The sequence below is a fragment of the Pelecanus crispus genome, chromosome 7, assembly GCF_030463565.1.
Source record: "Pelecanus crispus isolate bPelCri1 chromosome 7, bPelCri1.pri, whole genome shotgun sequence".
NCBI lineage: Eukaryota > Metazoa > Chordata > Aves > Pelecaniformes > Pelecanidae > Pelecanus > Pelecanus crispus.
The window spans coordinates 44,469,070-44,579,133 of NC_134649.1; the positions used below are offsets into that span (position 1 = coordinate 44,469,070).

The 110,064-nt window shown below is 44.2% G+C and overlaps 2 protein-coding genes across 3 annotated transcripts; both read left to right on the forward strand.

Annotated features, from left to right (window-relative positions):
* Nucleotides 1-30,727: 30,727 nt before the first annotated feature.
* On the forward strand, nt 30,728-41,692 carry KBTBD8 (kelch repeat and BTB domain containing 8). Of its 2 annotated transcripts, XM_075713769.1 has the most exons (5): nt 30,728-30,822; nt 30,854-31,029; nt 33,483-33,693; nt 34,347-35,461; nt 38,056-41,692. In XM_075713769.1, the coding sequence occupies exons 1-5, from the start codon at nt 30,728-30,730 to the stop codon at nt 38,517-38,519; spliced, it is 2,061 nt and encodes a 686-aa protein (XP_075569884.1). In that variant the 3' UTR covers nt 38,520-41,692. The 2 variants fall into 2 exon arrangements, with proteins under 2 accessions (XP_075569884.1, XP_075569886.1); XM_075713771.1 differs by lacking the exon at nt 30,728-30,822 and having other exon boundaries at nt 31,019-31,101.
* A 23,993-nt stretch (nt 41,693-65,685) lies between these two features.
* On the forward strand, nt 65,686-92,642 carry LOC104025068 (monocarboxylate transporter 2). Its single transcript, XM_075714159.1, has 4 exons — nt 65,686-65,902; nt 82,728-82,871; nt 88,202-89,077; nt 92,392-92,642. The coding sequence occupies exons 1-4, from the start codon at nt 65,686-65,688 to the stop codon at nt 92,640-92,642; spliced, it is 1,488 nt and encodes a 495-aa protein (XP_075570274.1).
* Nucleotides 92,643-110,064: the final 17,422 nt, after the last annotated feature.

Below are 110,064 nucleotides of genomic sequence, written 5' to 3' on the forward strand. Positions count from 1 at the left end.
GGGGAGGGCTCTGGCAGGGCTCTGCCTCCCCTGTGCTGCTGGACACCCCCCAGCATGATTTCATCTTTTGGCCTAAAAATGCATGCAGTTGTTTCACTGTTTGCTTTGTGCCCATAACAAACACACTTGATAACACCTCACTTCGGTTTTACCAAAACTGTTTGTTGGGAGTGATCTTGTACATCATCTTGTACTGCCGAGCTCATTTGCAGCCAACAAACTTAACGGCCCCAGCAGGCTCCATTTCTTTGCCTACAGAAAGGGCACAGGTGAGATGGGAATGCGCCAGCCAACAGCCAAAATTGGGTGTCCCGGCTGACCGCTGGAGATGCGTCCCCCTTTTCTCACGGCGTGCAGGCACTGCCCTCTAGTGCTGCTGCTTTTGGACATCGCTGGAAATATTAAAGAGAAAAACTGTGAGAGCAAAGCCCTGGTCCGAGCTGGCTTGGTGGCACAGACAGACAGATGTAAATCCCTGAGCCGCTGGGCCAGCACCCTGGGCAAGGGGTGGCCATGCTTGCTCTTCTCGCTGGAGGTGCTTCATCTGCAGTGGCCATGGTGGCCAGCAGTGAGGAGAAACTGGGGCCACCATGGAGAGGGGAGACACAGAGGAAAACCTGTTCAACACTGGGATTCTCCCCTGGAGTCACAGGAAAGGATGAGACATGCCGGTGATTGCTGGTGGCTCTGCAGGGATGTCTTCTCCCAGTGGTGCCTCGTGTCCCCAGTGTGGTGGCTGGGATCCCTGCAAGCTCATGGCATATTCATGTTGGGAAGCTTCCATACAACCCATCACACTCTGCTGCCACTAAATCAGCACATTTCAAACAACAGGTGATGTCTGACACACAGTCGAACTCCTGATGAAAGAAATGCCATTGGCGTAAGTGGGGAGAAAAGTTGAATCTGTTTTGAATTAAGAAAACAGCAATGTTAATTTAGATTAGGGACTTCTTTTGTATCTGTCTTCCTTCTCTTTTTTCCTCTGAGAAATGTTTTTTATTGTCTTGCAAGTGCTAAACATTTTATTGCTTCATTTTCAATTCTTGATCGCACTTTGTTTGCTGTTCGCTCCCAGCTTGAATCGGCTCTGTGTTCTAGAGGGGAAATTTTTTTTTTTCTGGATGCATGTATATTTAATGAAAAAAAAAAAAAGCCAAAAAGCTCCATCCTACCTCTGGTTTGAAGGAAATTTTCATCAGTACCCTTGGGAGCAGACAAAAAGCTTTTCTATTAAAACACAATGAGAGAGGAAATCTGATCCATATGATTCACCACACAGCCTCTTCCTTCTTATTTCTGGCAGCATCCTCAGAGGATGTCTTTTATCTTCATATCATCTTGGCTGACACTAGCCACAATCCATGTACCGCTCTCAACATACTTGAGCGCAATCTTGTTGCTGAAAATGCCTCCCTTTTCTCAGCAAGGAAGATGTCATTTATTACTTCTACCCCACTAGTCTCTGGGGACTGAGCAGGTTTATATTGCGTTAGTTGCTGTAAATACACACAATTAAAAAAATTGCCCACTGCTTCTTACAAATGGAGACAAATGGGAATGGACCTACTCTCAGCAGCAGTTCCTTAGGGCAGAATTGGGGCCAGGTGAGGCACAAGCAGCAGAGCTGTGCCGTGGAGAAACTGCCTCTTCGCTGCACATCTGAGCTACGGGCACCATGGAGGCCACAGCTCCAGCAAATGGCCCCTCCACCTCTACCCACACAGGTTCATGCAGCTGACTGTGGTGCCAGTGGTCACAGGTGGGGCTGGTGTGACCATGAGATGTTCCTCTTGGAAAAGTCATGCTCTGAGAAGTCCCTTAATTCTTCTGAATTAATTCAATCTCACTCTCAATAGTCAAGTTTTTTGTCTTCTCCAAGTCAGTCCAACTAAATTGCCTCCACCGAGACATCCTTTTTGAAACCAAGAGGACTAGATGACTCTTCGGTTGACACATAAATATCCTGGCCTGATATTGGAAGAATAAGAATCAGGGTATCTCTTCCTGGGACACGGTGAAAATCTGGGCACAAGCACTTTGTGGATTCCTGCTGCAACTGATACTCTGATACTTGATCCCCAGCATAGATGGTGGCTCATTAACAGAAGAGTTTTGAGAGCCCCATCCCCATGCCAGCATCTTCCTTGCAGGGCCAGAAAGTAACTCTCCTTCCTTTTAGTGAGCTGAAGTTCTTAGTTAAGACTCATTTTTCCTTAAGTGAAATTTCACTGCTATAGTAAATGATCAATTTCTGCTCCTTGTAGCCAAGGTCAGGTGTGAGAGAATAATAGTCTCGTACCCTAGCCTTGCATGCCGTATAGAAATGATTTATTGCATTTCTAAAAGAGGATGCTTGACATTTTGAAAATGCAATGTAGTCCAACAGTAATTAAGCAAAAAGTAGACCGCTGAACAATTGATTGCCAATGTCAGCAAAGCCTGATTAACTCAGATGCTTGAAGAACTGTTTCTGCCACCTATGAATTAAAGGTTAGTAATTAAATTTATAGGCCATGGCCACTGTCTCTGGATGGTACTTCACTTCTAAGGGTCCCAACGAAGAATAATCAGATGGAAAAAATGCAGGCTGTTAACTCAAAGGCTTTTTATTGAGAGACAGAATGAAAAGTTCCTGAGGACTGTGCCAGCCTACACAGTGTGATGCAGTGGTATCAGCCAGCAAAGGCATGTCTGGCAGGACTGATGTCCTGACGGGGTGATGGAGCCATGTTAAATGAGAAGCAGGAGCTTGGCTTGAACAGGAATTTTAATTTGAAAGGATGAGCATTAGTAACTTCTCTCCCACTTGGAGCCTTCAGGGTCAATTTCTGATCCACCAGCCCAACTGCACAATGATGCAGAAGGCACTGGTTGAGTTCTCCTAGTGATGGGAGAGGCCAGAGGGTGACTGCAGGAGCCCTTCTGCAATGCAAGCTGGTTATAATCACAGCTAGTAACAGGGAGTTTATTTTTGGGCCCACCTGGCCAATGTGCAAAACAGATGACGGACAGCAGCTGACATGAAAATTGCTGAACTGTAAAGACAAGGGTCATCTCAACATTACCAAGGCCCCATATTTCAGGTCATCCCTTGGTCAGGCTGACCAACGTGAAGCGCTCATGGGAATTTTCCATCCTTTCAAAGACCTAAATTTAGGCCTTAGGTGTTTAGGGTTTCAGGCCCCACTTTGGGCTGGGACTGCCTCATCTGGGACCCACCAACCCTGGGGCAGCCAAAAGGGAAAGTTTGTACCCAAACACTGGATTTCACTGGTAAGTGACAAATATTTCTGTGAAACAACACTTTTGCGTTTGGTGAAGCCATTGTTTTTGTACTAGATTCGTGAAAGCTGTGCCTTCACCATGCAGGTTTATTGTGTGCCTGTTGAGGTCAAGCCTTCCTATTTGGATAAAGATGATATAACTGTGGTTGACAAAGACTGACTTATGCACCTTTGGGTTCCCTCCATCATCACTCACTGCTGGAGCCTGGAGCTCCCTCATGGTCCAACGCGCTGAGAGTTGGTCACTAAAACAAGGAGTCTGTGAACAATTCACTGCAGTGAAAATAAAAAAAATAAGCTCATTTACATGTGGATGTTGACAGGTTGAGCTTGTGGTGCAAATCCGCTGTTGGCAATAGAGAGCAAAAGGCACTTTGGAGCCGGTTGCTTGGCAGGGTTTGAGGGGTCTGTGCTGGAGGAGAGGGAGGGTGCTCCAGCCGTGCTGGTGGTGCTGCTGAGCCACGCCAGTGTACAAGGTCGTGGAGGTTCTGTACCTGCCCCAGCACAATGCAGAGCACCTCAGGGACATCCTGGACACAGGAGCATCCAGGGATGGGGGACATGGACAATGACTGAGTCTGTTTTCACATTTGAGTGCAGATACCTAAATTCTGCCCTTTCGGGCGCTCCAGTGAGCCTACATGAGCATGCAAAAACCCCAGCAAAGCACCTGGTGAGTACAACCTGAACGTAGCTTGTGCCCAAACCAGCCATCCTCCTGCTACCCTCCATCTGCAGGGTGTTGCAAAAGCTGATTATTTAAGGAGGTTTGGGGAGATGCCTGAAGTTTTGTTCCTGAGCAGAACTTAACGGGTATTATTTGATTGCTTTGACAGTCTTGAGCATCGCTTTTGCAGCTTTTTTTCCCACTGCTGGGCTGTCATTATTCATGAAAGCAACTTGAATTTAATTGCAAGGCTTCATCGGATTCCTGCAGAAGCGCTTTCTGGTCTCATTTTGACATTAGGATAAAATAACCAAAAAAAATTCAATGCATAATAATTTCTGCAATCTGCCATCCTCTTTGGTGAAATTCATCCATAACAAACTAAATAACAGTAAAAAAACACTGCTTCTATGAAGACCCATCTTAGCTAGTGGCACATTTAAGATTTCTGCAGCTTTTTCCCCCCTTCTTGCCAGTCTTGACAGATATATTTAAAATCCTTGCACTTCACTGAGAGCAAATGACACCTAGTTTCAGCAGCTGGAAGAGCTGTGATCAAACAGTATGATCAAACTCATGCTGCACCTTTACTATCATTTTCCCTTGTGAACACAGACCTGCAAATGGTGCTGTGCATTCAAGTGGTGTTTCCACCATCCGTGGAGTGTTTCTCAGCATGATTAGGGTTCACACTCCCTTGCTGGTGCAAACACACGGTATCTAAACATGCCTGTTGCCACCAGGTTTGCTCTGGTACAAGTCACTCCTGCTAACTGCACCTCTGTAGCTACCAGTGGTGTTTCTCAGAGTGGCTGCCAGCAGCTGAGGCACGAAGCATGTATGCTGTTGGCAGGATTTGGGTTGTGTTTTCCCAGTGGCACTGGAAATACCAGTTATTTGTGAAGGAGCTGAGCCCATTCCCGTGGGAGCAGGTCTTTGCTGACATGTTCATATCTGGTTGAAAATACAAAGTGGCCAAAACTGGAACCCAGAACTAATTTTTTTCCTGAATTTCAAAGCTGATAGGAGTATTAAAAAACCTGTCCAGAACCCAAGTACTACTTCCTATGTATCCAAACAGCAGACCTGCTTAACGGGATTTTCTTGGATCCAAAAGGGCAGAAATCTCATGGAATTTTTGATGATTTGGGGTTAAATTTATTAGGGTGGTTGGAAATCTCATACTGATGGTTTTCAGACTTTGTCCTTGGGCTCTTCCTAACTGAAACCTGTGCTAAACTCGTGTTTCTTCTGATCCAAGCAAGGGGCCGAACCATTCTGCATTAAAGAAGTGGTGCTTTATTGAAAGGCAGAAAAGGGACGAGAAGACTTGCCACCATTAACTGAACCTGGGATGACTGGCTGCACCCTAGTAAGTCTAAGGGGTAAGGAGGGCTACTACACAAGCAGTTAGAATAGTAAATATTCCTTAAAGTTTCTTCCTTTTTAAAAATATATTTGGGCATTGAGTCCCAGGAAAATGAAGTGGCATGTCCTGGATTGGAAGGTTCTCAGCTGTGGTCCATAGGCTGGTTGTGGTCCATCTGATGGGATCTCTGGGATCGCTCTGCCTGGTGGTATTGCTGGTGGAGCTCGATGACAAGCACCCATGGTGCTCATCTCACACCACAAGAACATGAAAGTGTCCCCACGGGGCAGACTGGGGTGGCCGGGGATGTGTGGCCAGGGCAGCAGCATTCACTCACACAGCCTGAATGGGATAAATAAGCAGCGATTTGTATTTCCATGGGTTCGCACACATTCACACAGACGTACTGAAAGGAGAAGAAAGAGTTATTTATGATGTGTTCTGAAATATAAATTATATGAAAGTCAAAGCTCAGGGTAATTGCTGCTGAAGTAGATCCAAAGGTTGGCATTATGATTAAATAGCGCTGCTGCCTTTTAGGGGAAATCTAGTTACAGACAAACAACATGGAGGTCAGCAACAAAATATAATTCAATTCTTAGCTATGAATTAATGAATGCATTTTAGATTAATTTAAATCCACAAAGAGACTTTGTGTTGTAGAAATATTCATTAGGAAGTTTAACAGATTATTCCTCTGGCAGGGGTTCAGCTTTCTGCGTGCCTCCAGGTGAACCTGCTTCTTGCAAAGCACAAGGAACGTGCCGGCTTTCCTTACAAAATGAATCTGGTTCTTTGATGCTTTCCCTCCTTTCCAGCTGACCTGTACGATGCCTGTGGCTGCCCCAGCCATGCTCTGAATGGGACATTTGCGGTGTGCACCAGCAGGATGAGAGACTGAGGGTTGCTTGATCTCAGCTTGATTCGGTAGCAATGAGATAATGGTGAAATGGAACCAAAAAACCAGGCTGGAAATGCCATGCATGGACCAGGTGGCATCTCTCCACCTTCTGCTCCAGGAGCGTGGCCTCTCTGCAGGAGAGCACAGGCTTCTGTGGGGTTTAAGTGTGTCCTTAAATGTTTTCTGGAATAACAGAGCTTTTCCCAACTGGTGCTTATGGGTGTGTGGGCTGGAAATCTTTTACTTTTGAGGTTATTTGGAACCTCTTCTATGTGATCATAGTCTCTGGCTGCCTTCCTAATTGTGCAAGGAAAAGAGCTGATGCAGCCAACGACCATCCGGGGGGGGAAATAAAATGCTTTCAGTGGTCACAAGAGGGGATGGAGTAGGGACAAGTCACACCAGTAGGTTCACAGCCCTGCCAAGGGGTGCCGAGCCCCAGTCCTGCCTCCAGGAATGGTGCCGGAGTGGGAAGGGCCCCTCGACCCACCACCCCTTCCCCAGAGGGAGCTGGGGCCATGGGGACTGTGCTGGCAGGACATGAAAGCAGCTCTGACACTGCCTTGGCTTCGCTGTCCCCATCATGGTAGCGGAGGAGGGAGCGATGGCCGGGCCAGAAGGCCACCCGCTTCCTTCCACCTCCTGTGAACTTAATTTGCTGCTTCTCAGTGCTGGAGGGATTCATGATGTGCCTATACAGGGGCAGATGGCTGTACTTGAAATAAGATGGGCACATCCCCCTGTCCTCAGTCAGGGCTTCTACAGCTTTGGATTGCAAACCAAACCAGAGAGAGTATACAGGGCACGGGAGAAGAGCAGACAGCACCTCCCTAGAGTGAAATATTCAAATATTGAGAGCTAGGTCAGCTCACCCCCAAAAATAAACTGCTCTGAAGTTGCTGCCACCAGCTGCAGAGCTGCTGCTAGTGGAGATGTGCCGCCCGCGCCTAGCCCGCTGTACCTGCTTGTGGTGTGCATGGGGGACTTTGGGGAGGCTCTGGGGGTTTGGTTAACTGGAGGTTAACTGTCTCAGCTGGACTTCTTCACGTCAACCTCTGAGCGCTCAAGTTCTCCTGCTTGCTCTTTTCACTCCTCCAATGGAAGTGGTATGAGAGCTGAAGGTGCTCTGATACCCTCCCTCATGGTTCCTTCTCATTCACCATCACAAGATCAGCAGATTTCATTTCCTCCAGTCCCCAAATAAGTGAGACTTATTGTCAGATTAAGACACCTTTTGATAAATGCAAAGTTATAAATCCTGCTCTGGATATTTCTGACTCTGGGGAAATGGCATTCACTTTTTTCTTTGCTTCCCCATCAGCTCCTTCTACTGCATTTGCAGCAATGACGGCTGTTCTCCCTCAGCTGTAATCTGGTATTTGAGTGACTTCGCTTTTCAACTCGAGTACACATTGTGTGAGCAATTTGCTCTGATTTCAGATCAGCTGCTCTTGACAGAAGTGCTTTGCTTTTGCTGTGCTCTTTGGTTTGTAAAATGTTAGTGGCTGAGGCTATTTGCATGCGTATTATTTGAACATCTGGATTTTTATGACTTGGCATCCTGCTCTCTAATTAACAGCTATGTAATATAGCCCACGCAGGAACCTCCAACAAGGGCAACTACTGGCCACAATGGCCGCCACCCGCTCTGGCTTGTGGCATTGCTCGGTGCCCCCACAGCACTGCAGGCAAAGCCTGCTTCCAACTCCACCTACCCGCTAAGATGAAACACTTTGCTCCATGTCCTAAACATAGCTTGGTTGATTTCTTCTTCAATGCAGTGCTGCTTTTTCTGGGTTTTTTTTGGGGGGGATGTTTTGGTTTTGGTTTTTTGTTTTTTTTTAAGCAGAACAACTTTTTTCTTTTCCTGTGGCTTTATATGGTTTGTTTCAGAAAGCTGCCCTAGCCTTGGGTAGCCTCACCCTTCCCAGCCTTCTTCTCCAGATGGTTTTGCTTTCCTGCAAGAGCAAGATCTTTGGTCACAGAGGCCAGCAAGTAATAATTCATAAGCTGTTTTTGGCTTCTTTTAGCTCACAGTCAGGAACCAGGGTGGAAATGCATTTATTATGGACAAGTTTTAGCCATTAAACTTGGACTTTGCCTTCCAAGCACTGCAGTAATTTCTCACCCCTAAGTTTCTCTCTTTGCTTATGGTAGCGAATCAGCTGCAGCAGTTCAGGATGCTCAGGCTGTGGCTTCCTTCACCCTTGTGCATGCCCAGGCCTCCAGGAGCAGGTGGAGACTCTTCCAGACTCATAAAGGATGATTTCCAGTCATCACCAACTCAGTCCTAGGGTTCCTGGAAGGCTCTCACTTGGCTGAATATGTTTTTTTTTCCAGGCACCATTTACACCACCCCTGGGGTCCCTGTACAGAGGTCCCAGGAAGAAAACCCCTGTCCTGGGGTAAAGAAGCAGGTGGACTTGGGCATGTGTTTCTTTCTTGTACGGCAACTCTGATAGCTGCAGTTTGAGAACAAGATTCATCACTGGCATGCAATGGTATAGCTCAAATGAACTCAGATAGTATCTGCTTGAAATCAGCTGCTCCTAGTTTCCAAGCAGCGGGAAAAGAGGTGGTGGAGTCACCATCCCTGAAAGTGTTCAAAAACCAGGTAGACGTGGCACTTTGGGGCATGGTTTAGTGGGCATGGTGGTGTTGGGTTGATGGTTGGACTGATGATCTTAGAGATCCTTTCCAACCTTAAGGATTCCTAGTTTTTACTTTCACTATAAATAATCCAGCCACCAAACTGGGAAACATGAAATTATTACTCTGCCCTTAACTGGTTTAGTGGTGGACTTGGTAGTGTTAGGTTAATGGTTGGACTGGATGATCTTAAAGGTCTTTTCCAACCTAAACAATTCTATGATTCCATGATTCTATGAAAGCAGCTGAAGTTGCTCGGCTGAAGTCTTTCTTTTTGAGCACCGAGGAAGCAGCAGGAAAAGGATGGCGAAGGCAAGTCTGCTTGTGCTGCTTCTGTGGATCATAGCCCAGATCCTCCCCTTTAAGATTTAATTCAGCTTTAATTTAGTCACAAGTCCCAACCTCACTCTTTCTAGGTGCTGTAAATTATTTTTCTGTAAGCTTTTTACCACAAGATTTCCTTTCCTAGCCTAAATGCCATGATAGCATTTGAGCTGTGCACCTGCTCCCAACAGAAGCACTTCACTCCGCTTCCTAAACACTAATTTAATATTCTGGCAGTCCCCACAATAAGTGTGCATGTGTTCCTGTTATCAGCATGTATGTACTATCTGTTACCTAAATGTTAAAGGGTCAACATGGTATTTGTAACCCTGTCCTATAAAGGGCCCCACACTGGAGGGAAGGGCCTGTGTTGATAGTGTTGCATTGACAACCAAACTAGATGCTTGATTCAAACTGAAGTTTATTAAAAGACTCCTATATTTTTGAAGGATTTAGGACTAGACCCATACTAAGCAATAGAAGAAATCCGTAACTAAAGCTCAAACCACAGCGAGAGGCAACACCAAGAGTGTGAATATTTGAAATAAGCAGCACACCATGATAGGTTCAGGAAATAGATGTTTTGGGCTCATGGAGAGTCCTCAAAAGCTGTAAAATTCATTGAACCAGGAATGACACTGGTGACTCCAAGGAACAGATGCAGCAGAGAAATCTTGGCTACTTAGCTGTTGCTATAAAACTCCAGCCCAGTTCCTCTTTCCATTCCCACTCTTCTCTGGAGGGCAATCTTCTGGTGTCACCATGTCCCCCTTGCAGCATGGAGGCCACCTTACTGAGCATTGGCTGCTGGGGCTCTTGCACGTCAATTAACTGGGAGGCAGAGAGGGAAGCAGAAAGACTGTCCAATGGAAAAGGTGTCAGTTTGAGATGTCTCACCCACAACCAAAGCATTCCCAAAGTGTTTAGTGCTTTTCTCTCCAAGGGCACTTGGCACCTGGACACCCTGGGTGAGATTTTCACCTCCACTGCTGGCAGCCCTAGCAGGATTGCACACTTAAATTTTATAGCCTGGTTTCTGCATGTTTCCAGGAGAAATTTTTATCTTGGAGAATAACCAGTCGAGCGGATGGGAAAGGCTGAAGCAGCTGCTGGTCCAGGGAGCACATCTGGAGGGTTTGCTGGACTCTGATCAACTGCCAGCTTCCCCTGGATCAGGCCATGCTGATGCCTTGGTGCATCCCCCAAAGGGCATCTTGCACTGACCCTGGTACCAGCCCCTGGTACCAGAGGATGCTGCTTCCCATTTCTGGAGCTTGAAACTGCCAAATGCTTATTTTCATTAAATACAATAGTTTTATCACCAGATTTGTAGATTGTGGGCTCTGTGTGTGTGTTCACTGACCTCTCCTGGCCAGACCCAGGATGCTCGGCTGGGCTGCACCAGGCATCTTGCAGCCTGCTGGAAACCAGGCACCCCTGAACAGCTGCCCGGGAAAGCATTCCCACTGGGCAAGCAGCGATCAGTCTTCCAGTTAAAAGGCAAGAAAGAGGCAGCCCTTTGGGGAAATGCAGGAGATCTCCAGTGATATCTTTAATTGACAAACTAAATCACTTGTGTTTGTGATTGCCAATAGAGCATGACATGCAAGTGTTTATTATTGTATTAATAAACCACAGTGTAGGACCCTGGATGAGGCAGATATGGGAGCTTCCAAAATCCACCCCAGTCCCACAGCCCTTACTGGGGAAAAATTACAAGTGAAACTAAGGGCTGCAAAATCAGGCTTGTGAGGAAACTGGGTAGCCTCGGAAATATTAAAGAAATAAGTGTAAGGAAGAAAGGAGACAATCCAAGAGATTATCACATGTATTGGGGAGGCACCTTCTGCTGAAGGAATCTGGTAAATCTCTTAGGTGCACAGTGTGGGACCTTTTGTAAAAACCTGTATGAAAATGACTGTGATTGTGCAGTTGTAGTCAGAGCTCAAATAAGCAGCAGTAATTTTCCTGACAAGATAAAATCAAAATCTCCCTGTTCTTACGGATTTCCACAAATTCCTCTTATTGATGCAACCACCTCAAAATACCTCATGCAACTGATATTTCTTGGCTGAACGTTTCAACACCTGCCAGCTTACGGGCAGAGTACCATTGCTGCGAGCTCACATTTGCCTTCAGGAAGAGGCTGCTGCTGAAGTGGTGCCTCTCCAGCAGCCCCAGGGCAGCACTCGCCCCTCTGCAGCTCCCTTGCAAACCAGTGCTCTGGGGCCAAACAGACCCAGACCTCCCTTCTCAGCCTGCTTTCCTTTTATTTTTCCTCCTGGAAAACAAGGAAGACCAGGTAAGCCTATAGCTTCAATATTATAATTAGTTGGTGCTTTCTGACTTTTTTAGATGCCTTCTGCTGCTATGCTAAAAGTGGATTTTCTTTGTGTGAGAAAGCCTTTGTTTGCCTGAAACAGGTTTTTTCCCACCCCTGCATAAATACCGCTTTGAAAAATCACATCGCAAAACCTGCAGTATTGGGCTTTTAGAAAGAGAGCCTGAACGGCTCAAAACTTCACATAGCTCTGCAGCGAGGAGAGCGTGGCTTTCATCTGACAGGCTGTTTAAGGATGGTTTGACCTCTCTCTTCCTTTACTTGCTGGGAGTTAACTTCTCCTGTAAGTGTCCAGCATAAATTGTTTTAATGCAAATTTCTTTGTCAAAACTACAGACATTTGATCAAAGGTCAGCTCTCCTTTGTGTTCCTGTTTGATATAGAAATTTCTATTTCATCTTTGACTGCCATGGTCAGTTAAGGGAACTGTAGCCTGATGGGAAATTACTGATGCATTTCATGTCCTCTCTCCAATGAGGCTTTTTTCCCCTCTTTCATATCTTATGGGTGTTTTAATTTGAATATGTTTTCATTCTTTAATGGAATAGTTAAATTAGCTTTGAAAAAGTAGCGGTATGACACTGAAAATTGTCTTCTTTTTAACTGAAGCTCAATTTACTGCTATTTGATACCCTGGGAGCTGATCAAATAATTATTATTCCCCTACTGCTGGCTTTATTTCATGCTTAACTTGTGGATCTTTTTTTTTTTTTTTTTTTTTTTTTTTTTATGGGACAGTGCCTGAAGAACAGGAATTGCAGCAAATGGAAGAGTTTGGAAAATTTTATATTTACTTCTTGGGATTTCTTGGCCCTGCTGGATTCAAGAGAGTGTGGGGACCCCTGTGACTGCGGCACTGGTGCCTGCTCAGACCCCTGAGCCAGGGATGAAGCAGGAAACTGGCCACACTGAGACTTGGGATGATGCAGAAAGCAGCTAGGGAATGAATGCAAAGCCCTGTTTCTATCTGCACTGACTCTCCCAGGGGATATTTTCTTCTTTTCTAGAAGCAGGTCCATGGGTTAACTAGTCTGCACCAGGCTGTCCAGGCTGTTTGCCTTTCCAGTCCCTCCCAAGCCCATCCGCGTCTCGACGTACGGTCCTTCTTGCCCCATTAGCTTTGCACCTGAGTCCCACATTGAGATTTAACATCAGGGCACCCTTGGGAGGCAGGGGAATTCCATTTTACAGCTGTGGCCCTCAGGTTAAGTCTCTGGAGATGTAAAAGAGTAACTCCCACGAGGCTTCAAGGCACTGGACCTACGTGATTTGCTCAAAACAGCAAAGAAGGTTGTCGTGGTTTAGCCCCAGCCAGCAACTCAGCACCACGCAGCCGCTTGCTCACTCCCCCTACCCCGATGGGATGGGGGAGAGAATCGGAGGAGTAAGAGTGAGAAACACTCCTGGGTTGAGATAAGAACAGTTTAATAATTGAAATAAAGTAAAACAGTAATGATAATAATGACAATATAATAATAATAGTAATAATAATATACAAAGCAAGTGATGCACAATGCAATTGCTCACCACCCACCGACCGATACCCAGACAGTTCCCGAGCAGCGATCGCTGCTCCCCAGCCAACCCCCCCCAGTTTCTATACTGGCCATGATGCCGTATGGTATGGCATAGCCCTTTGGCCAGTTTGGATCAACTATTCTGGCTGTGCCCCCTCCCAGTTTCTTGTGCACCTGGCAGAGCATGGGAAGCTGAAAAGTCCTTGACTAGCATAAGCAGTACTCAGCAACAACTAAAAACATCAGTGTGTTATCAACATTCTTCTCCTATTAAATCCAAAACACAGCACTATGCCTGCTACTAGGAAGAAAATTAACTCTATCCCAGCCAAAACCAGGACAGAGGTTTTTGCCAAAGCACGGAATTGAACACAGCTCTTCCTACACCCCAGCCAACATCCTAATACCCATGTATCATCCTCCTGCAATTTTTTTGGAGCTCTTCACAGTGTGTAAAGTCAAGCCCATGTCTAAGTCGTTGTAGGATTAAACCACTGCTACTGTATCCCTTCATTTATGCCTATGCAAGTGCACAGATGTGTCTGTGTGGCTACGGGGCTGACAAAACCCTGGGGACAAGTGAGATTTGAGGACAAAAACCCAGATTATGATTACCATAGAGCTGTCCAAACCTAAAGCCACTTTGGGGGTCCCTGCCTGTCGATGAGGTCTGAAACCCAGCCCCTTTGGTGGTTTTGCTAACATGCACCATGATTACTACTTAAAAAAACAACTGCAGCCATAACCATATCTAATGAGTGGGGTGGCATAATTGGATATCATTGTGCCTCTGGGAAGAGTGGCCTTAAAGCAGAGCTCTGCTGCTGGAGCTGAGATGGACAACAACTTCAACAACTGAGACTTTCTCCTGTGAGGCTGCCTGGACCAAATGCTGAGCTGTGCAAAGGCTGTAATGCAGGTGTGCATCGCTGCTGAGCAGACTGCAAGGCTTGGGAGTGGGCAGGAAAAGTGGGCATTCAGGAGACTAACGTTTAGGAAATAGCCTTAAACTTAGCTTTATTACTAACCCTCAGGAGAGAGCCTGAAGCATCTCTCCTGCTGCAAATCTGTGCCCTGGATCTGTAATTGCTGGTGAATTGATTCAGCTGCTTTTAGTGCTATGCAGTTCAGCAAGAAGCTGTGGCTTTCTGACCTGTAGATAGCAAAGGGGACTGTGATGAGTGAGTCCTTCTAGTGCCATCACTAAAAAAATTGATTCCTGGGCTTGTTGGCTTGATTCCCTATTGAGTATAATTGTCTCCTGAGGGAATAGGAGGCCATGGGCCCCCTCTCTTGGGATGTCACCTGGGTCTTGCACCATCCAGGAACGGTGTCTGTTTGACAACTAGCCCACACCAAGAGAGATTGCCCTTCGCAGTGACAAGAGGCACAATCATCTCCTTTGTCACTGATCTCTTTGAAATAAATCACTCCTTCATGTACCAGAAACACTTCTTACACATCAGAAACACATCATCCCTGCTAGCCTGGCTCTTGCCAGGGTTTAGCTCTCAGGAGCACTCAAGGCTTAATGAACCCATCAGCTGGTTGGCCCCGGGGCTGCAGAGGGGGGTCCCTGGTCCACGTTGGTGCACAAGGTGTAACTCCCATGGAGAATTGCACATGCAGCTCCAGGATACAGCCCTGCAAGTTCTCATGCTGATGGCAAAAATGCAAAGGAGCCTTTTCCCAGAGTGCTGTTATTTATTTTGTTTTCCTGGGAGTGAAGTTGATGAAAATACACACAGCAATGCATGATGTCAGGAGAAATTGCATGAGATATCTGGAGATGGTCACCTATTTAATGCCACTAATATCCCCTGGCTGGCTCCGAAATGACCCAGCGCTGCAGAGAGTTGTGTGTGTGCTTGCAGGGAGCTGGGGCAGTGTGGTGGCACCCAGTGCCATGGCCAGGCTCCTACAGCTGGGGTGGCCCTCTGTGCCTGCTGTCCTCGGGAGCCAAGCACTCTGATCAGCCCCAAATGCTGTCTTGAATCCAGGTTTCTGCAGCCCCATGTGACAAATGCTGCTCTGGCAGCCTGGAGTCAGCATTGCACTGGGAAAAGGAAGAAAGTGGGTTTGAAACTTGAACTTGTCATCATAGAGAGCACCTTCTGCCACAGTGGTCAGCGTGTCCCTCCACAAAGGAGGGAGCAGGGCTGGCCCTAGGGCTGTAAAAGTGCAAGGGATGTTTGTATGAATGTTGTATTTTAGTGGAAGAGATGCTGTGGTTACAGGGCCAGGGTTTGTAGGGCAGCCAGGGGTTGGCAAACACACAAAAGATAGATCAGGAAAATGCTGAACACCACCAAACAGCTGTGGAAGTACTGTCCTCTCTTCTAAATGGTTGTCCCTCCCCAGTGAGGATGCATTTTAGCCTTAAGGGAACGTTGCCTTCATACATAAAACTGAAGACCAAGGCTTGGAAGACCTAATCACCACTGAGCCGCTACCTCCTACTCCCGACATAGCTCCAGTTTGAGCTCCCAGAGACCTGAATTTCCCCCTCTGCTCTGTAGCTTTGTAAACCTCCCCCTTCCATGAGCATTGCCCTGTGGCTCTGCTGGAGTAGGATGACCACAGTTGTTGATCTGTAATTCACGCTGCTAGATCACGTCTCCTTGCAGCAAAAGGCCTTTTAAGCAGTTTCTCTTCTCCTTTCTTACGTCTCTTTCTGTTATCTTCAAGCACACAAGCTGGCTCCTTTTAGATGGAGCTGGACGCAAGGCGGCTCAGATGTCGGTGCAGAGTTGTCCTTTGCCAGGGAAGACTTTGTCCTTCCCCAATGTCTGGGCCCAAGTCACCTCTCATTTATCCAGCTTGAGTGAACACAACTTCTCCAGCCTGCAACGTCCCAGCTCTCCTCCACCGGGTGACAGTGACACCAGATGGCAGCAGTGGCCTTCAGATCCCAGCAGCGCCTTCAGCTCTGAGAGAAGATGCGGGCGAGGGTTTTTCTGCATCCCGGATATTTTGAGGACAGCTTCCCTCTGTGCTCTCCTGCGCTGGGGCTCACTCAGCATCCTGCCCATATGGGCTGTCAAAATATAATTGCACCAAGTATCTATATGCTGTAGTTGTTTAGTGTGTCAAAATGACACACAGACTCCGACTTAAAAAGTCAAGAAAGAAAATTCATGTCTTCAGTTGTGCTTTAATTAATCATTTTGTCATGGCTTTGATGGCTTTGGGGCTGCACTGACAAATGAGAGCAAAGATTAGGATTTTTGAAGGTCATGGGGATTTTTGGGTGCCTGGTTAAAGTGATTGCTAACTCTGATCAGCCGTCTTCTGAGGGCCTTCCAGTTGATCACTCAGGACTTGCGGCATCCCACATCTTTAACCCTCGGTCTCAAGAGGCTTTGGAAGACATTGCATGTCTTCTGGCTGGATCGCCACAGAGCTGTGCCATGGTGCGAGTCCTGCCACTGCCCCTCCTGCCTGAACCTGCCTGCAAAGCCCTCAGCGGGGTTAGCGTTAAAACCTTGGCAGAGAGAGACCAAAGGCTGGACCAGGAGGCCAGAGGCTGTGTCAAGAGGTAGGTTTTTGGAGACGCATTCACCTGCCAAACCTCCTTTACAGGTGGGGAATGTGGGTCCTCGTGCAGTGCTCCCCGGGCAGAAATCGCCTCGGCCACTGCAGGCCAGGTGGGACATGGGGTGCGGGGCGTGCGTCCTGCGGGAGGGGGAACTACAAAGCAGCAAAGTGGAGGAGATCCTCACAGGTCAGACAAAGATGGCTTGATTTGGCTGGCTGCATCTCAGAAGACTTTCGGGACATGTTATGAACTATACCAACATGCAGCAGGGCAAAATATTGCTTAGTCCACATTTTTTCTTGAAATAAATCAGCTGAAGAAAGTTACATTAATTCTCTGTGCAGCGGTTTATTCTTGCATTTCGAATTACCATGTTGTAGTGCTTTAATCTCCTGAATGAGTTTTGTTTATGATGACGCCCAAATATTTATTGATTTTTTTTTTTTTTTTATGGATTTGGGGGCTATCAATTTACCTGTTAGCCACTGGGTCACTCCAGGAATTATTAGTGTACTAACTGCAAACACAAAAAGAAAAAAAACCCAGCTTGGATGATTGATTGTTCTATGTGTTTGGGCAGAGACTGCCAGCAAAGAGAAAGAGCAGAACTAAATTCCATTGGCGGGGGGAGGACCTGTTTCTGATAGACAAAAATGGAGAAAGCCAAGTGAGTGCTGCTGGCGGTCCTGTCCGTGCTGGACACGCTGCCTGGCCGCGCTCGTTCTTGGGATTTCTGACTGGTACCAATGCCCAGTTAAAATGGCACTAAGGAACTCTTATTGGCACACTTTAAAACAGTGAGTATTTTAAGCAGTCTGGCAGTGAGAGTAATTTTGTTCAATAGTGGAGATAAACTTTTTCGGTTGAATAGAGAAATATAAAAACAGGCCAGGATTCCTGCTAATACCCTGTCTTTTTTTTTCTCATAGATACTAATAACTCGATTTTAACCTCTGCTACTCACACTGACCTGGTTTGCAAATAGAACTAAACCATTTCAGCTTAATTTATGCAGAGTAGTGACCCTGCAAGTAGCAGGACAAGAGATCTGTGTTCAGCTTTCTCTCTACCTGTGCCCAGGAGCTTGGGAAAATTCAGATTTTAAGCAAAACCTCTGGAGTCAGGAAAATCTCAGAAATGCCAGTAGTTATGGATCCTGGACTTAATTTCTTCATCTGCCCCCATTGCCCCTGTGCAAAGCACTGGACTGGCCTCTGGGTGTGCTGATTGCAGCTGGGATGAGCCTGGAGAGGCCAGGGGAGGCTGGGATGGATACCTCTGGAAGTGTGATACTAAAGTCTGGAACATGAAGCCCCTTCAGAAAGGACTGGCAGTATCTCCTACACACTAATATCTTAAAAACCTGATTAAGCTCCCTAGATACCTTTGCCATAGAAATAAGCTACCACCTAGAGCAGAGACCCCATTATGGCAGCCAGGCAGAGTGGGCTGGACCCCGCTCTTGCGTTACCAGCACTTACGAGCAGCTGCACAACCTGAAAACAACCAGCAGCACGTGAACAAAATTGTGGGTGTTCACAACCGAAAGAGGAGCTTGTGCTAGATTTGGACAGCAATAGCGTTTAGGCTTTGCAACTTGGGATGCTAAGAAGGTGCTGCAGCATATTGCCTTGTAATAACATGAAGCAAAAGCTCAGCAGAAAGTCTGTGAACCAGATAAGATTGATTAAACAATTTCTAACCAACGGGGTTGCACATAAAAATTTTATTAAAACCTCAAGTGCTAAATTTATTTCCTGGGTCTGTCACCGCTATTTTTTTTTTATTCAGTAGTGATAATTACTACATTAGAAATTAAATGAACCTCATATACTACATCTTTCAGACCTCCTAGGAGAGTTGTGAAAGTGATTTAGGGAAGTGAATTTGCTATTGTGCCTAATCAAGTTACAGTAATTGTCACCTATAATTTTAACTTGACTGCTATGCGTTTAATTGGAAGCTTTACCTTTAGTTTTTTGTAACTGAGCTTCTCTGCAACTGTTTTTTCTACTTTCCATCCCTTCTCAAAACCCACTGACAGAAAACAAATCATTGCATACAGCTGTGCAGTTAATAGCATTGCTGTTTGCTACCACATTGGCTTCTTCATCAACCTGATGTGTTGCAGCATCAGGTGATTTTCCTTGTGAGACCAGCACCAGGTTGTCTCCCTTGAGATTATAATCACAGCTCTGTTGGTATCAGTGGCAATAAAGGGGCTTTCTGGCCCTAGGGGATCTTTAACAGCACAGCAAGTATTGCAGGACTCTGGGGATCACAAAGCTAGAGTAAGTCCTAGGACTGCTTTATGCATGTTGAGGTAATAGCCAGTCCCCTGCAGAGCTACTAATATGTACTAAAATCTCTGTGGTTGTTTCTGAGGGTGCTGACTTTCAGCAGTACAGAGCCAGGCTGACATGGCTCTGTGTGCCTCCTGGTTCTGTAGGTGTTTGGTCAGAGGTACTTTCAGGAACTTGCTGCCTGGCTTGCTACCTTGTGCTTCAGAGATACTGGGTCATTTCATACCTTAGAAAAGCTTAGTGCCTTATCCTGAATCCCCCAGTCAGGCCACAGCTTGTTTTCTCAATGAGCTCTACAGGGCAGCAAACTGCCCAGCCAGCCAAAGGGTTTACAGAACAGCAGCAGGGGACCTGCAGGTGAGCAGCAAAGTAGGATATGGTGGAGCCAAAGGCGTCCTAATGCTTCCCAGCAAGACCCCAAGCTACCTAGGTTGGAAGCTGGGTCAAGGGTAGGCTTGTGGAGGTTGCTAGTGCCTTCTCTCCTCCCAAACTCAATGTGAGTTCAATGCACAGGTTCCTTTCTGTGGCCTAAGATCTGGGCAATTGCTCGGGTCATTCAGCTCTAAAACAGCCCTGCTTGTTCCTCCTTCCCTGTTCTTGCTAAAGAAATGTGTCTATGCACATGTATATATGACTTCAGCCTGTAAGGAGACAAGGTTTCTTCTGGATTTAGGGAAGATGGTGATGATTATGAGCATGGAAATTCTAAATGGTTCATCAGATTATTGATCTTCAACCCTCCTGGATGCTTGCTCAATATCAGACTGAAGAATGGGGCCGCTTCTGACCATACCTATTCAACATAAAGTACTACTTGTCCCACTGGAGCTGCATAATATATAAAACCTGTTCAATTTGGACTGGGATCAGGCCCTCTGTTTTTAGAGAGTCTGTTATGGATCCTTAAAGATCCAGAAAGGCTATACTATGTTGATGCAATTAATGGAGGTCATTTGAAACTATTTTATCACTCTAACACTCATAGAAATCATTGTGCTTGTGTGGCTTTGTGCTCACATTCTGGAGCAATGTGTGTAGAATAGCAGTAACCTTGTCCCTGAATAATTCATGTTGTTTGTCAGCCACTTTTTAAGCCTTTGTGCTTAAGCACAGAAGATTAGCATTTTTGTTGCTTTTTTTTAATCAAAGGTTTGGGGTGGGGGGAAGGGAGAGTGTTGGTGTTCTTTTTAGCTTACTTTAAACACTTCCCCAGGCTTTCAGTACACGAGTTAGCTATTCAAATTGTGATATTTTGGCCTTAGAAGTGTTTTAGCTAGCTCTTAGGCCTGCTACATTATAAAACTTTCTAGTAAATCATGAATAAGTTGAAAGGCTATAGAGCTTTTTTCCTAATTTCTCAAGGGTCCTTTTACTACCTAATTTGTTTTCATCCCATGTTATTTACTGACTAACTCTAATCAGCTCTTCTGGTATTGTTCCAGTCTGCAAGTGTGGGAAGGTTTGGCAGGTAATCTGCAGCAGCACAGGGTGTTTGAAAGATCCTGGCCTTGAAATGAATATTGTTGGTTGGAAATTGGATGGCATTCATTACATGCTGGAGTTCTCCTGAGCTTTGTCTTCAAGTAAGTATGATCCACTGGTGTAAAACAGCAAAGCTCTGTTAGGGTTCTGAAGTGATGCTGAGTTGCACAGCTGCAGATCAGAAATACTTAGCCTCAAAATCAACAGGATGGAGGTAAAAGCCAAAGGTCTGGCTCAGAGCAAGGTGAGAAGGGAATGCCAGCCTTGGCAAATGCAGGGTTGGGTGTGTGTTTTATTTGCTTCTACCTTGGGGTCATGCAAAGTAGTGTTTGGGGTTTTTTGTTTAAATTCAAAGTGAAAAGCTGAATTAGCGATCCCATTAAGCATCCATCCTGCATACCTCAGGGAAAGAGGACAACAGAGGTAAGACAAGGGTTTGCAATACCACTAGCTGATGGGATGACCATAGGAGGCAGCCCACTGAAACCAGCCTGGCACCTTGGCTGGGAGCTCCGTCTCACCGAGAGGTCACTAAAACAGTGACACAGCTCCTTTGACTGTGATCCACACCACCCCTTTATGTCTGAGTAAACTAAAATCACTGGCATGCAACAGCAGCCAAGTCCTGTTGGCAAGAGCATATCACTGAAGGGGAGTATGTTTGGGTTGTCGTGCTGACAGATTTAACAGAGAAATGTTGATGTGTGCAGAGAGCTCTGTGGACACATTTGGTGAAGGAGAGGTTGGAGGGAGATCACTGCTGTAGGAAACAAATTCCCTGTCTCTGCAAGGTGTCTCTGCTCTCCACTGTTTTGTGTTTTTTGCCCTTTATTTTCCATGATCTTTCTTTCACTCTGAATCTTTCTCTGACATACCAGGTGAGGTCTGGCAGAGGATGGGGTGACAGAAGTCAGTACATGGCTGCAGCTGTTCGAGTGTGGAGCACTGCGGTGTGACATTCACAGCTTCCTCTGGCATTTAGAGTTGGCTTATCTCTTTGCCATTGCTACTTCTTTTATTTTCCTCTCTATGCCATAACATTTAAGAAACAAACCCAGGATGCTCTTGGAAAACCAGATGGATTTTGAAAGAGACTGCTGTGTTAAATCCCAAACTTTGCAATGCAAACTTTCCAATCAAGCTAATTTTCCAAAATGCTGGCACTGAGTTTCTCTTCCTTCCCTAATTGGTACTGTTCAAGCCTCTTCTCCTGGAACTGCAGCTCATTCTATCATGCATGGTTGCCAGAAGCCAGTCCACAGCTCCCACATTGACATGTGGTTGAAATGACAGCTCCAGCTTTCACACGCTGGTGCACTGTAGTCGCTGGGGAGTTTCTCTGTTCCTGTTCCACTATTAGGTTTCAAACCTCCCTGCTGAGTAGCTGTCCTCAAGTCACACCAGGTAAGCTTAGCTATGCATTGAATTCAGAGAGTGGAACTAATCCCACATTTCAGATACGCTAGCTGCTAAAAATGGTACTTAATTGTCTTACCAGGTCCCCAAAGCACACTTGCTATTTTCTTTGGCAAATAGAGGAAAATTTTAATTTCCCCATATCTGAAATGTAAAAAGAATGGTGAATGAGTGACTGCCCTGAGATCCTGCCTGCACAGCGCATGCTAGAAATGAGAACAGTCTCTGCAAGAAGAAAGTGGCATTAAAATGACTTTCCCTTTTAGCAATTATACTATTGCTATGATCAGTAAAAGAACTGAGCTCTGAGTGTTCTTCATGCCTATGACAAGCAAGCATGATGAATGTGAAAAAAGGAATGAATGTCCTAACTCATTTTCACTGCCCTTGAATTCCCATGCTCCTTGCGTTGCTGACAAGCTTTGCCTTCCAGTTTGTTTGGGGCAGCAGGAGTGTTGGGCCACTTCCCAGCAGCTGGAGGAGCGCTTCCCAAGCCAGGTCTTGGGAGGGACTGCTGAGCCTGCTGAGGAGTTGCTACAGATGGCCTAAAGATCGCACAAGGAGTGGCTGGGCATGCAGGGCCCTAGCTGGCCCAGCTGTACCTGCAGTCACACTGGTAGGCTTGCATTCTGGCTGATCAGCAAGTTTAGTTTTGGAGGCACATTCAAACTTTAAAAAAAAAAGTGCAGACATAGTAGCAATGGATTTTCCAGGGTGAATGATTTCCTGATCTCCGGTGTGGCTGTCTCATATTTCCTATGGGAACTGTATGTCCTATGCTCACCTGGCACGTGACTCAGCGCAAAGCTGTTTGGTTTATGGTGAGTGCATGCAAAAGGTGGAAAACAAAAATAGTGAATCAGGCCCTTAGGTCTTTTTGCTGTGCATGTGCTGAATGCCCTGTCCTGGGATGAGGCAGGGAAAGGCTACTGCATGGAGCTTCTGTGCACTGGTGGGCGTATGCTACACAAAGAAGTACTTAATGTAATACCACTTATCCGTAAAACAAACCAAAAGGCAACAGAGTCCCAATTAAGGGGGTTAGACTTCTTCAGCTGAGCATCTGACCTAGCACCAAACTGTTACTTAAAAAAATCTGTATGTGTAGTCCTTTGAGACGTGGCCTCAAAAGTAGAGCTTCCCATTCCCCTACATGTCAGATCAGTGTCTTGGCTCAGTGGCTGTGCAGTCTCTCGGCAGACCTCGCTGTTCCCTTCTTTACTCAGTTGATGGATTTTGCAAGTGTCTTTCACTGTGTGCTGCCCCAGTAATTGAAACTGGTCACAACCTCTCAGAGATGCAGCTAATTCCAGATTGTTGACCTCTCATTTGTTTCTTACTTTCCTCCAAAGCAGGGCTGAGTCATGTGGCTGAAATAGAAATGGTTGTGTGAAGCTCAAATGAGTGCTCAATGCAGAACAAGGGGCTCGGGGGGCACAACAGCTGGCAGTTTCTGCATTTCAGCACAGCATGATCCCATCCTGAGCCTGACAAACAAGAATCCCAATTTTTTACTCCAATGTGGCCTTTGGTAGTTGTTCTTAAATTTGTGTAACAGACCAAAAGAATTAAATATAAATATGAATGAATGTTATGGCAGGATAATACAGGTATCTATATATGAACCTCTACTTTTATTTATACGTCATCTGTTTATCAAACAAGCCTAGGAAAGGTCAGTAGTCAAGATAGTGATGTTCAGTGTAATTCTTAAATGGCCAGATTTGTAATCATGGGAACTCTTCCCCTTCCCACCCAATAGCAAAAAAGTGAATGCCCTGCTAGCTCCAAGTATCATATGAACCGTTTTATCTTAACTATTTTTACTTGGAAAGCTTTTCTTTATTCTACTAGGTTAAAGAGCAGGCATGTTGTCTCAGCACAGTTAAATCCCACAGCTTATTACCATGAAATACATGAGCTTAGAGGATGTGAAAGTGGTCTGCCCAGAGAGAGTTCAAGGCCTCTTGTATAAGGAACACAGTACCAGGCTTTAAAGCTGTACCATGTGTCAGAACTTTCAAAAAGGCAGTTCTCAAAATGGTCTTTTAAACTGGCAGTTATTTCCCATATATCATCAAGACAGACTCTTAAAGGAGAAATGAAGACCCTAAAAAGAATTCAGTTTGGAAGGGTTCTGCTGCTGCTTCAGAGATGCAATGGCAGGATGTGCAGAGACAGTCTAGATAGCTAAAATTTGACCAGCCCAGGGGCCCAAGAGCAGCTTAATCTCTGAAGATTTTGGAGCCTAAATTGGGTGGCTAGTCTGTATTACAGCTGGCATCATTGGAGCTTTACTGTTGCTAGTATCTCCTTGGGCCAGATTAAAGCTGAGCGGCTGCAGTTAGACGTAGTCTTACTTGGGCAAGAGAATTAGCGAGCAAAACCTGTATGACCTTATTTGGGGGAGAGGAGGGTGAAATGGAGGAAAACCCCTGTTGTCACCTTACTGCTTTAGATTCCAGAATGAGTCATCTTCCTTTTTGTATATTCTAACACAGTATTTGCAAATAATTTCTATGAATCCACCCATTGTCTGACTTCCAGTTATCTGATTTATTCTGTTGCACAGAGATTTTAGAGGAAATAACCCTTCATTCTTTTTAATACATAACCATTAAATACACTTTTGCAGCCAATGACAGACTATTCTCCCTGGACCTCAGCTCAGTGTCCCTCCATTCAATAATAAAGCTATTGACCACAATGAGAAAAGGATCTAAAGCCACAAACAGAAAATAAAACTGCCAGTGCCCAGAAATATGTAAACTGAAGTTTTCAGAAATAGTCAAATATTCCAAATTGAATCCATAGAATATAAATTATGCAATTGAATTTGGCTGGGTCAAGTAAATAAGGGCAGGTAATAAGACATCTATATCACAGCCCATTACTTAAAAAAACTAATAGCATGTATTAAACTTACTTCCTCATGAAAGCTGATGCATTGGGCTTTCCTCTGTACAAAAAGCAAATACAGGGGCACTTATAAAAATATTCACACTATCCATCACCTTTCAAGGATGTTAAGATTGTTTATGGTTGTTATCTTTCTGCATTCGGTGAATAGGTCTGTAACACCACGCTGCCCCATCCTGTCGTCAGATAGTATTGACTCAAAAATAGCCATTAAAAGTTAGATGTCTGAGACACTTTTTTTTCTTTTAAGCAACAGGCCTTCTGAGTTACGAAAACTCCAGTGTATTAAGCTTCCAGTGTTCTTCAGGCTGAAAGTATGAAGGGGAGAGATGCTTTCCTTCCTGTTGCAGCTCCAGGGATTGTCTTTTCCATATTCAAGTTCTTTAAAACACACAAAAGAAGTTACTGAAGAGAGAAAGAACTGAAAAACACAGCAGCTCTGAGTGATGACTTCAGAATGGCCCAGGGATATAGGATGGTGCTGAGTGATTCAAGTTTACTGTACTTTCTAAAAAGAAACAAATGTGGTTGCAGCTATGCCAGCTCCCTCAATTAAGAAGAAAAATTAGTTTGCTCTTAACCTTCTCAGCTTGTTCCAGGCAGAAGAGGCACTTTATTTTTTGCTCTCCCCTTCCTCTAGTCATCTGGCTTTGGGAAGTGTCTGCACCTTTCCCACAGCTGAATCGCATTCTGGCTAGCGGCTGGATCAGCTTACACCTACATTAGTGCATTAAAGTCCTGGCTCTTAATTGTGGGAGCTGGCCAGGCCATCAGTGACCTATTTCTTTGGAGGTCTGTCTGGGTTTTTTCCATGCAAGCTGCAGAGTTCTAGTAACGCACATGCACATAGCAAAAATGGCTGTAACACACATGCAAGGAAAAATGGATGGAGGAGAGAAGGGGCAGCAAGAAGTCATTGTTCTTCTCTGTTGTTACTGCTTCCACCATTGCAAGGGTCTGTTTGATCTGGGCGCTCTGGAAGTAGAGAGGAGGCAGCCAGAAGGGTTTGGAGATGAGATTAAACTACTTGCTGAAATCCAGTTCTGGAGACAAGGTTAGAAATACACCTCTTCCTGCTCTGGAAGGGGCATATTTTCCCCCTTCTGCGTGGTTTGTTTTACAAAGTGGCCAAGAAGCCTTGGGGATATGGGTCATGTTTGCTGGCAAGAGGGGTTTCAGAGACTCCAGGTCTGATATGCAGTGTTTGTTCCAAATAGTTGGGAAGCTGGTTATTTTTTAAGTGGTGCTTTTAAACACAGCTTTTAGGAATGAGAAATTAAATATGCACAGATGTGCATGAAATGCCAACAGAAATACTTTACCTGCAAAGAGGCTAGAGTTAGTTCAGTCTCAGTGAATGCTCTGGTAGCGCCACACTTTCTGTTGGCAGTCGGGGCTCTGATGCACACCTCTGTAACAGCCATGAGAAGCTTAAGGGTCCTGGCACATTAAGGAGGGATCATCATAAAAATACAATTAGAGACTTGAGAAATTGGAACAAGGCTCCTATTCCGAGTCTGCTGTAACCCAAACAGGGCTGTTTCCTTTGAGATTGCTGTTGGGTTGTATCTGCTGAAAAATGAGGTTTCACTGGGACCAAACTCACCAAATCTCCTCTTTCTGTCCCCTGTGTAGAGCACATCCAGCAGAGTACAGATTTCTCATCTCTATGCAGGTACCCAAGCCTTCTCTGTCAGACTCCTAGTAATCACAGACTGCTCTTGCAAAACTTTGTTGACAGTGGATGAATGGGTATTTTGTTCTAAAGTGGCTGCTCCAGAATACATCACTGTCACATCACCTAAACAACGCCAGTCACCCAGATTTTCAGTAGCTGCTGGGATTTGCTGAAAACAGTAGAGCCTGTCATTCCGAGATTAAGGAGGGATTAGGTGTGTGATTTCAGTCAGCCTTAAGAGAAAGGTTAAACACTTTGGGAGGAGGCAGTATGTATGTGTGTGTGCACACATGTGTCTTCCAAAACAACAGATGGTTTCAATAAAGTTGCTCCTGCTGCTAGGAAGTGGCACTTCTTGACATTAGCAGAGCCATATCTCATCAGGGTTCTTGTTTCTTCCAGCCTGTCTCAGCAAGGCCAAATCCACTGTACAGTATGGGGTAATCGGAAAAGGCACTCCAGTATCTGCCCCATTAATTGCCCCCTGCCAGTCTTCCCTCTCTTCTGATGTAATGCCCACTGTGCCCAGTATGGCAGGATCGATCGGCTTTGAAGGGCAACTTTCCCTAATGATCCGCAATTCCCCCTACTTAAACTGCAGCAAGAACTGTCTTTTTAAGGATTCCGCAAGAAATGCGTGATTTCTTGGAACCGCTAAACAAAAACCTCTCCGCGTCAATCAATGTATCGATGTATTAAATTATTGTGCAACTAAATTCATGTCCCCCTTGGTGACAGAACTGCAGAAAATGAGCAGTGTTTTATGTATTAAAGACAAACTGGTAAAAGATTGTTTTTCAAGGTTAGATTGTTCCACAGTAAATATCAAGATTTTTTCAATTAGAATATGAGGGGTTTTCAGAGTGCAGTTGTATCAGCTGTATTACTTCTCACAGATTCACAGTATGAATTAACACATACAAACAACTGAAGAATTGTAAATATTAGTAATTAAGACATATTTGGGAGATAGCACATTAATATTAATATTTTTTACTAGTATTGTATTTAACTTTTATAGTTAAAAAATTTTGCTGGAAATTAATACTTTTTTTTACACTCAAGAGATTCATGAAAAAGTGACCATTCACAATGTTGCTGTGAAAAACTAAAAAAAGTCTTGTCAAGCTTCTGCAAACCTTACTTTGCTTTGTTTGGACTGTGTGGTGCATGTGGAGGTAGGCTAGCCCTTCCTTTCACGATGCCTTCCACTTTTCAGTGAAAAAACACCATACAGGGAAGGGTCAAGAAAAAAAAAGAAAAGAGGATGCAGTGACCTCTTTCTACAATTTTAAACTAAACATGATATACAAAATTAAAATGGAAATATTCATGTGGATTAAAAATTATTCCCTTTTAAAGCTGCTTGAACAAATCCCTATTTGTATTTTTCTTTAAATTTTGGTCCAGTTGCATTTATTATCTTCATTTTGCCAGCAGGGGAAAACAAGCCTTACCTAATACTGTGTAGCAAGAGCTGGATCCTCCAAAAGTGCTCTGTGCATCATCTCTTGCGTAGCAGGAGCACTGGGGATGGTTCAGGTAGTTCCCTGCCAGATGACCCAAACCAACAATTTGCCAAAGATATGATGCTCTCTTGGTCCCTATATTGAAAGTATATGAACCACAGTTTTCTAATTTAACTTGTTCTGTAAGTGTAATGAAGAAGGGAAACATTTTCAGCAACTTCATTGTTTGTTCCAACTTTTTTTTCCTGGTATCTAAGTTCTCAAATATCAGAAAAAAGTGTGTATTTTGTTCATTTTCTCCTGAATCTTTTTCATTCCCTTCTTTTCTTGCTTGGGCTCATGACAAAGACATTCTTTATTCTGAAGGCAAGAATCCCAGAACAAGCAGTGCCAGTTTTGGGTTCGTAAGGGGTGGCAATGTTTCTAATTACTTATAGAAGACAGACAGGGACTCTGTGTTCCTTCTCAGTTGATATTATTTCATTTTTATTTTTGAACCTTTGGAGTATCAAATGGGAAAAATCCCACTTTCTCCACTGAGTGTTTTCAGCTCTGTGTTTTCAAGCTGTATCTGCAGGAATGATAAATGAGGTGTGAAATTAAAGCATAAGTGAAAGCGTACCAGTCCCTCAATAACCAGGACATTTTGTTTTTTGCAAAATCTTAAAATGGTATCATCAGTTTCAGTGCATTGCTGACCAGAAGAATTAAAAAACACCCAAACAACAAAAAAACCACTCTACCAAGAATCATTATAGTATTGATAAAGGAATTTACATCAATATATTAACGGCTTCACAGCTCCCCATTGTCTCCTGGGAAGCTAAAATCCATGAAATCAAATTATTTGATCAACAGCATGCAGTAAATTAGTGTCAGCACCAAGCCAAGAACCCAATTTTCTGACTTATAGTTCAACGCTCAAATACTGGACCTGCGTCTTTCCAGGCAAAACAATCACAGAAGAGAGAAAGAAAAGGATGCAGCAGAAGGGAGATGGAACTCATTAAGCATCTTGTAATTTTTGAAAGAACTGGTTCTAATATTTGTGTGTAATGCAAATGCTATTTATAATACCTAGCTTTAACATGCTAGGTGACTGCCACGGATTTCAGAGCAACTTGCACAGGCAACATGCTTCTCATTTTGCACCTGAGAGATCCAGCAAATAATACACAGATCTGGGTGAAAAAGCAAGGTCACTGGACTTCCATGGGAGTGCTACAGTGCCAAATCTTCTGAGTGTTAAGGGAGTGCTAGGGAAGGTTTCCAGGGAGGGGAGTGGGTGATGGGGTATTACACTTGAGAAAGACTTCAGACTAAGAGAAAGTACTGATATCAATGCCTCTTAAAGAATATTTAAACCTGTTTGTATGGCAATTTATTTGCTTTACCAAAAGCCTTACAAAAGGTAAGCTATTGCAAGAAAAGCTTGTGCTCCAAAGTACTAGTTCAACGCGGTATTTATATTAAAAAACATTCTCCATTTTGCTTCTGCATTTTGAACGCTAATTCAGCCCGGCCTAAGTGTCCACACTAAAGGAAATGAACTGTATCGGGCAATGTCATTTGCTAAACGGTAAGAGTGGAGGTATTCTCCTTCCTTTCGTTTTATATTTCTAGGGACAATTTCACAGGCCGTGCCATTGCTGAATGGGGAAATTGGAAAACTGCAGAATCGATTTGCAGACGTGAAGTTCTATTTTCTTTTACACCTCCTTCATCAGAGTTTCTATCATTCCTGTGTTGTGTAGCATTATTATCGACAGCAGCCTGGACACCACTGATAATTGGTAAACTAGGGAAAAGCTATGCCTTGCAAGTGAAAGCAAAACCACACAAGCAGCAGTCAGATGATACTGAGCGGGTACTATTCGCGCCTTTAAATTCATCTGCCTTAGAGCATTGGTAATGTGCCCATGCTTCATTACTTCTGAGAGTTAAAGGGAAATGTATTTTAAAACTATTATTTGAACTGGTTTGGTTTGCAGTTTTTTCTTAACAAAACTTCCCAGCTAAAAGCTGCAAAGTTCTATTAAATCTATTTTGATTAAAACCAGAAAAGTATACTGGACTTCAAAATGCTTCCATTATTTGTTAATTCTTCTTTCATTAATTGCATTTCACAAAGAAGGGGGGGAGGGGCACCAAAAAACCAGAAACAACTCCTCCACAGCAAACTTCTGGTAATGACTCAGTTACCAAGAACGAAACCAGTGGCTAGTTGCTGCAGAAAACTGGAAAAGCCGGTGACTATCAGCCACTTCATCTCTGGGATGGAGAGAGAGAAATGTGCTTTGTGATACTAAAGGTCACTGGCAACAACATGGTTGCTTGTCTGCTGGAGTCATTCAGCTGCTCTCTATGTAAGGTACAGCTGATCTGGCTGGCCGCAGTGTGCTGGGGGGTACAAACACAGGAAAAATAAAAAAAAGCCTCCCAGAGTGATGAGCTTTCAGACTAAGTAGCTGATTGTATGTTTTTCATTAAAGGGTCAATTCAGCCTTGCACAGCTCTGGGTCTTGCATCTGGACGCTGCCCTGCCCCTGACCATGTCCTTGCAGCATTAGGCTTGCAGCAGGCTTTTTCTTTTTCCCCTTTTCTGCTGGTTTTTCCAGCAGCGGCCATGGTGTCTGCTCTCCCTGGCCTCCTGGGCAGACAGCTTCTGGGTGACACCACTGACCCCGTTTCAGTTTTGCTTCAGGAGGTGCTGGAGAGAAGCAGCGCAAGGCCCGATAAAGCAGGAATTGTGTGTGGGGGGGTTATTTATGCGGAGAAGCCATTTCTGCGGGGTGCCCCCTGCAAGTAGAGCGCTCTGGGGCAAGACGCTGAGGGGTGCCCACCCGCCCCTGCCTGAGGGCCCCAAAATGGCCGCTCCGCCCGGAGGCGCCCGCCTCCTCGTTGCTACGCGACGGGCAGAGCCCGCCCCCCTCAGCCGCCTCCTGGAAACTACAACTCCCAGGCAGCCGCCCCGGGGGAACTACAGCTCCCAGCATGCCCCGCGCCCCAGGGGCGGTGCCACGCCGGGCTCCCGCACTACATTTCCCGGCAGGCGGCGGGGCTGGCGGCCAATCAGCGCGCCCCAGGTTGGTCGGTGCGAGGAGCGGGGTTGGCTTCCGCGGGAGTAAGCGGGCCGCGGAGAGGGAGCGGCGCAGGGGAAGAAGCGCCGGTGACATTTCCTTTCGGGCCGCCCCCCTCTCCCGCTGCCGGAGCGGGGCCCCGAGAATGGCAGCGTTAGGAGGTCGGTGCGGTCGGGCCACCGGGACGGGGGAACGGGGTGAACGGGGGGGAGCGGCCTGTGCTGTGGGGCGCCCGGGGAGAGGTGGCTGCTGCGGGGTGTCGGGGCCTGTGTGCTGGGGATGTCGGGGGGGGCGCGTAGAGGAGCGGTGTCGGGGCCTCTCTGCTGAGGGGTGTCGGGGAGGGCCCTCCGTGAGGGAGGGGTGCTTGGGGCCCCTGGGCTGAGGGGTGGCTGTGAGGGGTGGCTGGGCCCTAGGAGGCCTGGTGGGGCGAGGGTGCTTGGATGAGGGGGTCTGCAATGTGGGGTGCCGCTTCCAGATGGGGAAGGTGATAGAGGGGTGCCTAGGAGATGTCTGTGGGCGATGGGGTCAGGGGTATGGGGAAAGGGGGATGCTGGAGTGAGGGCCTGTGTATGGGGAGAGGGCAGTACCGCGTGAGGAGAGCTGTGCAGTGGTACTGTGCTTTGTTAGGGTGGGCATTTGTGGAAGGAGGGTGCCCTGTGAGGGGCTCTGGTCTGTGTGAGGGGAGCTGAGCCGAGCGGGAGGAGTGGGGCTGTCCATGATGAAAGGCTTCTATGAAGACGGACATGGAGGGGGGGAGGAGTGGAGAGGGGAGAGGTGTCTGAGAAATTGATGTGGAGAGTATTTTGGGGTGATGTCTGGGAGGAAGAGAGTTAAAATTTTGAGGTGCAAATGAGGAGAATATTAATAGAGGAAAAAGGTGCTGGGGGGGGGGGGGAGGGAGAAAATGAAGGTGATGAAAGTGATCGGGAAAGTTTTATGGGGTGGGAACTGTAATGCAGGTAGTGTCAAGGATTAAACAGAAAAACTGGAATACAGGGATGAGTATCTGTTCCTGGCTGAGTCTGCCAGCGCTAGAAGCTGCCTTGATTGCATGTGCTCATTGCTCAAGTGACTGTCAGGGTCAGAGAAGAACTATTTTGCATCTTTTTTACTGTTAGAAAGTAAATGAAACTCTTCTGCAATGGTAGCTACATCATGGTTTTCTTGTACATCAAAGCTTTGCTAGATAGGAAGCCTGAGAACTGATATAGCAAAGTATTATTTACTTGGAATTTGCTCGCTAGTGATTAACGCTGTTTCTGAACAAGTACAAGTACAAATGCCCCCCTTCCGTAATGATTGATTAGTTTTGAATGTTGGAGCTCAGTTACCGTGATAAAATAAACTCCCCTGTTGTAGATCTTACCTTTAAGTATTTACTATTGTATTTGGGGGGGGAAAAAAAAGTGTTTAAAAGACTTTTCCGAATGGTGCTTTGAAGAGACGCTGAAAATATTTGGCCCTGAGCCTGCCGTGGGAAATGTGTGCCCAACAGCAGATCCCTACTGATTTAATTGTGACTGTGTTCAAAGCTGTGTCTGAATTCTGAGTAAGACAAATTGTAACTGCTGTATATCACCACGAGTTAGAATTTAAATCTCCTATTCATTATCAACAATTGCTGTTTGCTATCCTCTTTGCCCCTTTGTGTTGGCCAAAATTTGTCGGAAGCATTCTCTGTTGCAGTCAGCAGCTTTACCTGATTTGCAGCTCTTGCCACCTAATGTTTTTCGTTTGAGCTCTCCTTTGTTGTTGTTGTGTAAAAAAATTTGTTGCTATTATGAAACGGATTTTTGTGCTTGAGACATTGCTCAATTTTCACTTGTGGATTTACTTCATTTGGCATATCACATGTTACTTAGAAACATATGCTCCGCTTCATATGTTTTTACAATGATATGCAAACTCCTTCACACCTGAGTAATTTTAAATGGTAATTGCATTTTTTTTGTAAAGAAAAACATGTAACCGTATATACAATTTTATGTGAATTTGTTGCCCAACATGCTTACTGTAGGGCTGTTTCTTCATGAGTCTACACTATTAACTATGGCTTGTGTAAGTTAGTAGCCAGTTCCTGTTTCAGTGTGGAGTTAAGTACGTACATCATACAGACTTGCGTAATAGTGATGTAGATTGGGGGCTTATTTTATTCTTCTGCATTCTTTGTTTTTTCCCATTTTGTACGTCAGCAATCATTGTGATTCTTGACTTAATTTCCCTCCTCCCCAGTGATATGTAATAAGTATGAACTATTTATATGATTTTCTTTTTCTTAGCATTAATGGATATAATTTTATAGGTTAATGGTAACCTACATGTACATTGGGAAAAGGGAAGAAAAAAAATAATTGAGGAATCTTTATATCTTTACTCACCCCTTGAAAGTTTTAGACTTGATGGATGGTGACAGTGAGGAAGTATGGAATATTAATTTGTGCTAATTCTTGTTCATGCATGGGGTTTTTTGGTGTGTGGGGTTTTTTTGGGGGTGGTTTTCTCGTTTGTTTTTTTGTTAAACGGTTTCAATTTTGCTTTGTAGAACCAAGTAAGTTTTCACAAACACTGAATGGAATTCCTTCTTCAAACACAGTCAGCAGTGGAATGGACCCCTTCCATGCTTGTAGTATTCTTCAACAGCTTAAAACCATGTATGATGAAGGACAACTGACAGATATCGTAGTGGAAGTGGATCATGGGAAAACATTCTCCTGTCATAGGAATGTTCTTGCTGCAATCAGTCCTTATTTCAGGTACAATAGTCCATTTTTGAAATGGTGATCAAAAGCAGAATTCTAACTTACTTTCATTAAATGAAAATTAGGAAAAAATCACACCTATACTACTATTCCATGTAACTAACGATAATATAGTGCACCTAGTAAGTAAAGGTTATTGTTCTCTGAATTATCAGTGTCTGTTTATCAAAGATGAGTTTCACTGGAGAAAATGTCACGTTATTTAAAAAACAAAACAAAACAAAAATGCCTCCAGTGTTGAGGGTATCTTGGATACAATAATAGCATACTTAAACTACTTGTTTCCTTTTAAAGTTATATATTCTAGCATGCTAGAATATGCATATGAAATAATATGTTGAAAGTTGAGTTGAAAGTTGCAAAGACTTGGATGTGTCAGGAGCTTTGCTTTAAACTGAGTGAATTTTAATATGGGGTTAGTGAGACAATTAAACAAGAAATTCCAGCTTGCCACTTTTGTTTTGGTAAGTCTGGAACTGATCTTAAATTTGGGGACCCAAACAGGACAGTGTAATGTCAGTGATAAATGTATTTGTGCTGATATAAGGGCGAACACATTGGGATTAGCTGTACAATATAATTTAATTTCTTACACTTGTAGTTAGAAGGTAATTACAAATAAACTGCTAAATGTTTTTCTTTTGTAGATCTATGTTCACTAGCGGCCTTACAGAGAGTACCCAGAAAGAAGTTCGTATAGTTGGTGTTGAAGCAGAGTCAATGCATTTAGTATTGAACTATGCATATACCTCCAGAGTAATGCTGACAGAGGCCAACGTTCAAGCTTTGTTCACTGCAGCTAGTATCTTCCAGATCCCTTCCATACAAGACCAGTGTGCTAAATATATGATCAGTCATTTGGACCCACAGAACTCCATTGGGGTGTTTATCTTTGCTGATCACTATGGTCATCAGGAACTCAAAGACAGATCACAGGACTACATTCGTAAAAAGTTTCTGAGTGTCACCAAAGAGCAAGAATTTCTTCAGTTGAGAAAAGACCAACTGATAAGTATACTCGACAGTGATGATTTAAATGTAGACAAAGAAGAACATGTTTATGACAGCATTATAAGGTGGTTTGAGCATGAACAAAATAAGAGAGAAGTGCACCTTCCAGAAATATTTGCCAAATGCATCCGTATGCCTCTGTTGGAAGAGACATTTTTAGAGAAAATCCCTCCCATGTTTGCACAGGCTATGGCCAAAAGCTGTGTACAAAAGGGACAACATAGTGCCAATGGCTATACACAACGGCTTGGAATGACCGCTTCTGAAATGATCATATGCTTTGATGCTGCCCACAAACACTCAGGAAAGAAGCAAACAGTGCCTTGTTTAGATTCGGTCACAGGGAGAGTGTTTAAACTATGCAAGCCACCAAATGACTTGAGGGAGGTTGGAATTCTTGTATCTCCTGATAACGATATTTATATTGCGGGTGGTTACAGACCAAGCAGCAGCGAGGTCTCCATTGACCACAGAGCAGAGAGTGATTTTTGGATGTATGATCACTCTGGCAATAGGTGGATTCCGAAAGCTCCTTTGTTGCGAGCCAGAATAGGCTGCAAATTGGTTCATTGCTGTGGTAAACTGTATGCAATAGGTGGTCGCGTTTATGAAGGAGATGGGCGAAACTCACTCAAGTCTGTGGAGTGTTATGACAGCCGAGAGAACTGTTGGACAGCTGTATGTCCAATGCCGGTAGCAATGGAGTTTCATAGTGCTGTGGAATATAAGGATAACATCTATGTTTTACAGGGTAAGGTGGTTTGACTGACTATATGGCGTTTTATTGGAAGTGGGGATTGTTCAATCTGACTGTCTGTGCTCTCTAAAGCACCTTAGAAAACCCGAGTTTCCTGGACGTTTAAAGGGTGCTCTGTGACAATGGGGTGGGAGGAAGGCTAGGGAGAGCAGTGGGCAAAGAAGAGAGGTTGCTGCTTGGGTTCTCATGCCCTGGGAACATGTCACTAAGTCGTAGTATGGAGTTATTGCACAAATGGCAGTTTGGTGGTGTTCTATGTCAACAGTATAGTATTAAATTTTACTGTGAAAATTCTTCAGCGCATTTTACCCAGATAAAGAAGATTTAATAATGTTGAAGAAAAGATATTGTCCTATGAAAAAGCACTTTGCATTTTATTTAGCTAAACACGAAAATTGCTGGTGTCTGTATTCTTGGTGACTTGTAAAAGTCAATTAACCACTGTACGCATTTATTTCCTGCTCTACCCTGCTTTTTGAAGTCAGCCCGGTAACTAAGAAAGATGACTTCTGTCTTTCTAGTTAACTCTGGTTCTTTGGTCAGTAAATGTAGTACTGCCTTTACATCCTTTCTTCTGGTAAATGATCAGACTTACTGGTGTATTAAACAGCGATCCTTAAATTAATAAAAAGGATCATTATGGGAATGGATCAAATAATTTATTCTTCCCTTTATTTATGGAGACCTTATATAAAATATGTATTTGTATGTATGCATAAGCCATATAGCTGTCTACACTTAAAAGTGCTGAGACTGGTCTTATGAGGCTGTACTAAGAGTCCCAAGCAGTGGAAAGAAAGGAGGCGGTGTTGTCTTGGTTATGTTTTGCTAAGGGCCACCTCTGTGTAAACACCTGCAGAATCTGGGGTCTTAGATCCATACCAGCTCCCTCTTTGGGTAACTCTCCATACAAAGCTGGATCACAGGAAAGAAACAGGATAGCGAGTACTGTAAGGTCATTGTTATTTACCGGAAAAAGTCAACCTGATGTCTTCACTTTGTGTTCCTGCCACTCAGTAAGGTTGGTGGGCTTCTGCATGATTTGCAGACTTTTCTTCTTTCCTTGTTTCTGTATCAGGTTTGACTCTTGGTGGTGGTGGCTTTAAATAATTCTGTTATGCTAGCAAGTTCTTTCAAGTAATTCTGTTACACTAGCAAGTTCTCTCAATCTGCCTATTCTAATGGGGCAGACATCTGCTTTAGATGGGTAAGAAGGAATGGTGAGGAATATTTAACTTGGTAATTTGTTCATCCTTTAAATGTTTCTTAGAACTGCCAAAAAGTGGATGTTGTTATAACCTATAGAATAATAATGTGTTCACAAATTTTAGCTGCACTAATTCTGTGCTTCAGTGTTTTAAACAACAACTCAATGCTCACGTAAGTAAGCAAGCTACTTCACTGTGCTAACCAGCAAATTATAAAGATTCATGCTATGGGAAATAGGCAACTTTTCTATTTGCGTGGGGTAGATAAAACCTTGATTGAGTTGCACTGAAGTAGTATTAGAAAGTTAACTTTCAGTAATTTTTCTAGAGAAAGCTCATAAGTTTGAAGTAGTCAATAAGGATTGATGAGAGTGTTAAAATGCCAACGAACTGCAAGCGTCAGTCATAGGAGATTATGCTGTGGAACAAAAATGAATAATCAAAAAATGTATTATGTGTAAGACTTAATCTCATAATCTCATATGTTCCACCCATTTTACTGTATTATTTCTGTATTTGTTACACTTGAGGTGCTTGGTTACACAGCAGCTTGGTTAAAATTCTTATAATAGCCATGTGAAATTATGTATGATTTGAATTATGCTAATATTTGGCAAATGTTAGGCCTTTCTTCTCCCAGGCTTTACAAAAGACAAGATTGTCTTTATTCATGCTCTTTTCATCAAATTTGAAGAGCATGAGCTTTCAGTCAATCTGAACTTCCATTACCTACAGTTTGTAGATGCTACTCTGTGCAGTTAACAGAAGAGGTGTTCTATAATCTAAACGCAAAACTAATGATGAATCAGGAGCTTCATGCAAGTATTCACCTGGCATCCTCTCAAGAAAATCAACCTAAATGTGTAACCCAGCCACCTGACACAAGTAGCTTCAAAATCCGTGGTTTTTGTGACACAATTATTTGCTCAGATTTAACAACTTTCAGGCACTGAATTCTGAGACTCCACAGTCTGTAGGTGGCATGTTGTGAAGATGTTAAAGAACAAAACAAATACTTAAGACATTTCAAGACTGGAATCTTGAAAGGTTTTGTTCCAAATTATTAAGCATGGTTTAGAAGTAGTAAAGGATAGCTAGGAAATACATAAAACATTGTATTTCTGATATGCTTCAAATTCCCTTTTCTTCAGCTGGAATAGAAACTCAAAGTAGTTTTTACTCATGCTATTAATATTTTTGTAATGCACTTGGAAGAAAGCAGGCGATGGTGCTAGGTGTTTTGTTATGGGATCGAGGCTTTTAAAAATTGGTAGACTGTTTCTGTCTGTGGAAGAACATACCTGAAAGCTTAGTAGCTGCAGAATTGCTGTTCTGGAAATGAAGCATAAGTTATGTTTTATTTTTCCTCTCTCTTTTCAGGGGAATTTTTTCTCTGCTATGATCCTCAGAAGGATTACTGGGGATTTTTGACCCCAATGACTGTGCCTAGAATCCAAGGCTTGGCAACTGTATACAATGACTCCATCTACTACATAGCTGGAACCTGTGGAAACCATCAACGTATGTTTACCGTAGAGGCCTATGACATTGAACAAAATAAGTGGACTCGAAAAAAAGACTTTCCATGTGATCAGTCCATTAATCCGTATATAAAACTCGTACTCCTCAAAAATAAACTCCATCTGTTTGTCAGAGCTACTCAAGTCACTGTTGAAGAACATGTTTTCAGAACCAGCAGGAAGAATTCACTCTACCAGTATGATGAGGTTACTGACCAATGGCAAAAAGTATACGAGACTCCAGATAGGCTCTGGGATTTAGGCCGGCATTTTGAATGTGTTGTTGCTAAATTGTATCCGCAGTGTCTTCAGAAAGTTATTTAAATTTTTTTTTTTCAGTAACAGGCCTTAGTGATTTGAGTGGTAATCTGATGCTAGAGAAAACATGTCTTAAAAGAAAACAAAGAAATTCTGTCAGTATTTATTGTAAGCTGAAACAGACAGTTTTTTTGTATGTGGGGATGGGTGCTCTTTAAAGGTTGCAGTCTGGGAAGGGAATTACTGGTTCAGTTTCATATTTACTGATATTTTCCTGGGAAATGAGAAGGAGGTTACAAAGTGCAATTATCAGCATTTTTTTTTCTGGTAGACACTTAATCATGTCATACTAGAGGGGTGTTTTTGTGGTAAGAGCAAATTAAGTGGAAGAGCCAGGATAACTATGCACTACAGTGAAAGAAAATCTAGCATTAATAGCTAAGGATGTCCAAGATGTTTTGAAGTGACTTTTCTTTTTTTCTCTTTTTTTTTTTTTAAATACGGGTAAAATTTGAGGCAATATCACTAAGTGGTTGTAGGTTTGTTTGTTTTTTTTAATTCTAGATTGAAAGTACATAGAGGAATGGTATATCCTGATTCATAATGATCTTTTTTTTTGTAGTGTTTTTGAAGTCTGCTAAGATGTTTGCAATGTTGTTTGTGCACTACAGTTTGGGAGAAAAACTCAAGTCAGAATTGGAACATGGAGTACCTTTGCCCCAGACGGAGGCACTGTACCACTTCCTGTGTGTGGATTTTTGTTAAAATTGAGCTTAATGGTAGGGGGGAGAAAAATCCCAGCACCTGTCTTCTGCCACATAGATGTAGTGCTGTAAAAACATTTTTTTAACACTGCTTTAAACCTTTTTTTTCATCCCATAAAGGGCTTTAACCCAAAAGTTGATGGTGCTAGTACGTTTTTAATACTTGTTTGTCTGAAATGGGCTAGCCTTATGCTACTGTTTAAGACAGCCTGTTGTTTTTCATGGAGTGTGTGTCTGTCTTCAGGCCCTGTCCTGTCATCATATTGTCTTTTTTAACATAACATTTTTACTGTGGTGGTATTCTTGCACAGAATGGTGACAGGATATGGCCTTAATAATATTGATTTTATTTTTTTTCTTTTTGCGTGGAGTATTCATTCTGTCTCCACTAAAGTACAGTGCTATGTGCAGAGTTGGCATGTGCTCCAGTAATTTCAAAAAGTGTGGGTTAACTTTACAAGTAGTTTTTCTTTTCTCCCCGCAATCAAGTCCTCAAATACCTTTTATTTCATTCTGATCTATAATGTGAAAATTTGCACTACTGAGCTGTCTTCACTATCAAGTGTATTAAAGCAAAATTGGCAATAAATGTCCATGGCTTAAATAATCTTAGATGGAAATTTAGAATAGGGATCCAATATATTGCAACACTTTTCTCTATGTATTTAACATTTAGCTTATTTTTAAGAAGTTCTAAGTTCAGCCTCTACTTCAGTAGTGAAAACTGGATTTAAAAGGGAAAAGATTAATCCTAAAACTTGTATCAGCTGTAATTCGCCAGGCTTAAATTGTCACAGCTCTAATTTTTGCAGAGCTGTGAGTATGTTACCTTACTCTTCCCTATTTTGTCAAATGGACCTAAGTAAACCAGTTAACTTGAAATGGCAGTGGCCATCACTGGATGTAAGTGCTTACCATTATCTGGCTTAACAGCTGATATTTCAGTAAGCCAAATATTTAGCTCATTGTTTATCCCCCTGGCTGGCTGAGGATTTGGATAATGTTTGTTTACTATGTGGTCTTACTGTTCCCAAATGGAATCTTTCTAATACACGAAAATACTCGCCTGGTTCTATTTCTTAATTCTTGCACAAAATGTTTAAAAGGCAAAAACAAACAAAAAACTGTGAAATGAAAAGGAAAAAAAAAATGCCTCTTTGCATTACATACCTCATCTTCCAGAGATTCACCAAACCGCTTCTTTCAAACGTGAGCGTCTGAATTTTTTTTCTGAAGTTGAAGTTGACAACTCTTGCTAAGACTGCATTTTCCAACAGTGTTGAGGTGTGTTGTTTCTTTGTTTAGTTTTCTTGTGGATACTGTTTTTTATATATCCATAGCCAAGAATAAGAGGGGTTTTTTTAAAAGTACAACTAATTTCATTTTTAAAATTATCCTTAGTCCTTGGCTAGCTCTCTTTGCGCTGTTGTAGGCCTCTAGCTGCAAGCTTTCTGAAGCACCCTCCCTAACAGTGTTGCATTTGTGTGTAAAACCATTTTTTTTGCGAAGTGTTATGTAACTTTTTTCTTGTTTTTTGGTTTTTTTTTAAGCTTGGTTGAATATTTACAAGACTTCTTGCTGCTTTTTGACAATCTTCTATATTTATTTAGTAGAACAAATTTCAATATATTACTTGAAACTATGAAATAGAATTGAGTTAGCAATTGACTGGTCATGTGATGTATAGAAGTACAATATGCTGTGGTTAATTCTGCAGTAGGTTTGTTAATTTTGTTTATCTGCACTAAAGTACGAAGATCTCCATTCTGTTTAACCATTCAAACTGAGGGTGTGATCCAAGTCTGTAAAGTGTTTAAAAGCTAAATCCTGGAACTTGCCGTGGGAGTAGAATATACTAAATCTTGTGCATGAGGAGTTTGTTGAGACAGTAATGTAGCTGTGACATTTTGCCAATTCTGAAATGCTTCTACATTTTGCTGAAAGTCAGATTCCTGGTGAAGTTTTGCTTTAGAGTCAGGCTTAAGTAAACTTGCACAGCACAAAAAAAAAGAAATAATTGCACCAAAGGTACTGACAATATTTAAACAGTAATCTGTACATTTTCCCCACTTGGTATTTTTTCTGCGTTCATTTATTTCCCTTTATTAAATGAATTTCTAGCATTGTAAGGACTTACGTGAGTGTAAACCTCTTTTTCAAAATTATTAGTTACTTTAGAAGGAAACATTTTGTAATTTCCACTTGATTTCATCAGTAAAATTCAGAATAACTGAAAGCAGTTTTGGCGCACCAAACATGCGGTGTGTGTATGTTCTACAAGAAATCGAAGAGCTCCCTGTTCGTAAGGCTGTTTAGAAATGGCATCCAACATTCAGTGCTCAGGTATGTTAGTAAGAAGTACTGTAGTCCTATGAGGGCAAATGTGTGGATTTTTAAACATTTTGCCATAATTGCACAATTTTGCATTTTTACTTAATGTCATGTTATGTTTCTTAAAATAAACCTATTGTTGAAATACAATGGAGTTCAACTGGTTTTGTGATAAATCGCTTGCATGCATTTTAGTAGAGTAAATTTCTGAAAATTAACCCAATGATACAACTTTTTGAGGCTTGTTCAGTTTCTCTTTTTCTGCACTTGTGTGTCTCAGCTGTATGTAATGTCACTTTTTTTTTTCTTTAAGGCAGCACTATGCGGTTGCTTGAGGTGGAAGGTGGCTTTGTTCTACTTTTTTGTCTCATTCCTTGTGGCTCTTCAGGTCTAACTTCTCATTTGTTTACATGCAGGGGACAGCATCTTTCCCTTCCTCCCCACCTTTGGCTGGAGCTGACATCCCAGCAGGAATGTCAAGTAGGGCTTTCCAGTCTGATAATACTGTATATTGGAAAACCCTGAAATGCTTTGTATTGAATTTCCCAGCATCCTTACTTAGTAGGGAAGTTACTTCGCAGGTGGTAAAAGGGCCAGAGAGAGCACAGTGGTGTTGGTTGCAAAGGAGCCTGCTGCAGAGTTGAGAATGCGAGGCCTCCTCTCCCTTAGCTGTTTAAGCAAAACTCCAGCATTACATGTGGCTTCTGATGTAGTGATGGTGCTTAGCATGGGGGCTTGCAAATTATACTTTTTATTCCAGAACCTTTGTTCCCATTCAGAGACTGTCTACTGAAAACAACATGAAGTTCTCTTGTTTGGGAAGGCGCTCCTATTGTCAGGTTCTCGCAGGCGTTATTTCCACCCTCACCCCCAGCCTGTAAACTTGGCTGGGTGCGATTTGAAGACTGTTCGTTCACCTGGCAGTTTGGTCGCAGCAGAAACAATTCAGGAGTGCGGGCCGGTGGTGGTTGTGTGTGTTCAGATGAACTCTGCCACGCGTGATCAGTAAATCAGACTGGGTTGGCTGCCTAGGCCGTCTGTGCAGCAGGCTGATGTGGCAGACCGCTCGTGAGCTATGCAGCGCGGTACCCACCTTCCTGGAGGCTGCTGCATGATGATCCTAACCTTGGGTGAATTTGTGCTGACAGATCCACGCTCCTGGTCACTGGTTCAGAGTGTCCTGGTTTCGGCTGGGATACAGTTAGTTTTCTTCCTAGTAGCAGGCACAGTGCTGTGTTTTGGATTTAGTAGGAGAAGAATGTTGATGACACACTGATGTTTTAGTTGTTGCTAAGTACTGCTTATGCTAGTCAAGGACTTTTCAGCTTCCCATGCTCTGCCAGGGGCACAAAAAGCTGGGAGGGGGCACAGCCAGAATACCTCCCGTCAGACTGGATAGCAGCTCTCCAGTTACAGCGTCCAAGGGTCCCAGCCTCTTTGTATAATCACTGCTTTATTTTGTGTGATCGTGGCATTGTCCCTCATACAGCTGAGCTCCTTTCCTGCAACCTATGACAACAGGTACTGGACGATCTTGATACTTTTCTGTTTGCAGCCTTCGGTTGCTGGGAAGACCTCTGGAGAAATTAGCCAACAGAGCAAAGGCACCGCTTGCCTTCCTGTGGTCTTGTCCAGATCTGCAATTGCTCTGTTAAAAACCAGGGACGCGTCCTCTTGAAGACCTAGCAGAAAAGGTGATGAAGCCGGCACAGAGAAGGTAGGCTTGGTGTTTGACTTATTTTAGCGGGCTGAATCAATGACACATGCTAAACTATATGCATTCTCTACTTGCTTCTGCATCCAAGGACTCAGCTGGGGCTCTGAAATACTAACAGCTGCTGTTAGGCAGACAGGTCTAACTAGATTTGGCTGTGCTTTCATGCTGTCTCTGGAGTTTGCTAATAAAATAGTGACTGAGAGTCCAAATCATCCATCCCCAGCATGGAGTTTGCAGTTGCAGTCACCAAATACTTGAATGGTAAAAGCATCCTAACCTGAATCTCCCTGTCTGCTGTCTCCTTTGTTTGGAGCACCTTTGCTCTGTCCAAAACTCTAAGAACTTATAATAGAAGATCCTCTAGTGCCATATTATGGTTTTGCAACATGCTAGTATGTAATTAACTGAAATAAAGAAAGAGCTGAAGCTGACAAGAACAAAAAAAGAGACCTCCCTCTGTGATCCCCAAGGGAAAAAGTTATTTCAAAGCAAAATAACAAGAGACTGCAAGGAAAAGATAACCAAATTGCATCGGCTTCCTGGGGACAAATCAAATTAACTCAGCGTCCACAGTTTGGACAAAGCTAAAGGTTCAGAAGCTGACTGGAATTATCCCCTTATAAAGGTTTCTTTTTTTTTAACCAGAGGGGAAAAGAAACTGAACTGAACAGTTGTAGCATAAGCCTCAGTGAGTACCTCACTCTTCAGATACGTCTGAATGGTTCTTGTGCTTTGCTGCAGTGCTCATGGCTCCTTCAAAAAGATGTCAGTGTTATCTATGAGTTAAGTAGTAGCTGTTTTCTGGTTTATAAAAGATGTTTATGGAGGTGTCTGCAAACTTTCAGCTAAGTCATGAAAGTCATATCTGGAAGGCACTGTGGGTTTGTAGTGGCCAGGGAGAGGGACCAGAGCCAAAACTGGGACAGGAGTAGTTCAACCATGTTCTTTGACTCTCTAATTTCTCTTCTGCTCTCATGGCAAAAATAGATAAATGAATTGGCCCCCAGTGCCCCGAATATCCTAGTAGCTCTTGTGAAATCCTCTTAACGCTTGGCATGCATTGTAATGTGAAATAATGCACAGCAACGCATGAGATAACTCTGCATGTTAACTTGCATTATGGCATGCATAACTTTGTTCCAGCAGTCAGCTTTCATGAATCCATGCTCTGGTTCTTCATAGCCCCAAAGCGTTCTGTTCAGTCTCTACAAGTACACTTGTGTATGCTGCCTGCGGGGGAATATCTCACAGCTGGGTTCTCACGTGCAGTCAATAGATGGAGAAATAACAATCCAGCCCTTCCTCTCTCCTTATCTCTTTGCAGCATGTACCCCCCTCTCTGCCTCTTGAAGGGGGAAGACATAGACCAGCAAATCTTGAACCTCTCCCATTTCTTAACACCTAGTTAAGGTCTCACATGCCTCACTGCTGATTTACGTGTTTCTGTACTTTACACAAATAATAATGCAAATATCCACTGTAAGAGGCAGGTATTTATTAATTTTAGCTAAGTTTATGTGATCAAGCTACAGTTTAACAAGTTGTTGCAGGAGCAGCACAACTAACTGATTTCTAATTTGTCTCTCCATAGCAGATTTTCTGAAGCACAACAAAGGTTGTGTTTTATCAGCTTTCCCTTATGGGAGGTAGCAGTGGGATCTCTTTCCTTATTAGCTAACTGATGGCACACAAAACCTGTACAGACTTTTTACATCTTTGAAAGCTTTGGCCCTCCACAAAAAGTAATTTAAACCAGATACCATCTCAGAAGTTGAGGTGTGTGTGCTAGCAGGTAGTGAGAGTGATCGAGCGTATGTACAAAACCCTAAATACTGTGTTTCCTCATGGAAAAAATGTTAAAAATCCCCACTTGGAGAACATTTGGCTGGGTTTGTTTTCGAAGGGCTAGGCAGCTTCCTGCATGTCATCAGCTTTGAGTAAAGAAGGCATAGATGTACCTGAAGAGGAACAAAAGGGAAATGGCCTCAGGCTGCATCGGGGAGGTTTAGATTGGATATTAGGAAAAATTTCTTCATGGAAAGGGTAGTCAAGCATTGGAATAGGCTGCCCAGAGAGGTGGTGGAGGCACCATCCCTGGAAGTGTTCAAAAAATGTGTAGACGTGGCACTTTGGGACATGGTTTAGTGGGCATGGTGGTGTTGGGTTGATGGTTGGACTGGTGATCTTAGAGATCCTTTCCAACCTTAAGGATTCCTAGTTTTTACTTCCATTAAAAAATAATCCAGCCACCAAGCTGGGAAACATGAAATTATTACTCTGCCCTTAACTGGTTTAGTGGTGGACTTGGTAGTGTTAGGTTAATGGTTGGACTGGATGTTCTTAAAGGTCTTTTCCAACCTAAATGATTCTATGATTCTAGATAAAGCATGATGTCATACTCTTTACAGTACATGAGTGATGGTGAGGCCTTCCTAGTGTGGAAGGACCCTTGCTGCGTTCAGTTCTATAGAAGTGGGTCACAGGTTTCTCCTACGTCCTACCACTTTCTGCGGCTGTGGACCAGGACGTAGCCTGGCCCCACAGCCACAACAGGTTAATGGGACAGGAGGCTGTGTGCCCTGACAGCCTCAGTTATCGTCTTTAAAGTGTGGGGTCTGACCTGTTAAAAGTGCTTATTTAGATCTTTAAATGTCACTGAGTACTAGCAATGATAACATACCTGTAAAACAACCAAAATAGTACCAAATAAACCCATTTAAAGGAATGCTCTCTGTGTTCCCATGTCTTGTCAGACCTGCACATGACCTCTGTTCTGCAGCTCTTACTGTCACAGAAAGCTGGCAACGTCCGGTCCAAATGTAAGAAGTATGAACTGTATGCTCAGTTTGTGCCAAATTTTGATTCTCTCTTTTTTTTTAATGATACATACATAGTTTTTGATTATCTATAAACTCAATTCTAAATTTCAATAGATTAATTAATTTGAAGTCAAGATGGTATGTGATACATCAGCTGCAGAAAAATATTTGCAGATAAATTTTGAATTACTTTATTACCTTCCAGTTTGATTATGTTCATATTCCTTCAGTAACAGATTTCTTCAAACATTGAAATTCAGGGGCAGGAATATTTGGTGAGCATCAAATTAACCTTCTCCCACAGCCAATAAATGAAATGTTTAAATTGTATTTACTTTTCAAATTTGCATTTTGTTTTTCTTAAACAAAAGAAATAAAAGATGTATCACATTTTACATCAAAACTAGTATATGGAGAGCAAGTGTTAAGAAGAAAGAACCATCTGATTAGCCATTCACATTTCAATTTTTCATAGGCCAATGAAATAGTAAAGGAGAGTTTCTGCTGCTTTTGCCCATCTCAACCACTGATGGAGGTGACCAAGTTTTTCCAAAGTGATTTTTGAAAAGCAGTCTCAATAGTTTGAATTGCTATTGCGTCTGAAGCGCATACAAATGGTCACAGCCCAATAGCTATCAGCAGAAAACCTTCATAATTTAGGCAATTGCTATTGACACAGAGGTGGAAGGAGGGACAATACAATTTAAGAGGCAAATTCATGTTTTGATTTGGTAAAGCACCAGCCTAAAATGGCTCAGAGCCAAGGGAACTATCAAGTGTTTGCAAGCAGAGGAGAAAGCACATTTTTGGAAGAAAAAGACCAGCAGTATAGAAGCTACTTAATTCTAAAAGTCTAAAGGAATTTCACTTTTGCAATGCCATGAAGTTTTTACAATAACATTATTCCTAAAGGTGTAGTGTTGAAAGAAATTACTCCCATGAAATCTAGGTCTGGTGTGATTGCAGCATCTTCAATAGGCAGCTTCTGATGACCTCCTACGGGACAGAGCACAGGGGACGCCATGCATCTCAAACAACCTGTAATGAATTCTCATAGCACCTATAACAGCATTTAAGGATTTATCCCTTTTAGGAGACAGAAAAACACCAGATATGCTTGTTATATTTCTGGTTATAAAACATTTTTAGAAAGAATAACTGGTAGAAGCCATGACCAGTGAGGTAGAAAGAGCTGGACCATAAGATCCATCAGACCAAGGTATGTCCAATTGGTATTCTCTCCCTGACAGTAAGTTAATGGTGGACACCTGGGGAGACAAGAACAGAGCTAGCTGTCAACACTCCCCAGTCTCCAGCAATTTGCAATCTGCAATGCCAAAGGTGGCATCTTTGTATTTAATAGCTCTCAATGGATTTCTCCCAAGAATTTATCTTGCTGTCTTTTGACCATTGGAGACTTTTTAGGCATGCTGTTACTATTGGCTGGTAGAAAATCCTTTGAAATGGGAGGTGTGTTTGTGTGTCCTGCATTTGTGAGAAGAACATCTGAGCTGGCTGCAATAGCACTGGTAGCAGCCTTTCTTACTAATGTAAACTAGGAGTTAGTGCATGGTTTTAAGCATTCGTTGTGTCCTTACAAGGAAAATACTTTTGCTGGGGCAATATGAAATATCATGGATGACTGCATGTGGCTACAAGGCAGGAAATATGGGCTACAGTAGGCGCTGACTTGCAAAGTTAGCTTGGATGAATCATTTTGCGTTTTGTCTCTGTTTACCTTTCTGCTGAGTTTTCTGCTCAGATTGGATGAGAACATTACCCTGGCCCACCTACAGTCAGGTTTTTTTCCTGTTTTTTCTTGTGCTTTGAGTAGTGCGTTGTGGTGTCTGGATTAAAACATGGATTATAAACACTGCAGGGGAATATTTTTAAATCCCCCAACTGGGGATTTGCAATGCAAGTCTTGTGGAAACATTCCTACTGAAATTGTGTTATATAAACTTCTGCAAAGTTGCTCACTCATTAGTCCGAGCCAACGGTTGGGTTACGGGCAAGAAATTCAGGAACTTTCTGTGCCCCCTCCCCTCACTTCAGGGTGCAATTTACCCCTTGATAAGTGTTGCCATGGCCTGTGAATCCCTTCATTTCTTCTTGAGTGATCAAAATAAGTCTGACGCAGGATTTTAGGTGACCCAGATGCCATACAAGAGAATTTCAGCCAGAAGGTTAAAATTGCTATAGCAGCATGGGCAAAGATAGGGGCTCTCTGTATGCAAATTACCCTGGATGAGAGTGGGAGCAGAGCCTGCAGAAACATGTAGTGAAGAAAGAATAAGTTTATATGTACAGGGAAGAGAGGGAGGAAGGAAAAGGCACATCTGACAAATAATTTATTTAACATCCACAGAGATCTGAGAGGGGCCAGCACTCCAAGCACTGCAAATGGGGAGTTTGCCCTGAATTTGTCCCTGGTGGGCGAAGGGCCATCCCTGTTCGTGAAAGGTTAGTTAATGTGGGATGTGGTTGCCTTTGGATGTAACTTGAGGGGTCAGATGGCAGAGGCTGTTGCAAGTTAGAGAAAGGTCTTGCATCTGAGGATACAGCCTCAGATCTCAACCTTCGATCTCAGCTGCATCTGGGGTGGGGGAAGAGTTCAGCACATTTAATAGTGGATAAAGAAGATCCAGATGTGACCAATGAATAACTAACTCTAAAAAAGAAATAGGAATAAAGCAGGAAGCCTATAGGGAATGGTGGATGGAGAAATGGGAAGTCTAGACATGTATAACTTCACAAAAAGGAAATAGGGGTAAAATGAGAGAGCCTACAAGTGAATTTGAGTCAGACCATGGCTATACAAAGGCAACTCTCGGTATTTTCCTTTGCTACAATAAAAGGGGAATAAAGAGGTGGGAGTTTCAAAACTTTCTGGGTAAAGCAAAGATAAAACCTGTCAAGGATGGGGTGAGATGGGATGATCTCAAAGAGCTGGCAAATTAAATTCCATGCACAATGCAACTGGAGAACATCAAATGAAATGTAATGTCTCCATTTAAATAGGACCTGGAAAATTCTAGGTCTGTAATTGTAGTTCTACTTCAGGAGTGTGGCAGTGCCTGAACAATTATTGAGGAGAAAAACCAAGCGTGCTCCTGGAGGCAAATGGGCATTGACATAAAAAGCAAGGGCTTCCCAGAGGACATCAAAGAGTTTAGAGAACAGTTATTAAAAAAATCAAAAGGTAAAAGATTTCCTTGAAGTAGATATTGGAGAAGGAGCTGCTATGGTGCCACATGGAAATTAAGAGCAAACCTATAGAAAATTGGGGGCTGGCGCAGGGCAACTTTAAGGTGACAAAGACATGGCTAAGAGGGTGGTAATGGAAGGGGTAACGCCCCAAGAGAGAATGCTCCTGTGCCCTCCTTAGTGCTGATGTCCCCACAAACCATGGGGGTGCCACAGGAGAAATGAGGGGAGAATGTGAATGTATCACATTGCTGTCTGTTCATTGCTTAGGCTATTAAACTCCGTTAAAATAGTCTCTAAAGTTAGGTTCCTCCAAGTTAGCCTCTAGAAGCCTTGTTTCACAATCAGGAAAGGAAGAGTTGACTGATGTGATTTTAATTTTTTAGTCTATAGTACATTTTCATTTAACTTCAGTTCCTCTCTTTGGTTTTCTGTATTACATAAGAATTAGCCTTGATATAGGAAAGCTGGACAATGAAGCTGATACCATAATCTGATTTTATGCTAATGTCTTCTCAATAAATCCCCCATTACACAGAAAATGAAATTAAATGAACAAATATGTTCATAATGTGAGACTTTTAAAGGTGGTGTACAATTAGTCACAGTTTTACAAGCAGAATGAATTAGTGGTAATAAAAAATAACCTTTCTTGTTAATCCCTGAAAATATATTTAAAGTTCAGGCTCAACCTTTTTAAAGGACTGCCAAAAAGATTTTAATTTGAGGGGCCTGAGAGTTTTTGCATATTCTAAACTTTGGTAGATTATGAATACCAAATATAATGTTAAATAAGGAAATGTGTCCTCATTATGCTCACCCCTTAATCAATTTTATTTTGTCTAAATACAGAACCTCTAGGATATGTCAATATTTTTGGGAGCTTGGAATTCTCCATAATATTTGAATGGCCTAAATTGGGTAGATTTACCACAAATGTGCAATGAAATGAATATTTGATAAGTAGTAAAAGCTCTCACGCATCTTGTCAATGGACAGTCATTCCAACATCACCACTGTTACTCTTTAAATTGGGTTTTCTTTTAAAATCCCACCCACAGTAATGAAGTATAGTTAATATAATTCTAAAAGATTATTATTTTTTTTTCTATGGAAGAACTTAGATAATGGGGGATAATAGATTCTGCATCAGAATAAATCATTCCATGTATTCTGGATGCCTGTAATGGAAAAATAATGTTCCACAAATTTCTATTGGACAATTTTAATATAGAACAGGAGAGAAAACCCAACAACTTGCCACCCTGGATGTTATCCAGGTAGAAATTGGAGTTCTTCAAGACTGGATTTATTAAATACTAGTATTTGGGACTAATGTTTCCCCCAGTTACAACTGGGTTTTGCTCATCTGCTTTGGACAGATGTCTAGGGCGTAGGGGTTTTCTTTTATGTTAAGAGTTGAGTAGTTCTTACTCAAATGTCATTTCCCAGGTGGCCCTCAGAGCAACTAAATGAAGAGTGCAGCAGCTCTTGGCCCATATAAAGAGTGCTTTCGAGTGAGGGTACAGGCTGACATGGGTTTCTCTACCTGCCCATTTCCGTGCACAGCAGGTTGGCTTGCTAGCCAGAACACAGCACGACTTTCACGTGGCTGCACAGGTCCTGCCCCAGACTTGCAGGCACATGGCCACCTCAAAACATGAGCAGTAGTTGTGCCTGCTTGCATTTGTCTGTGCAGACGTACCTGTGATAATCCTGGACAAGCAGTGGAATAAACTGACTTTAATTAGAAGGGTAATTGGGCAAAAGGACTTCTTTCTCCACACCTTCCTCTCATCTTCCAGTGAGGATCCTGGGCTATAAATGGTAATGAATCCTCACCTTGGTCTCAGTGGAGCAAAGCTTGCAGCCACTTGTGCAATGCAATAGCTATGTGGTGCTAGACTAGATCTGACCACACATCCTTCTCGCGTATGGTGGCTGGTAGTGGATGCTGAGGGAGGAGGATGAGAATGAGACTGAAATGTGGTGATCCTTCTCCAGTGGAACTTTTGAGGGCCTCCAGAACCAGCAACACCTTTGCAACACTGAACATGGGCTTGCATAAATTCACCTAAAATGTAAAAGGAGGTTAACAGTCTCAGTCTCTGATAAAAAAGACAGTGAAGAAAGTTTACGATAGGAAAAAAGCAACAATTATCTTCAGGGGCAATTGAAAATTTTCAGTGGAGGTCTGATGAGTGTTTTGCAAACGGCTTCCTAAACTCATCCCTGTATTTCCTGATGTATGTGGAAATCTTGTCCAAAAGCAATGTGGTATTCTCCTTGGTTGGGGATGTTTTCCCTTTCACAACTTTTAGTTGCCACCAAAATGATGGGCAGTGTGGACATGGGTGTGCTGGTTCTGGCTGGGATAGAGTTAATTTTCTTCATAGAAGCTAGTATGGGGCTATGTTTTGGATTTGTGCTGAAAATAGTGTTGATAACACAGGGATGTTCTAGCTAGTGCTGAGCAGTGCTTACGCAGAGTCGAGGCCTTTTCTGCTCTTCACCCCACCAGCGAGCAGGCTGGGGGTGCACAAGAAGTTGGGAGGGGACACAGCTGGGACAGCTGACCCAAAGGACATCCCATCCCATACCATATGGCGTCATGCTCAGCGTATAAAGCTGGGGGAAGAACGAGGAGGTGGGGAGACATTTGGAATGATGGTGTTTGTCTTCCCAAGTAACTGTTATGCGTGATGGAGCCCTGCTTTCCTGGAGATGGCTGAACACCTGCCTGCCCATGGGAAGCAGGGAATGAATTCCTTGTTTTTCTTTGCTTGCGTGCACAGCTTCTGTTTTACCTATTAAACCATCTTTACCTCAACCCATGAGTTTTCTCACTTTTACTCTTCTGATTCTCTCCCCCATCCCACCGGGGGGAGTGAGCGAGCGGCTGTGTGGTGCTTAGTTGCTGGCTGGGGTTAAACCATGACAACGGGTAACCAGGGGAAGGTAGGTACCCTGTTCCCATGGTCCTTGTTAGGGAGAGGGGAAAAATACAGCTTCTTTACCTAGGTGAAGTAAAGGCTAAAAGGGACATGATTACTCTCAGTAAAACCATCAGAGGATAACATCAGGCAAGAGAAAGCCTTTAAGCTGTATAATGCCATCAGCACAAAAACATTATAAAAGAGAAGCAGATAAACTTAGTTAGATGGTATGTTATTAACAATGAGAAGTGGGAGGGTCTGGGACAACGTCTTCATGAGAAGAGTAGGGAATAAACGCTTACGGCAGTTTGAGAGTTTGCAAACCAGATCTCATTATATTTATACAGTGTTCTTAAACTGGCTTTCAGCTCCTTGTCTTAACGCCTATGTTCAGTTCACAATCTGGGGGTGCCCCAGCATGCTGCTGAGGTTGGAGAAGAGATAATGTGTCTTTGTCTACTGCACATGCAACAGTTGTCCAGACACAGGGGGAGCTTGAAGCCTGTAGCGTAAAGGCCCTATATGAGTGTTATCACTTAACAGCTGTAAAAGTAGATGAAAGAAAGCATGAATTCAGGAGTATATCTGTAGGCACATCACTAGCTTAAAATAATAGTTTCTTTCTCTACTGTTCTAGCGGTGTCATCCTACTTGCAGTTTGAATCCAAACTGCGTCTCTGAAGAGGCAGTGGACTCTCAAACACATGCAAATTATACTGTACTTTTCCTATGGGTTTTTTTTTTTTCCTTTTTTTCTGCAAGATAAGCAAAGGTCCCTCTCTCCCTCGTTAGCTGACTACTGCCTCTGAGGTTCAGCAAAATGTGTCCAGCTGATATCTGGGTCTGCTTCTTCCCATTAGCTCTGATGACGCCTTCTCCTATCAGCTTCCCTTGCTTCTGAGTTTGCAATATATAAAGGCAATAAGCCACCTTTTATCCGCAAAGATGCAGGTGTACCTACCTGGCACCCTTTGCTGTGGGGCCTTCTCCTCTCCCCTCTGATTTAATGTCTTGACCTTGAGAGGAGACTTGTGGATTAACTCCTGAGAGGCACGTAGGTTTTACTTTTTTTCTTTTTACCCTCATTTTATTTTAATGGCTGGGAAAAATGGGAAGAATGCAAATGAGTGAATGCCCTCTTTGATCTGTGTTGCTCCTGAGCATAATCTGCTAACCTGGCAGGCGCCAGCACAAGAGGAATTGCTGCCCCGAAGTAGGAAGAAACTTCAGCCTCTTTTTGCAAGCAGTTGCTCGCAGTTTGCTTGTTGGCTTGGGGGAAGTGAGCAGCCAGGACAGCCTCATCCCCCTGCAGAACAGGGGAGCTGGATGCACTATGGGGCCAATCGCCTGCTGCTCAAGTCATGGGAATTATTCTTTTAAGCAGGGATAACCTGAGATCATAAGGTTTTCCACCCACATCTGAAAAATACACAATGAAGCATTTATCCTAAAAACGGTACAAATGTGGCACCTGCTCTCTGGAGGGACAGGCTAGCAACTGTGACAGGGCAACCTACAGAAGCCATCTCCTGAGGTGAGGCACCAAGCTACCCAGAGAAAATGGAGGCATTAACTTCAGTTCTGAATGAGGTCCATCCCTGAACACAGAAGCAATGGGAGGATTTTGAGGGTGTGTATTTCAAATACATGTGGGAGGGCTGGACAGGGTTATTGGAGAGGGAAGGGTGATTTTGGTTGTGTTAGAATTGAACAATAGAACTATTAATAGCCAGCAAAAGATCAAGGCTTCAAGAGTGGGTGATCCTCTGTACCTCTAAATTATTTTACTAGACTTTAAAATGATGTCTGATTACATCATAGCATATTCCGTAGAACACACATATCCTTTGCTCTGCAGGACACCGGGAAGGGGATTTTGCTCTGAAATCTGGATTGACCATGTCTCCTCCTGTCACTTCAGACCTGGGCTATGTACTGCCTGATGGCGGATGGGGCTGGGCAGTGGTGTTCGGAGCCTCCATCTCAGTTGGGTTTGCATATACCTTTGCTAAAGCTTTCACAATCTGCTTTAAAGAGTTCCAGGCTGTTTGCAGCATTTCCTACAGCCACATTGCCTGGATAACATCCATCATGTGTGCTGCCACCTATGGAGGAGGTAAGTGAAGCAAGACCATATCTTTCTTTGGAAAAGAGGAGGTCAGATCTGTACACTAAAAGAGGAGGGGAAAATGTATTCCTTTAAGAAAGTTCTTGGAAAGCCCTAACTGCAAGTTTGGGGCTCTGTTTTCTGATGATGTACATTGGCAAAACAGAGAAAACCAGTACTGCTGAGTATTTTATTGACAACATATATGATGTCACCAGTTCTTGTTATTTCATCATACATCTTGCTATATGTGGGTGGAGGCTTGGCCATGGTGGAATTCTTTGTGTCTTGGACAGTTATTTCAGCATATTTAGTATTGCATCTTTTGTTCTGTTCATATTCTTGGCTTTCTTTTTGAAACAAAAAATGTATTTCTTGCACTCATGATTGTAGAGAACATGCTGGAAACTCAAAACCTGAAGTTTTGCTGATGAACGGGCATGGCATACATGCATGTAAATCCTTGAGATAGCACGTAAATATGTTTTTATATATTCCCTAATTCTGTTGCTAAAATCCTGCTGCAGGTCATTTATTAAGGGATGATGTTTTAGATTTCTCTCTGCAGAATCTTTCTGAAAGGAGAAATGTGTCCACTGGTTACTTCAAGTTAAAACGTTCACTGAGTACTTGCACCTTGGCTGCAAAAGTTGCCGTTGTGCAAGGGTTGTGAGAAAGTATTGTTTGTCCTCATAATGAAATCACCAAGTGGATATTCTCAGAGGGATGTTTGCCTCAGATACTGAAGCCAGGCATCAGTCTGCCACGTTGATCTGAGTAGCTGGTGTGTATCTTGCTGTTAATAGTTAGTAGGGGACCATCTTGCTCTTAGGTTGCTGGTGCCTGTGAGGTGCGGCTGCTGGAGGTTATTGCTGAGCATTTAGCAGACCCTTGGTTCTTCTTAGCTTGTTTTACAAGGGTGAAATGTAAAGAGATTAACACTTAAGAACACAAGAATAGCCACACAGACTCACACTACCCAAACCTGTATTCTTCCTCAAACAAGGTCAGTGACACAGACTTTGGGAAAGACTATTACGAACAAGTTGTAGATAGAGGGATCCTCTTGGTACCCCCTCGCCCTCAGGACGGTGCGGTTTGGAGGCTTCCTGGGTCACACACTACAAACGTCAGGGTACACACCCTGTGTACAGAAGTCACACGTACTCATCTCGTGTACTTTAGGAACTGGTTTTACCTGGCAATAAAAAAAGAGCTGTTTTGTCATCTGATATGGGATGGATTAGGGTGAAAGGAGAAGAATCGTTTAGGTTGAAAAAGACCTTTAAGATCATCCAGTCCAACCATTAACCTAACACTACCAAGTCCACCACTAAACCAATTAAGGGCCAAGTAATAATTTCATGTTTCCCGGCTTGGTGGCTGGATTATTTTTTAATGAAAGGAAAAAGTAGGAATTATTAAGGTTGGAAAGAACCTCTAAGATCATCAGCCCAACCACCAACCCAACACCACCATGCCCACTAAACCATGTCCCAAAGTGCCACATCTACACGTTTTTTGAACACCTCCAGGGATGGTGACTCCACCACCTATCTGGGCAGCCTGTTCCAATGTTTGACCACTCTTTCCCTGAAGAAATTTTTCCTAATATCCAATCCAAATGTAACAACAGGAGGGTGTCTGTGTAAGCAGGAAAATACGAGATTCTGTGAAGCAAGGTGACTTTTCCTTTTCAGCATTGCATTTACCTTTACACAGACTTTGGGCTAAGAACTCGCTGCTGGCAGGGGGTCCTGCCTGTCCCACCTCTCCTGGTGTTTTCCCAAACACTTGTGTTTATTGCTTCATGAGCACCTTTCCTCTTTGGGGGTCTGTCCTGTGGTGTGGTAGCTGTTGCTCTTCACCTCACTCAGTTTTTAAATCACTGTAGCATCTGGGTTAAAAAAAAAAACAAAAAACCCCCCCCCAAAACTATGAAGGAAATAGATCTTAAAAAAGAAGTCTTAGGAAGAATCTCTGTGTAACGATTATAGACTCTTTTAGAATTAAGGAAGATCAGTTATCTCCCCTGTTCTTGCAAATGATTAATAATTCTAAACATTTCCCTGTCATGTTCTCATCTTTCAGTTGTTGTTTCCAGTAAATGGTGTTGGCATCTCCATAGATCTGAAATCAGCAGCATGCTAATAGTAATAGAAGAGGGAAAGGCAATAATAACAGATTTAGGAGTTTCATCTTGGGGAATAAATATCTTTGAGTGCATAAGTAATTGAATACTTAGCTTGATGTTCCTTTCAGCTACACCAGCATAAATCTAGAACAATTCTGTAGTATCCAGTGAAGCTGCATGCTGTGTTTGAGAGAGGAGGAAAGCACCAGCAAAACCTGCCCAGAGTGGTTGAGGGCATGCAGGGGATCCCTTCAGGGAGAATGACGCCTTTAAACACTAACTTTATTTTTACAATATTCAGAAATGCTACCACTAACTGTTTACAAAGTAGTCTTTTTAACAGCATGTGTTTCTTAGCACTAGAGTAATTAAAAAAAAAACAACAAAACCAAACTTCCACAAACATTAACATTGAATATCGAATATTGTTTCTGGGTGAAACTTTGGCTGCACTGAAGTCAGCAGGCACCTTGCCATCACCTTTAGTGGAGCCAGATTTCATCTTTCAGCTGCAAAGTTTGATCTGCTGTTCTATAGTGCTAGAAGCCTGGAAAAATTCAGCTCCAAGCATGGTATTTAGGAAAGGGGGCTGAGAACTGAATGAAATTTTAGGAATTAATTCTGTGTATGTAAGCACTCGGTTTCAAAAAGGTCTCCAGGAATGTTAAGTGATGGAGTGCCCTATAAACACGACCTAGATAATACGTGCATCTTTGAAGCCTGTCTTAAAAGGAATCATTTCTGTGGCACTTAGGGGGCTCTTGGGAAGGTCAGCCTGTAAACCCAGGATTACAGCAAGCTTGAGCAAATACTGCACTTGGACCAAAAGGCTCCTCTTTTTGATCTTGTGGGGTAACATGGATGTACAGTGTCAAAAGTTCAACAAGCTCCTAAAGAACAATCTGTGTAAGACCTTGAAAGTTAATACTAAAGCATCGTGCTTGATCTGCTGGACAACGGTCAGCCAGAAGGGCAAAGCGACACAGAAAATGCAGGCACAGGAACCCGGCTGAGTTTACCTACAGTAATATTGTGTATTGCATCACCCTGTGTTAAGGGCACAGATGGTTATACACAGCTAGACACACTGCGTGATTGATGAACTAATCTCTTCCCAACTTTGATTCTGTTTCTTGTTACCGTACCCCAGCATTAACTACATTTGCAAGGTAATGAAGGAGCTTTCTGGGTTTTCTCCATCCCATGAAGAGGAGCTGGTTATGCGCAGAGTGGCTGCAGACTTTATCCTGCAGTCCTGCTTCCCACCCGCTCTCTTGCAGTGTCTAGCAGCCTCACTGCTGACGAGAGCTGTGCCGTGTCAGCCAAAATTGGTTTCTGCTTGGTGCATCCTTGTCCTCGGAGCAAATCAAAGGTGCTCTACATATATGCAGCAAACAGCACTGACTGCTCCTGGAATGCTACAGTCCTAGAGGAAGGTTTCTGGGGGAACTCACAGCAAGAGCAGAAGCCCTCATGGAGTTACGATCACCTGTCACAACAGTTTTGTTTGATGGGGAACAAAACCCCAACAAAGCCCCAGCTGCCTCTTTGTGATAGTTTTCTGTAGCTTTAATTGACTATCCCTCTAATACCTTGAAAACTTGGGTGAGGTGGGGTTAATTTTGGGGGAAAATACCTGCATTATGTAATGGCTCAGAGGACTATGATCTGCAAACAACAGTGTCCCAGAGACTACTTGCAAAGCAGTGTGACGTTCACCTGTCCCCAAGCCAAGGAGCTGCTGACCCTCAATTCAGACTCAGCCCACACCGTGCCGTGCCAGCTTTCTGCTATTCTGGAGTGGGACTCACTCTTCATGTGAGTGTGGGTGGGCATCGGGGGGGGGTGTGTGTGTGTGTGTTAATGAGATCTAAAGCTCTCCACCTTGTTGAAGTGTTATTCTGGCAGCCCTGAGGCAGGTGATCCTCTTTCTGTCCTGTTGACAGCTACTTGAGAGTTTATTTGTGGCAGGACAGCTTTGGAGATGGGCTGGAGACATTGGTGGTCTTCTGGACCCAGCTGTGCCACAGCTATTTAGGGCCATGCCTTGGAGAAGGTGCTTGAGGAGGGGCCAGATGTGTTTGGACCCTGCAGCCACAATTTGTTGGATTAGTTTTGACGGTCTAAACTGCGGATCTTTGCTACCCTGGTTCCTTTTCACTGCAATGAGTAAGGAAACTCACAAGAATATCTCCATCAGAAGCCACAGGAGACCTGTGGGCTCAGTGGAGGTGAGCCCAAGCCCACATGCTTGGGCTGCAGTACACGGAGGGTACATCCACCACCCAGAAACTCTCTCCATGTTTGCAAGATGTGACCTTGTGGGTATCAGCTAACTTCATTCAGGGTGAAAAATGTAGTAAAGTAGCATCAGAAGCAAACAGGTCTAAGATACCTAGCAGGCATTGCGTGGAGTATGTGTTGGGGTAACTCAAGGCAGGGGCAAACAGTGCACTTGGAAACAACTCCAAGGATAAATCCTTTGTTGCTGTCTTTCTAGTACCTTACCATCATTTCACATCTTTGTAAGTGAGGGGATGCACAGGATCACATGAAAATAATTACCTTAATTAAAACTGGGATTTTTGCAGTGACTCTAGGTAAGTTGGCTGAAAGTGGCAGAAGATGCTCTGGGGTGGAGGAAGATGCTGCCTCTGTTGCTGGTGTAACCAGGTGTCCCCAGTGGGATCCCGTAGGCCATGACAGGCATTGGGGTGGTACCTGTGTGACACAGTTCGTGTTTACCAGGACTTCCCACCCTTAACAGGCCAGAAATGTAAGTGCTTTATTTTTTTTGTGTGCTTTTGCTTCAAAATAAGAACAGGTAGACAAAGTAGGCAAGGAAAATTGGAATAAGATGGGATACGGTACTAATTTTACACTGGCAATGCTGCAGTGCCTTTCTTCACTACATGATGTTGGTCTCTTCTCCCAGGTAGCTAGCAATAGGACAAGAGGAAATGGGCTCTAGCTGCATCAGGGAGGTTTAGATTGGATATTAGGAAAAATTTCTTCACAGAAAAGGTAGTCAAGCATTGGAACAGGCTGCCCAGAGAGATGGTGGAGTCACCATTCCTGGAAGTGTTCAGAAAATGGGTAGACGTGGCACTTTGGGACATGGTTTAGTGGGCATGGTGGTGTTGGGTTGATGGTTGGACTGATGATCTTAGAGATCCTTTCCAATCTTAATGATTCCTAGTTTTTACTTTCATTATAAATGATCCAGCCACCAAGCCAGGAAACATGAAATTGCTACTCTACCCTTAACTGGTTTAGTGGTGGACTTGGTAGTGTTAGGTTAATGGTTGGACTGGATGATCTTAAAGGTCTTTTCCAACCTAAACGATTCTATGATTCTATGTTTACCTTGAGCAAAAAGGTATGAACTCATTATCCTGTGCTACAACCTCACAGCAAGGAAAACAGGGCCTGAGTCTGGGAGTGGAGAACCACAGGGTGGGAACAGCGATGTTTCTCTCTGCACGCTCTGTCCTGCAGTAAAGAGTCCCCTTTACTTTCAGTACAAATGAAAGAGTGACCTGCTCTGCTCTGGCTAATGTGTAATTACATCTTCAACACAACCTTCTGCCCCAGCTGTTTGTTTGCCTGTGTTTGTGTGCACAATCTGAAATGCCCCCAGGCTCTGCATTCAGTGATGTTTGGGGAAAGAAACTGCAGTATTTGTGCTAATTTTCAATCATTCAGGGCTTGGCATTGCCAGACTTCTGTCATTAAAGTTAATAGCTGAATTCTCAATGCATCTTTGAGTACTTCAACCATGTTGTTTTTCCCTTTCTATACAGTCATTTTCCAAATACAACAGAGCAAGATCCTACTGGGATTAAAATGTAAATGAGAAGAAGATGTAATAGCAGAGGAATAATTTGTTTTAATTCCCCAGTGAAAACATTGCAGTTATTAGATTTAGATTAATTGTAGCCATCTTTTTTACCAACACAAATGTTTTGGTTTGGGCTGCTGATTAAACTCCTGCAACAGGGGGAAAAAAAGGAGTGATGTCACTACTTGGTTTATTTTATGATCTCCAGGAAATCAGCACATCCAGCAGCGATGCTTCATGCACCTGGCTGGTTTGATGGCATGATGCAGGGCTGGAGCCATCGAAGAGGTTTGCTGGCTCTGGAGAGAGTTATTTCATGTCATATGAATCCCTCCGCCTGCCTGGCCTCCGCGCTATTAATACTGGGGCTTAGCAAAAAACAAGTCTGACATGTCATAACTTTCTGTTTTGACCTCTCCTTGACCCCCTTGTAAAACATTACTTGGTGGAAAGCAGAGCTACAAGGCTCTGCCAGCATGCCGGGAGGTTCCCAGCAGCACCAGCACCGACATTCCTCGGCTCCGTGCGGTGTCACCCCACCACCAAGCGCAGGGACGCGTGGGGCCGGTGGCTCTGCCTGCAGCAGAGCATCTCACATAGCTGTGGAGAGGCTGTGTGGAAATTAAAAGTCTCCCTAAAATAGCCATAGGGATGTCAAGGGATACAGATTGATCGCGTTTGACCCCCGTGCCCTATTTGGAGTGTGCACGGGTGCTGTGTTGGCAGGGTGCTGCCTGCATCCCTCACACTGCTTGGTGCCCCGGGAGCTGCCAAGCAGAGTTAGGTTCTCTTTAATTAAAACTTTGAGCAGGAAAATGTTAGTGGTAAATCTCTGAATGCTGGAGGTGTTATGGCTAAACACTGAGGAATGTGTTGTACCAACCCGGAGTCGTGCTCAGCAGTGAGGAGACCGTGGGGGGATAAGGGTAGTTCTGCACTCACTGTGGAAGGAACTATTCATCTGTCCCCAGGCTTGCGTTTTGTGATTGCATCTGGTTAGGGTCCAGAGCTAAGAATTTTCCTGAATTCAAACCTTTTCCCAAGTTCTTCACTCTGAGGATGGTGAGGCGCTGGAACAGGTTGCCTAGAAAAGTTGTGGATGCCCCATCCATGGAAGTGTTCAAGGCCAGGTTGGACGGAGCTTTGAGGAACCGGGTCCAGTGGAAGTTGTCTGTGCCCCATGGCAGGGGGGCTGGAGCTAGATTATCTTTAAGGTCCCTTCCAACCCAAACCATTCTATGATTCTATAATAATCTGTATTAGTATGGACTGATCCCTTGGAAAAAGTTAAGAATATTATTAGGAACATAAATGCGTGGGCCTATTTTCAGAGGACTGGGATATCTCTCTCCTAAGGTAGATTGCACTGACGAAAGTAACAGTACCGTATCCTGGGCCACGGGAGCCAGCCCTGCGGTTTTGCGGACAATTGCTGCTTATAATCTCATTCATAAATTCAGAAGCTCCATTTTAACTGTGGTTATGGATTGAATTTCACTGCTGATGCATTTTATGAGCAAATGGAAAATGACAATGGAATAGTTTTGAGAAATGCGGATATGCTGTGGAAGTGAGAATCACCGATGCTTTGAAGAAGTGCAGAGTTACCTCTTTAGGTGCTCACTTACTTGAAGCTGTTTTGATGCAGCAGAGCTAGGAATGGATTTTTTTCTTTAATGTGGAAGCAATTTCTAAAGCCTTTAATTGACTTTCAAAGACTCAATGAAGGAAAAACACCGTTGGGGTTATCGAGTTGTAGCTCCTACCTTTGGCTGCAATAAAATGCCTTGCGTAAAAGGCTTCAAACAAAATTCTTTCCAAATACCAAAGTGGTCCACTGAGAATAAATAGAAATGCTTTCCATTCTCAGGGGAGCCCAGGTTTTTTTTTTTTCCCTATTTTTTTTTTTCAGGAAAAGAAAAACACTCAAGTTGCCAACACTAGTCACTTTTTTTTTTTTTGTTGACCTTGTATTTTAAATATTGTTTATCCAATCTCAGACTTCCAGTAAGTGAAGGACGTTAGTTCATTTGATGTAAAAATCATAACTTCAAATGTCTATGGGAACTGTCACAGAAAGCTTTGCAAAGATCGGAAAATGGGCTCTTTTGGGGAGAGAGGAAGAGTTTCAGATTCTGCCTTGCTCCCGGCTCCTTTTCCCCCCCTGGCCCCTCTTCTTTCAACAGCTCTAGAGTGGAGCGCTGGGAATACAATAGCAGTCACTTATTTACTTGGAGGACTGCGATAGGGAAATGAGTCATTTGAAAAGGCATTTTGCAATTTTAATCAATTTTGTTGCCGGCTTGCCAACAAATTAAAAAACCTGCCCTCCAGGAAGCGTCTGCTGTCTGTGGATGAGTAAGCGGAGCCTGGCTCTGGGGGGGCTGTGCTCCCAAAATGGAGGGGGCGCACTCACATAGGCAGCTACTGTGAGATGAGCCCAAGTCTACCCCGCTTACTGCGAAGTCCTTTTTGACCTCATGAGCCCAGGATTTCTGCTGTCAGTCTCTCCTTCTGCCCTCAGGCTGTCGTGCTTTTTTTGTGAGCACCTCTTCAGAGCAGCAACACGAGGGTAAAGACTAATGTATTTCAGACATCTTTAGAAATAATTTGTTCCCCCTCAATATCTCCTGCTGCAACCACTTTCCTGCTTTAGTTTTGAGTTTGCCACCAGTTTGCATGAACGTTTACCCAGAAGGTGTCGTGCCAGCGTTTGCTGCAGAGGAAATTCTTCAACATTGCACCAAATTTAGCATTTCTGCAGAAAGAAACTGTCCCATCTTCCAGCACAGGTCATGCCTGGAGTTGTAGCTGCTTCTTCATCCCTCTGTTCCCAGGGGTTTCCATCTGCCCTCCCCACCCTCCGCACTGATGCTAAGAATGTGCCCAAGTTCAATCTCAGATGTGTTCATTTAGATTGGTTCCAATTTTTTATTTTTGGCAAAACACAGAAGCCAGCTGCTGAAACAAACTTAATTCCCGTTTATCAGAAAAACTCCACTAATCCAAACCCTCATCCCTCTGTAGCAAAATAGGAGAAAACAGCCCTATCCCCTTGGCCATCCCCTTGTTCAGCTGCAGCCAAGGTTTTCGTGCTGGAGAGACTTTAATTGTCTCCTGCGATGGCAGACTGCCCACCACTGCGCCCTGCGCCTTCGTGCACGCAGGACTGTACGTTGGACAAGCACTGCAGTAAAAGCACGTATCCTTATGGCCCATAAAATGGGTCTGGGCTGTACCAAAGCAAAACTCTCCAGGTCATCATGCTATGACCCTGCACCCGAGAGTAAAGGTCTTCTGGTCGTTTTAAGTTTACTCAGTTTTATAGGAAGAAATAGTAGTAATAAAACATCTTACAGATGTGTTGTAAGGAGATCTTTAAAGTTTTAGATTAACTGTGCCAGGCAAGTTACCGAGCAAGGCACTGATTTTTGCCCACTGCTCTCCATTATTGCTTAATTGCCTATGTAGAAAAATGAGATTTAGAGCAACACAGGGTCTGTTTTGGGAGCGTTGGAGGGAGGGTGGAAATATGGGGGTAGGGAGCTCCTTCTCGTTTCATTACAGATTGACATGTTTGTACCTGAACCGAAAGGGGTACCTCTGTTCAAGTCTAATTCAAAATTAGAGAAGAAATTGCCAGCCCAGACCAGCAAGCTGTGTCTCCCCATGTCCTTGGGGAGGGAAAAGCTGAGTACAGACCCAGAACGGTGTGAGACGGGACAGCAGCAAAGCCTTACAGAGCCCCTTGCGAGCACAGGGATTTGCTTTTTCCCGGTCTATCTGGGAAAGATTAGGGAAGAGTTGGTCTGAGCCTTAAAATACAGAGAAGCCAAGGAGGAATGGAAGCTCTGCTTAGGGGAACTGGGGAGAAAGTGCCATATTTGCAACGCAGGTAATGCAACTGATTTGCAGGCAAAACGTCTTTTGCCAAAATGATTCCTAAAATCTGCCCAAATCATACCCCAGTCTTCACGGCTATGCATGGAACAGGTTTCCCTCTCCCGGGAGGCTGAAGGGCAGAGCGGGAGGCTACAGAGCATTGACACTCACCTGCTATCTCTATATGAATTTCCCCAAAACTGGGGCCGGGAGGGCATGTGGCTGAATTCCTACAAGACCTGCGGGGCTGGTATTTAAGCCAGGGGGAGGCAAGGTTGGGCGAGATGAACATCTGGTAATGAAACCGCAACTTTCGGGCAAAAGCAAATGCTGCTGACGTTTCCCCAAGCAGGTTTCAACATAAAAACTAGGATATACGGCGAATTGGTGAACATAAATGGCGGGTGGAGAGCTGCGCAAGTCTGCAGTGGTGCGGGGACAGGAGAGCAGCCTGCAAGTTCTGTAAGGAGGAGGAAAGAGCTGGGATGCAGGTGGAAAGATGGGGGGGGGGGGGGGGGGGAAGATAATTTCCAGTGAAATAACGGAGGATGGTTTAATTAACGCCCAGGGGGTGGCTGGGTGCTGCTGCTGCCTCCCGCAACGCCTTGGCTTGCGGGGGGCGAGGAAAACCAAGGGGGAAAAAGGGAGAGGCCTGGAAAACCCGCGGGGGGTCGGCGCGTCCCCGTCTGCCGGGGCGGGGTGGGAGCGGGGCCGAGGCGGGTCGGTCCCGCGTGGGGCGGTGCGGGTGGCTCCCCCTCCCCTCCCCGCCCCGTCCCGTCCCGTCCCATTCCCTCCTGTCCCGTCCCGTCCCCTCCCGTCCCGTCCCGTCCCGTCTGGTCCCGTCCCGTCCCTCCTGTCCCGTCCCGGCGGCCGCGCCGGCGCCGCGCTCCCGCAGGTGGGTGCTGCTGCGTGGGGGGTGCGGGGTCCCACGCGTGTCCGGGGGCTGCGGCCCAGCCCGCCGTGCCGGGGGGGCCGGAGGGGCTGGGCACACGCGAGTGGGGCCGTGCGGTGGGTGGGAGCCGCTGTTGCTAACCTTGTCCACCTCCACGGGGCATTTCTGGCACCGTCCCGCTCTCCCCCCAGCCCCGGTGCAGAGGCACTATTACATACAGCTGATATTCTTTGCATTATATTACATATATTCTTTGCATTAAATGGCAACAACGTATATTCTTTGCATTACATGGCGACAACATATATTCCTTGCATTACATGGCGACAACATATATTCTTTGCATTACATGGCGACAACGTATATTCTTTGCATTACATAGCGACAACGTATATTCTTTGCATTAAATGGCAACACCAAACGGCAGGGCCGGGGTGCGGCATTAGGAATAACTCACCAGACTGAAGCTGCGTTGGGGCGGTGCTGGCGCTGCACACCGGGGATCTGGGGGAGCAGCATCTCCGGGACTGACTCTGCACCTTTGCGCTTTGTTTTTCAGGGTGTCCCGAGGAGCGCTGGGCAGCCGCTCGCACAGCCCAGCCATGCCACCCCCCCCAAACGTGGGGCAAGCCCCCGGCCCACCGGACGGCGGCTGGGGCTGGGCGGTGGTCTTTGGTGCTTTCATTTCTATCGGCTTCGCATACGCCTTCCCCAAAGGCATAGCCATCTTCTTCAAAGAAATCCAGGATTTCTTTGGCACATCCTATAGCGAGATCGCATGGGTGTCCTCGATCATGCTGGCAACGACGTACGGTGCAGGTGAGTAAACCTGCACCAGCCCCTGCGGCGCGGTGTGTTGTAAAAGCAGAAATAAGCCAGAAATCTCTGCTCAAGGCCAGCGTACAGGGAAAGCAGCAGCGTCCATCTGCATGGGAGCTATCAAGGGGTTTATTTTCTGATCGTGTTTTCCAATGTCGTTTCGGGAAACAAGTCATATGTGGAGCCTAAAGGGACTAAGGGGCAGTTTTTTGGAGGTAAGTTGGTGTTGGGTGGGATTTTCAAACAAGCCTGGTGCCTCCCGAGTTTGTCACTGGGGTCAGTGGGTGCAGGTGTCTTTTGATCCCTCTGTGTGCCTTTTGGGCCTGAGGGGGACTCTAAATGCCTTAGAAAATGTGGTCTGTGACCAGTCTGGTGCTGAAACCCCCTTTATTCCCAGCTAGGTTTGCAGAACCTTTGCTGCTTTTCAAAATAGGGCTCATTTCACTAATATGGGTGTGGTGTTATGCAGAAGCCTTTATAAAAGGGTGCAGCATCCTCTGTGCCCCAGAGGGTGAGCTGTATGGTGTGTCCCATTGCTGCATCCCGTTCCCCGGCCATGCTGCCAGCCACGGGCTGCGTTGGGGGATTTCTCTGACACCACAAACAAAACACAGCACCTCCGTTCCCCCAGAGGCAGGCAGCACCAGCCCTGCTCCTTGTATCCGAGTGGCAAGCAGATGGGTGAGCTGTTTCAAAGAGACACTGGCATCCTCCCGCCTTGCTTTGACACAAGTCGGTAACTTTGCACCCGAGAGGCTGTGAAGTACCAGCACAGGTCGGACCTGGCGTATGGGTGAGGGTAGCAGTGGTGGTCCCCTACCCAGAAATCAGAAGATTGCCTACGAAAGCTTTCCATGGGCATCACTGGAAAAAGCCCTAAGAAGAAGCTGGTGTGAAATAGCTGGGTCTGGGTCTCAGCCAAAGGTGGGCATGGAGTAGAGCAATAAACGAAATAGCTGCTCGTTTATTGTGGCAGCTTGTAATTACAGCAATGAAATCCCCAGAGTCAATTGTTCTTATCAGTTGCAAAGCAGTGCATATAACTTTGCTTTTTTTTTTTTTTTTTATGATTTTGATACCACTTTCATGACTCAATGAAACACTTGGGCTGCCTTTGATGAAATCTGCAATGGGAGGTAGACAGGAACCACGCTCTGTAATTGCAGGAAACTTCATCAATATTTATCCTGGCTATTAAAGCAATTCTGAAAATATTCTTTGTTTTTGGAAAGGGATTTTTTTTTTCCTTAATAATGCACTGTAGTGCTTTTGGGAGAGTGCAGTTGGTAATGAAAGTAAAGATGCTTTGTAAAGGTTTGTAAAGTGAAAGTGATGCTTGAACCAGAGCCTGTTGTAATCCACTCTGTTGTAACTCACTGCAAAGGCTTGGTCCCACAGCGAGTAGCTCTGCAAAGGCCGGGTTCCTGTTTCAGAACCCACAAATGGAGCACTTCGAAGGCAAAACCCAAGCAGTGATTTAGAAAAAGAAATCCTCCGCTTAAGCCAGTGCTGTTGTCCCAGGCCACCCCCTTGGCCTCCCTCATGGGATGCTGAGCCCGAGCCCTGGGGAGTGCTGCGGCTTTGGGATAGATTTCCACTGGGGCTTGTTATTAAATGCAGAGAAAAGCACTTTTGCCTCAGCCCCAGTGACATAAATAAGTGATCTGCAGCAAAAAGGAAACAGTCAGGCTCAGTATGGGCTGAACAGGAGCAAGTGGGTTACAGTGGGGGAGGGAAACCCTGCCATGGGGAGGCAGGTGAAAGGACCACTTGTCATTTAGATGCTACTTAAATGCTGTTTTAAAGGGCTGGGGTAAATTATGTGGAATGTCTCTGAAGCAGTCAGGTGGGAAAAAAAAAGGAAAAGTAGGCAGCCCATGCCTTTGGTGTGTTCAGTTGCCTACAGATCAGTGTCTGGGAAGCTGCATGGTTTGGAATTCAAAGAGACATGGCTAATATTTGGTACCAAAAGTATGCAAATGAGTGGAGGTTGCTGTAAATTCAGTGGTCTGGTACTAAAATTAGGACACCACTTGTTGGGAAGGCTGTGTTTGGGGTTTTAATATAGGTCAGTGTGCTAAATGTGTCCCACAGAGAGCAAGGGCCACTGCTCTCCCCGATGGCTGGGTCCCTAACACGTTTCTCTCTGTCTTCCCAGTAGTTTAGGGCAGCATACAGGGCAAGCCGTCTTCCTGGGGAAATGCTGTTTCTTCCATTGCACTCAGTCTTGGGTAGATGTTAGCTGGGGCTCAAGGCACCATGATCATGATCTTATGATTTCAACCACCATCATCCACAGTGAAGCAATGGAAAACCATGCTCTGCCGTGGGGTGGGGGGAGACCTTGATGGAGCAGCCCCAAAAATCATGTGCCTCGTGCAGACTGCAATGTGCTGAAGCGATATTCCATCGCTTGTCCCATAACGCTGCAATAAATATGCCAAAGTAGTTACCTGTAAGTTGGGGTGCTCCCTGGCTGCCTCTCTGGGTTGTTGCCAGCTCTGCTTTGTCTTCCAAGAAAAACATGTCCCCCTACCCTCTGGTAGGGAAGAGATGCTTCATGCCTGACCGTGACCGAGCGAGGAACATGCTCTGCAGATGAAGCCTGCCCTGGCAGCACCTGAAGTTGCTCACAGGGGTGTAGATGGGGGACTTGAGCCTTTTGGGGAGCAGGTCATGGCCGATGAGCTGGGGCTGGAGCAGGTGAAATGCTGCTCTGATCGCCTCTGCCTTCTCCTGTCTGCAGACTTTCCAACCCGCTTTCTTCTCTTTCTCTACAAGCGTTCAAGCCATTGCCATGTGCTCTGTACCTGGGATGTTGTAGTGGACTTTTATCCCAATTAACTGAGTGTCTCTTGCCTTTTTGCAAGGAGCTTTAACTTTACCCTCCCTTATGCTATTATACAGTAATATGGGGGATGATACAACTGGGCACTGTTAGACTTAATTGCAGGCGATTGTACCTTTGTACCTTCCCACTTGCCTTGCAGTTGCTCAGGGTTATGTCCATTTAATAGTCGTCCCCTCCTCTGCTCTGCTCTGCTCTTGAATAAGATTTATGCTTGTTTGATCATCACTCTCTCTCTCAGCGGTCCAGGCTGAGACGCCGAGTTGCTCAGTGGCAGCAGACAGGGCTGTGGTGGGAGTTTGAAGAACACGGAGCAAATGAAACACACGTGCCCAAGAGCATATTTAACACGTCTAATTTGATTGACTGGGCATTTAACACCAGAGCGGGTTTGACTTATGAACGACTTCAGTGATTTGGAAATTCTCATTAAAGGAACGGGCCGCCGGTTCCTGTGAGCTGCCAAAGTCTTGCTCTGCTGCGGTGCCTGTTAGAGCTGTTAGGATGCCCGTGCAGCAAAGCTTGATTTACTTTGCTGAAAAACTAGAGAATAGTTTAACACTGGATTTTTACCGATCTTTTTTTTAAAAAAAGAAATTCTAAAAATGCCAAAGTAAGCTTTCAACATAGTCCTGAGTAACTACTAGAGTTACTAAACTGGGTAATTATTGTCATGGCTTGGCCATTCCTTCCCTTCCTTTCCCCAGTCAGCGGTGAGGCAGAACCGTCACAGCCTGCGTGGACGTGCAGGGGTGGCTGGGCTACAGCCACGCAGGAACCACGCCGGGTGCACTGAGCATCTCCTACGCGAGGTGTCAGGCCCCGTGTCCTGGAGGGGTTGAGCGGGGCATTTGCTGGCGTCAGGTGTGGTCATCACAGCCACGAAAGGAAAGCCCCAAACTTAGAATCATAGAGTCATAGAATCGTTTAGGTTGGAAAAGACCTTTAAGATCATCCAGTCCAACCATTAACCTAACACTACCAAGTCCACCACTAAACCAGTTAAGGGCAGAGTAATAATTTCATGTTTCCCAGCTTGGTGGATGGATTATTTTTTAATGGAAGTAAAAACTAGGAATCATTAAGATTGGAAAGGATCTCTAAGATCATCAGTCCAACCATCAGCCCAACACCCCCATGCCCACTAAACCATGTCCCAAAGTGCCACATCTACCCATTTTTTGAACACTTCCAGGGATGGTGCCTCCACCACCTCTCTGGGCAGCCTGTTCCAATGCTTGACTACTCTCTCTATAATGAAATTTTTCCTAATCCAATCTAAACCTCCCCGACGCAGCTTAAGGCCATTTCCTCTCATCCTACCGCTAACTACTTGGGAGATGAAGTTGCCTCACCTCCGCCCCTTCCCCCTGCTCCAGCAGCAGTAAATGGCTGTAATTTGGAAGGTGGCCACGTAGATCAAAAGCTTTCCTCAAGAGTGCCCAGGCTCCGCTGTTTGCTCAGTTGGCTTCAGGGAAAGGCTGTAGTGTTGCTGTCCCCTCCCTGGTGTTCAGCCATGTCTCTGGCTGTGCCGTGGCTCTCAAGAGCCAGGACTCAGCTAGCGAGACTGGCATTGGAGCACACGGATGACGCCTGCAAGGACTGACCCGGCCAACCTTCTCGGCTCCTCAGTCCCTGGGTGGGGTGTGGAGGGTCTATTGCTCTCACCGACGACAGCTTTTGTTTGCAAACATCCTCAGGAGACCGTCCCTCATTTCCTTGGCGTGCTTGTTGGTCTGGGGACTTGTTTTTAGGCTGTGCTGCTTGCCGTGTAACAGAGCTTATGTTTGCATTTCGTAAATAATGCAAATGAAGTGTATCTTCTGAAAATGCTCACATGAACTAACCCAAATTTCCACTGGAGTAGCTCTGTTGACTTTGACAGCATGGATGCAGATTTACAGTGACCACCTGAGGCTTTGGCTTGTAGCATCAGAGCAGTGCCAGTTTTTCAGACTGAGACTGAAAAATCAGCAGCTGAGACTGTTTCTGCCCTTCACTTTTTGCTTCATTCTCCTAGGAAGCTGTTTTACACCAGCCGACGCTCTGGCAATATATATTGCAGAAGTTTTAATGTGTCTTATCCCCCAGTTTCTTAATCTGAACTAGGTTGCAGAAAACAATTCTGTCACTGTAATACAAGTAGTAAAACAGATTAGTGTGCGGTAAAGTGGATAGCCTGAACTTTATGATAGGGTACTTGTAGTTCTTGCCAGCGTTCATGTTCAGCAATTCCACGTTTACAGTTGCGGAGAGCAAACTGGGAGGTTGGTGAGTGAGGAGCACAAGAGAACATTGCTTTTCTCTGACCACATCCTGCAGGGTGAAACCCTGTCAATCTGATAAAGAAGGATTTCTGTTTTGCAATGTTTCTACTTTTTTTTTTTTTCTGGTCATGGGCAAAGACCTCATTCCTTACCCTAAATGAGAAAAGTATTACGGAGCAGAGTCTTTGCCGGTTGTAAAGAAAAGGAACCAGGATCCGTCCATAAGGGACCGGGGAGATGCCACCATCCTTCCCTGAAGGTTTCTTCAGCTGCAGCTCAGCTCCCAGCTACCAGGCTCTGGGGGTGACAAGGACACACCACCGTTGTCAAAATGTGGAGCATCATAGGGCACCCGTCGTGCTGCTGCATGTCCTTGGCAGGGTTTCCTTTTGCAGACTGCCTCCTTGGACCTTGGTATGCCAACACAAGACCAAGACTCCTGAGGTCTTGCCTCATGGGCAAGGATGGGTTTTGTTCAAGGAGACAATCTCAAATAATATCATTGCAAAAACAAAAGCCTTTGGCCTTCATGTCTCCTGACTTGGGCCATGTGCCTGCATCGTGTTCACAATACCTAACTGAGCTGCCCTTTTCCCATTTTTAAGGGTGACACATTTCAAACTAGGCCACAGATGACCCCCTAGAGATAACCATTACCCAGGGAAAGCAGGAGGCAGTTGAGCTCCCAGGAAAGAAAAGATAAGCAATATTAATTTGCTAGCAATTTAGTTGCCCTATTCAGCATCGGGGGAAGCAGCCAAACATTCTAAAAATAAGAAATGTGATGCTACTAATTTAATAGCAGCAATGTTCTTGTCGCTGTTAAAGTCTCCTCTAGGGCTATAAGAGAGGTAAGGATCGTGGGAAGAAGTAATGTCATTTATTATAGCCAACTGTTAGAGTTTGAACAATGAGCCGGCTTTCTGGCACATGTGCCAGAATAGAGAGAATAATTTAATACCTAGGACAGTATCTGCATTTTCAGGGTTTTTTTTTATGGTGACTGTGTGGCCAAAGTGCTCCTTTCATCATTGTAATGAAACAACAGAAGTCATCTGAGTGAAACTCAGAGACCAGATCCTGACACTGTCATTTCAGCTGATAAGCTTGAATAGCTGGGGCTAGAAGCAGGAGGCATCTGACCTTTTTTTTCCCCCTCATTTTGAAGAATCTCACTCGTTCTTTTGCAATTGCTGTGCAGCTAGGCCTTGTGCATGTTTGTATAGAGTTTGCAGATGTAAATATGTGCTGCTTCTGTTGCCCCCTAATACATAAAAAGCCTAGTTGCATCAGGACCATGCATTGGTTTTATTCAGTGTGTAGTGCAGTGGAGTCTTAGTCTCAGTCTCACTATACGCTGCTGTAATACTCCCCCCAAAATCTCCAGGGTACTGTTCTTAAAGATCCAAATTTCTATTAAAATTAGGGAATCACCTTCCGTCTGTTTTGCAAAAACAGGAGCAGAGAGCCACCTTTTGCAAACACAGGAGAAATGAGAGCGTTTCTGAAGTAAAAGCCTTATCCTGAAGCCAGACAGTGTTTATTATTCTTGTTATTTATTATTTATTGTTTTGTAATTGGATGAAATGTCTGAAGATTTAATTTTGGAGATGCTCCACAACTGAGTCTTTTCCTCAAAGAAACTTTCTCCCAGAGCTTGTAACTGCTTAATAGGGCATCTGCTAAAGCAGCAAGGAAGAGATTGGGAAGTTGAAAGTCAACCATTGACCTTGAACATTTAATCCAAAATGTTATAGCTGTATTTTATTACACTGCTAGCATGATAAATTGCAGTGACAGGTTTAGAAAGCACCTTACAACATGCAGTGGTGTAAAGCTATATTAATAATGAGTTTGATTCTGCAGTTTTTAACTTAATCAAAACTGCCAATGTTCTCTTCTGGTCTGGTCCAAACTTCATCAAAACCTCTGCCTCTAGAAGACCTCACCCAGGGCTCTCCACCCATCCCAAGTGCTTGCAAAGAGTTGTGAAGTACCACAGCGCTAAAAGGGGAAACTGAGGCACAGGAAGGGAGGTGTGGGGTTTTTTCAAGCACAAGCAGCAAGTGGGTAGCAGAGTCCAGGCCAGGCCTCAGGAGGTGCAAGCTCTCTGCAAGCCAGTTTGGCTCCGACATTGCCTGATGGACCACAAGTGCCAGGGCAGGACTGGTGGAGGCTTTACCTGCTAAAAGCTCAGTGGTGGGGGTGCCTGGCAAAATTGTGCATAGCCCAGCATTTTTGCAGTAGATTTTCTGTGTGTGGAGTCCCAAACAGCTGGGCAGGGGAAGAGAGCTGTTTGCATGAGAGCAGGTCGCCTGCGTGCAGCATCCTATGGGGCTGTTGCCCGGTTTAAGAAATCAACGTGTCCTTTTGCAGATACTGAGCTCACATGCTGTTGCTACTGTCTTCATCCCCTGCTGCTGAGAAATGAGCTGCCACACCATGTGCTGGGGCTTTTTCTTGTTCTTTAAGAAACCCAGAGTCCCAAGCCTGTGGGTTCCTACACAAGTGGCTTCACTCCGAAATAGCAAAGGGGTTATCCTTGCCTGTTGTGCTTGGGTGGCTGCACTATGGGCTTCCCGTCATTTTCTACAACTTGGGCTTAGCAGAGAAATAAAAGGGTCAGTGCCTGGGCACAGTTTGCACTCGGAGATGCTCAGCCCATACGGACGCAGCACGGATCCGCGGTGCGCAGCTGGCTGCTCACTGGTCTTTCCAGGAAATCCAGCACCCATATCCTCTGGGTCCTGTCTGGTCTCTGACCACACCGTGGGATGCTCCAGTTATCTGAGGGTGTCTGAAAGGACAGGAGCTCCTTCTCATCAGCCCTTAGTGCTGAGCGAGGGTTACGAGAGAGGGGAGGGAGAGGAGGGGAGGGCAGGCAATATTTGCAGTAATGTATCATGTGTCAGCTCTTCTACTTACGTGCTCACAGCGTTGTTTCAACAAAAATTGTCAAGGAGGGCTTTCGCTAGGATTTCCCTAGGCATGTGCTTTTTCCACCTGAATATTTTGTGTAGGCTGAAAGAAAAGGAACATCTCTGTTTATCCACAGTGGATATCCAGCATCCTGCCATTGTGGCCCAAGCCCAGGCAGGTTCTCCCTGTGTACCCGTGGCTCAGCTGCCCGGTGCTAGGCGTCATCCTTTTGCTTATTGTCACCACCTCTTGGAGTCCCACCAAGAGTCAATCAGCCTCCCAGTGTCATTGAAACAAGATGTCTTCCCACGCTGGGGCAATCCCCGAGGTAGCAGCACCATTACGATTGTGGATTTTGTTAAGAAAGCCAGGTGAGGAATGATTTGATTTCTGTAATGGATGGCGCTGCAGATTCATATCCTTCTCCTGACTCTCAGAGAGCACTCAAGCCCTGCAAGGTCACCACATATGTGCTTATATTTTTTATTTTTTTAAATAGCCCTGTTCTACTTAAGAGCGATAATAGCACTATAGGTTTAGGTGAAATATTTCTGTGTTCGTGGACTCGGTCACAAAGCTTTATCATTTCGCCCTTCATTGGAGCTAGCAAGGTCACCAAGCAGCAGTAATAGAGATGTGATAGACTTAGTAAAAACCTAGATTAATGAGAACTAGGAAGAAGAAAGCAAAGAGTTTTGGTTGGGGGGTTGTTAATGCTTCATAGGCAGGTGTTAAGCCCAGGAATAAGTTATAATCCACTCCCCCAAGTGAAGCTCAAACATGTGAATGCTTCTTCCCCCAGTCAGTACAGCATGCGTTTTGTGTGCTGCTGTAGGAAGGAGTGTGAGAGCTTTGATGCCAACCTGTCCTGCAGCATTGCAGCTTTTCTGCCCCTGGATGGCTCTCCGGCATAACTGGTCTCTTGGTCAAATTATGTAGGGCTTCCAGGAGGTGGACAAAGCCCTTTGGAGAGCATGGCCAGGTAGGGGCCAATTTGCTTGTAGAGCAGTGTGTTAAGATGGATAATGAAGGGCCGCTGATCTCAGGGAATAGGTGTTTCAGCTGTGCAGGGAACTCATGTTCTGCAGCTGGGCTTCAAATGACGGAAGGGATAAAAGTCTGTGGTCCTGCCAAAGCAAAAGGTTAGCTAAAAAAAATCATGGGAAAGAAATTCAAAAAATGTGAAGTTGTGACCTTCTGAAGGTCAGTGGCTGTGATCTGCTGTGTGGGTGAGATCCAAACCAGCAGCCTGGGGAAACCACTGAGCACAGGCAGCTGCGTGCCCGGCACCTGCGACGCCATCCCCTTGCAGGAGCGGTTATTTAATTGCCTAAATATGAAGTGACACGAAGGACCTTGGCTCCAGCCCCAATTTTGGAGCTGTTGGCCTGTGGCTTCTCTGTGCGCCGCAGGACCAGCACGCGTCAGCTGTGTAATCTGGAAATTGAAATGCTGAAGCACTGATCAGATAAGATTGCTGGATAAGGAAGAGGACACTTTGTCTTTCTGAAGCTTGGACCTCGTCTGCTTTGTTTTTCTTCTTTTTTTAACATCAGGATGCTGCTGTGGCAAATGCATGTATTTCTGATGGGAGGTCAGGGTCCCCGGCTTCCCAAGGACGTGCCTGGTGGGAGGGAGGGCTGCCACGGCTTGGTTCCTGCACCAGATCACTACACCCACTGCCTTCGCAGCTGGCTAAGGTGCCAATCCCGCCTGGGAGACCCAGCACCACAGAGCCTGGACTGACCAGCTTGATAACCGAGTAATGAGTGTCCAGGCAGTCTCTGCCATGCTTGGCTTACGCATCTCACAGGGGTTGTGCTGAAACTGCAGCCATTGCCCCCTTTAACGTACAGACCATTTTCCTCACCTACGAGGAAGAAAGAGAGGCAGCTTCTGGTGACTGGTTAGCTGTTGGAGCTGCTACTGCATATACTGGACTTCAGCCTCTGTATTTAAAAATGATTATGTGCTGTGCAAAGTAACACTAACGGAAAGCATCAGGGCAGTTTAGGGGTGGGCAGGTCTTTCAAGCTGCCCTTTGGGGTCTTTGATACCATGGCTGTCACCTGGGGCGTTTGCTCCCTGACGCTTGTCCTCCAGCACCAGGATGCATGGCTGTGCTCTCTCCAGCAGCACTGCCTGAAGAAGAACCAGTTGTGTTTGGGCTCTTCAGCCATTGCAGGTACAAAACAAACCATCTGAACCAAGCAGCTGAGGCTATTAATACACTGTATTATTACCAGGTACCAGCAATTCTTCTGGTGATCTGGAGCAGGCACGTGCAGGGCTCATTTAATGTGGGTTAGCTGGTGAGCAGCGGTTCTCCAAGCCCTGGTGACAAACGCTTAAATGCATGAGCCACCCAGGTCCTGGACCTTGCCCTTTTCTTCTAGCAAAGCAAAAGACTGACAGGCTGCAGGTTTTAACCCTCTCATCCCTTTCCCCCTGCCTTTGCGACTGTGCCCCATGTTTTCTCGGTGTTTTCTCGGGCCACCTCCCTTCTGGGGCTTGCATTGCTAGTGGGTACTTATTGCTGCCGCTGATCCCCTCCGCCTTGGGAGGTTGGTGGATTCTGGCAGCGTGTTAATAACGCGGGGGCTCTTGCTTTCATTTGCGGGGTAATGAGGAGGTTGCTCTGGTACAATGGGCTGGTACCCTTGTGGATAAGTTACGAGGCCAAAGGCAGTGTTGTTATTCCACCGAGGGAATGAGATTATTACTGAGGAAATTGCAGGCCTGCTCCTGTCATTGTTTTACTACTAGTATAATAATAGACTTTGTTTTATTAGTATAAATTATTTCCCCCCACTCTCCTCCCAGCTGAGTACGCTCCACTCCTTCTTAGTCCCCAGTGACTCCACATAGTCAACGCCAGTCATTTCATGCTGGGTTCCTTCGTATTATCTGTGTTTTCACAGCAGTTTGGAAAATATTAACTATCTGGGCAGTTGTTTTGGTGCTGACCAATGTCCCTGTACAGTAACAGCTCTTTAGAGCTGCTTATCACTGCGGAAAAGTGGGAAAAGCTGAGCTGGTGGTCCCAAATCTGCCAGCACTGGGGTCCGTGCAGGGGACTATTTTAAACTGTTGCTATTTTACCATCTGCATGGCCATCAAATGGTCTTACCAGCAGACATATGATGTTTGCAGTGGCTCTGTGCCACTTTACACTGTCAGAAGGTCAGTCTTGTGAAACCTGGAAAAAACCCCACGTTGCGTGGAGGCCGCTGGGTTACGGAGTCTGTCTTTCAGGGTCTTGGCTCTTAGCTGCTTCTCTGAGATCCCTGCACAGAAATATTTCAGCAGAAATTAATCCAAGCCAGGTTCCACTGAAAAGGGGGAAAACTGTTTCTGTTAGTATTAGGTTAAGTTAAAAAAATGACAAACCAAACTTTACAAATAAGGGATATATATGGTCAGAAGTATGGGAGAGAAGAATGTTTTAGTCCTTGGTAAAAATACACTGGTGTTTTGCACCAACACTGGAAGTTTTGCAGCTCATAAAAAATTCATAAGGCTTATTGAGGAAAACAGAAAGGCAATTCAAGGTGTCTTTTTTTTTGAGCACTGTCATACTTGCAAGAGTTTAAGCCAGTCTGAATTGATATTTCTTGTTAAATGCCAACTCTGCATTGTGATGCTGTCTGGACCATAGTTCAGTGGCTCAAAAAGAATAAATGACAAGATGGCCTGGCTTTGTGGAGGAGAAGAGAGGAGAGTCCAGGGTATTTTGCATTTTCTTTATGGTTTTACAATCTCCTCTTCAGGGTCCTTTTCACTTCTGCAAACACAAAACTCAAGGTGAAAAGTAATTGGACAAGCTAACAAATGAGTTAGGGCTTGCTTTATTTCCCACTGGCGAGTTCCTGTGTTTTGCTTGCCACCAAGATCAGCTTCTTTGACACGGCCTTTCATGTACCAGCTAACAACGAATGGAAATCTGCCACAGGTATGAGAAAAGAGAGGCTTTATACAGGACAAGCACTAAACCAGCATGATTTATATGGGCTGAGGATAGTATTTTACATTACATCAGTCTTCCAGGAGTGCCATGATCCCAGCAGCATCTTTAGGGGATATTTGGTGTGAACTGTTGCTCTCCAGACTGCAGAGTTTTACTGCAGGCAGAACCCCTTTTATAAGCACCCTGCTCTGCAAGGGCTTGGGGTGTAAAACAAGGCATTTCTGAGCAGGCTTTCCTTGCTCTTACCCAGGGGATGATGGAGCAAATCCCCCGGCAGTGCCCTGTGAGCCAGGGGAGGTGCAGAGCCACAGGCACGGCTCTGAGCGAAGCCAGCAGCAGGATGAGGCTCAGCACCCCTCCTGTGTCCTCCGCTGTCTTGTGTCATCCCCTTGCGATGGATGATAAATGATGGCTGTGCCTGGAAGTTCTTTGGGAGGGAGGAAGCCACTTGCTGGGTTGTGGAAGGGGCTGCCTTGTTTTCCAAGGCTGGATGGGTGGAAATGCCACCCCTTCCCACAGTGAAGCACTGGCTGCTACCACCCCTGTGTTGGCAGCCTCATCCTTGGAATGTATTCGCATGCTGGGGGGTAATTAAATTTTTCTTCTAATTTCCTCATTAGAAGTTGCAATGCTGCAGTCGTGGTGGGGTTGTGGGACAGCGCTGGCTGGGTGACACTAGCCCTGGCTGCTCCAGTCCCTGAGAAGCCATGCATCGGGGACACGCTCAGCATCTGAGATAGCTTTTGCTCCTCACCATGACTTTTCAGGGGCTTAGACAGCATTAGTGTGGCTGCTTCTGCAAGGTCAAGCCAGGTAAATGGCAGCTTTCTGAAAGCTTTGCCAGCTGCTTCTCCTGCCCTGTCCACACCTGACTCTGTAAATTAAGAGGCAAAAATCACCCCAGCTCGTGTTAGTTCCTCCCACCATTGGCTCACAGGAAGGAAGGATGTTTCAGTTTGGATGCCAGGACAGGAGCCTGTGGTTCCTGCACGTTTGACCAGGCAGGTATTAACACGTAAAGGTGCCTTGGGATCTAAGCTGCACACGTTACCGTAATTGGTTTCTGGGGGGTAATATACAGTATCTTTATTCTTTACATGCAGACTGAATAACTGGTAAATGACAGGTCCTGCTTTTCAATTCCACCATGTTTCCAGGGGCTGTCGCACTTTTAATTTTTGCAATAGCTGCAAGCAAAGCGGTAATCGTGTTTCCTATTTCCCACAACTGCAATGCTGGCTTTGTTGTTCCCTCTTCTTAATTCCTCTGCCCTGACTTGAGCTATTTGATGTTTTCTGAAGCTCCCCAGAACACTGCTGTTAAATTTATCTGGTGTTTGAAGGTTAATCAGCTCCCTGTGAGAAATACACTATGGGTGGCAGGCGGCAGAGCAGGGCAGGAGAGGTGCATTTAGATCTGTTGGGTGTGATGCTGATCACTGAAGACATCTGGGCAGGGTGAAGGTGTACGTGTCTGCGCTTCGTACACCTGCCCAAATTGGTAGGGTTTGCGTGCTGAAGTGTGCACAGCTATGTGACATATTGCGTGTGCCGGTTTCTGCCGAGAGATGGGACAGCTTTTGAAAGGCTGCTCCATTAAAGCCTATGGACGTTTCTGTAGGTCTAAATGACTTAAGTGGAAGTAATTTTGGGGATGTGATTTTGCATTTGCTTCAGTGCATTTGAATGGTCTGCTCAAGCCTATTACAAAACCTTTGGCCTATGAGCAGCAGCTCAGGGAAGCTTGGTTTCCCAAATGCTTGAGGCTTTGGGTTGGATTCTCTGGTGTCTCGTAAAGTGCAGGTCTAGCTGATGCTTTCCCTGCAGGTTGAGTGCTCATCATGTTCTTCACTGTAGATTCTCCTGTGGCTGGAAAGGTTTAATCCAGATGCTCTGCTCCTGTTTTCTCCTCTAACTGGCTGCACTTAGTACATTAGAGGTCTCCAACCCTCAGTCCTGTGTGAGTGAGGCTGGCCAGGGGGATCAAATGCTGTCACTCACAAGTGTGAGCTGTGATCCTGTACGCTGGGCTTCTTTTGCAAAGCAAGCTCACAGGGCCTGGACTAAGGTTTCAGGCTGTGAAGGAGAAAGGCTTTTGTTGCTTCTGAAGTGTGTCAGAGTTCCCTGTGAGCTCAGCCTAGCCCAGGCAGATAAAACCTTTCAGACCACGTCTCTCCCACTCAGACTGGCAAACAAGTGGGACTGATTATCCCCCTGTAAAACTAATAATGCTGGTTATAGTAGATGAAGGCTGTTTGCTGAAGGTCACGCAGACCTGCTGTAAAGCATTGCTGAGAGATCACACAAGGCAAGAACAGGGAGAAATTTTTGTCCTATGGCTTAATAAGTGATCACTGGGAAGCTGGGATGTGGTTGAGGACACTGCATGTTCATGGAGGGTGCCCCAGGGGCACAGGAAGGGTGGTCTCATTTGTAAAGCCAGTGGTTGGGATACAAACTTTTGCTTTCATCTTCTCCAGCCTCTACCCCAGGTTGTCCCTGTAGCTGGGAAGCAGAGCAGAATGTGTCCCACCCTCAGCCCTTTCCAGTTCAACATCTGCTCTCATGGTCCAAACCCATCCTTACTGGTGGGTGAAGCCAATACGACAGCTTATGGACTGGAGTGAGAGGGACATGGATCCACGTAATTGCCCTTCTCCTGAGGTAGATGCTGCAAGAGTGGGACATAAGTGAGCATTTGTTTTACTTCTCACAGCAGGGGGTTCTCTCCCTGGGAACTGCCCCGAATCAGAGCAGGAGAGGGACCTCAACAGAAATCTTGTGGGCTCTTGTGGGCTTTAAATGCTCTGCTCCATGGTACAACATCCTGTAGTTTTAGGGCTAATGGGCTAATGTGAAAGCCCCCTTCCAGCGGGAGGGGTAATTGAAACCACATTTTCTTAGCTGAGTAATTAGATTGATTCTGGAGAAATGCGGACATGTGGAAAATTGAAAAATGGAAGAGTTGTGTGCCCTTAGGCTGCAGAATAATGTGTTGGTGCCTTTCCTAGGAACACTGGCTCGATCTATTGAATTACAGGACATGCTCAAGCATGATGCAAGTCCAAGCCCTAACCAGGGGAAACTCAGTGAGGAAGGGGTCCCTTTCCTGCTGTGCTGATCTGACATATGTATCTCTTTCCCCAGAACTTCTCATTGAATTCCATAGTGCTCTGTGCAGCAAAAGGATGCATGCATGTGAATCCAGTTACAGGATTAGGAGAAAAAACTCTTCACGTAATTATACACTCACAGAAATTTTAATTGAATGGTGCATTTGATGGGACCACAGATCATGCAGTTACAGGGATGCTGTTAAGACTGTGCTTGTATGTATTTCATTTATGAGTGTTTTGACCTTAGACATCTAGTGGAAGATATTTTACATGTTACAGATACAACAACGGGCTTCGTTCCCTGGATTAAACCAGTCATACCTACTGTTTTTTATTCTTGTGCATTATAGCAGCTGAGAACTTGTTCGGATGCTGTCAGCCATGCTGAGGGGATATTGGGGATTTTGGGTCCAGCTCCTGCGCTCAAGTGTTCCGTGGTTTGCAGGGTCTGTAAGGAGCTCTGGCACTATTTCTGGCTGAGATTACTTAAGCAAAGGTAAATATCCTACCAAATGGCTCTGCGGTGAGGTAGATCCCACAGTCAAACTCTTCAGAGATGCCTGTAAGCTTAAAATACCCATTTCCAGTAATCTGTATGTGGACAGTGTGGGTTGTTTGTAATGCGAGGAATGAAGGCAAACAGGCACACAGGTCTCCGAAACACCATTGCTGTGTTCTGAGCAGCACCAGAAATAGTCAGGTAAGATTAAGATACTAAATGCCACCCGTATCCCCCTGCCTCATTTCCAGCATCATTTTTGCAGCATTGTGGTTCAGGTTTTTTGAGTAATACAGCATCCTTTTCTTACATCTCATAGCTTGACTTTTGGACCACTCTTTCCTGCTCAGTTTGCTTTCTCTCATTCTGACTTCTCAGTCTGATCTAACTTAAGAGTTGGCTCTGCTTTGAGCAGGAGGTTGGTCCTGAGACCTTCAAAGTCCCTCTGACATATATTATTCTGTGATTCTGATTTTTACTGGTCCTCCAGCTGGTTGAGACTACTGTATACAAGACCTCCCTTCTTTCCTCCTCCGCCCAAAGCTGCTGGCATGTTCCACTTCCTCAGATTTAGATGCTTCCTTTCAGTGTGCACAGTCTTTGTTAAGCCATTTCCCTCTTTCATAATTCTGCACTTTCCTGAACCACCTCTTTACATAAATGCAAGACCAAACTGGTTCTTTTCAGCTCCAGCTAATCCATCATCCCAAACGGTTTCTACCTACATAGACTGCTATTAAGATTTAATTAACAACTGTTCTGCTGAAGCTTCAGTCCTGGTCAGCAGTATTGGAATTGCATTAAATAGAGGCATTAAAAATGCAACAGTATTCATGATATCAGCCTCGTAATATGAACCACTGCTTTGCATGTATGGTTTAACCTCATAATAAATCAAGAAGCTCCTATGTTGGGATCATGTGTTCACCTGATTTGTTATTGCTGTTTGCCTTCTCTGGTGACACTTTGAAGTCCTGGGGGCAGGAGCTGTCACCGACTACACAGCCACTGTGTGGCATGGGACATGCTGCCATCTCCACACAGTGTGGATCATCTTTCTCTTTTTCCATTTTCTTCCTGAAGTCACCATAGAAGCTGTCAGCAGCACCTCAGGGGCACTGATATTGCAGCGGTTTACTTCCTTTGTGTCAAACATGCCCCTCTGTCAGAAGATACCTACCTCAAGGATCATTTTGCACTCTTTCCCCAGGTCCCATTAGCAGTATTTTAGTAAACCGCTATGGCAGCCGGCCCGTGGTTATATTTGGAGGCCTGCTGTGTGGCACTGGGATGGTCTCAGCCGCCTTCTGCACCAGCATCCTGCAGCTCTACATCTGCGTGGGCTTCATTACAGGTAAGAATCAAGCATCTCCTTTCCACCCACCCTTGAGGTTTACTTCTGATGGCTTGGGGCGGCCACTCTTGGGGACCTCAGCCAGATGAAATGGGAAGCTGGTGAGATAAAAAGCTGGTGGGACAAGGGCCCTGGCTTATTAACCGCTCCAGATGAACTTTAGCAAAGAGCGTATCCCCCGCTAAGCGCTTTGTTCCTGGCTTAGCATCATGTGCATGATATTAACAGGGCATGTGCTCTTTGCAGATGAGTGCTCTTGGCCAGAGGCGAGGGTGAGGATGGCCATCAGTAGCCTCAGCTCCCACTGAAGCAAATGCAGGTTGACTGCACTCTGCCCTGGGCAAGGCAAGCCCTTCGAGATACAAGTGCAACTAGGAAGAAAGCACCTGTGTTCCTATATTACTGTGCGTTATCTTCCCTCTATGAGATATATGAAATGAGATTTCAGGGGTTTGCTTTAGTTTACTTGCCCTTTGCCTGCCTGTGAGGTTAGGAGGTCCTTTATCTGAAAATAATAACTACTGGAGCTGATTGAAAATATGCAATATTCTCCCTACTGAGAAAAAAACCCCAACCCTCTATTTCCTTATTGAAGTTACAATTTGAAATGTCTGTATTGAAATACGAATTTCTATATTGGAAACTCAAACAGGAGAAGACATAGGCTCAGTCCAGCATCTTTAAAGCCTGCAGGTGCTGGGTTATTGCTTTTAAAGGTAGACAGATTGGAGTTCTCCACCTGTGTGAGTATAGATGCTTAATTGTAAGCATTTTTGTTTGATTATTTTGGCTGAGGTACAGCCAATGTTTCTTCCAGCGCAGCTAGGACATCTGCCTGAAAACATCACACAATGAGTTCAAAATTGGCTTTTGAGGTTGCAAGGTGTATGTTTTACTGAATGTTCCCTATCTTCTGCAGCCACATTAAGTGTTGCTGCTTTCTGAACATGAAAGATGTGAGCTCAACCTTTAAAACTGGTAAAACCAGCCACTAAGCAAAGTAAATTGGGGCAGGAAGTTTGTCACCCTGTTCTCCTACACCAACATTGCTTTATTAAATCTGTACAGTAGTGAATAAATCCCCATGTAGGATTCCCTCTCTTAAATCTTACTCTAAGGAGAGTCACTGTAGTTAAATGAAACTGTGTTATTACTGAATGAATAAATCTTGCAGATTCCTTGAAAGAGATTCTAAACAAAGTGATGAGAAACAAAAATAACCAATGTATCTCATGGATAAATTCAGTATTTATTGATGCATAAGCTTGCATCATGTCGTGGTTTAGCCCCAGCCAGCAACTAAGCACCACGCAGCCGCTCGCTCACTCCCCCTGCCCCGATGGGATGGGGGAGAGAATCGGAGGAGTAAGAGTGAGAAAAACTCCTGGGTTGAGATAAGAACAGTTTAATAATTGAAATAAAGTAAAATAGTAATGATAATAATAACAATATAATAATAATAATAATAATAATAATAATAATAATAATAATAATAATAATAATATACAAAGCAAGTGGTCAGTTTGGATCAACTACTCTGGCTGTGTCCCGTCCCAGTTTCTTGTGCACCTGGCAGAGCATGGGAAGCTGAAAAGTCCTTGACTAGCATAAGCAGTACTCAGCAACAACTAAAACATCAGTGTGTTATCAACATTCTTCTCCTACTAAATCCAGAACACAGCACTATGCCTGCTACTAGGAAGAAAACTAACTGTATCCCAGCCGAAACCAGGACATATCATTCCCTGATAAACAAGTGTCCTCTAGCAAGTTGACTAACGCTGGATTCGCACATAGAAACCATAAACTCTTTGCTAAACATATATGCATTTTGGTGAGCAGAAGGGCTCAGGCAAGGAACAGTGCTGTAGGAAGGCACCAAATCCTATTTTCAAAGGTACTTGTCTAAAAACGTGCCAGGAGGGCATTTTGGGTCTAATCCCAATGGGCCTAGGATTTATGAAGACCTTGTTCTTTTGCGGTCCCCGAGTATCTTTGCAAATCTGGTCCGTTGTCCACCCCGGAGAGCTGACAGCATGAGCTGTGCTCAATGCGCACATGCCAGCAACAGGGTACAGGGGCAAACTGCCCCCATGTCTCCTCATCTTTAATGCTGGGATGTTTCCTCAGCACAAAGCACTTTTTTTTTTGTTGTGTACATCTTTTCCTCCTGCTTGCTGAATGAGGGCAGCTGCATGGATGAGGTCTTAGCTAATAACACATCATTTCCAGGCATGGGGTGTGTGTGCTGGGGAAGGAATATTAATTTGACAGAGAAGGGAAGATGTTTGTAATCCTGCTAACATGCTTGATGCCTCTAATTACGCTTGCAGTGCGTTTGCTGGTCAGGCCTATCGTGGAAGCATTCAAGGGCAATTATGAAGCTGCCTGCTCATCATCACATGGCTGAGACAGCGTTACTGTATGAGGAGAGAGACTTCCATAAAGGCGATTTGCAAGGACTGTAAAGCAGCCTGTAAACATCAGACTCTTTCTAGCCTCCTTCCTACTAGCCTGAAAGGGAAACAGACTGATGTAAAAGACCGTGTTCATGTAATTTGCAGGGGTGGAGATAAGAACAAGACAGTTGATACTAGGAGGTCCCTGCTACAGTCCTGTGCCTTTGGCATATTAATAGAAATCTTTTCAGGGGAGCAGAGTGGGAAGTATCTGTTTATGGTGGAGGGATTAGACACGGCAATCTCAATTACTTTCTTGATTATGTCTTTTTCCATTTGCATGCAGAGCAGGGGCTGGGCTCTGCTGTCAGAGGCAGCTCTGAGGCAGCTCTGTCCTTGATGGCACCGAGCTGTGGGCTGCACGAGGCACTTTGCATACACTATAAACCCCATGTTCTCGTCCTCACTTGTTTCCCTATAGCACTTAGACAAAGAAATGGGGTTTGCAAGCTGTCGACCTGGATAGATGCCAGCCTGGATGCATTAAATAGGTGTTTAGGCATGCAACCTCTTCTTCAAGTCTGAGGTAATAGCAGCAAATTTCAAAACTAAATACAAGGCAATAATGACTGGTCAGAGTTTAGTTCAATCTGTACCAATTAGACCACCATGAAATAAAATGGGATCTAGGGTGAAGCATGTTGACTAGTGAGACTGGAGTCTTTGCCTCAGCTGTTAATGTTGAGCATTGAAATACCTGGTAGGATCTTCCCTTGCTAATAAAGTAAGAACAAGATCAATAGCTACACAGCTCGCTCCTGAAGCACCACTTATTTCCTTCTAATATGAGGGAGATGTATTTAATCTAGGGAAGGATGCTCCCTCTGGCACTGGCTTGCTTTTGTTCATGCAACACCACTGATAGGCCTCTCTGTCATATCCCTGGGGAGAAAATGTGGTTATTTGAGTAACAATTTCAGCCATGGAAAAGCTGCTGTAGTTTCTGAAAACTGGAATAAAATGGATATAAATATTTCCAACTAAAGTCAGCCAAAAGCTTAAAGTAAATTGAAATTCCAGTCAGTCGATTTGAAACTCTCCAAATTTAATTAATGGGAAGAGCATGAGGTAATATTAAATTAGATTTGTCTGACTGGCAAATTAATGTTCACATAATAAAAAAATTTGAGTTGATTATTGGTTAAGTGGGTAGCTGGCATCCAGTCTGATTTTCTTTCTCCACACAATGTGGTAGGTCCCTACCAAAAATGATTCTGTGGAAATGATGGTTCAATTTCTGCCCTTACCTACCAGCCTGGGAAATACGGAGTTAAAGCAAACTCTAATCCACAGTGTTGCATCTTCTCAGGTGAAAGAAGGTGTGTTCCTATATCTGAGCACTGTCAGGGGTATTCTCTAACCCAGGCTGTGGTTTGCCTCCATAGTTCTCAAGTCAGCTCTCTCACTGGGGTGAATTTGGCCCCTTATGTGTTATGAGCAGGCTGTACTTCCCAAACATGTGCCCTACTGAATATATGGACTATCTAGAAAAGTTCATGCTGAGAATGTGTTTCATATCAAGACTAATTTTAATATGTTGCCATTTAAATTTATTTTTAATGTTGTAAACTTCCAAGTAATTAAAAAAAATGAATCTTACACTTGGCAAAAACCATAATTTTGTATAACCGTTCAAACTGAAGCTATCCAACATCAGTTGAATTCTGCTGCATCAGTTGGATTCTACTCTATCAGCGGCTAATGATAGTGTTCCTTAATTAATTTTGAGGACCTTGACCTTTCTAAATTCTCTTCTGTAAAGCAATATGCCTAATTATGTACTGCACAGTTAAACAAACTAATTATATAGACTAATGAACAAGAAAAAATCTGCATGACCCTATTTTCAGGATTCATGTTCTCTGGTATAATCACTTCAAGGATTACATTTCTGCTTTGTTCTAATGTGGCTCATTCTTTCTTGGATGATAGGGTGGAAAATATGTGGCATGATTTTTAAATGTCATTTTGATGGAGTTCTGAAAATTTAATTTCTTAAGGAAATACTGCACACCATAGAAATGTTTGAAAAGAAGAGATTATTATATGCCAGTGCTCTCAAACAACTACAGAAAGTTGAGGCCATCACAGCATTTTGTATCTCTGCCTTTGGATTTCACCTGTGCAAGAAAAGCTGGCTAACTGAATTAGCAATGCAGATTTATAATACCATTTATATATCTAAATGCAATAAAAATATATTTTAATTAAAAGAAACACTCTAGGGTCCTGTTTAATTAGCCTCCTCAGTAGCTGTTTTGCTGTGTACTTGCAGACCTCTTAATCTTTTGCATCAGACCTGAATTGCTCACTCCACCACATTAGTAGTGGCTGAGATGTGTGATGCCTTTTTCTGAGCAGGTCTGTCTGCCCGGTGGCGGTGCTGGGTGCCCACCACCCATGGAAGGGGGTGCCAGCCCCAGCCATACATGAGATGGATGCACTTTGGTGGTTAGCACTGTCCAAGCCAGAACAACCTTCCTCAAACTGGGAGTTGTTTTTTTTTTTTTAATAGATCCATCCTCTCCTCCAAGAAGGCTGCTGTGTCTCAAGAAAACCAGCCAGCATTCATTGAGGGTATAGTTTCAATTGATTCTGAAGCAAACTCTTTGTGCTAGGTTTGCCACCCAAGGGATTTGCAGTGCGAAAGGAAGGGGCGTTCTCTGACCAAAAGTGTCTTTCTGGGGTCTGGTTACCCAAACGTGGCAGTCAGAAGCTTAGGGATACCTTGATCAAAGTTTGCATCCAGACTATCATGTTGAAGAGCTGCCAGTGGACCCATTGTCCATGAATTTGCCTAAAACAATGAGCTGATGATAAATGGGTCTCAAATCTTCCTTTGTGTATCTCAACTATTATTCTCTATTCCAGGATTTGGCCTTGCTCTCAACCTCCAGCCATCAGTGATAATCATAGGGAAATACTTTTTAAAGAGAAGACCCATCGCGAACGGCCTTGCTATGGCGGGGAGCCCTGTGATGCTTTGCACCCTGGCTCCTCTCAACCAGTTCCTTTTTGACAATTTTGGCTGGAGGGGCAGCTTTTTAATTCTTGGGGCAATTTTATTAAACTGCTGTGTGGCAGGAGCCCTCTTCAGACCCATTGGGGCAGCCACAGCACCAGTCAAAACGCAGGCAACTGAGGAAGGAAAGGATGCTCTGAAAGAAGAATTCACTAAGGATGCCTTGGAAATGAGTAGTCCCACGAACATCCCCATGGAGACCAAAACAGAAGAGGAAGGAGGAAAAGACTGTTGTGAAAAAATCAATCAGTACCTTGATTTTTCCCTCTTTAAGCACAGAGGATTCTTGATTTACTTGATCGGAAATGTGCTCATGTTCCTGGGATTTTTTGCCCCCATTGTTTTTCTGGCACCCTATGCAAAGCACATCGGTGTTGATGAATATTCATCTGCTTTCCTCCTTTCAATCCTTGCTATTGTGGATATGATTGCCCGACCTACCACTGGCATCATTGCGAACAGCAAGTGGGTGAGGCCACGGATTCAATACTTTTTCAGCTTCTCCATTGCTTTCAACGGTGCCTGCCACCTTCTGTGCCCGCTGGCTTCCAGCTACATGGGTCTTGTCGTTTATTCCATCTTTTTCGGCTTGGCCTTTGGCATGGTTTGTGCCATGCTCTTTGAAACGCTCATGGACCTTGTGGGAGCTGCCCGATTCACAAGTGCTGTTGGCCTGGTCACCATTGCGGAGTGCTGCACAATATTGCTGGGACCACCTATTGGAGGTGAGTGTATTTTCTTCCTCTGCTTCCACTGGGCTATCATTTATATTTAGCCTCTTGCAAGCAGGGTTTGTAGGAAATGGTTCTAAATGTGTTTTCTTTGCTTCCTGCCCTGGTTTTGGCTGGGATAGAGTTAATTTTCTTCCTAGTAGCTGGCACAGTGCTGTGTTTTGGATTTAGGATGAGAATAATGCTGATAACACGCTGATGTTTTAGTTTTTGCTCAGTAGTGCTTACCACTGGTCAAGGACTTTTCAGCTTCCCATGCTTTGCCAGGTGCACAAGAAGCTGGGAGGGGGCACAACCAGGCCAGCTGCTCCAAACTGTCCAAAGACACATCCCACACCATATGGCGTCATGCTCAGTATAGAAACTGGGGGGGTGTTGGCCGGGGGGCAGCGATCGCTGCTCAGGGATTGGCTGGGCATCGGTCGGTGGGTGGTGAGCGGTTGCATCACTTTTTTTTTTCCTTGGGTTTTGTTTCTCTCTCTCGTTGTTCTCCTTTTCATTGCAGTTATTATTATTATTATTAATAATATTATTATATTTCAATTATTAAACTGTTCTTATCTCAACCCATGAGTTTTCTTACTTTTGCCCTTCTGATTCTCTCCCTCTTCCCACTGGGGATGGAGGCTGAGTGAGCGGCTGTGTGGTGCTTGGTTGCTGACAGGGGCTAAACCACGAGACCACCATTTTTCCACTAGTAACTGGACAGGGAAGGCAGGTCCTAGGTGCCTCCTCCAGCATGTCTTCTTTACTCTTTTCTGTGTAGTCCTCCAGTTGAAGTCAAGAGTTTGCAGAGTGATCTTTTAGTCCCTGACCCCTTCAAACACTTGAACTGAACTTGCAGAGTGGGACTTCCTGCAACATCAAGAACCTTGCACTTCAAACGACTCTTCCTGGAGACTCCTCTTGTCGCAAAGTGCTGGAGTCCACCACAATTTGCACAGTAAAGCACAACAGTTCTGTGAAATCCTCTTGTCAACTCAAATCTAGTATTTGCTATTTGTCTCTAAAGCTCTGAGTACTTCCACTTACGCATTTCAGTAATCTCAGAGCATCTGATAGATTTAAGGCTGTTCCAAAAATAAAAAAAAAAGGTTTATTTTGGATCGCATGGTTTGAAATATCAAATGACAGAGACCCTCAAATGTCCATGCTGACAATATCAAACTTCCAGCAGGGCTTACAGTCATCTGAAGGTAAGTGGGAGCAGTGATCTCCTGTGATTTTAACAGCCTCCATTTCTTTGCCTCTATAGCATGTGCTTACTTCTTTCTCTGCAAGGAACCCACCATGTCTGGAAGACACCATATTTGAATCTGGCATTTGGCTCAAGTACAGTCCTTCCAAATCTGAGTTGGCTATGAATTAAATGACTTTATAGGTGACATCCTCTCAGTGTACAGTTACCATCCTACCTATGTGCCCTGTCCTGCAATTTGCATTTCACCTGTATGCAAGCTTGAATAACTGGTTTGGAAACTGGTCACCTTTAAATACGCTAAAATGTTTAATTAGGTTGTGTGTGCTGTCTGTATTTGGATGTATAAAAGTTAAACTCGGCTAATTCTTTTGATATGACAGTATCATAAGAAATTTAAAGAATGCACAGAAAGAAGGCAGTTTAAACTCATTTCCTGGATTCAAAACTGAGATCTGGCTAACACTCTGTATTACACATCTTGCAGAGCCGTTTAATTCTTCATATTACCATGTAGCTCATACAGTGTGACAGAAGCAGCTGTATCCTCTTGCTGTCTTAGAGATTCATTATTTAATTAATGACAAACAAAAGAAAATACAATTTTAAAATGACCGTTTTCTGAATTATATAATTTTCTGTGTGGAAGATTAAGTTAATGACCAGAGACTGCTAATGAGGCTAAAACAGTTCTATGTAATAATCAGCAATATTAGTTTTGTAGGGTTTTCCCCACCATTTTATTAAGCAGCAAATTTATTGGTTCTTTGGCATTTTAATAACCTACTGCATGGTTCTGCTTTAATGAACTAAGTAAATTGTTCCCAGTGTGTTTTATGACTTTATCTTATTCTCAAAGGAAAAGAGGCAAGACTGTTCTACTGTTGAATTTTCCAATAGTCTACTCATTAAAACTCTCATTGAAACCTATTTAGGAGACCTCTAGGTCATCCTGATTAGCAGAAAAGGAAAAATTGTTGCAATTAGCATTTGGTGGATGTTTCACCACTAACATGAAAAACACAGTGCATTGAAAATAGAGTACCAGGACATGCAGGAATGATTCAGGAAGAACCGTTCACCAAAACCAGTTAAAAATTATTATTTTTTGTGATCAAGAAATCTATTTGGTGGCCATAAAATCCCTTGTTAGTGTAATGCAGTGGGATAATTAATCATCAGCTTTTCAACATTAGGGGTCAGTCAGGAAGTAATTAAAGGTCCCTCTTTTTAAGGAGGAGAACATATTCCAAGAAGTCAGAGAGCTAATGGATGATGGGCCAGTTTCAAGGAGGACTATCTGTACTGTGAAGGCCAGGTTAGGAGTGGGTCTGACTTTAATTAGGATTTGGGATGTTAAGAATGGTCTGTGTTGCGCCAGTAAATGGGAATTAATGCTCAGGATCATAATCCCAATAAGATTTGCATTCCATTTTGACATAATGGAGAACACTGACATTTCAATTAAGCCGTCTCCCTTCAATTATTCTGTAACTCCATAGCAGAGGCATTAACCTTTGAGAGGAACCTGTCACATTTGTCTTGGCATTGAAATTATCCGACATTGACAGCATCATCTTTGCTTTCCCTGGAACTAATGTTTTCCAGTTCCACGCAGTGCCCTTTCATCTTTAGATCACGAGTATAAATGCAGAAAGGGCAGCTGTGACCAAAAGCTGAGTCCCCTCTAATGCTGGTGAATGACCCGTGGTGGAATAAATTGGAGGGTCTTTGTGAAGAGTCTGAGACGAGACCCGTGGCCAGGTGCCATCTCACAAAGGTCTTCCCGAAAGCTGCCGCTTTTGTTGGCAGCCTGAGGACTACCAAGTCAAATGGACATCCTTGCAGGTGATCATTTGGAGTCAATGGAAATACTGCCTGCGGGTTCTGTGATCAGAGGACTTAGATTCTGCATGGAAAAAATAGGTATGCCTGAAAAGTCCTGACTACCCACAGACTGGAACATGTGTGAAGTATTTGCAGGATCAGAGAATGTCTTATTTTATTAAAGCCACAAGGGTGTCCCTTTATATTTAGGATCTGAAAACAATAGTCTTGCCTTCATCTCTAAGTTTCTTTTTTTTTTTTTTTTTAAATATATGTTTTACAGGAACTCTTATCGATACCTTTGGGGACTATAAATACATGTTCATTAAATGTGGAGCTGTGATGGTCCTGGCAGGAACCTTTCTGTTCGTCATGAATTATTATAATTATCGTATGCTTGCCAAGGAGGACAAGGAAAGAAAGGCAAACGAAGAGGACCCTAAATCTGTAAGGACAGAAAATGAAGGCAGAAATAACTGGAACAAAGAAAATGTACAGGATGGGCCTGAGCTGGAACCTTTGCGAGAGGAATGAGAAGGACTAAAGAAGGAAGTGAATGGCACAAATGAAGTTTAAACCTGTTCTCGTGGGCTGAATGGGAAACTACTTCTGGGTTGCTTAAGTTGACACTAGCTGTGAAATCACACTGGGTTTTTAAATTTTGCCCTATGCTGTGCCATGTGCATCCTCCTCTTTGTTGTAGAAGAAGACTAGAACAGAAGGAAGTCTAGTTTCTTACAAAGTGCTGGGACACACAGTGCAGTATCCATTTGCATACCAAAGGTCCTGCAACATTTTTCTTCAGATAGTTCCCATTTCCCAGAGAGGCTGAGTAAGGGTGCAGCTGACACCCCACTTTTATTCCACGTACTACAGCTCTACTCAGTGAAAAGGCCAATGGCCATCAGAGTCAATGCAGAGCTCTTCCAGCAGCCTGAACAGGCTTTGCATTGAGTACTGTGGTGGCTGGATCTTCTCACCATGCAGTCAAAACTCTGACTCTCTTTGACTGCAGTGTCAGAATTATCCCAGGGATTTGGTGCTGCCTTCCACTGGCAGCTGCACTATCACTTGCACCTCTGTCTCGTGGAAATGTGAAACAGACCTTACACTCATCTTAAATACAACATGAGAGAGCTGCTTGAAGAGAACGAGGGCAGTCCATGCCTGCGTGCGAAGTGGCAGCAAGGCAGCCTGCGGTGGCTGCAGCATGTTAGGAAAGAACTAACTTGGGGTGGCTCCTCATGGCTTGCCCAGGGACCTTTCTCAGGGACTTCTGCATTTAGCAAAATACCTTGAGAAAGGTGCTGTTATGCAGCGGGCCAGCACAAGGCCAACACGCTACAGGAGTCCTTCTTCCAGGTCCTTTCTCTGTGCGGGGCAGAAACTTAGTCTTAAAGGCCTTAAACGTCGATCTACATTCAAACAGTGCAAATTCTTTAAAATTTTCCCTAGGAGGTTACACAGTCCTTTATATCCAATATCTGAGTGCCTTACCATTTTTAGCATGTTTTTTCTTTACAACACCCTAGTGAGGCAGTAAGTGTTGTTACTATTAATTAATTGTATAAATGAAGAACTGAAGCACAGAGGAGCTACGGGCATCATTGCTTCAGTGAATAAAGCTTACGCATGCCATAGCTGAGATGGGATCCACTGCCCTGAGTTAGGTGCCTGAAAGCCCTGCTGAGCACAGGTATCCCCCTGCTAGAAAATAGGAAATACCATGGATAGTCGTGCATTAAACCACAACCCTCTCCGTAGTGCAGCCTGCTTACTTTGTGCTTCACACTATTCAGGGTTAATGATTTTAAACACTGTGCTAGGGCTGTGACCTTGTGCCATATTTTTTTTTAACCTGATTAAGTTCCATCCATCCTGGAGGGAATCCAAACACAGCTGCTCCCCACCTTGTTTGGGCCACCTTAGGCACCTCCCTGCTGCTCGCACTGCAGTAGCCGGTGGCATCATGCCGTCCTGTTGCATGAGGTCAGTGATGCAGAGCTGGAGCTGAGGCCGCGTAGAAGGCTCCCATCCACTGGTGATAATTTTGAGCTGGGAAGATCTGGACTCTGACAGCAAGCACTGATGCCCTTTATAAGAAGCAGCTGTTGCCCAAGAGTCATGGATGCTGAGCATGGCATCATGTAGTTGAATCATCAGCCTTTTGTGGCTTTAGCTCCAAGTGACTGGATAAAAACAACTTTTTTTGTTGACTTTTAAGGCAGATCACCCAAATCCAAAGCTAATGCCAGTCTGTAGGCTAGGTCACCTCTTTCTTTGCTTGAGTGGCACCCTTATGTGATCAGATAAAGTTTTTTTAATGACTTTGTCACTGAAGAACTGTATTTAATTATCACTTGTATACACACTATGAAGAATGGCTTGTAAAAATTCCATAAATACAGTGTACTCTTAAATTTAGATCACTCACATCTTCTTGTACAAAACCTTTTCTGTGAAATATTTTGTTCCAGTAAAGAATAATGGTCTTTGGCCATTGAATTCAGTAGGAATTCAATTTTATCCTTATGTAGTATCTTGTATTTTCTCTGAAAAATGAAATCTGTACAATATACTTAGGCTTTTGTTGCTGTATTTTTAATATTCTTTATTTCTGTCAAATATATCTATAGTATTTCAGTAAAAAGGACATTGATAGAAGGTCCTGAACATTTTCCAATATGTCTTCTGGAAGCTTTAACATACTTAATAAAAGTCTTTTAAAAAAATGAAATGAGTTTACAGTTGCCTGGTGTGATCTGTAAGGTAATGCTGCCTTTCTATTCAGTAAGGAATTTATCCTCATAGGGTTTCTAGTCCTGGATCCATGTACATGGTAGTACAACTCTTGGTCGTGCCTCTTATTCCAGGACCACCACTGGGAGCTCCTGGCCACACAGTTTGTTTGACATTTTCAGTGATCTGTGCCAGCCCGACTCACACCTCCAGTTGTGTGGACCCATAATGAGTCTGAAAGCAGCTGAGAGTGACCTGGCAAGGATCTGACAAGATGATTTTCGTACCTTCCCACCAGGTCCTATCAATTAATTCTAGGTACAATGACCCAGATCTTCAGCTGTCCTTACTGCAGGAGCTGATGGTAAGACTCTTTGTCTAGCAGAAACCCAAAGCAAGCTTTTTAGATCATAAAACTTTGTTAATACAGATAATTTTTTTCAATAAAAAGGCTTTTTGTTCAGCTATCAATGAAAATCCTCTGGAAAAGCTACATCTTTGTTAACCTGTCCCTGAGGGCAAAAAATGGATAAGTAGTTCTTTATGGCTTCAGAAGTCTTCTAACATTAAGCAGCTACGTCATTTAACCTACTGAAGCCTCCTGTCATAGAAACAGACACTTTAAGATTATGGCACTATTTCTATCACATAAGAAGCCAGGCTATTTTAATACAATTTTGGCGGTTATGGCTGGTTGTCAGTGGTGGGTGGCCTGCCTCTTCCCTGTTACCTGTCCTCCTGTCCCCACTGTGCGTTCAAACCACAACTTATCACTAATCACTGCAGCAAAGCAATGCCAAATAACTCTGTACTTTTAAGCATGTGAGTAGCAGTCCTACAAATGCTTTGCTGAATCAAATTCTGTGAATTCAACACCTTGCAGGCTCAAGCTGTAATCCAGGCTTGGAAAACTCTAAAACTTTCCTAAGAACATTTTCAGTTATTAAAAATGACTGCTGCAATATGAAACATCCATTAGAAAAAGCTCTTGGGAAGGAGTAGAAGCTGCATGTATGTCTAATTTAGCGATTTGTGTGGCAAATTGAACACAATATTCATATTTACATGCATGCTTAAGTCTGGAAAGTGCCTGTGTAGGAAAGTCAAGAGGTGTGAGTGTTGTACCATAAACATATGTACTAGGCACATGGGACACGTTTGGGATATCAGACGTGCAAGATGATTGCTAACACTTTCATTGGAGTGCAGTTATTAGATGTCTTTTATATTTCATTAGCTTGTGACCATATTAGAAGCAATTACCCCTTGTTTCCAGGGTTGCTTAAACTTCTACAAGAGCCTGATTTTGATGCTGAATCATCATTCTCAATAACCACAAAAGAAGCCAACAGTCCGGGCAGCAACACAGCACTCTGTGCAGCCACATTCTGCTGGTGAGACACAAGTGGAGTTTGATGGGGTGGTGTGACAAGTACCATGGAGTGGTTTTAGATTTATCCCACATACTCATTTTTTATTTATAGTTCCCTTCACTTTTTCCCTCCCTATATGTAGCTTTCCAAATTTAAAAGCATGGAGGAGGAATTCAAATATTTCAACACTTACTCTGAAGTGGCAAATTTTGTACACCTTCCCATCTCCCTTTTTAACAGAATGATAAAGCAGTGACTGTGCCACATGGTGGAGTGCCACACTACTAGAAGGGGATGTTTTCTGCCATCACACGTTGTGCCAGATGCTCCTTTGCCACACATAGCGTTGCCTTGGCTTGGGAGAGAAGCAACACGGACTGCCCAAGAGCAGGGCTGACGAGCCAGGTTGTGGGACACAGCTCTGCAAGGTCAGCTGTAGATCTGAGCTCACCACAAAGAAGAGCTTTAGTGCTTTTTATTTTACACTATTAATGAAAACCTTCTTCAGGAGGGTGATAGCCAAGGGGACGTCAGTACCCAGCACTTAAGGAACAGAGTGTAAAACCGGGCTGTCTTGTTAAGTGAGGGCAGGAGGCTGCAGTTTTCAGTCTTGTAACCATCAGCGGTGTGTATTTGTGCTGCTCTGGGCAGTCCTCCACATTCGGCATACAGAGGAGCTCATGGCTGCGAAGGGGAAGGATGTTCACTGGCAACATGTGCAGCGAGAGAGCAAAATATAATTTGCCTCCTTTTAATAAAAAGAGTGAACCATATCCAGAAAGTGCAAAACACAAGGAGACCAGAGAAGTCTGGAACCATGAATGAGTAGAGGTAACTTGGTAGTAACTGTGTTAAAAATGAGCAAGCATGCAAACAAAAAAAATGAAGTGCCAGCCTATTTGTTTGAAATATGCAATCATTTTAGACAACACAAGAGATTATTCAGAAGGACAGTTCCTGTGGCAGCTGACACCAAATTTATTCGGCTGCGTTTGGAAAACGCCTAGTAGACAATACAGGTGCATTCAGATTACATCGAGGAATGAATTTAAAAGACGACTTCCATGTCCTCTGCGGCAACAGTGACATTGACTATAAAATAGTACTATTTAGACTTATCAGAACCGTGTGAGGGTGTCTTGATGAGTGACATTCATAACTGTCAGCAAAGCTTCCCATAATGGCAGTGCAGCTCAGAAACGAAGACTCGATTTGCCGCCTGCTTTGGCAGTCACTAAGGTATTGCTATGCTTTTGTTTGTATTTGGAGAGAGGCACATTTACGTTCTGACATCGAAAAAAATGAATGAATATAGGTAAATGGGATCTTCTGTGTCACCACGGTCAAGACCCTGCTATCACAGGTAACGGCGTCATATAATTTCCTCTTAAAAATGTACAACCCGTTGTCCTGCGGAGCCGAGCACTTGTCAAGGTGTGACCCTGCTATGACATTTGTGCTTGCAACTTTGGTGTGTCTGCAGAGGGTGAATCTCCATGTGTTCAACAGCGCAGGTGTTTAGAGGCTTAGACAAACACAATCCTACATGGATTGAGATATCCAAGCCCTTAGCCCATCAATCAAACAGTTAGAGAGGGTATTTATGCAAGGGAAAAATTATACATCCCCTCCCTCCAAAAAGGCAAAAATTTGGACAATATTTTAAAATAATCTTTCTTTTTTTAGTATTTATTTGTTTGGGTTTTTATATGTTCATATGTTACTACTTTCTGAAACATACTCTACATCTCCTCAACTTTAGTATTACTGATGAATTTGGACTGAAAATGCTTCCTCTAATGACTTCCCTTTCTTTTCTCTTTTTAAACCACTTTATTCAGATGCACTAACTTTACACTGAACTTGGCTGTCATAGCGTGCTACTTCTATACTTTTTAAAAGCATGTTTTCCCCTAGTACAACATTTTTTAAACACTACGAAGTCATTTAAGAGCTGTAGATTATATTTGAGTCAGAAATTCAAGATGCAATTTTGCTGGACAGCCTAAGAAACGCGTTACAGTGCAAGGCAGACAGGGAAAGCTTCAGAGGAGCAGCACCATGCCTCTTGCAGCAGGGACTGGGCAATTCATGGAAAGTCTAGCACAGGCACTGAGGGTTGTATGCTCTAACGATAACAGTCCCTCCCAATATTCAAAAGATGCATTTACATCTTGATTTCTCTGAATTCACAGGTAACTCAGTGACAGATATTTGTCCGTAAGCGTCCAAGGCTGTCCAGATCAGCTGTCTTTTGTAAACTGAACACTGCAAAGGATGCTCTCTTCAGAGACTGCACGTCCAGCACTGCAAAAACTGCTTCTTTACAAAGGCTTATTAAAATTGCACCAGAAGCTCGCATTTAGCTGAATTACCGTTTCCCAGCCAATGCTGTGGGAAAGGCTAGAAGCAGTCCCAGCAGGCCAGTATATAGTTTAAAGCCTTTTGGTCAATGCAGCTGTTCTGTGTCTTACCTATTAAGGCATAGGTGCCCAGCAGATTTTAGGTAGGAAGGAACTACGTCTATTGCTACAAAAGCAGCTAAGAAATATCTTGTGCTGGAAAGGAAAGGGGTGTCCCTCAATGCACACACAGGACAGAGTCCTGCATTTTGCCCATAGGAGCCAAAGTCTGGATCTACTTCCAACTATCTCATAGTCCTAATGGTGCAAACAGCTCAGCTGGTACTGCCCATCATCACACCATGATCATCTGTGAATGGTCCATTTTTCACTACCAACTCCTCAGCCCATGAATTAGTAATTCTTCACATCAGACTAAATCCATGGGAAGAGAAACACAGAGAAACACAGGCTTCCCGTAGGCTGTCCAGAGTTTTTTAGACTTCTGTCTGCTCAGTGCAAAGGTGTCCTACCAAAATGTGTCTCCAAGAAATTCCCACCTTCTGTGGGAACACTGCTGTTTTGGGTAGAGAATGTCCTTCTACGCTTTCCTGGTCAAGCCTGTCAGCTTCTGAGGATGGGAAGATATCCATTCACCAAGGATGTCAGCTTCAAGGCCTAATTCTGACTAAACTCAGACACATCAGATTCCTTATGTATCCTGGATTCCCTTTGATGTGCAAAGCAGAGTCATTCAGTGCTGCTAGTGACAGATGAACTGGCACAACTGAAATTAAATAGGGACAAGCACTTCCCTCATACTGCAGGGCTTGGCATTCCCTTCCCAGACAGATGAGATTCTTAAGTAGTTTTTAATCAGAATGTAATCAGCCCTGGCCATTAGTTATGCCATCTGATCACAAAACACAACTCCAGAGAGAGATCCTTAGGATATCTAGGAGGATTCCTGCAGTACTAAGTGAAAAAAACACAGACTCTACCTATCACCCAGTACTACTATGTATAGTAAGTGCTTGTTGAGCAAACTTGCCAGGTCTAATTATTCTCCCAGCAGACTACTGGGGTTTTTTGGCACTTCTACAAGTCTAATGGAAACCACAGCAGGCCTGCTCCTGCAGAGGCAGCGTGGGGAAGGAAATCTCTCTGATGTGCTTCAGACTTCTGAGGTAGTCCCTACCTTGTGTGCACATGCATGCACCCACGCCCCAGCCTTGCTCCAACACATTGAAGGGAAACCCACAAGCTAAAGCCTTGCACACAGGGGCTGCATTCCCCGGTGATGTAAGGACCGATGTGTTAAAAGACTGCGAGTCACTCAAATCTGGTGGCAAGAGGGATCCTCAAAGCAATGGGTCCTAGCCAGGTGCCAGTCACAATGTGAAGCAAGAGGGGAGCTCCTTTCAGCCCTGACTCCCAACCCCAGACCATGGCTGGGGACTGAGAAGGCAGCACAACTTGCTCTCCATGGCTGGGCTCTCCTTTCTGCTCTTCCAACTGGGACAATCCACGTAATAAAGTTTGTTCCCAGGTCACAACCTGAGACATGATGTATGGTGATTCATATGTCTTATTCCTTTCGACTTATTTTTCTGAGATCTCTCAGTTTTACTCCCAAAAGTAAATTTAACAGAGATTGTGGGTATATATGTAGAAAGATTTTTGAGCACACATGCACCTTCATGAGATGTTGTGCTCTCCAGAAAGTCTGTCAAGAGTCTGTTGGAAAACAGTGCTAGTGAGTTGATATGGGGAAGATTAATGAGTTCTCATATCTCATCCAAGAAGTTAATAAAGTTGACTGTGCTGATTAATTAAGACCAGAAGCAAAACCTCCCTGCTGCTCAAAGAGTGGGCTGCAGCCATGTGGGTTTTCTCCTGCATGGAGTGCAAACATGTAATCTATATTATGATATTTAAACAGAGGTCCACAAGGAGGAATCATCACCTCTCCAAAGATAAGCCTCCATTTGGAGACCTCCATCAGTGGATTGGCTTAGAAAATCCCAAATACCCAGAAGGTTGCTGTGCTTTTCACTAAGCTCAATGTTTTGGAAAACAGCCTGACTGTTTGTGTTTATCTTTTTCTCTTTTCCTTTTTGTTATCAAACCATTGCCAAACTCTTTTTTTTTTTTTTTTTTTTTAAAGACAAAAAGGATTGTGAATGCAGTAGCTAGAAATATATTGCATTAATTTACCCCTCTGACCTGTTACAGATATCCTTCAACATACAGTATAGTGTAGTACCTTCGGTATGAAACACAAGGGACAGTAATAGCATGATTTCAGCTTTCAGCCAGAGAAGATAGTAATTATACACTGTATATATAGAAGTGCAGTGAAGCAGCTTTGTAATTACAGTGTAACTAAGCTGTAGCTAATTTACTTGTATTCTGAAGTGCTTCTGAAGTTAGCAATTAGGGACAGTACATGATGAAACACTAGCAATATACTTACCTTCACACTGTGTGTTATTTTTCACTCGTATCTATCATGAACCTAGATATTTTCCAGGGATTAATGATAGGCTGTGAAAAGTTGATAGCCTGAAGTTCAGCAGAGAGCCATTAAACTGGCCTGGTCATTAATCCCTAGAAAATACCCTGCACCAAGGTTGTTATAAGGTGAATATGGAAAATAACTTTCCACTCCTGTTGACTTTTGTCTTGGCTGTTAGTCTTTGACAGTGTGTAGAAACAACACCCCAAACGCAAGTGACTCCCTCTCCCTTGTATTTGGATGGGCTTGATGTTAAGAGGATGAATCCTCCCTAAGTCCAGCTTTGTACATCACTGAGGCCTGTCAGTAGAAGACCCTGAATAGACAGCTTGTATTTCAGCAAGTCTGTTTTAGCCACAGTTGTCTGGCAATGTTTGGAGGTTAATTTTAGACTGAACCTCCATTTTCTAAAATGTGTAATTCCAGCTTCTCTGAGCTGAGAAACAACACTGGCAGCCAAGTAAAAATATCCATTGCCAGGGGAATATGAAAAAACACTGTTTCATCAGTCATCTAGCTCACACGACTCCCTCCCAGAACTGAGGGTGGTAATGAAAGTAATTTAACATACATCTATAATTAATTTACTACATTCTTCCTGCTGATGGCAATCATCTTACCTAGGAAAGTTCATGAAATTGATCTTAATGCATAAAAATAGAGATGGAAAAGCATTAAAGGCAGCTAAATGTGGTTTACTCCTAAGCATGTAAGCAGATAAGCACTGTCTGGAGAAATGTTTTGGGGCTGATTTAGCAGGAGCCATTACCTGTGAGAAATGGTGGCGAGCACACAAGCTGAGCAGGGCTTTCCCCTTGACACACATGGTTTGCAAGCACTGATGAGAGCAGCAGGTCTTTGCTCCTGGAGCTGCTCCTATTTTGCATAAAGTGAACAGAAATGTGAGAGTAAGTTCAAAGAGGCTTTGCAGAAGGGGACAAAGCTGCTGGACAGCTAGAGGTAGCGCCAGGGACACAAACTGCATCAGCTTGTGGCTGTTACTCCAGTGCCATTTTAAGCCACAAGCCCAGGCCCTGGGCACACAGTTAGAAGGACAACTCTGGCCAATGTGCAGAACATCCAGATGTGTCTGGGCACTCTGTGTACTGCACACACACCTATCTGAGCATATATTGCACATAGAGAACAGATACCATGTGCATGTGACAGAGAGTCCTATGTATATGTTTGCAGGCTGGTTTTAGGGCTTCCTAGTGGCATAAAAGCATCCTGGGGTTGCTCAGATATCACTGGGTCCTTGTCTGTTAGCCATTATCATTCCACCAGCTGTGGCTTTTCTGCACATCCATGAGCCCCGCACTCAGCTGGGCTGGTGGCTCTTACCCTCCCAGTGTCTCTACACTCCTAGAGAAGCAGAACACCGCTTGGGACCGTCAGGCTGATAGGAACTCATACACTTATCTACAGGCCATGATCTGCACTTCCCAGAGACCCTATTTTAAAATGCAGGTCATGACATTATGACTTTAATATGAGATGGAAAACCTAGAAAAGCAGAGCCTATAACAAAGAATACCTCAGTGCTCTTGTAGCAGGTATATAAATATGTATATAAATGAGTAAGAAGGCTTTTAAGTGTGTCTTCCAATACTGACCTCCAAATGAGGGAGTACAGTAGCATTACATGGATGGGGGGTCAGAGGAGGAAGAGCCACCACTCTCTTTGGTGCCTCTTTCAAGGTGGAGCACAGCCTGTCCTGCCTGCACTGCAAGGGGGGAAGGAAACCCTGCATGTGAAACATCGCTCCTCCTATGGAAGAGGCCCAAACAGCATGAAAGAAGGGCAATTCTTTCATTCCCCTCTGCCTGCCTGTGCAGGACAGCGCACCGAATGGATACGTGGCCTCTGTAGCTGGGGCTGCCCATTGCAAAGTGTGGCCAAACAAAGAGGATTCCTCGGCAAGGCTCAGAGAGAGGCATTTTCTACAGGCTGCTTCCTCCAAGTGCAAAGCTGTTGACTGGCTCCTCCTTAATGCCAGAAAGCAGGATGTGTCAGGCCCGTGCTGCTGGAGAGAGAGGCATGAATCAGCTAAAGGATCTGTACAGATGGCAGCGGGTTGCTGCAGGACTTTTATTGCCCGTTGGCTGTCACGCAGCTCGTCATCACAGGGCAACAAACACTTTCAGTGCTGGCTGCTGGAGCTGTGAGAGGGACAGCCAGTGGCAAAATGTAAAAAAAAAGCTCTGAAGTCAACAAAAAGCATTCAGGATTGCTTTTGAAATGCTGGGGCGTGGGCCCTGAATAGCTGTTTTTCACAGTGTCCCCATGGCAGAGGCCTGGGAAAGCGTCTGCCCCACCAAAACCCTAACCGCTCTCCAAGGAGCTACAGGAAAGGTGCCAAAATTGGGGACCTTCCTCTACACAGGTTTGTGCTCCCAGTGTATGCTGGCATGAGCATAATTATTTGCAGTGTACTCCCAGGAGAGCCTCCAGAGGCCCCTGCCCTGCCCAGCCCTGCCCAACTCATGGCATGAACTACTATGCTGTGCAAGACCTGCACACCTTCCTCCCTTTAACACCAAAGTCACATTAAAACCAAAAAAGCCCTGTAGTTAACCCTTTCATTACAGACATTAAGGAAATTTCAGGACACAGGCATCACACGGAAAGGCTGAGACCTGCCCTGGCTCAAGGATGGATGGTACTTGCCACCCCTCTCTTTGGGAGCAAGGTCTCTTTCTTCTCATAAGCACTTGTCACTAGTGAGGGATCGCTGCAGGGGACAGCCCTGCTTTTGCCAAAACCAAAAGATTTCAGCAAGAGGCAGGGGAGAAAAAAAAAGATTCCCTGGGCTGAAAGCACAATCTGAGGAGTATAGTTCTATCTCCAGCCAAAATACGGACATTGACTACGGCAGCACAGAGGTCAGCGAGGAGCACAGGGCAAGCTGCTATCCCTGGCCAAGCTCCACTACCAAGTGAGAGATGCCCTAAGACGTGCTAATTACTGAGACTTTCAAACGTGAGGAACATCAGAGGGATGGTACTCACCTAAGAAAGGGGGTCTTAGTGACACAGTTGGTGGGAGGAGAATTAGACCAGTGTTGGACACAAAGACAAAACCAAACCCACCCTTTCTACAAACTCCCATATCCCTCAGCTTGGCTCCTTCCCACTCCATTATGATTATCTGCTGATTAGGTGTTTCTGGAAGCGGTTGTGGTTTTGGTGATATTATCATTAGCTGTTGTTGTGAGATGCCCAGCCGGGGAATAGATCACCGAGTGTTAGCTGCTGCACGGGCAGAATGAAAACGGCTCGGGATGAGAAGGATGTGATGTGCAAAGCACCCTTGAATGAACTGTGCTAGATCAATTTGAAGTATTCTTAATCATATCTTCTTTAGTCAAGGAAAGGTAATATTTTATCTGGGAAAAAAAAGGCCTGTTTCATCCCAGCAATGGATGAAACAATTTTCTGAAGTTTGTAGGCTTTTCCTTCTAGACTTATGCAATGTTCATCAGCAAATGTTGGTAAGCAACGACTGATAATGGAACGTACAGAAATATACAGCAGTGCTGTGTGTTTTATCAGCTAATAAAAGAAAGCCCTTAGATTAAGGATGTGTGAGCATATATAATCACGTAAGTGACGCTCTGAATGTGTGGTTTCTGTTTCAGCAACTTGTCAGCATTATGTAGAACACAAATACATAGTGACTGAAAAAGCAATAGCATCATCACTATTAGTCTTACAGCTTGAGAACAAATTTAAAAAAAGCGGTTTTAGGTGGTGCAGCACAACCCAGAGGGACATGACTTGCCTGACAAATCCAATATTATATAGTCCTTCAAAGTACATAGTGCTCGTCATTTTTGTCTATTTTGAAATGTGTTTTGGATTCCTTCTTACCTCCTGGTTCCTATGAGTGGTGGCTAAAAGGCGTCTGATTTTCCCAATTGCCCTTTCAGAGACTGACCGAGAAGCCAGAAAATGTGAACCTGGCACTAATCAACTGGTGCACATTTGAGCAAGAACTGCTTTGCTGTCTGGCTGATGGCACGAGTTTGTGCTTTGCTTAGTCAGGAGTTGCATTTTCCTATTGGAGAGGAACCATCCTTTTTTCTTCCAAAGAAATAATGTCTTTTTTTTTTATTATTATTATTAATAGCACTGCAAATATTATGCATGAAAGGCCATCACTTTTTCTTTATTTTGTTAGAACTAGGAAGAAAACTGTGTCAAACAAATGAAAAATACTTCACATCTGGCTTTACCTCTCCTTTTTCCATCTTTTCTCCTTCCATCAGTCATAGGAGGAACAAGACTGAACACCACAGAGAAAGTAAAAAGAAACCAAGTATTCAACAGAGAACAAAAAAGAAACAACTGATTTTAACTAGAATCTTAAAAATTCTAGAAAGATGTTTTCCCTTTTTGACCAAAAAATTCTTGTTAAGAAGCCCAATACAGGAGAAAGAGCCCTGCTCTGCTGCAGGAGACACACGGTAGTGCTGCTACAGAAATTGCTTCTTAGCAAGAGAAAACACATTCTAGTGCATTACTGAAAAGTGAGGGGAAAAAAAAAAAACAACCATCTGGGCAAGTTTTCACCCTGCTCTGGGTTGCAGTGCTGGGAGTGACACCCCCACAAGATACCCCTCACCTCCCAAAAGCAGAGGGGTGGGAGCATTCAAAGAGCAGCCGACAGCAGCTGCTTTGCCCGCAGCCACTAGAGATCAGCCTTGCCCTGCTCTTGGGCGCGCACTAAAAACCCTTTGGTTGCCTTTGGCTTGCTCAGTCCCTGCCCGACCTTTGGCTTTTCACATCTGACTTTTTTTTCTTTTGAATGTGCATGCTCTTTCCAGTGCATTTGCAGATTCCCCTGTGCTTTTTCTCATCACTTTCAACTTGGGTTGTCATTAATTAGCCGACAGCACGATAGATACATTTTCTTGCAGAGAAATTTTGTGCATGTCTCTGCAGCAGAAATGCAGAACTCCCTCCCTTTCCCCAGGCCCTTTGCTTTGTTTTAACTGTTTTTTATACTATACTCTTGTTATAAACTGTCAGAGTTTTGTTCCCTCCTTCTCTTCTCCCCCCCCAACTCCTATCTGCTGTCAGATGACTGTGTTAGTGCTATGCCTGACATTTTCCTTTCTTAGATACATGCAAATCTGGGAGGGGGGGTAAAAGCAGATGAAGGAAAAGGCTGTTTTGCTTTTCTACAAGGGTATTGCCACCCCAGCCTGCTGCCTGCCCTCTGAGATTGGAGGCAGCGGGCAGCGTGACAAGCCCAGCACTACCCTATATGCTCGGGGCAGAGCTAGTGGGCATCCCTCCTCCATCCTGCCCCGTACCACTTCACTTATGCACTGCGGATACTGGGGGCAGTGATAATTGCATTGCTCAATAACCAGAGCGGCAAAGCAATGTGCAGTGGCCCTCCATAAGGAGCAACTCGGCAGATGCTTCCCCTGGAGCAGAGCTCTTCCAGCTTCTGCTTAGTGCCACGCTCAGGCTTAATGCTGCAATTAAGCTCATTCATAGTTTTCCTATTTTGGATATTTCAGAACTTCTCTGATCATCTCTTATTTTGCGCCTTGGAAATATATTGAACATGATGTGCCAACGTAACCAGCCATGACAAATTGTCGCATAGATGTGGGAAGCACGTGGAATACAAAAGGATGTGAAATGCCAGGAACTGGGCTTCAGCTTCATTTGTGTTATAGGACCTCAGCTATAAGTTTGTCTCAGGCAGAACTGTGTTCACCCTCAGGACTTGTCCCCGTGCTTTATCAAATAGCTGGGATTGTCTTCCTAAATGAAGAGCACCAGAGTTAATATGCATGCCTGTGTGTGCACGTATTTATGTTTATATGTGCATCTCACATGATATGCATAAGTTTTGGGTGCATGCCTCACTATTAAAGTGAAATACTTAATCTGCAATAAATACTTTTAGGTAGCTACAGTCTCTTCTGGAAAAATATACAGCAGTTCTCAGCATGCCACACTGCAAAAACCTACCCATGATTTGGCTTAAACTGATGAGGCTGCTCTCCCGATTCTCCAGTTGAAGTGAACAAACTGAAAATGAAAGCTAAAATGAACAACGTGAGTGTGTGGTATGCTGAGGAGAGATGTGGGCTCAGCCTCCTCCTGCTCTGAGCTGGCCAGATGTAGCAGCCTCCGAGGAACGTGCCCGCCTGAGGTCACTGCTGCTCTGGAAACGATGCTGCACAGCTACCTGAGTGGGTGAATTAGAAAGACACCTTCTTCAGGTGCTGGGAACTTTCCTCCTCCTGCTCATCTCTAGGAAACAAATTCAGAAAGCACAGGAAGATGGTTGAAATTAATTTATTAATTCTGCAGAGATTTTAGCGCTCATGGGTTTCTAGCACTGGCAGTTAGTGTATATGGCATCAAATGTCTCTTTTTGTACCAGAAGGACAGTTATCGGCCAGCCAGAAATTCAGATTCTGACACCTGTACCTACCTCAATCTTGAAAGCCTGAAGTGCTAATATCCTTACATTAGACTTGTGATGAGCAGGAAGGCTCTTTGAAAAGCCAAAAGTGACAGCTGGGTGATGGACACCAGACCAAAAGAGGAGGCAGCCATTCTGCAGGAACCACAAGCCGCTAACCCAAAGCGATCCCTGCAAACTGGGATGGGAGCTTGAGAGTCAAGGACTCTCTCCTCAAGAGAAGAGAAAGCTGAGAGAAGGGGCAACAGTGCAAGAAGAGTCAGTCCAAAATAACCTTCATGGCTACTCAGACTGAGAGCTTTTTTCTGCTTTCACACATGGCATGTGGACACATGTTATTCTTACGCATTCATTTAGCATCACTGAACCCCTTTTGTCTGCAGGGGACAAGAATGGGCCTGGCATTATACTACCCATTCCTGCATGTGAACAATACAGAGGATTTTACAGGAAACATGGCAATATGTGAGAACCTAATCTCTTTCAAAGAGAGAAAACAACCAGGAAACACTGGAGTGAGTCCCAAAAGAGATGTCACTGCATTTAATGTGTATTTATGCAGCTATTTAGAGGCAAACGAGAAGCAGTGATTATGTATAGAATAAAATGGAACAACAAATTGAGATTGTTTTAGCTTCCGCTCTATCTGATTAGCCAGGAAGAACAACAGACTGATATGCTCTGAACAAACAAAAATACGCTAAGCCTAAATGCTCTAGTCCTTGGGGGATTCATTTTTATTTACTGCATGAAACAAAGAGGGAGAACAAAAGAGGTTTGTTTCGAATCAGCTGGGAGGCTTGGCAGCCCAGGCTGAGCCAGTCCTTCTGTGCACCTATGTGCTGCTGAAGTTAACGGGACTTTTTGGTGCCACTTCTCTGCTCCTTGGCTGAGAAGAAGTCCTCAGTTAATTGTAGCACCAACAATGGCAGCTTTGCAAGTCAGCCCTGGCAATTGGTGGGAATTGTAGAATGGGAAAGGGTTGCAGTACAAGGTATTCCTCTCCTAAACACATTTAGCAGCAGAATATTAGGTTGAATAGCTGAACTCGATGCCTCAGGGTCCCCTGGCTCAGATGTCTGCTCAGTGCTGTGAGACGTGAGCCAGATGCTGAGAGAATGAAAACCCATTACGGATATAGCCAGACAGAATGGAAAGTGGTGATTTATGGGGACAGCCAGCGATCTTTCCAAAGCCCGCACGCAGCTATCAGGAGCAGTGAATCCCTGAGACGGCTGGCACAATTATGACACGAGATGTAACTGGGGAGACTTCCAGGAGCCAGGTTTTAAAGAAGGAAACAAATTGTAGTTGGGCATGAGCTCCTCGCTAGATCTATAACATGACATCTCGGAAAGACTGAAGTCACCAACCCAGAGCTTTGCTCTCGTGGACCCCTGACAGGCGCACAAAAGGGATGTGCTTGGCTTGAACAGGAGCCGCTGGATGAGCTCTTTGGAGTTGCATGATTTCATTCATCTACCTTTAGCACACACCATGGGATCACAAATAGCTAATGAGCGTCATTGCTCAGTGCATCAGGTGATGTTATATATTACCAAGGCTTAGGTACTATATTGCAAGGGTAACATGTCTCGGATAAGCAACAGAGTGGCTGGAATAACTAGTTTAGTGGTAAAGGTGAATGTTTAGTAGCTTTTTCATGCAGCAAATAAAATCCTACACCAACAAAGTCCTCATGACCTAAGTAATAAGTAACACTACCAGAGCAGGCAATAAGACTGCACAGAACAAGTGTTTTGTGTACATGCAGCCATCTAACAAACCTTTCATACAGCTGGGGAGGTCAAGCTAAATCTTGTTCACCTCCTGTTCTCTTGCAGGGCCATGCTGGCGTGGGCACCCATCAGGGCACAATGCAATACAGCAGCAAGACATTCAATCAATTCATCACCGCTGGCCATCGGAGCCCTGCTCCCTTCCTGCTCTGTGGGGACACGCTGGTGCTGTGCATGAGATAGGAAGCCTGAGTGTACCCCAAAAGCTGCAAAACAACTGAAATACGGCTTAATAAATGATAGATTTTGTTCTCATCAAAATACAGGACACCAAGTGCTTCCCCTATTAACCTGTCCCTGTCTCCTTAACTGTTTTAATAATAATCTTTCAGTTTCTCAATTATTTTGTGTGGAATGAGAAAGTGAGGTTTCCCCACAAAACATGTTGTGCTATAAATACCATTACAGACGTACTTAAGAAACAGTCAAATAAACACACTGCAGCAGAATAGGAAGAATTATTCCTACTTAGAGTCAATGGTATGATTTTTAACTTGCAAAAAGATCCTGTTAAATATAAAGAAAGGTCAGCAACATAATTCTTTGTTCCTTTTCCCAAAAAGGGAAGATTCATCAGAAAAAAAAATCTATGGTTTCTGCAAACACACTTTAGCAAATTTCTAAATGAAGAATGGCAATAGTTTTACAAAGCCTGGCATAGAAAAGGTCATTCGTGGAAAGGAGAGCCAGTAATGCAAAACCTGAGTGAAACAGAAGCGACTTAATAGAAT

Excerpts from the sequence above, each read along its gene's own strand:
- KBTBD8 (XM_075713769.1), top strand. The coding sequence starts at position 30,728 with ATGGCCGCTCCGCCCGGAGGCGCCCGCCTCCTCGTTGCTACGCGACGG. Across the intron at positions 30,823-30,853 it reads CTGGAAACTACAACTCCCAG|CATGCCCCGCGCCCCAGGGG; the intron begins GCAGCCGCCCCG and ends TACAGCTCCCAG. Across the intron at positions 33,694-34,346 it reads GCAATCAGTCCTTATTTCAG|ATCTATGTTCACTAGCGGCC; the intron begins GTACAATAGTCC and ends TTTCTTTTGTAG.
- LOC104025068 (XM_075714159.1), top strand. The coding sequence starts at position 65,686 with ATGCCACCCCCCCCAAACGTGGGGCAAGCCCCCGGCCCACCGGACGGC. Across the intron at positions 82,872-88,201 it reads CTGCGTGGGCTTCATTACAG|GATTTGGCCTTGCTCTCAAC; the intron begins GTAAGAATCAAG and ends TCTCTATTCCAG. Across the intron at positions 89,078-92,391 it reads GCTGGGACCACCTATTGGAG|GAACTCTTATCGATACCTTT; the intron begins GTGAGTGTATTT and ends TATGTTTTACAG.